Genomic DNA, 110,231 nt, shown 5'->3' with positions numbered 1-110,231 from the left:
ACGGCTGCCGGTTCCCCTTGCTTGGACAAGGCTGCGCCCAGGTCTAGGCCAGGCGCGGCCCTTGAATGCTAAAGCCTGCCTCTAGCCCTAGGCGGTTTGGCTCAGCCGTTAGAGCGTCGCCCTGCGGACCGAAGGGTCACGGGTTCGATTCCCAGTCAAGGGCACGTCCCTGGGTTGCAGGTTGTTCCATCCCTGGCCCTGGTCAGGAGAAGCAGCCAGTGGATCTCTCTCTCTCTCTCTCTCTCTCTCTCATTCTCCCCCCTTCCTCCGCCCTCCTCCCTCCCTTCCATTCTATCCAAAAATCAATGGGGAAAATATCCTAAGGTGTGAAGGTTAACAACAACCAAAACCTGGTTCTACTACTCACCTAGACCTTGGGCAAGTCACTTCACATCTCAGCCTAGGTTCCCTTTTTTGTGAAATGGAAATACCCTTCTTTATATGATGCTTACTCTACCACAGTTCTAAGAACTTTATACTAACTCATTTACTTCCACCACAACAGGTAGTATTACTATCCCAATCCTGTAGAGAAAGAAAATGAGGCCCAATGTCACAAAGCTATAGGAGAGCTAGAATTCAAACCCCAACTGCCTGGCTCCAGATCTCACTCTTTTTTTTTTTTTTATCCTCATCCAAGGATATTTTTTCTATTTATCATCAGATAGAGTGGGAGGGAGGGAGAGAACGAGAAACATGGTCGTGAGAGGGACACATGGACTGGTTGCCTCCCGCATGACCCTGACCAGGTCCAGGGACAAACCGCAAGGGAGGTACATACCCTCTACAAGAATAGAACCTGACGTTCTAATGGCTGAGCCAAAGCGGCCAGGGCCAGATTTCACTCTTAATCCCTGCACTATAGTGATAATAATAATACTTGTAGAGTTGTTGTGAAGATTAAATGAAATAATACATATACACAGCACTTCCCTTACCACAGTGAAGTAACAAATCGATGTTTCTCTCTCCCTCCCTCTCTCCCTCTCCCTTCCCCGTTCTCCCTCTCAGATCATAAATAACAACAACCAAAATAATTATTTGGCCTGGCTGGTGTGGCTCAGTGGTTGAGTATCAACCCATGCACCAAGAGGTCACCGGTTCGATTCGGTCAGGGCACATGCCCAGGTTGTGGGCCCAATCCCCAGTGGGGGGCATGCAGGAGGCGGCCGATCGATGTTCTCTCTCATCAATTTTTCTATCTCTCTCTCTCTCCCTTCCTCTCTCTATAAAATCAACAAAGAAAAAAAAGATATATCTGGAGGACCTGTTAAAACACAAATGACTGGGTCCCATTCTTAGAGTTTTTGATTCAGCAGGCTGGGGCAGAGCAGAATAGTGCATTTCTAACAAGTTTCCAGGTGATGGTGATACTTATTTGAAATGAGTGGGTAGCCATGGAACAATTTTAGGCAGGGAAGCAATATAATCCAATTTAAGAGAATGTTCACTTTTTGTAGATTAAAAAGAGACGCTAGAAGACCAGTTACATGTTTTTTAACTCTCCACATTCTATCTGCTTCCTAAATGGTGGGATGATATCCCCCAAAATGTTAACAGTTATCCATGAATCAAGAGATACTAAGGAAAAATATATTGCTTAAACTTACAAAGGTAACCATTAGATGAACTAAAAATAATGATAAAAATATATAGGGCTAATGGATGAAGGGAAGTACAGGGTGTGAAGTAAATCAATATTTATCATAATAGGAAGTCAGTAGACAATGTTTAAAATGAAGAAATAGTGGTATAAGCCTATTGTGGGTTTATGAGTATAAATACCAGACGAAAAAAAATAAAAATAAAACAAAACCTAAAAGCAATGCCTCTGGGGAGTGGGACTAGAGGTGGGAAAGGATGGGGCAGGGGTAACTATCTTTTATCCTTCTGTAACAAAGGGCTGGAATTATTTGGATTAAAAACCAAAGTCAAGCAAGCCCTGGCTGGTTTGGCTCAGTGGTTAGAGTTTTGGCCCGCAGACCAGAGAGGCCCAGGTTTGGTTCCCGCTAAGGGCACGTAACTTGGTTGCAGTTTGTCCCTGGCCCTGTTTGGGGTCGTGTTGTGGCTGGCAACCACTCGATGTGTCTCTCTCACATGATGTTTCTCTCTCTCTCTTCCTCCCTCTCTCCCTCTTGCTCTGTTTCAATAAATGCAAGAATGTCCTCAGGTGAGTATAAAAAAAAAAAAAAAACAAACAAAGTCAAGCCAAAGCATAATTTTTTAAAATATTTTTTCTTTATTGATTTTAGAGAGAGAGGGAGAGAGAGATAGAAACATCAGTGAGAGAGAACATCAATTTGCTGCCTCCTGCATGCCCCCCACTGGGGATCAGGCCCACAACCTGGGCATGTGCCCTGACCAGGAATTGAACCGCTGACCTCTTGGTGCATAGGTCGAAGCTCAACCATTGAGCCAGATCGGCCAGGCCCAAAGCATAAATTTTTCACGGCTCCTCATCACCTGTAGATAAAATCCAAGTACCTTAGAATTGTCTTCTATAACCTTCTTATTCAAAGTGTGATCCCTGGAGAATCTCAGGCCCCAACCCAAATTTACAGAATCCTAATCTGCATTTTGACAAGATTTGAAAATAATTTATATGCATGGTCAAGCATAAGAAATATCAGTTTACAAGATCAAGCATGGCCCTGGCCGGTTTGGCTCAGTGGTTAGAGCGTCGGCCTGCGGTCCAGAGAGACAGGGTTCGGTTCCTGATAAGGGCACGTACCTCGGTTGCAGTTTGTCCCCGGCCTTGGTTGGGTTGTGTGGGTGGCAGCCACTCGATGTGTCCTTTTCACGTCGATGTTTCTCTCTCTCTCTCTCCCTCCCACTCTATCTGAACAAAAAATGGAAAAATGTCCTCAGTGTCCTCGGGTGAGGATAAAAAAAAAAAGCTCAAGCATGATTTGGCCCATGTGGACTTTTTCAATTTCAATATTGTTTGCTCCTCATTGGCCAAACTTTACTTTCCACTCTCCTAGTCTAAATGCAGTGGCTAGGTGTGTTTGTGTGTCTGTCAGTGGCTAGCTAAATTCTAATCACTGTTTTATTATTATTATTACTATTATTATTATTTTTGAGAGAGAGAGGAAGAGAGAGATAGAAAAATCAATGAGAGAGAACATCAATTGGCTGCTTTCTGCATGCCCCCCGCTGGAGATTTGTCCCACAACCTGGGCATGTGCCCTGACCGGAATTGTACCTGTGACTTCTTGGTGCATGGGTAGATGCTCAACCACTGAACCACACCAGCCTGGCCTAACCACTGTTTTAGACCCAGCTCACCCTCTGCAGCTCTGTTACCACTGTTCCTTAAACTCCTACATCCACGTCTAAGCATGCTTAGCCTTCATTCAGCAAACATTTATTGGGCGCCTGCTGTGTGCCTGGCTGGATTCCTGACAGGGTAGGGAGAAGGCACTGAACTCTCCGAATGCTCCCTGAGGTACCAATCGAGAATCAGCCTATTGCATTCCAGCCCTAAGCATTCCAGGACCAGAGGCTGTGCGCGGCTTTTCTGAGGGTTACGGCGCGCTCCTTCCACCCCCGCGCGGTGCGGGCGGGGAACCACCGGTTCCGCTCCGCAGCAGCGGAGACAGGACCCCCGGGAGCGGGACCCTGGAGTCTGATCGCCCAGCTCTGTTTAGGCTTAGGCCCGCATGGAGGGGGCTACAGAGTCCCAGACGCCTGATCTGCGAGACGTGGAGAGCAAAGTGGGCAGGAAGACCCCTGAAGGGCTGCTCCGAGGGCTTCGAGGCGAGCAGGAGCCGGGAACCTCTGGCGCCCTGCTGCTCCCCGGGGCGCCTAGCACGGGCCACGGCCTGGGGGACAAGATCATGGCGCTGAAGATGGAGCTGGTGAGTGTGGGCTCCACGGGCTGGGGTGGCGGGTACGCGACCGAGTACCCGGGCGTAGGGCGTGAAGGAACGACTCAGAGTTGGGACTGGAGGCGAGGGAGTTAAAACTCCCCACTTAACTCCTCAAGATCTTTCCCAGGTCAATCCTTACACCTTGGGGTTCATTAATTGCCTTCTCAGGGGTAAGTGGAGTGTAGATGAGTCCTGAGGACATGGGGTGGGAGCCACAGGCTTTTGGAATTTTTTCCTGCTAAATAATTGGGAGGGGAGAGGTGAGGACTGGGAAGCACTGAGAACCTAGTGCAGCAGAAACACCCACAGGACCATCTATTCCCCAGCCGCCATTGTAGGGCAACCAGTTTTTTCTCCTCCTGCAAGCTGGGCCTGGGTTTGTTCTTCTGAGGCCCCGGTATTCATGACAGGATTCAGCACAGAAGAGATTTGGGCGAAAACTGCCTGGACCAGGGCCACTAAAAACATCCGTCTTTTTCCTAAAATTCTTCCAACCCCCTTAAAATATTTGAAATTTCCTAGACCCTTAGCAGACATGAGTAGCAGCATTATCAGTGTTGTTTTCATCACCTCTGACTCAGTCTCCTCCTCACCAACCCCAAGCTGCACTGGATATTTGGATCTCATCTGTACCTCCTAGGGGCAAAGAGGAGGAAACAGGTACCCCACCCCTTTCCCTGTTGTTGCTGATATAAATTCAGAGCCAAAAGGGCAGTTGGGGCCCACCAGGCTCCCAAGGGCCCTGATTCCGGTGAAGGGGGTGATTTACACCTGCCATCACTTTACAGCCAGTTCTGAGGAACTGAGGAATTGCATTGCCAGCTGCTCTCTGGCTCAGAACCAGGAGGCCACAGTCAGAGTGTGAGTTAATAAGTCTTCCTGGAGCCCCACTCTGTGTCCAACTCTGTGCAAGGCTGAGCTGTGAGGGAGAGAGGAAGGAGGTCTAGGGGGCTTCCAGACAGCTTGAGAAGCTGGGAGGAGAGCCCTGTGGGCAGAGTAATCAAGGAAGGCTCCCTGAGGGAAGGATTTGAATACCATGTATGCACTTGGCCTCAAAGGTTTGAGGTGAGCCAAATTCTCCAAAGTAGTGCCCACTTAAGGGAGAGGCCTGGCTTTGCCTCATGGTACAAACTTTAGCTCAAGGCCTAGAGAGAGCCTATTTATTTATTTATTTATTATCCTCACCGGAGGACATTTTTGCATTTATCTTCAAATAGAGCGGGAGGGAGAGAGGGGAGGAAGAGAGAGAGAAACATTGACCTGAGAGAGACACATCAACTGGTTGCCACCCACACGATCCCAGCCGGGGCTGGGGATAAACTGCAACCGAGGTACATGCCCTTAGAGGGAACTGAACCCGAGACTTTCTGGTCTACAGGCCGACGCTCTAACTGCTGAGCAAAACTGGCCAAGGCGAGAGAGCTTATTTAGAGTGCCCTGCTTTGGTAATTTTCACCAAGTGCTTGTGCCAGGCATAATAAGCATTTTTTTGTTGTTGTTAATCCTCACCCAAGGATATTTTTCCATTGATTTCTAGATAGAGTAGAAGGGAAGGAGGAAGGGGGAGAAGGAGAGCAAGAGAGACATCTATGTGAGAGAGACACATCTATTGGTTGCCTCCTGCACGTGCCCCAACTGGGGCTGGATATCAAACCTGCAACCCAGGTACGTGCCCTTGACAGGAATTGAATCCGTGACCCTTCAGTGCACGGGTCAACGTTCTAACCACTGAGCAACTGGCCAGGGCATGCTGAGCACACTACAATATAGCCTCTTAATTCTCATGGCAACCCTGTTAAGTAAGTGATTTTTTATTTTTCTTTACTGATTTTAGAAAGAGAGAGGAAAGGAGAGGGAGAGATAGACACATCGATGACAGAGAACATCGGATTGGCCGCCTCCTGCATGCCCCCCACTGGGGAACAGGCCCACAACCTGGCATGTGCCCTGACCGGGAATCAAACCAGCGACCTCTTGGTGCATGGGTCCACGCGCTCAACCACACTGAGCCACACTGGCTGGGAGTAAGCGATATTTTATAGATGAAGAAACTGAGGCACAAAGAAGTTAAGTAATGCCTCAGGTCATATGAAAAGCATAAAAGCAGAGCCAGGCTTTGAACCCAGATGACCTGTCTGCACTTTACATCTATCATTGAGACTGACTTTGTGCCAGACACTTTATTTATTTTTTATTTTATTTTATTTATTTTTTGTTAATCCTCACCTGAGGATTTTTTTTTTTTTTCCCATTGATTTTTAGAGTGGAAGGGAGGTGGAGAGAGAGAGAGGAAAAGAAACAGATGTACACATTGATTGGTTGCCTCCCATATGTACCCAACCAGGTCAGGGATTGAACCTGTGACCCTTTGGTGTTTGAGCCAATGCTCTAACCACTGAGAAACATCGGCCAGGGCTTGGTGCCAAACACTTTAAACACATTTTATGTCATTCAAGTGAGAAAAGCAGTAATCATTTTCCCTATCTCACGGACCAAATATGCTTGTAGGTACTGAGGGACTTGCCTGAGCTCATACCAGGAGGAACCACACCTAGTTTCTCTGGCTCTAACTCTTTTCTGTCTTGGTAGAGATGACCTGTTTATAAACTTTAAGGGGGTACATTAACTTCTGATTAGATTTCTCTTGACCCAGCCTGGCCTGGGTCCCTAGGCTGCCCATGAAGGGCAGGAGAGAGGGAGCCTTCTGGGAGCCCAGAACAGGGGGAGGCTCCCTATGTGCCCCAGGGATCCCTACCCCATTTCCTTTTTCCTCCTCAGGCCAGGGTGTCATTAATCTCTTTAAGTATATGTACTCTGCCCACTGGAAGGGCAGGGGGTTACCCTGGAGCCACTTGTGACAGAACTGGTTCAGTTGACTTTCTCTCAGGTCTGCTTCAGGGAGGGGGAGAGCCAAGGTCATCCCTGCCTGTAGGCCTCTTCCCTCCTGCCTCTTCAGACTTCTGGGATAGGTGGGAAGAGGAAACAATGGCAATCTCCTCTACTGAATACTCTCATCTAAATAACTATTGTTATGATGACCACCCCTCCAGAACAGTATGAAAAAAAAAGCTTTAGACAAGGAGCAGGGAGACATAGGTTCAAGTCCTAGCTCTGCTCCTGAATCATCTTATGATCTTGAGCAGGGCCTCTCTCTTGGCCTCAGCTTTTCTACCTCTTCCCAGAGGGTGAGGGGTAAGGGATTGTGGGATCAGATGATTTCTAAGAGCCTTCCTAGTAATAATAGCCTGAGAATTTCAATCCATGTCCAGGGATTTAGGACTGGGATCTCTGGGTTTTTACACCAAGGCCTGATATGAATCAAGTGATGAGGGAGCCATACTGTGGCCTCAGGGCTGGGCAGAGATGATGTGTACGTCTGTGTTAAGGGGGGGAGTGGGGAACCTGCATCCCACTGGGAAGAGAATTGGGTTGGAGAGGCCTCTGAGGCTACATCTCTCCTTTTCTGTTTCCAAAGAAATGGTGTGAAATGAGTATTTCTTTTTCTGGCAAGAAAGCCTTTCTTTCTTCTAGTCTGTGGAGTGACTCTGTCACAGCCAGGGAATCCCACTGTCACAGGACTATAGAATCTGGTCCTCAGATTCATTTTCCACCAGCATGGTAGAACACAACCCCCTGAACCCTGGGCCCAGCAGAGGGGGCTGAGGATAGTAAATGCAAGGAAATCACAGAACTGGATCTGACTTACCCAGTCCTGGGTTGAGCCCATAAATGAGCTGGGCAGGACCTGCTCTCAGGGAGCTCACAGTGAGTTAGGGAAGGAGAGAGATAAATTAATAACTCTAGTACAGGATAGTAAGTGCTATTGGAACCCAGGGAGGGCTTTCTGGAAGAGTCGTTATTGTAGAGTGACATGGTCAGATGTGTGCTCTGGAAAGGCTACTTTGAATTGGAGGATACACATGCTGTTTTCTCTGGTTGGAATGCCTTTCTCCCCTGCTTTGTCTTGCTAAGTTCTACTTAATTTTCAAGTCTCAGCTTATTCTAGGAAGCATTTCCTTATTCCCCTGGTTGGGTTATGGCCCTCTAGGTACCCACAGCCCATAGCATTTGTGTACTGAATTTTAAGTGTTTGCATCATTGTCTTATCTTACCCACTAGACTGTGAACTCTTTGGGGACAAGAAATGGTGTCTTTTTTACCTTTCTCTAACATAATGTCATGCCTATAAGAAATACTCAATATTGTTCCACTCAATAAAATAAATATTGACTGAATGGATTAATTCTGTCTTGAGGAAGGACAGGGAAGTCTTCCTTGAGGAGGTGGCATTTGAATTGGGCCTTGAAGAATGAATAAGCCCTGGCCGGTTTGGCTCAGCGGTTAGAGAGTTGACCTGCGGTCCTGAGAGACCCGGGTTCGGTTCCCGCTAAAGGCACGTACCTCGGGTGCAGTTTGTCCCCGGCCCTGGTCGGTTGTGTAGGTGGCACCCACTCGATGTGTTCCTTTCACATCGATGTTTCTCTCTCTCTCTCTGTTCCTCTCTCTCCCTCCCACTCTACCTGAACAAAAAATGGAAAAAAAAATGTCCTTGGGTGAGGATAAAAAAAAAAAAGAATGAATAAAGTCAGGAATTCCAGTGAAAGATGGCAGATTGAACAGATGCATTTACCTCTATTCCTTCCTGAAACTCCACTAAAAAGCCAATAGAAGAATTATTGAAAAAGCCATGAAACCATTATGTCAACAAGAACAGGAGAGAAGATGATAGGAACAAAGTTTTGGAAGCTGAAAAGCAACCCACTTTGCACTACTGACACCTTCAAAGGTCTCAGGAGTTAGAAGCGCCAGGTATTTCTGGAACTAGGTGTGCAAGTGGAGCTGAAAACAAAAGGGTTGGTGAATGTCTGTTTAAGAATTATACCCTAAGATCCCCTTCCTAACTGGGCGCCCAGGTGCCAGTCACTTCTTTATTTGAGAAGAAGACTGGAGATGTAAGTTTTGGAAATAATAGAACAAAAAGAAGGAAGAAAGGGGAAGGGAGGGAGGAAGGAAGAAAGGGAGAAAAGGAAGGAGTGGGGGAAAACATAGCAGTAGAAGCTTTTTTTTGTTTTTTTTTTTGTTATTATTATTATGAGAGAGAGGGAGAGAAGCGGAGAGAGAATCATCAATGTGAGAGGGGCACATTGACTGGTTGCCTCCCACACGACCCCGACCAGGGCCAGGGTTGAACTGCCCTTGGCTGGAATCGAACCCAGAACCCATTGGTCCGAGGGCTGATGCTCTGCTGCTGAGCCAAACCAGCCAGGGCAGTAGAAGCATTTTAAAAAAATGTTTTTTATTAATTTTTAGAGAGAAGAAAGGAGAGGGAGAGAGGAAACATCAATATGAGAGTGAGGCATCGATTGGCTGTTAACTGCATGCCTCCTACTGGGGATCAGGGATTGAGCCTGCAACCTGGGCTTGTGCCCTGACCTGGGACTGAACTGGCAACCTTTCAGTGCATGGGACTATGCCCAAACAACTGAGCCACACAGGCCAGGGCAAGAGAAGCATTTTTTGTTATTGTTAATCCTACCCAGGGATATCTTTCCATTGATTTTAGATGAGTGGAAGGGAAGGAGGGAAAGAGAGAGAGAGAGACAGACAGACAGACAGACAGACATCCATTGATTGCCTCCCACATAACCCAAACCGGGGCTGGAGATAGAACCTGTAACCCAGGTACATGCCCTTGACCGGGAATCGAACCCTTTGGTCCATGGGCCCATGCTCTAACCACCAAGCCAAACTGGCCAGGGCCAGGAGAAGCTTTTTTTTTTAATCCTCACCTGAGGACATTTTTCCATTTTTTTGTTCAGATAGAGTGGAAAGGAGAGAGAGAGAGAGAGAGGAGAGAGAAGCATCGACGTGAAAGGGACACATCGAGTGGCTGCCCCCCACATGACCCAACCAAAGCCGGGGTACGTGCCCTTAGCGGGAACTGAACCCAGGTCTCTCTGGACCACAGGCCGACGCTCTAACCACTGAGCCAAACCGGCCAGGGCAGAAGCTTTTTTAAAAAAAAATAATTTTCTTTATTGGTTTTAGAGAGAGCTAGAAACATCAATGTGAGAGAGAGAACATTGATTAGCTGCCTCCTGTACACCCCAACTGGGGATTGGCTCACAACCTGAACATGTGTCCTGACTGGGAATCAAACCAGTGACCTCTTGGTGCATGGGTCGACGCTCAACCACTGAGCCACACCGGCTGGGCAGGAAGCTTTTTTTTTGTTGTTTTGTGCCTCTAGCGGGAACCGAACCTGGGACTCTCTGGTCCACAGGCCGACGCTCCAGCTGCTGAGTCAAACCGGCCAGGGCAGGAAGCATTTTTAATATGAGAAGTTTTGTTTAATACATTTGGTTTGGCCCGGCTAGTGTGGCTCAATGATTGATCATTGACCCCTGCACCAAGAGGTTGCCAGTTCAGTTCCCAGTCAGGGCACATGCCCAGGTTGTGGGACAAATCCCCAGTGGGGAGCATGCAGGAAGTGGCCAATTGATGTTCTCTCTCATCAATGTTTCTATCTCTTTCCCTCTCCCTTCCTTTTTCTCTCTCTAAAATCAATAAAGAGCCCTGGCTGGTTTGGCTCATCGGTTAGAGCATTGGCCTGCGGTTCAGAGAGACCCGGATTCAGTTCCCGCTAAGGACATGTACCTCGGTTGCAAGTTTGTAGTTTGTCCCTGGCCCTGGTTGGGTCGTGTGGGTGGCAGCCACTCGATGTTTTCCTCTCACGTCGATGTTTCTCTCTCTCTCTCTCCTGCTCTCCTGCTCTATCTGAACAAAAATGGAAGAATGTCCTCGGGTGATGATAAAAAAATAAATAAATAAAATCAATAAAGAAAAAAACTTTATTTTATTTTATTTTTTTTTATCCTCACCCGAGGATATTTTTCCATTTTTTGTACAGATAGAGTGGGAGGGAGAGAGAGGAAGGAGAGAGAGAGAGAAACATCGACGTGAAGGGACACATCGAGTGGCTGCCACCCGCACGACCAACCAGGGCCGGGGACAAACTGCAACCGAAGTACGTGCCCTTAGCGGGAACCGAACCCGGGTCTCTCTGGACCGCAGGCCGACGCTCTAACCGCTGAGCCAAACTGGCCAGGGCTAAAGAAAAAAACTTTAAAAAAATACATTTAGTTTGTTCATAGACTAGGATTGTTGGTTTCACAAAATATGTTTGTCCCCATTATGAAATAATTGAAGATAATCTCTTATTATGTCATTAATAGTCTGTACAGTCTGGTATTTCAGTTATGTATGTCCATATCTCCTTATTGAAACAGCAAGTTTCTGTTAAACAAGGACAGTTTCTCCCATTATCTTTGTAATTATAAGAAAATCCAGGTACCCAATAATAATTTAATTGAACTTGAGTTGTGATATTCTTCCAAAAATCCAAATAATTTCAAGTACAAAATTTTGTTCTCTGCTTATGCCATAGTAAATAAGTTAACCATAGTAAATATAAAACCAAATGGTTGCCCTGGCCGGTTTGGCTCAGTGGTTAGAGCATTGGCTTGTGGTCCAGAGAGACCCGGGTTCGGTTCCCGCTAAGGGCACGTACCTCGGTTTCAGTTTGTCCCTCCCTGGATGGGTCGTGTGGGAGACAGCCACTTGATGTGTCCCTTTCACATCAATGTTTCTTCCTCTCTCTTTTCTTCTCTCTCCCTCTTACTCTGTCTGAACAAAAAATGGGAAAATGTCCTCGGGTGAGGATTAAAAACAACAATAAAAAAGACCCAAATAGTTACCATTTAATACTTATCAGGCAATATCCTATGCATGTTAATATGTTCCTTGCATTTCATAAAATAAACCTTTAAATTAGATAGTATCCTAATTTTATAATGAAGAAATGAAGGTGAAGGAGAAAAAAATTCTTATTTTATGTAGCTCCTTAATGCCCAAAATGGAATTTGAATCCAGGTCTGTTTAATTCCAGTGCTTAAATTTTTCTCAGTTTACAAATACTTTGTCTTACTTTGGTTAATCATTGTAGATGTGAGTAAATCAAGTATTTCCTGAATAATAAACATTTATCAAGTGATATATATTGTATTTTAAAAATAATAGAACTGGCCCTGGCCGGTTTGGCTCAGCGGTTAGAGCATCGGCCTGCGGTCCGGAGAGACCCGGGTTTGGTTCCCGCTAAGGGCATGTACCTCAGTTGCAGTTTGTCCCCGGCCCTGGTTGGTCATGCGGGTGGCAGCCACTCAATGTGTCCCTTTCACGTCGATGTTTCTCTCTCTCTCTCCCTCCCACTCTATCTGTGCAAAAAATGGAAAAATGTCCTCGGGTGAGGATAAAAAAAAATAATAATAATAATAATAATAATAGAACTGAAGTCTCCCAATTGGGAGACACCAAGCAAAGTTGAGGACAAGAGGGATTACATGAAAATATACCCAATGTTATGAAAAATTCCTCCCAGCCTTTGGCTTTCAGAATATTGGCAGCTTTCCTCACATTGTACATTATACTCTCTAGATGAATATAATATAGTGACTATGGTGAACCCAAGAGAAAAAAATACTGATTGTAGGCCTTACCCAATCAAAGAGCCCAGCAAGATAACTCTTCGTGAGATTCATAGTTGGCAAGCCTCATACATACACTCAGTTTCCAATCAGTTTTTTAAAGACCACTCTGAAGTGTGAGCAGTAGCTAACGATCCTAAGACATCTGATGAGACCCTTGAACCATGTAGACCTAAACAAAGAGAAAAAAGCAACTTGAATAAAATGGAAATAATACAGGGAGATGAGAACTTATAAAAATCATTAGTTATGCCCTGGCCGGTTTGGCTCAGTGGTTAGAGTGTCGGCCTGAGGGCCCAAGAGTCCTGGGTTCAGTTCCCTTTAAGGACACATACCTTGGTTGCAGTTTGTCCCTGACCCAAGTTGGGGTTGTGTGGGTGGCAACCACTCGATGTGTCTCTCTCAAGTCGATGTTTCTCTCTCTCTCCCTCCCTCTCTCCCTCCCATTCTATCTGAAGATAAATGCAAAAATGCCCTCAGGTGAGGATTAAAAAAATCATTAGTTATATCCTTGAAGAGAGAAAAGATAATATTGCACTGTGAACAAAAACAGGAAGCTATAAAAAAGGAAAACATTCAGAAAACTAGAAATAATTTTGGGAAATAAATACATGATAGGACAAAAAATGAAAAACTCAGTAAAAGTGTTAATAATGTAAAAATATTTTAGAAACTAGAACAAATATAGTAAGAGATGGAAGAAGGGGAAAAAAAATATCAGCCCAAATGACCTCTAGCCAAATAATGTTTTCCAGAAAGAAGAGAAAAATATCGAAGGAGAAATAATTATTAAATATGTAATAAAAGAAGATCTCCCAGAAGTAAAGGACATGAGTTTATAAATTAAAAGGGCCCAACAAGTGGCCAATTCAATGAATGAAAATAGACCCCCACCATGGCAAATTACTGTGATAATTTAGAACACTGGGAACAAAGATCCTAACAACCTACATAAAGAGTAGGATCGCCCTGGCCGATTTGGCTCAGCGGTAGAGTGTTGCCCCATGGACCAATGAGTCGCAGGTTCAATTCCAGCCAAGGGCACGTACCTTGGTTGTGTCCTGGCCCTGGTCTGGGTCGTGCCAGAGGCAACAGGTCAGTGTGTCTCTCACATCAATGTTTCTTTCTCTCTCTCTCCCCCTCTCCCTCCCTCCCATTCTATCTGAGGATAAGTGGAAAAATATCCTCAGGTGAGGATTTTAAAAAAAGAGTGGGAAGATGGTCACATACAAAGGATCAGGAATCAGCCCTGGATGGTATTGCTCAGTGGTTAGAGTGTCGGTCTGTGCACTGGAGGGTTGTGGTTTTGATTCCTGGTCAAGGGCATGTACCTGGGTTGTAGGTTCCATCCCAGCCCCTGTTGGGGTCATTTGGGAGGCAACTAATCAATGTGTCTCTTTCACATCAATGTTTCTTTCTCCCTCCCTTCCACTCTAAAAATCAGTAGAAAGATATCCTTGAGTAAGGATTAAAGAGAAAGAAAAAGTAACTGGAGTAAACCTCATGGCTTAGCTGCGAATAGTATTTCTGAATTTTAATAAGGTAAACGCTGAATAATTAATTTTATTGTATATATTGGGGAATTGGAAAAGGGTGCCTGTGTAGCAGAAGAATGGGGAATACGTTGAAAGAGTTAAATCCTTAACCTTCTATCGTGTGGAAAGTCAATAGAAAACAACTAAGAGTTAAAAATCAGTAAATAGCATGTTGTTTGGAAATTAGAAGGTAAATATCAAAATAAGCAACTAAAAAAATTAATAGTTGTCTTTGGGAAGTGGTATTTAGCACAACGATGAGGACCTGTTACTTTTTAAAAAATTAATTAATTAATTTTTGTTACAGATGTTTCTCCTTTTCCCCCCACTGATAGCCTCCTCCCCCTCCCAAGGCACTGTTACTTTTCATTATAAATCATGCAGAATTATTTGCCTCTTTAATCTATGTCTGTCTGTTACTTTGATTAAAAGTAATATTAAATAAAAGGAACTTTAAGTCATGTGTGGCAGAACCTGGGATTCCCAAGGAGGTATGCTAGAAGTGAAGCTAGAGAGATGGGCAAGCCCTGGCCAGTTTGGCTCAGCGGTTAGAGCGTTAGCCCGTGGACCGGAGAGTCCTGGGTTCAGTTCCTGTAAGGGCACGTACCTCGGTTGCAGTTTGTCCTCGGCCCTGGTTGGGGTCATGTGGGTGGCAACCACTCCATGTGTCTCTCTCTCTCTCTTCCTCCCTCTCCCTCTCCCACTCTATCTGAAGATAAATGCAAACAAATAAATAAATAAAGGAGAGATGGGCAAGAGCCGTATTATGACAGCCTTTGAATGCCAGCTGCTTAAGTGTTTAGATTTTATTCTCTAAGTGCAGTGCAAAGCCTGTAAAGGCTCTTGAGCAAGGGAGGGGGGACAGGGTTAGACCTGTGCTTGGGGAAGATAATTCAGTATATGAGTTGGAAGGGACCCTAGAGATTACCCAGTAAGTCAGACTTACTCCCAGCACAAACAGGGAGACTAGTATGTGTAGTGGAGGGAAGCCCTGAATCCCCGGTCAGAGAGATTCTGACCCTACAAAGCTCTAGCCAACTCTTCCCGCCCTTAACAACTGCTACCAACACCCTGAATGGACTAGGGGACCAGGTTAACTCCCTCTTTATTCCTCGCTCCTGTCTTCTTTTGGTCAGTCTACCTTCCAGTTAACACCTGGCCTCCTATCAGACTATTCTTTGGCTGTTTCTAAGTCTTACTGATGAATATGGACCTATTCAACAGTTTGTGTTTTTTTTTTTTAATTTCCCCCCTTTATTGATTTTAGAGAGAGAGAGAAGGGAGAGGGAGAGAAATATAGAAACATTGATGAGAGAGAACATCGATTAGCCACCTCCTGCATGCCCCCCACCAGGGATTTGGCCCACAACCCAGGCATGTGCCCTGACCAGGAACTTAACCACACTGGCCGGGCCCAGTTCAACAGTTAATAGTAATACCCAACCTATGAAGTTCAAAGCTCAGGAGGATCAGAATTCAATATTTAACATTTACTGAGACCTTACTCTGTGCCAGGCACTGTGCTGAGTACTTAATAGACAGCATCTCAAAATTCTCACAGCCACACTGTGAAGTGAGTGATTTAGCCGTATTTTATAAACAAGGAAACTGAGGCTGAAAGAAAATAAGAAAGTTGGCCATAGTGGTATAATCAGTGGTAGAGAGGAGATTTTTTTTTTTTTTTACAGCTCACTTTTTTTTTTTAATTGATTTTTTAGAGAGAGAGGAAGGGAGAGGGAGATAGAAACACTGATGTGAGAGAGAAACATCAATGGCTGCCTCCTGCATGCTCCCCACTGGGGATTGAGCCTGTAACCTAGGCATGTGTCCTGACTCGGAATCAGACTGGGACCTCTCAGTCCATGGAACGACGCTGAGTCCACTGAGCCACACTAGCTGTGCTAGAAGAGGAGATTTAAAAATAATAATCTGTCTGATTCTAAGCCCACACTCCAAACCCTTCTATTTCCATGCTCCTTTTTTTTTTTTTTTAAAGAAATTTTCTTGATTTTGAGAGAGAGAGGAAGGGAGAGGGAGAGAGAGAGAAATAAACATCAATGTGAGAGCGATGCCACAACCTGGGCATGTGTCCTGACCAGGAATTGGATCTGCAACCTTTTGATGCATCGGATGATGTCCAACTAACTGAGCCACACCAGCCAGGGCTCTATGCTTCTTGAAAGTGAAACACAGTTGGTTAGACCACAAGTATGGACTACTGAAAACATTTGGGAAATGCATGGCCCAGAACCTGGGACTGATGCCTTCTCGTGTTCCCCCAGGCTTACCTGCGAGCCATTGATGTGAAGATCCTGCAGCAGCTGGTGACTTTGAACGAGGGCATTGAGGCGGTGCGCTGGCTGTTGGAAGAGCGGGGGACGTTGACCAGCCACTGCAGCAGCCTCACCAGCAGTCAATATAGCCTAACAGGCGGGAGCCCAGGCCACTCAAGACGAGGCAGCTGGGACAGCCTGCCAGACATCAGCTCCACTGACCGGCTGGACAGTGTCTCCATTGGCAGCTTCCTGGACACTGTGGCCCCCAATGAAATGGATGAACAGGGCTCCCTTAGGGCTCCCCATCCTGAGATGGATTGGGCAAAGGTTATACCCAGTGGGGAGAGGGCCAGGACTGAGGTGGACCTGACAGCCACCAAGCTAGGGAGCTTGAGGGCTGTGTGGAAGCCCCCAGATGAGGGACTCCAAGGTGGACCTCCTGAGCCACCAGAGGATGAAAGTGCCAACCAGGGCTTTGAGGTCCACTGGTACTGGGGACAGTGCCAGGATGATGTGACCTTCCTGTAACAGCATTTCCACCCTTTTGTATTGCTGTGGCTCTTTCTTCACTAGGCCCTGGTCTCCCTTGAAATTTATTCTCCCTCAATCTGGGACTAGGAAGAAACTGCATTGAAGTCAGTTACCATGGAAACCTGGTCTCACCATTCTTCTGGTCCCTGGGGAGGCTATGCCTCTATCCCTCAATTATTGGGTCCCTAAAGCTCTCTCCATAGATACATTAACTCTAGAGGCTTGACCTGTGGCTCCCGGTGTGATGGTCACTCTTCCCCTTTCACCCATAACTACATAAGGATCTGAGGGATTTAGGACCCTTAGGAGATCACTGATGAAGGGATGGAGGTATAATTACCTCACCCGATGTCTTGGCTCCCCTCTTGGCCAAGATGGAGGATTGTGGAGGAACATGGTCACTAAGGACCAACCCTCCATAGATTGGTCTTCCTAGAAACCTTTGGGGGTGGTAAAACCACCATTTTGTGAGTGAAGTCATTTCCTGCCAGGGTGGATTAGCCTTTCTACTGTAACAGTCCTTTGGTGGTGATAGGTCAGGATAGTGGTATATAAACCTCTGCTGCTAAGTGAGACCATGTCATTTATTCTCCATACCATTACTTCTTGTAAGGGGGACCATACCACCCCTCTTGGCAAGAAAGTTTCTCATAGTCAAATGTTTGTGCTCAGAAGGGCTTATACTTTTTTAAACAGGGTGTTCTCATTTTATCCTAGGGGGTCTCCCTTCCTCTGTGATTACATCCCTGGGTGGTGCCAGCACTCCTATATCTGTGCTTTTGGGGGAGGGAAACTGGCAAGGGCCTCCACCTACTGCTCTCAAAATTATGTTTGGCCTGCCCTGCCACAGTCCCCTGTTTTACCCTGTCCCTGGGCTGCCTCCATTCTTGTATTCTGGCTCCAAATCTGTGTGCCAAAAGGTTCATTCAGCCTTTGTGTCTCCACACCTCGGTTTCCACTTCACTTCAGGCCTCAGGCCTTTTATATGCAGATGAGTCCCCATTGCTTATGGGAGCCAAAGGGAGGACAAGCTTGAGGTCTCAGAGCTCTGGAGGTGTACCAGAACCTCCAAAGTGAGGAGGTGTCATCTTTTCTAATCCCGTGATTCCCCTCCCCCACCCTGCCCCAGACCCTCCACCATTTGGTCACAAGGACCTGCCCAGAGACTGGGACACAAGGAATCCCCTTGTTTGAGTTACAATGGGTGGTGGGGGGTGTGGCAGGGAAAGACAGAGGCTCTTTAGTCCTAGGGCCCAAATCCTGGGAGGAGGGAGAGATCCAGGGAAAGGCCACTTTCCTTCCTCCCTTACAGCAAGCCCACTTTCCTTATTTCCTCGGAGCAATCCCTAGACTCCTAGGACCTGAGGAGGGAGCAGGGGACTGGCTCTGGGCCTGGGTCCCAGGGCCCTAATGGATTACACCAAAGAAGGAATTCAGGGAAGCAGCCAACCTGAGGCTCAGGGAGGGGACCAGGAAATAAGTGCTGTGGTTGACGTCAAAGAATGAATTCTTGGAGATTAACTCTTTGAACTCCAGATAACTGCCTTTATGTTGGTCCCTATCTTTCCTGGGCCCTGCAATTAGATTATTGGAAGGCAAAAGGGAGAGAAAAGGACATCAGATGATCCTTACCTATTTGCTGTGCCCTCCTGAGTTGTAGGAGTCATCCCCAAATACCAGAATAACTGCTGCAATTTCTCTACTTTCTATCCTATGCTGGGGAAGGGAAGGAAGCCAAGTTGATCATCTCCACTTCCCCTAAACTCCTCAAATCTTATTCTGTACCCCAATCATTATGGAGCAATACATTCAGTCCATGGCTGCCCCCTAAAGACCCTCTCTCCTCCCATCTCAATGAGATCGAAATCATTAAAATATATTCTTAGCCTCTCTTCTGCTGCCCACCAGTCCTCTCCTTACCACCCCTCGTGGTCTTGGGGCTCTTGACCTCCCCACCCCCAGGCTAGAAATTTAAATACCCATTTCCAATTCTTACTCTTTTGCCATTTTGTAGTGTGCCCTTAGGTAACTACCTTGTATTTCCTTTTGAAGCTTGTTTTTGTCTACAAACTTCTGAGGTGAAGAAGTTGCCTGCCATCTTGTGGCCATTGTGCATCATTGCCATAGTAGCTGGGTGGAACCTCCAAATTCAAATACAGCCTTACAGAAGAACAGCCCCCTAAGTGCACAGACAGGCTGGAGAAACAAGCCTAGAGAGGTCAGAGACTTCCCCAGTGTCATCCATGTTAAATCCATGGCAAAGCCTAGGTTAGAGAACCCAGATCACCTGCTTGCCCACAGTTCCATCATTTGACCAGACTGTTCCCCAACCTCAACACCACCCAAGCCCAAAAGGACTGAACACAATTTTCCCATGAGTTGGGATACCTGGGCACTCCAGATAGGTCGGGGCATCCTGTCTTAATACTTTAGACCCATTTCACTACCAGAGAAGTTCAGGAACCCAGTAAATACACATCCTTGGTCTCTCCTACCTGCCCCTGAACTGGCTGCTTGAGGCCTAGCTCCCCTGTTAATTTAGACCTTCCTAGGTTACTAGGAGGACCAGTTTGCTAGCTCAAAGAAACAGAAGGGAGGAAAAGGAGAGAGAAGAGATAGTGAAATGAAAGTGGAGTGTTGAAAGCATGATCAGAGGGAGCATACTGTCCAAGTGGGCCCGGGCTTTTGTCAGGGCTCATGGTAAAGGCAGAGATTAGACTTGACAGCTACAGAAACAGTGCCTGGGAGGATAAGGGGTGGTGCTGGCTGGGATGGGTACATCAGGGAGACACAAGACCATGTGAGCGGGTAAGTATAAAGGTCTTCATTTAGGATGGGGGCAGTGAAGTTGAGCACTGGACTGACTGGAAGCTTAGTGGCAACTTAGATGAGAAATGACTGGGGCTTGTAGTGGACACAAGCTCACTGTGTGCATGGTGCCAGGAACATATTGGGCATTCAGTGACACCTGGTGACTGAATGGAGGAATGAATGAATGTGTGTAAACTCACAAGGAGATGTGACATATATTTTAAGTGGGTGATTAGGTAATAATAGGTAATTTAAAACATTTAACTCTTTTTTTCCTTATTTTTTAAAATTGTTAGTATTACAGATGTCCCCAATTCCACCTCGCTCTTTACCTCTCTTCGTCCAGCCCTGTAAAAATGCATTAACATTGTATTGTTGCTTAGACATTTGCTTAAGATCATATAAGTAATAAATGAATGGTAATAAGAATGTAGTTCAGTTTTACTGCAGGGGATTCTAGGAGATCTCTGATTCTCTACTTCCCATTCTCATAGACCTTACTTTCCTAGGAGAGCAGATTAGTGCTGCCCAGTAGCAGGGCCAACATACTAGTTTCCTATTGCTGTAATGAATTATCATAAACTTAATTGCTTAAAACACAACAAATGTATCATCTTAGAGTTCTGGAGGTCACAGGTCCAAAATCAGTTTCATTGGGCTAAATTAAAAGTCAAAGTGTTGACAATCTTGCATTTCTTCTGGAGTTTCTAGGGGAGAATCCATTTCTTTGCCTTTTCTAGGTTCTAGAGGCTGCTTACATTCCTTGGTTCATGGCCCTTCCGCCATCATCTTCACTCCTCTAACCTCAGCTTCCATCCTTATATCTTCTTTCTCTGATTCTCCTGTTTCTTCTTGTGAGGCTTACCTTGTGATTACATGTCCTTGTAATTACACTGGGCCCACTGAGAAAATCCTGGATCATCTCTCCATCTCAAGATTCTTTTTTTTTTTTTTTTATCCTCACCCGAGGATATTTTTCCATTTTTTGTACAGATAGAGTGGGAGGGAGAGAGAGGAAGGGAGAGAGAGAGAGAAACATCGACGTGAAGGGACACATCGAGTGGCTGCCACCCGCACGACCAACCAGGGCCGGGGACAAACTGCAACCGAGGTACATGCCCTTAGCGGGAACCGAACCGGGTCTCTCCAGACCGCAGGCCGACGCTCTAACCGCTGAGCCAAACTGGCCAGGGCTCAAGATTCTTAATTTAACCATATCTTCAAAGTCCCTTTTGCCATATAAAGCAAGATACTAACAGGTTCTGGGAATTAAGACATGACTATCTTTGGAGGAGGGGCCATTATTCAACCACAGTCAGAGATGGAGGGTAGTCAGGATGTACCCAGGCCCAGAATGAGCCTCTATGCTTTGTCCAGCCTTCCTCAGCCTGGTGCCTAGTAGAAGGTGGCCAGGTCCAGGCCCAATGTCTGGAGAATGGCAAGTGCCTCCAGCATCACCACTACCAGGAAGAGATGAGAGTAAAGGTCAGACGAGAGAAATCCTCAGTTTAAGGAACTTTTCAGGCCTGAGACTCTCCTGGTGGACAACTCTCTGTCTTCAACATTGCCTCCTCTCCAGAACCATTCTGTACTCCTCAAGGTAGAAAATACCAGCAAACTAGCCTGAGCTCTCTCTGGAAAGGGTAGATTTTTCCCTTTTATTTTATTACGAATTGATTTGGGAGAGAGAGAGAAACATCGATGTGAGAGAAAAATATGAATTGGCTTCTTCCTGCACGTTCCCGACTAGGAATTGAGCCAGCAACCTGGGCATGTGTTCTGACTGGGAATGAAACTGGGACCTCTCAGTTCATGGGACGATGCTCAATCCACTGAGCCACACTGGCTGGGCCATTGGGTTGATTCTTTTATGTATCCTGACCAGGGATTGAACCCAAAACCTTGGTGTATCAGAATAATACTCTAACCAACTGAGCTACCAGGCCAGGGCAATTTTCTTCATTTTAAATTATTATTCTTTATTCCTTAATAGTTAAACTCCCATCATCAGGTCTCTTTCTTGTTTTATTTTCTTTTGATCCCTGATCTTCATTCTCATTCATCTCCCTTTCCCAGGCATACACTCTGATGTGTTCAGTATATCTTTGTACATGTATATATCTTTTGTATATACATATAATTATGTGCTTATGTGTTTTAATATATATGTACTTTTATAATGAGCTAACTTCTATAATAAATTGCCCCATATTTCAGTGATTTAACACAATAAAGATTTATTTTTCACTTACACAGGAGCACAGGTGTTCTGGCTGGACAGCTCTCTTCCACTGTGCATTTCAGGTCCCAGGCTCCTTCCATTTTTAGATGGTGGCAGCCTGATCTTACATCATAAGGTTCCCTGTCAACTTTTCACCAAATCGTTTTACTATCCGTTAATGACCATTTTATGAATTGGTTATTTCCCCAGAGATTACAAAATAATGATATTCTAATGCTATTATTTCTTCTTCTTTTATCAGTTCTAATTCTGTACAGAAAAATTTATTCACATCCTCTAGGACTATTTAATTACCCTGAAATAAAATTTATACCAGAGTACCAAGGTAAATACTTAAATCTCTTTCCATATTTATCTCTTTCAAAGTAGTAAGTTGGTGTCCTAGCAATTTGGCATTTATTTTACTTTGTTTTGCTCTCTTTTGAAAAAATTAGATTTTAGAGAGAGGAAGGGAGAGAGAGAGAGAGAGAGAGAGAAACATCGATTTGTTGTTCTACTTATTTATGCATTCATTGGTTGCTTCTTGTATGTGCTCTGACCAGAAATCAAACCCACAACCTTGGCATATCAGGACAATGCTCTAACCAACTGAGCTACTCTGCTAGGGCTGTTTTGCTCTCTTTAATTTTTTTTTTAATCCTCACCCGAGGACATTTTTGCATTTATCTTCAGGTAGAGTGGGAAGGAAGAGAGGGAGGAAGAGAAAGAGACACACATCGATGTGAGAGAATCACATCTACTGGTTGCCACCCACACGACCCCAACTGGGGCCAGGGACAAACTGCAACCAAGGTACATACCTTTAGTGGGAACCGAACCTAGATCTCTCTGGGCCATGGGCTGATGCTCTAACAGCTGAGTCAAACCGGCCAGGGATGTTTTGCTCTCTTTAAATTATTGTTGTGAACTTGTAATTTTTATATAGTTAATGTTGTAATCATTTGTAGTTATTTTTGTTTTATATTATATAAAATTTCAAGCATATATAAAAATAGAGAAAATGTAATGAATTTCTATGTACCTATCACTCAGCTTCAATAATTATCAACTCATGGCTAACCTTGGTTTATTTATTTCCTCAACTACTCTCCCCGAGATTATTTGGAAGCAAAACTATAAATGATTCCAATTCATCTGTAAATGTTTTAGTATGTATCTCTAAAAGATAAGGACTTTCATTACCACTATTACACCTAAAAGTTAATAATTTCTCACTATAATAAAATATAGTTGATGTTCAATTTTCCCCAATTTTCTGATAAACTTTAAAAAAGTTTTAGTATTAAAAAAGTTTTAATCCTCACCTGAAGTTATGTTTTTATTGATTTTAGAGAGAGAGGAAGGGAGAGGGAGGGAGAGAGAAACATCTAACTATTGCCTCTCGTTTGTACCAAACCCAAAACCTGGGTATGTGCTCTGACTGGGAATCTAACGTGTGACATTTTGGTGTATGGGACATCACTCCAACCAACTGAGCCTCACTGGCCATGGTATCGACTCAAAAATTTATCATGCCCGGCTGGTGTGACTCAGTGGTTGAGCATCGACCCATGCATCAAGAGGTCACCAGTTTGATTCCCGGTCAGGGCACATACACTGGTTGTAGGCCTGATCCCCAGTGGGGGCATGCAAGAGGCGGCCAGTCAGTGTTCTCTCTCATCGACGTTTCCATCTTTCCCTCTCCCTTCCTCTCTCTCTCTCAAATCAATAAGAGAAAAAAATAAATTAAAAAAAATTTATCACATGCCCCGTTGCAGTCAGTCTCTCTATTGCCCTGGTCCCAAGCAACCATAGATCTGCTTTGTATCACTAAAAGTTAGGTTTTTTTTTGTTTTTTAGAATTTTATAAAATACAATGTTTTTTACGTCTGGTTTCTGTTATTGTTCAGCATCATGTTTTTGAGATCCATACGTGTTATTGTATGTATCAGGAGTTTGTTGTTATTGCCAAGTAGTATTTCATTGTATGAATAATACCACAATTTGTTAATCCATTCACCTATTGATGGACATTTCGGTTGTTTCTAATTAGCCTCTTATATATTAAGATTCTATAAATATGTATGTGAACAAACCTTTTTGTGAACATTTGTTTCTTGAATAAATACCTCTCTTGGGTAAATACCTAGGCGTGAAATGGGTGGGTTAAATGGCAAGTATAATTTTATAAGAAACTGCCAACTTTTTTCTCAAAATGTGTGTATCATTTTGTACTCCATCCAGCAATGTATGTGAGTTCCAGTTGCTCTATATCCTCCCCAACACTTAATATTATCAGTCTTTTTAATTTTAGCTGTATTAGTAGCTATGTAGTGATACTTTATTTGCATACATTTTCCTTTATGTCTTTAAAACTATTAATAATAGCTGCATTACAATTCCTGTCTGCAAATTTCAACATCATCGTCATCTTGGGGGAAGTTATTGACTAATGAGTCACATTTCCTCTTTCTTCACAAGTCTGCAATTTTTTTGTTAGACACTGGACATTATGAATATGTTTCAGGATTCTAGATCCTGTTACATTCCTTTGAAGAATAATTCTTGTTCTTGCAATCTTGGCTAGACTTCAAATTCTTCCAACAGCAGTGGGCAAAAGCTGAAATCCTCACCCATTTCTTTCACCTTCTAGCTGCTGCTCATTTTTTTTATTGGGTTGCCTGGTGTTAACCCAGAGCATATGTAGGTTAGCAGTCAAGGATTTGGGGGGATTATTTTATACAATATTGGGGTTCACCCCCTCTGTGATTCTCTTACCAGGATTCCTCTTCTCTTCAGTTGCTTTGCCAGCCCCAAACTCTAATCTCTGACACCTCAAGGCAATCAAGTTGTCTTTTTCCACAAGAGCTGCCCACTGCAGATTGAGGGATGCTTTCAGCAAAAAGCCACAGATTCACTAATCTCACCAGTTGCAGTTGTTTTTTAAGGGTACTTACCTCTAGTTTCTGCCTACTTTTGGTCACTCTCCAGTGCCTTCAAATAATTCTTTTTAAAATACTTTTCCTGCCCTGGCCAGTTTGGCTCAGCGGTTAGAGGGTTGGCCTGCGGTCTACAGAGACCCGGGTTCGGTTCCCGCTAAGGGCATGTACTTCGGCTGCAGTTTGTCCCCGGCCCTGGTCAGGTCGTGCGGGTGGCAGCCACTCGATGTGTCCTTTTCATGCCGATGTTTCTCTCTCTCTCTCTCTTCCTCTCTCTCCTTCCCACTCTATCTGAACAAAATATCGAAAAATGTCCTTGGGTGAGGATTAAAAAAAAAAAAATACTTTTCCTCAGATTTTGTCAATGTTATTCATGAGAGTTAGTCTGACTGAGTTTATCTGAACCAGAAATACTTAATTTTGATGTGATGAAACAAAATCTACATTTTCCAAGTGCCTGAAAATTTCTTTTACCTGTTCAGGGAGCCTCTGTCCCTTTCTGAACCTTAGACCCCACATTGAATACGATTTGGCTCCCCTTAGCTACTATGGCATCCCCCTTTTTCATTAGTAGTAGAACTCACTATTTTTCGATGGGCACATGGCCATCTGGAAAATACTGTATTTCCCAGCTTTTCTTGCAGTTATATGTGGTTGAGGGAATGTAATATGGGTTTTTCAGGTGGAGTTCTTGAGTCAGAAGCTGAGATGGAATGCGGGGTGCAAGATATTCATTAGTGATCAACATCTGATCATCTAAGAAGAAGGGTGCAGAAGCAGGATTGGGCAGAGGAAGAAGTCAAACTGTAAAGCCCCACTAACCTAGTGGAGAGCTCTGGATCATGAGTGTACTTTGTTGGGCTGAAATGGCTGGGCCTTTATAATCTTGCTCTCAGTCACTGATGCAGCTGTTCTGGGAAAGGTATGGCCTGCTTCAAGCAAGCCTGTCAGCTTCATTTTTTCAACAGGTTCAGATGATGGTTAGCATTTTTAGCTATAAAGCATTTTTATCATTTATTTATTTATTGTTAAAAATACCATGAGTTTCTGGATGTTAATTTTGTATCCTGCTACTTTGCCAAATTCATTTATTAAATCTAATAGTGTTTTTGGTAGAGTCTTTAGAATTTTCTATGTACAATATCATGTCATCTGCAAATAATGACATATTCCCTTCCTGCTTTCTAATTTGAATGCCTTTTATTTTTTCTTTTTGTCTGATCATTGTGGCCAAGACTTCCAGTACTATGTTGGATATGAGCTGCGAAAGCTGAAATCCCTGCCCTGTCATTTTTTTTTTTTTATCCTTACCCGAGGACTTTTTTTTTTTTGCACAGATAGAGTGGGAGGGAGAGAGAGGAAGAGAGAGAGAGAGAGAGAAACATCGACGTGAAAGGGACACGTTGAGTGGCTGCCACCCGCACGACCAACCAGGGCCGGGGACAAACTGCAACCGAGGTACATGCCCTTACGGGAACAGAACCCGGGTCTCTCCGGACCGCAGGCTGATACTCTAACCGCTGAGCCAAACCGGCCAGGGCACCCGAGGACATTTTTGCATTTATCTTCAAAAAGAGCGGGAGGGAGAGAGGAAGGAAGAGAGAGAGAGAAACATCTATGTGAGAGAGATACATCGACTGCTTGCCACCCACACAACCCTAACTGGGGCCAGGGACAAACTGCAACCAAGGTACATGCCCTTAGCGGGAACCGAACCCGGACTCTCTGGTCCACAGGCTGACACTCCAACCGCTGAGCCAAACCAGCCAGGGCTGATCGTATGATTTTTATCTTTCATTTTGTTTATGTGGTGTATCACATTTATTGATTTGCAAATATTGTACCAGCTTGCATCCCTGGGATAAATTCCACTTGGTCATGGTGAATAATCTTTGTAATGTATTGCTGGATTTGATTTCCTAATATTTTGTTGAGGATTTTGGCATCTATGTTCATCATAGATTTTTGTTTTTAAGAGAGAGTGGAAGGGAAGGAGGGAGGGGGAGAGAGAGAGAGAGAGAGAGAGAGAGAGAGAGGGAAACATCAATGTGAGAGGGGCATATTGATTGGTTGTCTTCTGCACGTGCCTTCAGTGGGGCTGGAGATAGAACCTGCAACCCAGGTACTTGCCCTTGACTAGGAATCAAACCCAAAAACCCTTTGGTGTGCAGGCTGATGCTCCAACTTACCCACACCGGCCAGGGCTATAAAGCATTTTAAATTTAAGGGATGTACATTGCTTTTTTAGACATAATGCTATTGAACACGTAACATATTACAGTATAGTTCACTGATAAACCAAAAAATTCATGTGACTTGCTTTATTGTGACTTTCACTTTATTGCAGTGGTCTGGAATCAAACCTGCTATGTCTCTGAGGTATGCCGTATAAAGTATGATAAAAACTCAACAGTAAAAAGCAAATAATCCAGTTAGAAAATGGGCAAAAGAGGCCCTGGCCAGGTAGTTCAGTTAGTTAGTGTCATCCCAATACACCAGGTAACAGGTTTGATCCCTGGTCAGGGCTCATACAGGAATCAACCAGTGAATGCCTAAATAAGTGGAACAACAAATCAATGTTTCTCTCTCTCTCTAAAATCAAATTTTTTGAAAAAAGAAAAAATATGGGCAAAAGATATAAAGCAACATTTTACTGAAGAGGATATATAGCTGTCAAATAACTCCACATAAAGATCTTCAATGTCATTAGCAATCAGGGAAATGCAAATTAAAATCACAATGAGATATCACTTCACACCTATCAGAATAGCTAAAGTAAAAAATAATGAGTGAGTGGGGTGGGCAAAATAGGTAAAGAGGGGCCAAAAGTCACAAAATTCCAGTTATAAAATAAGCCCTAGCCAGTTTGGCTTAGTGGTTAGAGCGCTGGTCTGCAGACAAAGAGTTGCGGGTTCCATTCCCGTTAGAGGCGCGTACCTCAGTTGCATTTCGGTCATGTGGGAGGTGGCCTGTCGATGTATCTCTCTCATGTTGATGTTTATCTCTCTCCCTCTCCCTCCCTCACACTCCGTCTGAAGATAAATGGAAAAAAATATCCTCAGGTGAGGATTATAAATAAATAAATAAATAAGTCATGGGGAAGTAAGGTACAGCACGGTGGACTAGAGTTAATACTGTATTGCATATTTGAGAATTGCTAACAGTAAATTTTAAAAGTTCACATCACATGAAAAAGTGTTTTATAGCCCTGGCTGGTTTGGCTCAGCGGTTAGAGCGTCGGTCTGCGGACGGAAGAGTCCGGGGTTTGGTTCCCGCTAAGGGTATGTACCTTGGTTGCAGTTTGTCCCTGGCCCTGGTTGGGGTCATGTGGATGGCAACCACTCGATGTGTCTCTCTCACATCGATGTTTCTCTCTCTCTCTTCCTCCCTCTCTCCCTCCCACTCTATCTGAAGATAAATGCAAAAATGTCCTCGGGTAAGGATAAAAAAATAAAAAAGAAAAAATCTTTTATAACTATGTATGATGACAAATATTAACTAAACTTACTGTGATGACCATTTTGAAATGTACACAAATACAGAGTCATTATGTTGTATACCTGAAACTGATACTCTTTTAATTAGATAGTTATTAATAACAGAAAAGGAACAAAGGGAAGCCAGGCATGTCATTTGGCAGCTTCACAGGAAGCTGCAACTTTGCACTCCCCAGGGAACCACAAGCCTATTCCCTGCAAAACACTAGGAGAAAGGATCCAACAAAGGGAAGACAAATATATGTCCAGTAAAGTTGGGGGGACTAGGGAAGGTGTTTGCTGTAAGTCAAACCTGGGGACAGAGATCATAGGCTAGAATGGATGGAGCAAATGTAAGCCCACAAAAATTTGGGGATACATAATCCCCTAAACAAAGTTCTCTATCTTTGTTGTACTTGACTCTTGGCTTGGGGGACTCTTTTGCTCCTGCTTCCTTGCATTCTCCCATATAGCCCACGGCCATGCGGACCCCACATACAATGGACTACCGTGGGAAACACAAGCTAAGCCAGCCTGATGTGGGACTGGACCTAGCTCCAACATGGAAAGGAAACTATGGACACTGGCTCTGATTATATCTTTACTGAAGCCCCAGCTACACATCTTCTATGATTGGACTGAGGGAAATGAAACCTTGAAAACCCAGCGGTGTAATTTCATGGAAATAAAGCTTTCTACTATGTCTCATCCTCCTGTAGGGGCCTCTGGAAATTCTTATTCCAGCAGTACCCTAAGAATCCCACTCCCATGAGCAACTGGGGGAGATGAGCCCCTCTCATGTCCTGTAACAAAACTATATATATCAATTTAAAAAATAGTTGCAACACCAAATTTGTAAGGATGCAGAAAAACTGGATCATTATATACATTCCTGATAGGAGTGCAAAAATGGGACATCCACTCTGGAAAACAACTTGTTAGTTTTATAAAAAAAAAAGAAACATTCAACTACTCTACAACCTAGTAATTGCACTCCTGAGCATTTGTCCCAAAGAATGAAGACATGCTCACGTAAATATCTGTACACTAATACTTACAGCAATTCATGATAACCAGCACTATAAACCACCCAGATTTCCTTCAACAATGTGAAAAGTTAAATAAAGTAAGGTACATCCATACCACAGAATTTTATTCAGCAATTTAAATAAACATATTGAGCCCTGGCCAGTTTGGCTCAGCGGTTAGAGCGTCGGCCTGCGGTCTGGAGAGACCAGGGTTCGGTTCCCGCTAAGGGCGCGTACCTCGGTTGCAGTTTGTCCCCGGCCCTGGTCTGTTGTGTGGGTGGCAGCCACTCGATGTGTCCCTTCACATCAATGTTTCTCTCTCTCTCTCTCTCTCTGTTCCTCTCTCTCCCTCACACTCTACCTGAACAACAAAATGGAAAAATATCCTCGGGTGAGGAAAAAAAAGAAAAAAGAAAAAAGAAACATATTGATACACATACATACAGCAATCTAAATGAATCTTTGGACAATTACTCTGTGTGAAAAAAAACCACTTTAAAAAAGTTACATATGTCCGGCCAGTGTGGCTCAGTGGTTGAGCGTCGACCCATGCACCAGGAGGTTGCCAGTTCGATTCCCAGTTGGGATGCATGCCCAGGTTGTGGGCCTGATCCCCAGTGGGGGACATGCAGGAGGTGGCCAGTTGATGTTCTCTCTATCGATGTTTCTATCTTTCTTTCCCTCTCACTTCCTCTCTCTCTAAAATATCAATAAAGGAAAAAAAATTTTTAAATAAAAAAGTTACATACTATATGGTTCCACTTATATAACATTCTTGAAATGACAAAACTATAGAAATTGAGAACAGATTAAATCCCTGGTACAGGAATTAAAGAAGGGGTAGAAGTGGGAGAGAAATGGATGTTGCTATCAAAGGGCAACATGAGGGATCCTCAGGTGGTGACAGAAATGTTCTGTATCTTGACTGTATTATTGTATCTAAGTGTGATGTACCATGAGGCTAATTAATGGTAAGCTTCAGGACCCACCTGCACAGACCCTGGGAGTGCTGGAAATTACTTGAGATTTGTAATCAGTGTTCTAGCTGGGGAAAAGCCAGAATGCAATGGAAAACATTTCTGATAAATTGCCTTCAGAAGAAAGGAACCTAAATATCCAAGATTCCATACTGGATATGTTTTTTCTTTCTTTCTTTCTCATTCTAAGTATTAATATGTGTACCTAATTTTAGGGTCTGAACAAGTACTTACAAAAGCTTCAAGCCCCACAAAACTTGGTTCTGTTCCCCCTTACTATATATAGTATGGTAGGTAAGACTGCAATGACTGCAGCCAAATTGCCTAAATTCAAATCCTCGATAGTCTCACTAGGTGTGACATTGGACAAGTTACTAGGCTCACTGAGTCTGTTTCTTCACCTATAAAGTGGGGACAGTAATAAACCTCCTCATAGTTGTGAATATTAAATGAATATCTAAGAAGTTTAGAAGAGCCTGGTACATATGATTATTATTGAGCACATAAGTTGTGCTTGGCTTGTGCTTGTGCTATTTAAATACATTAATTTACTGCCTTGGCCAGTTTGGCTGTGGTTAGAGAGTCAGCCTGCAGACCAAAGGGTCATGGGTTGGATTCCAGTCAAGGGCACATATCCGGGTTGCAGGTTCAATCCCTGGCCCCAGTCAGGGTTGTGCGGGAGGCAACCAATTGATGTGTCTCTCTCACATCGGTGTTCTCTCTCTCTCCCTCCCTCCCTCCCACTCTATCTAAAATAAATAAATAAATAAATAAAAATAAATACATTACTTTACTTAATTCTCAAAATAACCCTGTGGGGAAGGCACTTAATATTATGCACATTTTATTTATTTTATTTTTATTTTTTAATCCTTATCAGAGGATATGTTTTTATTGCTTTTGGAGAAAAAGGAAGGGGGGGAAGGGAGGGAGAGAAAGAGAGAAATAGTGATGTGAGAGAGAAACATCAACCGGGGATCAAGCCTGCAACCTTTTGGGGTATGGGACAAAGCTCTAACCAACTTAACCACCCAGCCAGGGCTATAATGCAAATTTTAGATATGAAGAAAACTGAAGGTTTGAGAGATTGAATTGTGGATGAAAAGGGGCCACATACTAAACCTGAAAAGCTTAGGGGAGACCTGCACGACAGACTTACAAACTCAGAGACCTAAAGTAGCCACACAGAATAGTCTGAAATGAACACTTTTTAACTAAAAGCAGTTCATGGTGAGTAGTCATTTCCTGGGGCTGTATTTTTCCCTAACAAAGGTCAATCTTCACCTTAAATGAGCCCATCAGTTGTTTTTTTGCATCTAGGTTAACACACCTCATAAACATACCTTTGGAATAACAAACACAATCACAGCTCTAGAGTGGAGACCGCAAACCCCTCTTTGTTATTGACTTAATTGTTGACTATTAATTATTCTGTACCCACCTATATAAAAGAAGTATGTGTCTATCATTTTACTTTTTATCCAGTCCCAGAGGTTTCCCCGCTTTGCTTTCTCCTGCCTCCTTTATCTATCACCAGTAGATTTCATGTAACCCACTGAGGCCTTCTCTTTTGATTGTTAATGTTAAAATAAGGTGCAAAACTGCCCCTTTCTGGAGCATTTTCTCAATCCATTGAGGTTTTGCTTCCTGGCAATTGTTGTCATTTTGGCTCAAATACACTCATTAAAAGTTTTACATGTTGACCCTTGGCCAGGTATCTCAGTTGGTTAGAGCATCATCACCATACACCAGCCTAAGGTTGTGGGTTCATTCCCTGGTCAGAGCACATACAAGAATCGACCAATGAATGCGTAAATAAGTGGAACAACAAATCGATGTTTGTTTTTCTCTCTCTCCCTTCCTCTCTAAAAACAATATTTTAAAAAATCAATAAAAATTTTTAATAAAAAACAAAAAGTATTACAGGTTTGGACGTTTCTTACATTGACAGAGTCGTTAAGTCTCAACAAATCTTCAAAGACCGGTTTGCCTAGCAAAAGAAGGTAGCTTCTTCCAAAACACCCCAGACCAAAAAGAACAATTCCCCTGTGGGCTCTCACTGCCGCAGACCGAGTGACAACCCGAACCTCCACTCCAGGTCCAGCTCAGGGGAGAAGCAGACCTGTACTGCCTTTTGTAATCTTCAGCTTTCTGCAGACATGTGGCAACTCTTTCGCGGTCCATCCTGGCGCAAACAGCCAGTAGAGCTGCTTGCCAGGCCAGCTCACCAGCCTTGGACAAAAAATGCCGAGTACCAGAGCTAGAGGCCCGCCCACAGGCTCAAAAATCTTGCCCTGCCTGCTCGCCCCGCCCATCTCGCTCAACGGCTCCCGCCCATGTTGGCCCCGCCCTTCCTCCTAAATCCCTCCTCTCAGCAGGTGCATCTCGAGTCTTCAGCTTCAGAGCGCAGAGCATCTTCGAGGTCGTATCACTAGGCCCGCCCTTTCCGTGGGTCGCGAGCGCCGAACGCATCGAACGCAGCCAATGGGTGGTGCGGCGGCAGCACCGCGGGAGGTTCGATTGACCGGGCCTGGCGGGACCAGAGATCCCTGGCGGCTGTTAACGCGCGCTTTGGGGAGACGAAGGTTAAGCCGGTGTGCCGTGAGCAAGTTAATTTCTGCGGTTTTTTTCCAGCCCCGTCTGGGGTTCCCCTCCCAAGCCCGGGTCTTTTACTTGTCCTGCCTGGATCCCTGCTCGACCTCCCTCAGTCCGGGCCTCTCATCTGCACTCCAGACCCGGGCAATCCCCCTTCTCCGGGCTCCGGCGCCTCGCCCTCCCCAGGCCTCGGATTTTCACCCCAGCCTCTCTCTCCTGTGATTACCCTTTACCCCCCTAACTACCTCTTTCCTTCACGCCCACCTGAGACCATTATACCGACTCCACTCTGCCCAGCCTGGCACTCCACCCATCGCACCCTATCTCAGATCTCTACTCATCTCTGCTGGATACTTCCACTTGGCCAGCTTTCCTGCCTCAGCTAACTAGCTACTCTCACATTTGGGCTGACTTCCGTTCATCCATGATCCCTCTTTAATTAGCCATGTTCTCGTTAATATAGCAGCCCGCTTCTTTACCTGGCCCAGGTTCAGCATTTTCAGCTGCTGGGTACTTTTGACTTTTGGCTGATGGATACTTGATATTTTATGCACCTGGGTCTAGGATGGTAAGTGTGGCCTAGGGGAGACTGGGTAGTCTGTGCCTGGATTTGATGGCCTCAGGCTGCTGGATTCCTTTAAGTGCTCAGATTCCTTTCTTTTTCAGAGGAGGAGCTTAGCTCCTAGCCAGCTGGCCAAGAGAAAACCGGAAGGCAGATCTTCTGATGATGAAGACTGGCAGCTTGGGGCAGTGGTGAGTACTCTGCCCTCAAGGGGATAGGAAAGGTGGGGATGCAGGAGTGTTTGGGCAGAAAGGAATCCTGAACTTCTGGGGTTACATGGAATGAACCCTGTCACTTCCAGAAGCCTCTTTCAGTGAAATTTTAATGAGTGCTTACTATGTGTGAAGCATTGATGAAGATAAATATTTGTCCTTAAGTGCTCACTAAAAGCTAATATAGACTCAGTTTTCCTGGTAGGAAGGGGTATTCCAAAGCAAAAGAGCACATTGGGTTGGGCCATTTGGCTACCTTGAAAAAAAAGTGCTCCCCAACAGCAACTAGCAGCCTGTTCTTTTGCTTTTTGTCCCTTAACCCAATGTCACAGAATAGTAGAATGTACAGGGTCTACCTTAGAGTCCTGAGCGAAAAGCCTAGATTGGTGGGGTGTTTTCCCTCCAGTCGCTGCTAATACTCAAGTATAGTATGTTCAATTTTGAGCTGGGCCCTGGGCCCTACTCCCACCTTCGAGGCTTTCTGGGGCTGGCTGTAGGTAGGATCTGTGTAAATCACAGTCAATAAGACAATGCAGCATTTATTTCAGAGAGTAGTTCAAGAAGCAAGGATTTGAGCACTGGAACTTTGGAGGAAGAGATTAGCTAAAGAAGGTCTAGAAGGCAATTTTGGGCAGGGGTAGTTTGTGAGTAAAAGCATGTAGAGAGAGGGAAGGGGCCTGATGTTTCTGTTTCAGGTGTGCCTTATAGGATCATTGACGCTTCCGATATTGGCAAGCTGGTACAAGTGGGTTATTGCCTGATGGCTCAGTGGGGCTTGCTTTGTAGTTGCACTGCTGGTGTACAGGGAGCTACTCTACCTATGAGGGAGGCACATTGGTTGCCCTTTGCCACTTGAATGTGTCTCAGACTTGAACTTAGGCAGCACTTGGTACAGCTGGGTGATAAATGGTGCTATCTGCTGCTGGTTGCTCCTGAAAATGTTTTTGGTGCTGGGGTCCCCACTGCCATGGTATGAACTGACTCAGTGGCCTGGGAGTTGAGGGCAGCTGCACTCTTGTCCCTCCTTTGGGAAACTCAGGAAGGGAAGCAAACAATAGCTCAATTATTCCTTGGGGTGTTTGGAGTGAAGATTTGGGGGTTGCATGACTCCATACTGGTGGACTTGCCCTTCACAGGCCCACTGCATTCACCACTTCCAGTGCCCCATCTCAGATTAGGCAAGTTCTTTAAACTCATTAAACTTTAATTTTCACCTGTTAAATAAGGATAATAAACACTTAACATAGGACTACTGTGAAAATGGTAATAAGTGTGAAGAGTTTTTTTGTTTTGTTTTTTCTTTATTGATTTTAGAGAGAAAGGGAGAGGGAGAGAGAGATAGAAACGTCAATGAGAGAGAACATCCATTGGCCACCTCCTGCATGCGCCCTGCTGGGGATTTGGCCCACAACTTGGGCATGTGCCATGACCGGGAATCAAACTGGCCACCTCTTGGTGCATGGGTCAATGCTCAACCAGTGAGCCACACTGGCTGGGCTTAATAAACATTTTATTTTATTTATTTTTTATCCTCACCTGAGGACATTTTTTTCATTTTTTGTTCAGAAAAAGTGGGAGGGAGGGAGGGAGAGAGAGAGAGAGACATCAACGTGAAAGGGACACATCGAGTGGCTGCCACCTGCACGACCCAACCAGGGCCAGGGACAAACTGCAACTGAGGTATGTGCCCTTAGTGGGAACTGAACTCGGGTCTCTCTGGACCGCAGGCCGACGCTTTAACCGCTGAGCCAAACTGGCCAGGGCTTAATAAACATTTTAAATGTTAGTTGCCATTGTGGTCTTCTAGACTTCACTTCTCCCATTACTCTCCTAGACTCCTAAGAAACGGAAATCCAGCAGTGAGACCAAGAGCCGGGAGAGTTTCCTGTCTCCTTTTCGGAAAGCTTTGACCCAACTAACAGATCGCCCAACCTGTCTGGACAGTAGTCAACATGTAAGTCAGAACTGCAACCTACCAATGTATTTGCTTCTCTGTTGTTTTGGCTAGGAAGGTTCTCACCCCTGAAGACACTACAGAGTAGCTAGCAGATAGACTTTGGTGGGAACTTTGGACCTGCTCTTGGGGCCTGGAAGAGGTCTGGCCTCTTTCCTTAGAGATGTGTGCTGTTTTGGAGTCCCCTTCTTTTAAAAGTATTTGGGCACCAGATCTCACGTGGCTCAAATTCCTGAGGACATGAGGGTATAGGAGAGGGAAGGCTGTGGCAGGGTATCGGAACCAGGATCTGCTCAGTCTCTGACTCTGCATATGGCTTTAAGAAGTACCAGAGTCCTACAGCTTTCATGGTTTTCCTCTAGTAAAATCAAACATAATCATCGCCATGGCAGGTTTGTGCATTATTTCATGTAACTCATTTTTTTAAGATGTGGAAGCTGAGTCTTGGAGGGGTTTATTTGTCCAAAGTTACCGAGTAACATAGTCAAATCTGCCTACCTCCATCCAAAGCTTTTTAGACCAAGCTTTCTGAGGGGACAGTGATGTTGAGCTCTAGGAATTTAAATGACTAAAACAAGGTGTCTTTCATTGTTTATAACAACCCCCTTCAATCATACCTGAGTTTATGTTAATGATAAGGTTTTAGTAAAGCACCTAACCTTGGGGCTGGTTGCCAGGAGAACCAACCCACCAATGAATGGCCAATAATAATCATGTCTATGTAATGAAACTTCCATAAAAACCCAAAGGGGAGACTTCCGGTCAAGATGGCAGTGTAGGTAAATGCAGTATCGCGTCCTCCCACAACCACATCAAAGTTACAACTAAACTGCAGAACAACCATCATTCAAAATGGCCTGAAATCGAGCTGAATGGAAGTCCTACAACTATGGAATTAAAGATGCATCCACATAGAGACTGGTAGGAGGGGCGGAGGCAGATGGGCTGGTCCCACATCCACGTGTAGTGGATATAAATCAGGTGGATTCCTTGGCTGGGAAGGTCCTCCCTGAGTACTGAGGAGTCACCGTCCCACACCACGTGCCCTGCTCAGGGTTCCAGTGCCAGGAAGAGAAGTCCCCATAGCTTCTGGCTGGAAAAACCAGCGGGAACTGAGGCTCAGGGAGGCTGAGGCGGCTGGAGCCCCAGGCAGTTCCTCTTAAAGGGCCCACACATGGACTTTATCAGACTCACTCCCTCTAAACTTGGAGGGGAGGCAGCTTGAGGGGCGCCAGAGACATATAGGGAAGAACTGAGCTGTTTGGCATTGGGGCGAGGGCTGGAGAAGGAGCTTTCTCAGGGACAAATGTGCTGTCAGAGGCCTTTGTTCCTTTGGTGAGCCCTTCCCTGGGGCGGCAGACAGTTGCCATATCTGGGACTCCAGCAACCTGGCTAACACTGGTAGCCCCACCCTGGTAATTCCCTGAGGCCTAACCCCACCCAACTTTTAGGCTCACCCAAGCTGTTGCCAGTTGCTTAATCATAAGATTGGCCTGTCTTGGATCTCTGCTTCAGGTTTTCCTAAATTCTTTTTTTTTTCTTTTTTATTGATTTCAGAGAGAGAGAGGAAGGGAAAGGGAGAGAGAGTTAGAAACATCAATGAGAGAGAACATCGACTGGCTGCCTCCTGCATATCCCCCACTGGGGATTGGGCCCACAACCTGGGCATGTGCCCTGACTGGGAATTGAACCTGCGACCTCTTGGTGCATGGGTCGACACTCAACCACTGAGCCACACCGGCCAGGCTCCTAAATTCTTTCAAACAAGCAGCATCTGGTCTCAGCTAGCCCCATACCTCTTGTTAAGTAATATACAGAAACAAACACAGGGAGGCTGCCAAAATGAGGAGACACAGAAACAGGTCCCAAATGAAAGAACAGAATAAAACTCCAGGAAAAGAACTAAGCGAAATGGAAATAAGCAATCTAATAGATGCTGAGTTCAAAATACTGCTTATAAGGATGCTCAATGAACTTAGTGAGAACCTCAGTGAACTTAGTGAGGGCCTCAAGAGCATTAAAAAGGACCGGTCAGAAATGAAGGATGCACAGTCAGAAGTGAAAGAGGCACTAACTGAAATAAAGAATAATTTACACAGATTCAATAGTAGAGTAGGTAAAGCCAAGAAGCAAACCATCGATTTGGAATATAAGGAAGCCAAAAACACCCAATCAGAACAGCAAAAAGAAAAAAGAATCCAAAAAAATGAGGATAGTGTAAGGACCCTCTGGGACAACTTCAAGTGTGACAACATTCGCATCTTGGGGGTGCCAGAAGGAGAAGAGAGAGAACAAGAAATTGAAAACCTATTTGAAACAATAATGGCAGAAAACTTCCCTAACTTGGTGAAGGAAACATACAAGTCCAGGAAGCACAGAGAGTCCCAAACAAGATGAACCCCAAGAGGCCCACACTAAGACACATCATCATCAAAATGCAAAAGGTTCAAGACAAAGAGAGAATCTTAAAAGCGAGAGAAAAGCAGTTAGTTACCTACAAGGGAGTTCCAATAAGATTGTCCACTAATTTCTCAAAAGAAACTTTGCAGGCCAGTAGGGAGTGGCAAGAAATATTCAGAATGGTGAAAAGCAAGAACCTACAACCAAGATTACTGTCTTGCAAAGCTGTCATTTAGAATCGATGGCCATATAAAGAGTTTCCCAGACAAGAAAAAGTTGAAGGAGTTCATTGCCACCAAACCGTTATTAGATGAAATGTTGAAGGGTCTTTTTGAAGAAAAAGATAAAATATGTGAATAAACAAAATGGCAATGAATACATGTCTGTCGACAATTGAATCTACAAACAAAATGAACAGGCAGAACAGAAACATTTTCATAGATACAGAGAACATTTTGTTGGTTGCCAGGTGGGAGGGGCGTTGGGGGAATGGGTGAAGGGATTAAGAAGTACAAATTGGTTGCTAGACTGACAAACCTCAAAGGGAAGGGGGTTTGGGGGGTGGTGGGAAGAAATAAAACAAAGAACTTAATTGCATAGCCAATGGACACAGACAACAGTGTAGGAAAAGGCAGGTTGGAGGCAGGAGTTGGGAGGAGGGGGACAATGGAGGGAAAATGAGGAACATCTGTAATGCATTCAACAATAAAGATAAACCCCAAAAGGGCAGGGTTTGGAGAGCTTCTGGGTTGGTGAACTAGGACCTCACCCATTTGCTGGGAAGTGGCATACCCCAAGCCCCTTAGGTACAGAAGCTCCTGTGGGGACCCTTCCAGACCTCACTGTAGTTCTTCATCTGGCTGTTCATTCATATCCTTTCATATCCTTTGAGATAAACCAGTAATCTAGTAAGGAAACTTTTTCTGAGCCTCCCTACCAAAATTGAACCCAAGGAAGGGTTTGTGGGAACCTCCAATGTATAGCCTGTCAGAACCACAGGTAACAACCTGGATTTGGGATTGGCATCTGAAGTGGTATGGGGGAGACAGTTTTGTGTGAAGCCTTAATCTGTAGGATCTGATGCATTCTCGGTGTAGATAATGTCAGAATTGAGTTATGTGTAGGACACCCAGCCGTCGTTGGGTGGCTCAGTTGGCTGGAGCATCGTCTCGTAAACCAAAAGGTTTCAGGTTCAATTCCCCATCAGGGCCCATAGCTAGGTTTCGGGTTTGATCCCCGGTGTGGGTGTGTACAGGAGGAACCAATCGATGTTTCTATTTCACATCAATGTTTCTCCCTTTCTCTCTAATAATCAATAAAAACATATCCTCTGGTGAGGATTAAAAAAAAAATTGTAGGATACCCAGGTGGTCCCAAAGAATTGCTTGATGTGTGGAAAACACACATGTGGTATCAGAAGTGAAGTAGTGTAGTATTGAGAGTAGAGGACACACATAGGAGTGTATTTTTCCTTTACAGGGAGATTTTGAAGGAAAAATGGGAATCTGTTGATGGAAACATGTAATAGAGGTTATATGTGCACTCAGCAAACATTTAGAAAAATTTTTACATAATAATTGAATGATGTAAAAGAATATGTTAACATGTAACATAAAATACAAAATAAACACCTGTGAACCCACCATCCAGGACTAGAACATCGTCAAAGTCATAATCCCTTTTCCCATCCCTAACTATCTCTTGAATTATGTTCATCATCCCTTGCTTTTTGTGATAATTTTACCATATATAAGTAAGTCACTAAGTTTGTTTATTGAGCTACAAAAATGATATGTATGTTACTGAACTAAAGGGGTACATTCGTCTGCACACATCAAAGCCCAATAAGACATGAATGAGAGTTCGCAGCAAAGACAATAAGGGTTTACAGTTTAGCAAGTGGCCCACACTTGAAGTCACGGATGATCTAATGCTCAAAAACCTGGCTGCCCTATCTGGCCGGTGTGGCTCAGTGGTTGAGCGTCAACCCATGCACCAAGAAGTCACTGGTTCGATTCCCAGTCAGGGCACATGCCCAGGTTGTGGGCCAAATCCCCAGTGGGGGGGCATGCAGGAGGCGGCCAATCGATGTTCTCTCTCATTGAAGTGTCCATCTCTCTCTACCTCCTTCTCTCTCTAAAAAAGAATCAATAATGAAAAATAAAATGGCCCTGGCCAGTTTGGCTCAGTGGTAGGGTGTCGGCCTGCGGTCCAGAGAGACCTGGGTTTGGTTCCCGCTGAGGGCATATACCTCGGTTGCAGTTTGTCCCCGGCCCTGGTTGGGTCGTGCAGGTGGCAACCACTTGATGTGTCCCTCTCACGTTGATGTTTCTCTCTCTCCCTCCCCATTCTGTCTGAACAAAAAATGGAAAAATGTCCTCGGGTGAGGATTAAAAAAAAAAAAAAGAATGATCAGCCTAGCCAGGTAGGTGTGGCTCAGTTGGTTGGGTATGATGGTCCCATACACCAAGAGGTTGCAGGTTTGATTCCTGGTCAGGGCACATGCCCAGGTTGCAGGCTCTATCCTCCATGGTGGTGGTGGTTGTGGTGGTGGGACATGCAGGAGGCAACCATATATGTTTCTCTGTCATCAGTGTTTCTATCTCCTCCCTTCTTCTCTAAAATAAATACAAACTTTTTTTTAACTCCTCACCCGAGGATACTTTTTTTTTATCCTTACCCGAGGACATTTTTCCATTTTTTTGTTCAGATAGAGTGGGAGGCAGAGAGAGAGAGAAACATCGACGTGAAAGGGACACATCGAGTGGCTGCCACCCGCATGACCAACCAGGGCCGGGAACAAACTGCAACCGAGGTACATGCCCTTAGCGGGAACCGAACCCGGGTCTCTCTGGACCGCAGGCCGATGCTCTAACTGCTGGGCCAAACTGGCCAGGGCCCAAGGATAGTTTTTATTTATCATCAGATAGAGTGGGAAGGAGAGAGAGAGAGAAACATCAATGTGAAAGAGCCACATTGACTGGTTGCCTCCTGCACAACCTGACCAGGGCCTGGGATGAACTGCAGCCGAGGTATGTGCCCTTGACTGGAATCAAACCCATGACTCATTGATCTGTGGACCCACTGAGCCAAACTGGCCAGGGCTATGTTTTTTTTTTTTTTTTTTTCCTTTATTGATTTTAGAGAGAGAAAGTGAGAGGGAGAGAGAGAGAGATAGAAACATTGATGAGAGGGAACATTGATTGGCCACCTCTTGCATGCCCCCCACTGGGGATTGGACCCACAACCTGGGCATGTGTCCTGACTGGGAATTGAATTGGTGACCTCTTGGTACATGGTTTGATGCTCAACCACTGAACTACACTGGCTGGACATAAAAACATATTTAAAAAAAAAAACAGCCTAAAATAATTAATATCCCTAAAGCCACATTTGGGGGTGGCAAAAACTTGACTTCCCTTCTAGCCTCAATGACAAAAGTTTCTCAGACCTACAAAAGTCATAGTGTAGCTCTGAAGATGAGGACTTTAGCCTTAGACACCAGTAGGACGTCCAAGTTTGGAGGTGATTTTAAATGTGGGTGTGGAGCCTAGGAGGGGGCTACTGACTGGAAATATACTTACGGTCATTAGCATGTTGATGATATTTAATACCTCCAAAGTATATTGGAGTATTAGGGTGAATGTGTAGTCTGAAGAACCTAGGGCCTAGCCCTGAGGAACACTGATTTTTAAGGGGGGTTAGGCAGAGGAAAAAGAAAGCCCATTAGGGGACTGGGCATGAGGTCCGAGAGGGGGGAAATAGTGGGTGAATGGTATCATGGAAGTTAAAAGAGAATATATATCTATAATTTTTTATGAAATTTATTCTCTCTTTTTTAATCCTTACTCAAGGACATTTTTGCATTTATCTTCAGATAGAGCAGGAAGGAGAGGGAGGAGGAGAGAGAGAGAAACATTGATGTGAGAGAGACACATTGACTGGTTGCCACCCACATGACCCCATCAGGGCCGGGGACAAACTACAACCGAGGTACATGCCCTTAGTAGGAACCGAACCCAGGACTCTGGTCTGCAGACTGACGCTCTAACCGCTGAGCCAAACCGGCCAGGGCAACTCATTTTTTTTTTTATCCTCACCCGAGAACATTTTTCCATTTTTTGTTCAGATAGTGTGGGGAGGGAGAGAGAGAGAGAGAAACATCGATGTGAAAGGGACACAGCGAGTGGTCGCCACCTGCACGACCCAAGCAAGACCAGGGACAAACTGCAACCAAGGTGCATGCCCTTAGCGGGAACCGAACCTGGGTCTCTCTGGACTACAGGCCGATGTTCTACCGCTGAGCCAAACCGGCCAGGGCTCTTATTTATTTATATATTTATTTATTTATTTTTCATTGATTTTTTTTTAGAGAGGAAAGGAGAGAGAGAGAGAAACATTGATGTGAGTGAGAAGCATCGATCAGCTGCCTCCTGCATGCTCCCTACTTGGGATCGAGCCCATAACCTGGGGAATCGAACCTGACCTCTCAGTCCATGGGATGATGCTCTGTCCACTGAGCCACACCGACTGGGCATGATTAACAGTCTTGCTTTTACATTTTGGAGCATAGCCCTGGCCGGTTTTGCTCAGCAGTTAGAGTGTCAGCCCGAGGACCAGAGAATCGCAGGTTTGATTTCGATTCACGTGCCTCTTTTGCGGTTCGTCCCTGGCCCTGGTTGGGTGGGGTGGGGGCAACCAATTGGTGTGTCTCTCCGGCATTGATGTTTCTTTCTCTCTCTATCCCTCTCTACCCCTTCCTCCTTCTCCCTCCTCTCTATCTGATGATAAATAGAAACAATATCCTCTGGTGAGGATAAAAATAAATTAAATAAATAAATAAAATTTTGGAGCATAAATTCTTGGCTTCTCAGGGCTCAAAACTATCTAGCTTCTCCTACACTGATAATTTTGAAAAATACTATTTCAGTTTTAGTATTGAAGGCAGAATTGACACCATATTAGAAAATTATTGTTCATCTTTTATTCTCCTTTAACGTAAGGGTAGCTTTTTGGTTTTTTTATCCTCACCTGAGGACATTTTTTTCCATTTTTTTGTTCAGATAGAGTGGGAGGAAGAGAGAGGAAGAGGGAGAGAGAAACATCGACGTGAAAGGGACACATCGAGTGGTTGCCTCCCGCACAACCCAACCAGGGCCGGGGACAAACTGCAACCAAGGTACGTGCCCTTAGCGGGAACCGAACCCGGGTCTCTCTGGACCGCAGGCCGACACTCTAACCGCTGAACCAAACCGGCCAGGGCAAGGGTAGCTTTTTGATTTTGAGAATATGTTTATTAAAGCTGGGGACAGTGAAACAAGAAAGGGCTTAGGATACAAGAAAGAACAGGAGAGCCTAGGCAGGGCTGCTTTGGCTCACTAAGAAATAAGTCTCAGTGACAGCCTGGCCAGTGTGGCTCAGTGGTTGTGCATTAACCCAAGTACCAAGAGGTTGCTGGTTCAGTTCCCCGTCAGGGCACATGCCCAGGTGTGGGCCATCCCCCGTGTGGAGCATGCAGGAGGCAGCCAATTGATGTTCTCTCTCATCGATGTTTCTGTCTCTCTCTTTCTCTCTCTCCCTCTCTCCATCTCCCTTCCCCTCGCTCTAAAATCAATAAAGAAAAAATAAAAAAGTCTCAGTGACAGAAGTGAGCCAAGGTTAGGCTGCTATTGGTTCACTGAAAAGTCAAAGAAAAGGGAGCCTTGGAGACAAGGGGTTAGCCCAGGATGAACTGCTGCTGCCCATTGCTTTCCTGGTTGTAAGTCTCAAGGGGACCCTTAGAATTTAGACGATGCACACCTGAGAGGGAAGAAAAGCCTCAGGCTTGGGCATGCAATCAGGAGTGAGAAGGAACAGGAAGGGTAGCTTTTTGTTAGCACATTTCATATGTGAATTTCTCTTTATCATTGCTATTTATAATTACAGTAATCATGGTAATTAAAAATAGTCAATAAAGGCCCTGGCTGGTTTGGCTTAGTGGTTAGAGTTTCAGCCCACGGACCAAAGAGCCTCGGTTCGATTCTGGTCAAGGACACATACAGTGGTTGCAGTTAGGTTCTCCCTGGTTGGGGTCATGTGGGAGGTAACCAGCTGATTCACATCGATGTTTCTCTCTTTCTCTCCGTTCCTCTTCCAACCTCCCTCCCTCCTTTCCCTTCCTCCCACTCCTTCCCACTGTCTGAATATAAATGGAAAAATATCCTCAGGTGAGGATTAAAAAAAAGGGCAATAAAAGACTATTTGGATCTTTCTCCAATCCTGGCCTGGTAATGTTATTTAGTGTGATAATGAAGTTCAGGTCTCCCACATTTCTTTTCTATCTTCCAATAGATTGCCAAATAAATTCATTACATTTTTTTCTATTTGAAGTACATTGAGTTTGTAGAAATTATCTGTATAGAAATGGTTTAGAATAAAGTAAAAATTTCAGGGCAAGACAGGCTTGCTTTTTTTTTTTTCTATTAAACTACCTTTTTTCTAGAAGGGAGTATTTTTCATTATCTTTTTCTACTAATGCATTTTCATTAAAACTACCTTTAGGGTTTCTGCTCTTGTTTTCTCTTTGCTTTCTTGGGTTCTAGTTTTTGTTTTGTTGAGATTCACAGGCTATTGTAATTTCCCAGAGAGCTCAGGTGTATATAGACCAGAACTTCGAAGGGAGTTGTGAAACCAAACAACGAATGGGTCCAAATGGGTCTGGGCCGCCTGTCACTATTGGAGCCAATTAAGCAGAGACAAGCTTGGATTGTATATATGAGCATTTATTCTAATGCAGTATGGGAGAGCAGTGGTCATCCCGTAAAATCTGCTCTGCCCACCCTCACTTTATTATTATTTTTAATCCTCACCTGAGGACATTTTTGCATTTATCTTCAGATAGAGTGGGAAGGGGCGGGGAGAGAAACTTTAATGTGAGAGAGACACATCAACTGGACACATCCTGTGAGTTGCCACCCACAGGACCCCAACTGGGGCTGGAGACGAATTGCAACCGAGGTTGTGCGCTTATCAGAAACTGAACCTGGGACTCTATGGTCTGTGCACTGACGCTCTAACCTCTAACCTTTAACTGCTGAGGCAAACTGGCCAGGGCCCACCTCACTTTTTAAAGGTAGAGAAACAATGACTACGTGAGAAAGGGCAGTTAGGCAAAAAGGAAAAAAAAAAAAAGGGCAAAATGGTTACAGGCAAGGGGGAAGGAATGTGGGCAGGGGGGATTGTACAAGGTTTGGAGCAAGGGAGAGGAATGTGGGCTGGGGACTGCAGGGGCTGGTCGCCAGTGAGTCACAGTCACAGGTCCGGTGTTCAGCGTTCTAATAATCAGGCTGCTAGTCTTTCCATTTTGTCGGGTTAGGAGAATGGACAGTATTCCTAAAGTAAACTCCTGAGGCACATACCTCCCAGGCAAGTAGAATGGGTTTTTCTCTAATCAGAACAAAGCTACCACTATTAACACTGCAAAGGATGGTTAACATTTCTTATTACTATGGCTAGTATGCCACTATGATTAGTTCTCTATTCTTTTATTCTCTCCTGCCTCTTTCAGTTGTCAGAATCAGCTCAGGAGCTGGTGCTGTGGACTTCCCTGCCTTCTCTTCTGCTCCAGCCCCATAGCCCATTGCTGGTTCCAGGCCAAAGTGGTGGCACGGGCGTCCTGCAGGCGCTGAGGTGGAAGCACCAAGGCCATCCTTCTCTAGGACCTACATCTGTCTGCTTCCCTGTCACCCTTTTCCCACTTGCTTTCTTAGTGATTGGCTTGCCCACTCTCTAATATCCCCTTTCTCATGTGTGCCCTCTCTTGAGCTTTCCTATGGCAACAAACTGCTGACTGGGCTGATCTACATGGCTGTACTCAAACAGGTTAGGTTAGGAGGCTACATTGCCTGCCTCCTGGTTACAAGTAAGGGCCATGGATTCAGGAGAGTCCTGCATCTGTCATGGCTGTGTGACTTGGGGAAGTGACAATTACTAACTTTGCTGATCTGTAGACTGGGGGGTATCAGTAATGTATGGACCTCATAGAGCTGTTGGTGAGGATTAAGTGGTAACATAAATACAAGGGGCTTAGCATTGCATCTGGCATACATTGTTAGTCATCATCGTTGTCGTTTTTGCTGTTGCTGTTAATATTATTACTTTACTAATACCACTCCTGTTACTCCTGCTACCACTACTGTTTGAAGGGCTGTTTAGTTCTCAAGGAGGCTGATGTGGGAATTAGATGCAGTAGGCAGAATTGGTATGACAAAAAAGAAATGTGAGGTATGCTTGGGAAAATGTTACCCTATAGGATAGTGGTTGAATCCAGACATTGGAGTTCCTTATTAGCACTGGGGTTGGGTAAGTTTGTGGTGCTTTCTTCTTTTCAAAAAATAATATTTTTAGCCCTGGCCGGTTTGGCTCAGCCGTTGGAGCGTCGGCCTGCGGTACAGAGAGACCCGGGTTCGGTTCCCGCTAAGGGCACGTACCTCGGTTGCAGTTTGTCCCCGGTCCTGGTTGGTCGTGTGGGTGGCAGCCACTCGATGTGTCCCTTTCACATCGGTGTTTCTCTCTCTCTCTCTCTTCCTCTCTCTCCCTCCCGCTCTATCTGAACAAAAAATGGAAAAATGTCCTCAGGTGAGGATAAAAAAAAAAAATAATAATAATAATATTTTTAAACTGACTTTTAGAGAGAGAGAAAAAAACCATCAATTGGTTGCCTCCCATAATACCCTGACTGGGGATTGAACCCGCAACCTAGGTATGTGCCCTGACCAGGAATCGAACCCACAGCCTTTTGGTATACAGAACCATGCTCCAACCAACTGAGCCACCTGGCCAGGGCTGTGGTGCTTTCTTCTTAAGGTGTTGCACCCTAGGGAATAGTTAGGTGTCCGCAGTGGCATGGTCCTTCGTGAGCTAATGGATTTGAGCCTTGTGGCTGACTGAGGCTAGGCACTGCCAGTGGCCCTCTGCTGTTCCTGGGCATTTGTGGAACCTTGTATAAAGACTCAAAGATGAAAGCTATTGTACAAAGATGTGTTGAACACATCTCTTTATGTTCTAGATGTATCTGAATGAGATGTAACCAAAATACAATGCTCTCACTGTATTATGGTTCTTTTTTTTTTTTAATCCTCACCTGAGAACATTTTTCCATTTTTTTGTTGCTGTTGTTCAGATAGAGTGGGAGGGAGAGAGATAGAGAGAGACATCGACGTGAAAGGGACACATCGAATGGTTGCCACCCACACGACCCAACCAGGGCCGGGAACAAACTGCAACCGAGGTATGTGCCCTTAGTGGGAACCGAACCCAAGTCTCTCTGGACCACAGGCCGACGCTCTAACTGCTGAGCCATACTGGCCAGGGTTGTATTATGGTTCTTAAATAGGCATTTTAGGCTGCTGTATCTCTAGAAATAGTATCCCATAACATCTCCAAACAGTCCTAAATCCCTGTTTCCTCTCTTTTTTTTTAGGAAGCATTTATTCGAAGCATTTTGTCAAAGCCTTTTAAAATCCCCATTCCAAATTATCAAGGTAAAAATGGAGACTTTTCTCTTTTTGACTTATGTGTAAATGTGCCTAAATAGATTCAAACCTCAGCTTTTATGCATACAAGCTTATCGTGGAATTGAAGATGCCAATACCGTGGTGACTATGTACGGGTGACTCCCCTGAGGCCTGCATGAAATCTGTGTTTGATAGCTTCAGCAAGGGCTGCCAAGAGTGACTTCTTCTTCTTGAGTACAGCCATGTAGATCATGCCCCTCATCTTCTTGGTGGGGATATACCAATGCTCAGGAAGTTCCTGGTAGGCCAGAGTGATTGATGGGCCCAGGTTTCATTTAGTCCAAGTGAGTTCAGTGGCATCTCCTTTATGAGTTTGACTATGTTAGAGGCTAGGTTCTGCAAAATATTCCTGTCCTGTACAGAGCAAAGCATTGTGCTAAAACGGGGGCTGGGAGGGAGGAGGCCAACTCTCAAAAGCTATAAGTCTTGAAAGGCCCTTTTAGGGTTTTAGACCTTTTCAGAATTGACTTGAGATGAACAAGACCTGGCCCTTTGGAAGATTGTAGTTGAATCGGACAGTAAACTAGTAAAAACTCTGATCTGAGGCAGACTGGGATAATGGGTAGAGGTGCCTAAACTGAGTTTGGAGAGGTTCTGAGAGAGGGTTATGAGGAAGCTTAGCAAAGGTTATGTGAAGGATAGGCATTTGAGCTGGGCCTGTTGGAGCTCCTCAACACAGAGGCTTAGGTAACAGATTTTTGGTTTCTAGGTCCTCTGGGCTCTCGGGCATTGGGCCTCAAAAGGGCTGGAGTCCGTCGGGCCCTCCATGACCCCCTGGAAGAAGGTGCCTTGGTTCTGTATGAGCCTCCCGCACTGAGCGCCCATGACCAGCTGAAGCTTGACAAGTATGTGTGTTGGTATTTTTTGAGCAGTCTGGTCCCCTGTAAGTGTATACATGCCTGGGAAGGCAGAGGGCATTTAGGTGTGATTTGTCCTTGGGACTGGCATATATTTTCAGAGTGCTGTCATGCCTGCTGCCCCGTCCAGAGAGTGGGTAGGTGGGGAAGGAGAGTGCCTGAGGAAGAGCATGTGGACATGTCCAGTTGGTGGGAATTCCTCATCCCTTCCTGCCAAGCTCTCTCAGGAGCAGGAAGAGTTAAAGTGATAACATAGGGAACCCATCCTCCTCTCCTAAAATTCCCTGGAGCAGGAATTTGCTATGGTTTGATTACCAGGCCAAGAAGGTCCTCTGGCTTTTGGATCAGGAGGACACAACTTCCTGAGGGCATGCCCTTGCCCATGTCTGAGCTTCGTGTTTTCTTTGCTGTATTCTCAGGGAAAAACTCCCTGTCCATGTGGTCGTTGATCCTATTCTCAGTAAGGTCTTGCGACCTCATCAGAGAGAGGTAAGTGATGGTGATGGAGGGTTGGGGGATGAGGTGTGGACTAGGGTCTGAGCCTGGGAAGCTGCTATCTCTGGGGCAGCAGCAGTGTGGATACAAAAGTGGGCTGAGTGCTGTTCTTCCCCAGGGAGTGAAGTTCCTATGGGAGTGTGTCACCAGTCGGCGCATCCCGGGCAGCCACGGCTGCATTATGGCTGATGAGATGGGCCTAGGCAAGACACTACAATGTATCACGTTGATGTGGACACTTTTGCGCCAGAGTCCAGAGTGTAAGCCAGAAATTGACAAGGCAGTGGTGGTGTCGCCCTCCAGCCTGGTGAAGAACTGGTACAATGAAGTTGGGAAATGGCTTGGAGGGAGGATTCAACCTCTGGCCATCGACGGAGGCTCTAAGGACGAGATAGATCAAAAGCTGGGTATGGAGCCTTAACAAAGATGAGTGCACTCTTTTATACAACCTGCTCCTCTCTTACGTGTATGCTCACTGATGACCAGGGTTGAGGGCAGTGAGGGGTGGCAGAGAAGAGAGTTCCATGCAAAATATTGAAATAGTTATTTCCAGCCTAAATTAAACAATTATCAAACTTTTTTCCTTTAGGCTAGTCTAAGATTTGTTCCCTTGACACCTTTTCTGTTGCAGAAGGATTCATGAACCAGCGTGGAGCCAGAGTGCCTTCCCCCATCCTCATCATTTCCTATGAGACATTCCGCCTGCATGCTGGGGTCCTCCAGAAAGGGAGTGTTGGACTGGTCATATGTGATGAGGTACTTGACTCTCAGCAGTCTGGGTAGTAGGAGAAAGTCTATCTGAATCTTCTCACTGAGAACTGCCATCCAAAGACTGTGTCAGTCACTAGAGAATGCAGAGTATAGAGCATACTGCTTTGGAGGAGGCAAATGAGAAGAGAGCCCATGATATCTGTCTGCCAAAAGTGGGAGTAAGCACTGTTTGGAACCCCGAGGAGGGTGAGGTGCTGTGGGCTGATGGCCAGAGGTTGGATCCTCTACACAAGACGTTTTTTTTTTTTATCCTCACCCGAGGACATTTTTGCATTTATCTTCAGATAGAGCAGGAGAAACATTGATGTGAGAGAGACACATCGAATGGTTGCCACCCACATGACCCCAACCAGGACTGTGGACACACCGCAACCGAGGTACGTGCCCCTAGCGGTAACCAAACCCAGGACCCTCTGGTCCGTGGACCAACACTCTAACTGCTGAGCCAAACCAGCCAGGGCACAAGACATTGTTACTGTTAGGGATGCCACATTGTGCCCAGGCCTAAGTGAGAATTCATTTCCTTTCAGGGACACAGGCTCAAGAACTCTGAGAATCAAACTTATCAGGCCCTGGACAGCTTGAACACCAGCCGGCGCGTGCTCATCTCCGGGACTCCCATCCAGAATGATCTCCTTGAGTATTTCAGCTTGGTACATTTTGTTAATTCGGGCATCCTGGGTAAGAATCTAGCCTTATCTACTGCATTGGAGACCTTGAGCCTTACCTGTAATTCTAGCTGAGGAGAGAAAGAAGAAAATGCTAGTTGTACTTTTAGAAAGACTTCTTTTATCAGGGAGAGCCATTGGGAAACCTTAGCTCTTTGAAGCAACTCAGCAAGGCCCACTATGGCCTTTTTTTAAAGTCTGGGAGGTAGAGAGAGGGAGAGAGAAATATTGATGTGAGAGGGATACATCGACTGGTTGCCTCCTGCACTACCCCTATCAGGGCCAGGGATGAACTGAAACCGATATATGTGCCCTTGACTGGAATTGAATCTGCGACTCACTGGTCTGTGGGCCAGTGCTCTACTACCCAATCAAACCAGCCAGGGCTATTTTTAAAATTTTTTATTTTTCGCCCGGCCAGTATGGCTCAGTGGTTGAGCATTGACATTTGCACCAAGAGGTCGCTGCCTCAATTCCTGTTCAGGGCACGTGCCCAGGTTGTGGGCCAAATCTCCAGTCAGAGGCATGCAGGAGGCAGCCAACTGATGTTCTCTCTCACCAATATTTCTCTCTCTCTTTCTCTCTCTCCATTACTCTTCCTTTTTCCCTAAAATCAATAAAGAAAAAAAAATTTTTTTAATAAAAAGTAATGTATTTTTCAATTACAGTTGACAGTTAATATTATTTTATATTAGTTTTAGGTGTGCAACATAGTGGTTAAACAATTCTATAATTTACCAAGTGATTTTTTCCCCCCAATAATACAAGTACCTGCCTGGCAACATACATAGTTATTACAGTATTATTGACTATATTCCCTATCTGAACTTTACATCCCTGTGACTGTTTTGTATTTTTCAATTTGTACTTCTTAATCCCTTCACCTTTCTCACCCAGTTCTTCACCCCGACTTTCCTTCTGCAACCTTCAGTTCTCTGTATCTGAGTCTGTTTCTGTTTTATTTGTTCATTTATTTTGTTCTTTAGATTTCACATATAAGTGAAATCATACAGATTTCTTTTTCTATGTCTGACCTGTTTCACTTAGCATAACACCTTCTAGGTCCATCTATGTTGTCAAAAATGGTAAGATTTCATTTCTTTTTAAAAAAATATATATATATATATTTTTATCCTCACCTGAGGACATTTTTGCATTTATCTTCAGATAGAGCAGGAGGGAGAGAGGGGGGAAGAGAGAGAGAGAAGCCTTGATGTGAGAGAGACACATTGAGTAGTTGCCATCCACATGACCCCAACTGGGGCGGGGACAAACTGCAACTGAGGTGCGTGCCCCCAGTGCGAACCGAACCCAGGACTCTGGTCCGCAGGCCGACACTGGAACCACTGAGCCAAACCAGCCAGGGCTAAATATGTTATTATTGTTTTTTTAGAGAGAGATAGAAACATCACTGTGAGAAACATCAATTGGCTGCCTCCTGCACATCCCCCACTGGGGATTGAGCCCAAAACTTGGGCATGTGCCCTGACTGTGAATCGAACCGGGACCCCTCAATCCATGGGATGACGCTAAATCCATTGAGTCACACCTGCCAGGCAAGATTTCATTTTTTAAAATAAGTTTTTATTTTTTTATTCTCACCCGAGGACATTTTTCCATATTTGTTTAGACAGAGTAGGAGGGGGAGAGAGAGAGAGAGAGAGATATCGACATGAAAGGAACATATCAAATGGCTGCCTCCTGCACAATCCCAGCCAGGGGCCGGGGACAAACTGCAACCGAGGTACATGCCCCCAGTAGGAACCGAACCCGGATCTCTCTGGACCGCACCCGATGCTCTAACCGCTGAGCCAAACCGGCCAGGCCATTTTTTTTTTTTTTTTTTTTTATCCTCACTTGAGGATATTTTTTCATTTTTTGATCAGATAGAGTGGAGGGAGGGAGAGGAAGAGAAAGAGAGAGAAACATCGACGTGAAAGGGACACATCTAGTGGCTGCCACCCGCACAACCCAACCAGGGCCGGGGACAAACTGCAACCGAGGTATGCGCCCTTAGCGGGAACTGAACCCGGGTCTCTCCGAACCGCAGGCTGACGCTCTAACCGCTGAGCCAAACTGGCCAGGGCATTGCCAGGCCATTTTTTAAAATAATTTTTTATCTTATGTTAGCCCTGACGGGTTTGGCATAATGATTAGAGCATTGGCTCGCAGACTGAAGTGTTGTGGTTTTGATTCCCAGTCAAGGGCATGCACCTGGGTTGCAGATTTGATCCCCGGCCCGGGTCGGGATTGTGTGGGAGGCAACCAAATGATGTGTCTCTTTCACACTGATGTTTTTATCTCTCTCTTTCTCCCTTCCTCCCTCCCTCCCTTCCACTCTATCTAAAAAAAATCAATGGAAAGATATCCGTGGATGAGGATTAACAAAACTTTTTTTTTTATTTTAGAGAGAGGAAGGGAAAGGGAGGGAGGGAAAGAGAGAGAAATATCAATGTGAGAGAGAAGCATTGATTGGCTGCCTCCGGTATTCACTCCTACTAGAGATCGAACTCTCAACCATGGTATGTGCCCTGACCTGGAATCAAACTGGTGACCTTTCGGTGTATCTACTTGTCTATTGATGGGTTTCATCTCTTGTCTATTGTAAATAATGCTGCAGTGAACATAGGGGTGCATATATCTTTTTAAATTAAATTTTTGGGTTTCTTACCCAGAAGTGGAATTGCTGTGTTATAAGGCAGTTCCATTTTTAATTTTTTGAGGAACCTCCATACTGCTCATAGTGGTTGCCACAGTATGCATTATGAACAACAGGGCACAAAGGTTTCCTTTACATCCTTGCCAACACTTGTTTGTTAATTTATTGATGATGGCCATTCTGATAGGTGTGAGGTGATATCTCATTGTGTTTTTTTTTTTAATCCTCACCCAAGGGTGTGTGTGTGTGTGTGTGTGTATTTTTTAATTGATTTTACCCTTTGTTGATTTTTTTTTAGAGCGAGAGGGAGGGAGAGATAGAAATATTGATGAGAGAGAACATTGATTGACCGCCTCCTGCATACCTCTCTACTGGGGATCGGGTCCACAACCTGGGCATGTGCCCTGACTGGGAATTGAACTGGTGACCTCTTGGTACATGGGTCTGTGTTCAACCAGTGAGCCACACTGGCCAGGCATATTTTATTGATTTTAGATAGAATAAAGGAGAGAGAGCCCTGGCCAGTTTGGCTCAGCGGTTAAAGCATCGGCCTGCGGTCCGGAGAGACCCGGGTTCGGTTCCCGCTAAGGGCACGTACTTCGGTTGCAGTTTGTCCCTGGCCCTGGTTGGTCGTGCGGGTGGCAGCCACTCGATGTGTCCCTTCACGTCGATGTTTCTCTCTCTCTCTCTTCCTCTCTCTCCCTCCCATTCTATCCGTACAAAAAATGGAAAAATATCCTCGGGTGAGGATAAAAAAAAAAAAGGAGAGAGAAACATTGATATGAGAAACATCGATTGGTTGCCTCCTGTATGTACCATGACAGGGGGATTGAACCCACAACCTTTTTCTATACGAACTATGCTCCAACCAGCTGAACCACCTGGCCAGGTTTTAATTTGCATTTCTCTGAGGCTTAGTGACATTGAGCATCTTTTCATGTCTATTGATCACATATGTCCTCTTTGAAGAAGTGTCTGTTCAGGTCCTCTACCTGTTTTTTAATTGGATTGTTTTGTTGGTTCTTTATAAATTTTTTATATTAATTTCTTATCAGTTGTATCACTGGCAGATATTTCTCCCATTCAATGGGTCATCTTTTCTTTTTGTTGGTTTTCTTTTTAATTTGATGTAGTCCCATTTGCTTTTTCTTTTGTTTCCCTTGTCTGAGGAAATACATCAGAAAAAATACTGCTAAGAAAACTCCTATGTTTTCTAGTTTTATGGTTTCGAATCTTACATTTAAGTCATTAATCAATTTTTAGTTTATTCTTTTTTATTGTTAATTCTCACCAGAGGATATTTTATCCATTAATTTTTAGAAAGAGTGGGAGGGAAGGAGAGAGGGAAGAAGGGAGAGAAAGGGGGGAAAAGAGAGAGAGAGACACATTGATGTGAGAGAGACACACTGATTGATATGTTTTTTATGAGTTTTGTCTTATTTTTTTTTAACATTTAAAATTCTTTTTATATATTAATTTGTTTTTGTTACAGATGTTTCTGATTTTTCCCCTATTGACACCCTCCTCCCCTTCCCCCTGCCCCATCCCCAGCTTTGTTGTTTATGTTCATTGGTCATATATGCATGCATGTAAGTTCTGTGGTTTATCTCTTCCCCCACAACCCCCCCTCCTCTGAGGCTTGTCAGTCTGTACCCCACCTTTATGTCTCTGGGTTAATTTTGTTTGGCAGTTTGTTTAATTCATTATATTCCACAAATAAGGGAGATCATGTGATACTTGTCTTTCTCTGCTTGGCTTGTTTCGCTTAGCATAAAATAATACTCTCCAGGTCCTTCCATGCCATCTCAAAGGATAAGAGATCTTTCTTTCTTACAGCTAGCTGCATAGTATTCCATTGTGTACATGTACCACAGCTTTTTAATCCATTCATCTACTGATGGACACTTGGGTTGTTTTCAGATCTTAGCTATTGTAAATAGTGCTGCTATGAACATAGGGGTACATATATTCTTTCTGATTGGTGTTGAGTTTTGTTTTATTTTTAAATTATTTATCTTTATTGTTGAAAGTGTTATAGTTGATTCCCCTTTTTTCCTCCATTGACCCCCCCCTCCCACCCCCTTCATGCCTTTCCCACATTATTGTCTGTGTCCATTGGTTATGCATATAAGTTCTTTGGTTTATCTCTTCCCACCCCTCCATCCCCTTTTCCTCTGAGGTTTGTCAGTCTGTTCCCTACTTCCATGTCTCTGGATCTATTTTGATTGTTTGCTTATTTTGTTCATTATATTTCATAAATAAGTGAGATCATGTGGTTCTTGTCTTCCTCTCACTGGCTTATTTCACTTAGCATAATACTCTCCAGGTCTCTCCATGTTGTCTCAAAGGATAAGAGATCTTTCTTACAGCTGCATAGTATTCCATTTTGTAAATGTATCACAACTTTTTTATCCACTCATCTACTGATGGGCTCTTAGGCTGTTTCCAGATCCTAGTTATTGTAAATAGCGCTGCTATGAACATAGGGGTGCATATATTCTTTCTGATTGGTGTTTTAGGCTTCTTAGGATATATTCCTAGAAGTGGGATCACTGGGTCAAATGACAGTTCCATTTTTAAATTTTTGAGGAAACACCATATTGTTTTCCATAATGGCTGCATCAGTCTGCATTACCACTAGCAGTGTACTAGAGTACCCTTTTCTCCACATCCTCACCAGCACTTATTGTTTGATGATTTGTTGATGAGTGTCATTCTGGCAGGTGTGAGGTGATATCTCAATCATTTTAATTTGCATTTCTCTGATTATTAGTAATGTTGAACATCTTTTCATAAGTGTTTTGGCCATTTGTATGTCTTGTTTGGAGAAGTGTCTGTTCAGGTCCTTTGCCCATTTTTTATTGGATTGTTTGTCTTCATTTTGTTGAGCTGTATGAGTACTTTATATATTTTGGATATTAACCCTCTATCCGATGTATTATTGGCAAATATGTGTTCCCAAAGAGTGGATTCTCTCTTTATTTTGATGCTGGTTTCTTTTGCCATGCAGTAGCTTTTTAGTTTAATATAGTCCCTTTGATTAGTTTTTTCCTTTGTTTCTCTTGCCCTAGGCATTATATCAGTGAAAATTCTGCTACGTGTGATGTCTGAGATTTTGCTACCTACATTTTCTTCTAGGGTTTTTATGGTTTTTATGGTTTCACTTAAGTTTGTTTTATACATTTTGAGTTTATTGTTGTGTATGGTGTAAGTTGATAATCTAGTTTTATTTTTTTGCATGTACCTGTCCAGTTCTCCCAACACCATTTATTGAAGAGACTGTCTTTTCTTCATTGTATATTCTTGCTTTTTTTTTTAATATTAATTGAGTATATCATTTTGGGTAGATTTCTGGGTTCTCTGTTCTGTTCCATTGATCTATATGCATGTTCTTGTGCCAGTACTAGACTGTTGTTTTTTTTTGTTTTTTTTTTGTCATCCTCACCCGAGGATATTTTTCCACTTTTTGTACAGATAGAGTGGGAGGGAGAGAGAGAGAGAAACATCGACGTGAAGGGACACATCGAGTGGCTGCCACCCGCACGACCAACCAGGGCCGGGGACAAACTGCAACCGAAGTACGTGCCCTTAGCGGGAACCGAACCCGGGTCTCTCCAGACCGCAGGCCGACGCTCTAACCGCTGAGCCAAACTGGCCAGGGCAGGCTGTTGTTTTTTTAATCCTCACCCAAGGACATTTTTTTTTTTCCGTTTTTTGTTCAGATAGAGTGGGAGAGAGAGAGAGGAAGAGAGAGAGAGAAACATCGACGTGTGGTTGCCACCCACACGACCCAACCAGGGCCAGGGACAAACTGAAACTGAGGTACATGCCCTTAGTGGGAACCAAACCCAGGTCTCTCTGTTCCGCAGGCTGACGCTCTAACTGCTGAGCCAAACCAGCCAGGGCCAGTACTAGGCTGTTTTGATTAAGATGGCTTTGTAGTATATCTAGATGTCTGGTATTGTGATCCCTCCAACTTTGTTCTTCTTTTTTAAGATTTCTGTGGCTATTTGAGGGTCTTTTTTGGTTCCACACAAACTTTTGGAATATTTGTTCTAGATCTGTGAAATGTGCCATTGGTGCTTTATTATTATTTTTCTCTATTAAGTTTAGAGAGAAAGGAGGCGAGTGGGAGAGATAGAAACATCGATGAGAGAACATGAACTGGCTGCCTCCTTCATGGCCCCCACTGGGGATTGGGCCCACAACCTGGGCATGTGCCCTGACTGAGAATCAAACCAGCGACCTCTTGGTGCATGGGTAGATGCTCAACCATTGAGCCACACTGGCTGGGCACCATTGGTACTTTAATAGGGATTGCATTGAATCTATAGATTGCTTTGGAATCAACATTTTAATGATGTTGATTCCAATCCATGAACATGGTATATGCTTCCACTTTTTTATATTTTCTTCTATTTTTTTATTTTATTTAGTTATTTGTTTCTTTATTGATCTTTTTCAGAGAGAGAGGAAGGGAGAGGGAGAGAGAGATAGAAACATCAATGTGAGAGAGAAACATCAATGTGAGAGAGAAACATTGATTGGCTGCCTCCCATACACCTTCTACTGGGGACTGAGCCCGCAACTTGGGCATGTGCCCTGACCAGGAGTCGAACTGGGACCTGTCAATCTGTGGGACGACACTCAATCCACTGAGCCACACCAGCCAGGCCAATTTGGATGCCTTTTATTTATTCTTGTCTGATTGCTATGACTAGGATTTTCCAACTTTGGCCATTTTTCCACTGCAGAGGTGGCAGGCTCTCTCTATACAGGGCATGCGGTCACTGAGCTATTTTTGGAAATAATACCTCCAGACAATTTTCTCATTACAACCTAGCTGCCTGACAAGAGCTTTGACCTCAGAGCAGACTGTCTTTGCAGTTTCTTTTTATTTTTTATTGCCATTTTAGTGTACAATTAAGTGTTATTAGGTATATTCACATTTTTGTGCAACCATCACCACCATCCATCTCCAGAACATTTTTTATCTTGCAAAACTGAAACTTTACCCATTAAACAATAACTCCCGGTTTTCTACTCTCCCTGGCCCCTGGTTAACTACCGTTTGGGCAGTTCTTGCCCATAGAAATCTGTGGAAGTTTGTTAGTACCACCCCAGCTTGACAGTGCACAGGAAAATCACTTTAGGCGATAATCAGCTGAGCAGCAAGATTTTCATAAAGAACACATTTGAGTAACCAACAACAGGTCAGTTACTACCACCATCTCAGCATCCCTACCCTACCATCTTAGCAGCCTCCCATCTCAGGGGGACTCTCCCATCCCCTTCTAATTGCTGCTTTCTTCTTTTTCCCTAGAAGTAAACTCTTTCCATGATTTTTGCCTATACTTGAACTTTATATAAATGGAATCATACAGTATATATTCCTTTGTGTCTGGTTTCTTTTCATTATATTTATGAGAAATCATCCATGCTAATGCCTGTAGCTGTAGTTTTTTATTTTTGTATACCCTTCCCTTTAATGAATATACCACGATTTATTTCTTCTACTATTGATATAGACAATTGAGTTATTTCCATTTTTTAATTCTTTTTAATAATGATGCTGTGAACATTCTTGTGCATGTCTTTATCTGAGCATAGTATGCATTTTTCTGTCCTCAGTGTGGAATTGCTGGGTCATATGCTATGCATGTGTTCAGCTCTATAGTCACTTTGCAAGGTGATTATACCAGCAGAGTATGAGAATTCCAGTGTCTCTACATCAGGGGTCAATAATTTTTTGCTTTTTTTGAACTACTTTTTTCTTTATTGATTTTAGATAGGAGGGGAGGGGGGGGGGACATTGATATGGAGAGAAAATTGGCCATTTCCTGCATGCCCCCCATTGGGGATTTGGCCCACAACCTGGGCATGTGCCCTGACTGGGAATCGAACCAGCGACCTCTTGGTGCATGGGTTGATGCCAGTGAGCCACACTGTCCAGGCAGCAATTATTTTCTTAAAGGGCTAGATAGTGTTTTAGGCTCACAGGCCAAACTGTCTGTGTCACAACTACTCAGCTGCTATTGTAGCATGAAAGCAGCCATAAAAATGTATATTAATGAGCATGGATATATTCTAATAAAATTTTATTTACAGGTGGCTAGCCCATGGCTATAGTTTGTTGACCTTGGCTCTATATCATCACCAATATTTATCTTTAAATTTTTCAAAAAGTTTTAATTATTTTGTTGATGTTTTGTGATATCTTGTTGCATTTGCCTAATGTTGAATAAAGTTTAATACATTTTAATGTTGTCATTGGCTATTTGGAGATGCTCTTTTGTGAGGTACCTGGTTTTTCTTTTATTTCTGGCCAAATAAAACCATATACTCATTAAGCAGTCACACTCTATTCTCTCTTGATCCCCAATCCCTGACAACCACCAGTCTGCTTTCTGTCTCTCTGGATTTGCCTATTCTGTAAAATATCCCTTGGAACACTGTTAGTATTTCATATCAGTGGAACCTATAATATGTGACCTTTGGTCTTTGGCTTTCTTTTTTTTTTTAATCCTCACCCGAGGACATTTTTCCATTTTTTTGTTCAGATAGAGTGGGCGGGAGAGAGGAAGAGAGTGAGAGAGAGAGAGAAACATCAACGTGAAAGGAACATATCGAGTGGCTGCCACCAGCACGACCAACCAGGGTCGGGGACAAACTGCAACCAAGGTACGCACCCTTAGCGGGAACTGAACCCAGGTCTCTCTGGACCGCAGGTCGACGCTCCAACTGCTGAGCTAAACCAGCCAGGGCTCTTTGGCTTCTTTTACTTAGCAAAATGTTTTCAAGGTTTGTCCACAGTGTGGCTTGAAACTCATTATACTGATGTGTGCTACTTTATTTCTTACAAACAACATATAAGTGGGCTATAAAAAATAAAAATCCAGTCCGACAATTGGACTGTCTTTAATTTTTTTCCCCTTTATTGATTTTAGAGAGAGAGTAAGGGAGAGGGAGAGACAGAAACATTAATGAGAGAGAACATGGATTGGCTGCCTCCTGCATGCCCCCCACTGGGGATCGGGCCCACAACCTGGGCATATGTCCTGAGCGGGTATTGAACCGGCAGCCTCTTGGTGCATGGGTCAGTGCTCAACCACTGAGCCACACCGGCTGGACAGTTGTCTTTTTATTAGATTATTGTGTCCATTTATGGTTAATGTGATTAGTTATATATTTGGATTTTAATTACTGTCTCATTATTTGGCCTGTCAAGTCTTATATGCTTTGGTTCATTCAAACAAATTGCCTGTGATTTGTTCAGCTTGGTTGATCTTGGCAGGAAGGTTGGTCTGTAACAAAGTAGATTCCCATTACTGGCAGTGGGAAAATCATTCTTTTTGTACATTTTTAAAATTTCCCCATCTCTCTTTTGTTTAGGAACTGCCCATGAGTTCAAGAAACATTTTGAGTTGCCAATTTTGAAGGGTAGAGATGCAGCTGCCAGTGAGGCAGATAGGCAGCTAGGAGAGGAGCGACTACGGGAGCTCACCAGCATTGTGAATAGGTAATGGTAGGGTGGGGCAAAAGGCAGCACCTTTCTTTAGTTTCCCCCAACTGAGGTCATCAGAATTGCTTCCTAAGCCATCCAAGGCCAATATCTTGGGGCCTTGGCCTGTGAGGGCTGAGATTCTAGGAAGGGAGTGGGATCTGTGACATGACGATAGCCACTGAATAAAATGAAGGGGTCTTACAGGCCAAGTCTGATTTCTTCCTGGCCTGGGTCCTGTGGTCTGATTTTGGGTTGCTTAGCAACCTGCTAACGAAGTTCTTTTCTGACACTGTTGGACTTCCTGAGCAAAATATCCATTGGAACATTGTTAGTATTTCAGAAGATTCCTATCATTTGGTCTCAAACCTAAAGAACTAGGCCTGCCTTCCCAGGCTTCACAACCTTCTTTGACACGTAGGAGTAGATTTGATGGATGGGTGTGGCTGCCAGTCTGAGGGCTTTTTTTGGGGGGGCTACATAGCCTAGGAGGGCACGTACATTCTGGACTCCTCTGTCATAGGTGTTGTATACTTCCATGATTTACATCCTGAAAAGCCCTGCTCTTCCCAGTTGCCACCTCTTCATCCCAATTTTAGATGGCAGGAAGGAATCATTGTGTAAGGAGCTGCTGCTTAGGTGCCTGATCCCTGTTCTTCCTGGGCTTCATTTCATTGAGCCTTGAGCCAATTGACAATAGGCATTTGGGCAAAAGCAGAAAATTCCTTAAGGACTCAGTGGTTTGTGGCTTACTTTCCCTGTTAGAGGACTGGGCTTAATGGAAGACCTTAGCCTGTTCTTGAAGACCAGCTAACTTCTTTTTTTTTAATCCTCACCCAAGGATATTTTTCTTTTTTTTTTATCCTCACCGGAGGACATTTTTCCATTTTTTGTTCAGATAGAGTGGGAGGGAAAGAGAGGGAGAGAGAGAGAGAAACATCGACGTGAAAGGGACACATCGAGTGGCTGCCACCCACACAACCCAATCATGGCCAGGTACATGCCCTTAGCAGGAACCGAGCCTGGGTCTCTCTGGACCGCAGGCCGACGCTCTAACCACGGAGCAAAACTGGCCAGGGTGATATTTTTCTATTTATCATCAGATAGAGGGAGAGAGAGAGAGATACATCGATTGGTTGCCTCCTGCACTACCCGACCAGGGCTGGGTACAAACCACAACCGTAAGTGCCCTTGACCAGAATCAAACCTGATTCTTATTGGTCTGCAGGCCGACACTCTAACTGCTGAGCCAAACCGGCCAGGACAATTTTTTTTAAAAATCCTCATCTGAGGGTACTTTTTTCCATTTATCTTCAGATAGAGTAGGGGGGCGAGAGAGAGAGTGCGCGAGCAACATCAATATGATAGAGACACACTGATTGGTTGCCTCCCACATGACCCCAATTGGGGATGGGAACCGAACTGAAACCAGGTACATGCCCTTGACCAGAATGAAACCCATGACTCTTAGGTCCACGGGCTGAAGCTCTAACCACTTAGCATACTGGCCAGGCCTAGGGTGGTAATTTTTATTCTAATGGTTTGCAAGTTTTAACAGCCCCTTTTTTATCCTGTTTTTTCCAGGTGTCTGATACGAAGGACATCTGATATCCTGTCTAAATATTTGCCTGTGAAGATTGAGCAGGTGGTTTGTTGTAGGTACTGAACTTAGGGGTGTGGAGTAAAAGCCCAGCTCTAAAATTGTCCTCAGAGGGCCCAAGTGTGGTTCACCATTTCTCACTGACCCAGCTGTCTTTTTTTCAGGCTGACACCCCTTCAGACTGAATTATACCAGAGGTTTCTGAGACAGGCCAAGCCAGCAGAGGAGCTGCGTGAGGGCAAGATGAGTGTGTCTTCCCTTTCTTCCATCACCTCACTAAAGAAGCTTTGTAATCGTGAGTTGGCTTTGTACTCTGAGGTCCTCTGTGAGAGTGAGCAAAGATGGGTAGGCTCCCGCAGGTGATTCAGCCATCTTCATTAATGTTTGTCCAGAGTCCACATGTGATACCAACCCTCCCCAAGGCATGAGCCCTGCATTGTTTACTTTGTGAACCAGACTCATAGCTTTGAAAAATTTAGCTTAGCTTCTGCCCAGCCCATGCTTGATGCTTGAGGTATATAGGACTGTGTGTGTTCATGCATATATGTGCATATAAAATGTCAGACAGGAGGAAAAATAGTAAACCTTACTGTCTCTGGTATGGCTTCCTCCTTGTTGAGAGAACACACTAGTGAGCCAGATGGTCCATTCATGGTCCTAGGTGGCAATGACTGCACACTGGAATTTGGGACCAAGGAAATCTAGTGCTGAAGAAGATCATTTGGGTAGGCTTCTAGAGGGGGTTCTAATGAGCACTGAAGTGGAAACTTCTGAAGACAATGTAGCTGGCATTTTGGATGTCCCTTCACCCTAGATCCAGCTCTAATCTATGACAAGTGTGTGGAAGAAGAGGATGGCTTCAAAGGTGCCTTGGACATATTCCCCCCTGGTTATAGCTCCAAGGCTCTAGAGCCCCAGCTGTCAGGTGAGCCCTTTCCTACCAGTTTTTTGAGTTTCTCTGGGTGGAGGGCTGGGAGATTGTCTTTTTTTAATTCATTTATTTTTGTTACAGATATTCCCCCCACCCAGACACCCTCCTCCCTGTCCTGCGCCCCCCCCCCCCCCCCCGCGCCAAGCATTGTTGTCTATGTCCATTGGTTATGCATACATGCATATAAGTTCTTTCGTTTATCTCGTCCCTCCCTCCTGCACCCCTTCTCTGAGGTTTGTCAGTCTGAACCATACTCCTTTCTATGTCTTTGGGTATGTTTTGTTCATCGTTCATCAGCTTTTTTTCATTATATTCCACAAATAAGTGAGGTCATGTGGTATTTGTCTTTCTGTGATTGGCTTATTTCGCTTAGCATCATACTCTCCAGGTCCTTCCATGTAGTTTCAAAGGATATGAAATCTTTCTTTCTTACAGTTGCATAGTGTTCTATTGTATATATGTACCACAGTTTTTTTATCCACTAATCTATTGATGGACACTTGGGCTGTTTCCAGATCTTAGCTATTGTAAATAGTGCTGCTATGAACATATGGGTACATGTTTTCTTTCTGATTGGTGTTTCAGGCTTTTTAGGATATATTTCTAGAAGTGGGAATCACTGAGTCAAATGGCAGTTCCATTTTTAATTTTTTTTTTTTTAATCCTCACCTAAGGATATTTTTTTCTATTTATCTGCAGATAGAGTGGGAGGGAGATAGAGGGAGAAAGGGAGAGAGAAAGAAACATCGATATGACAGGGACACATCGACTGGTTGCCTCCCACACGACCCCGACCAGGGCTGGGGACAAACTGCAACCAAGGCACGTGCCCTTGGCCAGAATCAAACCCATGACTCATTGGTCCGCAGACCAACACTACCGCTGAGCCAAACTGGTGAGGGCCCATTTTTAATTTTTTGAGGAAACACTATACCGTTTCCCATAGTGGCTGCACCAATCTGCATTTCCACCAGCAGTGAACTAGAGTCCCCTTTTCTCCACACCCTTGCCAACACTTGTTGTTTGATGATTTGTTAATGGTGGCCATTCTGGCAGGTGTGAGGTGATACCTTATAGTCATTTTAATTTGCATCTCTCTGGTGATTAGTAACATTGAGCATTTTTTCATATATCTCTTGGCCATTGTATGTCCTGTTTGGAGAGGTGTCTATTTAGGTCCTTTGCCTGTTTTTTTTTTTTTTATCCTCACCCGAGGACATTTTTTTTTTATATTTTGTTTAGATAGATTGGGAGGGGGAGAGAGAGAGAGAGAGAGAGAAACATCGATGTGAAAGGGACACATCGAGTGGCTGCTACCCACACGACCCAACCAGGGCCAGGGACAAACTGCAACTGAGGTATGTGCCCCCATTGGGAACCGAACCCGGGCCTCTCTAGACCGCAGGCCAACGCTCTAACCGCTGTGCCAAACCGGCCAGGGCATTTTCCCATTTTTTTAATTGGGTTCTTTTTCTTTCTTTTGTTGAGTTGTATGAGTACTCTATATGTTTTGGAAATTAACCCCTTATCTGATGTATCCTTGGCAGTTATGCTCTCCCATATAGTGGGTTCCCTTTTGATTCTAATGCTTGTTTCTTTTGCTGTGCAGAAGCTTTTTAGTTTGATATAGTCCCATGTATTAATTTGGAGACTGTCTTTTTCTAAACCTATCATGTCTTAAGGCAGGATATCAAGAGTAAGAATTCTGGGCCATTGGTATGACCCATTGGGGGCTAATAGTTGATCTCCACAGGTAAGATGCTGGTCCTTGATTACATTCTGGCGGTGACCCGAAGCCGCAGCAGTGACAAAGTAGTGCTGGTGTCCAATTACACCCAGACACTGGACCTCTTTGAGAAACTCTGCCGGGCCCGAAGGTAGGGAAGAGCCTAACTAGGCTGCCAAAAGGATGCCTCCCGTACTGTCCCTGTAGGAAGAATAGGTGTTCTGATTGGTGGATATGGGCCAAGGTATGGGTATAGAAGGGACTTCCTAGATGTCTGTTTTCTTATTGCTGCAGTGGTTCTAGTTTCATCACCAAGCAGAATAGCCCCTGGTCTTTCAGGTGTTCCCACAGGATAGAATCCTGGCTCCTAGCTCCTGCCTCTCCCTTTGGGAGTATGGGGCCTCAGGCTGTGCATGAAACCTCAAGCATGGTTAGTTCAGTCCCTTCAGTAGGTCTGCCTCCAAAAACTCTGTTTCCTTCTTGAGGTTTTATCTTTGTATTTCCCTTTAGGTATTTGTATGTCCGCTTGGATGGCACGATGTCCATTAAGAAGCGAGCCAAGGTTGTAGAGCGCTTCAATAGTCCATCGGTAAATGCACAACCCTTGTTCCCACACCACTAATGTAATAACATTAAAATTAAGGGTTGATAGAGAAGCTATGAGGGGCTGTCCTTAGAGTCTTCCTGGATTTTTTTCTGTTGGGTGTGGTAGGGTTAGGCTGGTTGGTGATGGCTGGGCTGGGCACTGACTTTGTGGGCTGGGAAGTTGGATGGTAGGTAGACAAACTCATGGTCCTCACAGTTGGTCTGAGCATAAGAGTACAGATACGTGAGAGAGAACAGTGGGCTGGGCTGAGTAGGATTTCAGTTCAGGCTACAAGAGGTTATTTTTCTCCTGCTTCCTTTCTTTCCAGAGCCCTGACTTTGTCTTCATGCTGAGCAGCAAAGCTGGGGGCTGTGGCCTCAATCTTATTGGGGCTAACCGACTGGTCATGTTTGACCCTGACTGGAACCCGGCTAATGATGAACAAGCCATGGCTCGGATCTGGCGTGATGGTCAAAAGAAGACCTGCTATATCTATCGCCTACTGTCTGTAAGGATGATGACAGTGGTCAGAGTAGGGATGGGTCATAGAATATGACCTTCAAGACCATCTTGGGTTGTTTTTCAGTGCCTCTTTTTGGCCCCACTGCCTCTAGCAGTGGCCTTAGCTATGGGCTTAACCTGGAGGCTTTTTTTCTTCTGTTCTCTCCACCCCATTCCTTCAAACCCTTTTTACAGTGCCCTTTGGATGCCTGTTCAGTAGTTAGCAAACTTCCCTGTGGCCCCATCCTTTTCACAGGACACCTACTTTCCCTTTTGTCTGATTTCTACTCTCCCATTTGGCCTTGTCGTCTTCTTATATTCCATGTCCCATGATGCTAAGAAGTGGTGTTGGCATTCTCCCAGTTCTTAGTGATCACTCAGACCAACCATCTTAGGAGTTTCTCTCTTTTTTTTTTTAATCCTCACCCGAGGATATTTTTTCATTTATCTTCAGACAGAGTGGGAGGAGGGGAGAGAGAAAGAGAGAAAGATCGATGTGAAAGAGACACATCGACTGGCCGCCTCCCTCACAACCCTGACAAGGGCCGCGGACCAAAACCGCAACTGAGGTACATGCCCTTGACCAGAATCGAACCTACGACTTTTTGGGTCATGGGCTGATGCTCTGACTTATGAGCCAAACTGGCCAGGGCTGCAATTCCTCTTTTTTTAAAATATTTTTTTCTTTATTGATTTTAGAGAGAGAGGAAGGGAGAGGGAGAGAGAGAAATATCGATGACAGGGAACACTGATTGGCTGCCTCATGCATGCCCTCCACTGGGGATTTGGCCCACAACCTGGACATGTGCCCTGACTGGGAATCAAACCGGCGACTTCTTGGTGCATGAGTCCACGCTTAACCACTAAGCCACACCAGCGGGCTATAGTTCCTCTTTTTAAGCTCATGTTGTTGGGCTTGATATCTTCTTTTCTTTGCTACAGTCATCTATCTCCTGCTATTTTCATACTTCATTGATGACTTTGGACACCAGCTCAGTCTTCATTTCTTCCCCAAATCCAGCTATCATCCTGATGGACTTCAAGGACCATGCAGTTATCCAGCACTCTGGCTTTCATGTTTTCTCAACCTTCTCTATTTTGATTCTCCCTATTTTAATTACTCCCAAGGCTATACTGTGGAACTTTAACAGTATGAAAACTTTATATAGCATCCAAAACTTTAATAGCTATCATTAGTGATAGCTGTCACTTCTGTCCTTTCAGCTTTGTTACACCTCCTGCATCTACTGCAAACTAACATCCCTCATATCCTGTCCCCAGTCCCCAAATCTAGTTTGACTTCCTTTTCTTTTTTTTTTCTATCCTCACCCGAGGACACTTTTCCACTTTTTGTTTAGAGTAGGAGGTGAGAGAGAGGAAGAGAGAGGAAACATCCATGTGAAAGGGACACATTGAGTGACTGCCACCCACACAACCCAACCAGTGCCGAGGACAAACTGCAACTGTGGTACATGCCCTTAGTGGGAACCGAACCCAGGTCTCCCTGGACCACAGGCTGATGCTCTAACCGCTGAGCAAGACCGGCCAGGGCTGACTTCCTTTTCTATTCAGCCTGATGTGTTACTTTGCATCCTTTCGGGAACTCCTTCTGTAATACCTACTTTACTTGGATCATTACAGCTGTTCTCATCTTTTTTTTTTTTTTATTATTTTAAAAAAATTTTGTTTTTTCTTTATTGATTTTAGAGAAAGAGGAAGGGAGAGGGAGAGATAGAAACATCGATGAGAGAGAACATTGATTGGCCACCTCCTGCATGCCCCACACTGAGGATTTGGCCCACAACCTGGGCATGTGCCCTGACCAGGAATTGAACCGGTGACCTCTTGGTGCAACGCTCAACCACTGATCCACACTGGCCAGGCTGTTCTCATCTTCTATACCAGATAAATTTGCACTTAAACAGATTGATACTGCCACTAATTTACATTCACCATTTTGGCTGGGCCATATCTTATCTCCTTCAACAGCCACTTCAAGCTTTCACCACTGCCCTTAAGTTTCCTTCTTAAACCTGTCTCTCATTCTTCTGCAGAGACCTTGTCCTTCTACTTCAGAGAGAAAAATGTAGGCTACCAGGCTAGAATGCTGCCTCCTCCCCTCCTCTCTCCATAAGTCTCTACACCTATTCTTCCCTACCCATCTCAGAGGAAGATCGTGCCCTTCCTCTCTGCTTGATGCTCATCATTCCAGCTCTGCTCTAGAACCCTTCTCATCCTTTGTTTTCTTTTTTTTTGTTAATTCTCACCTGAGGATTTTTTTCCCATTAATTTTTAGATAGAATGGAAGGGGGTAGGGGGAGAAAGAGAAACATCTATGTGAGAGAGCCATGTTGGTTAGTTGCCTCCTGCACAAGCTCGACCCAGAGCTGGGAATTGAACCTGCAACCCTTTGGACCATGGGCCAACAAACACTAACTGCTGAGCCAAACTGGCTAGAGCACATTCTTTCCTTTCTTAGTTAATTAATTTCTCCTTTATTCCCTGAAGTTTATAAACACACTCAAGTAGCTTTCACCTTAAAAACATTTCTCAACCTTGTCTTATTGTAGCTACTACCTTGGGTTACTTCCCATTCATGCACTGTCATATTTTTACAAATTCCACAGGTTAACTTCACTCATCAGATCATTTATGCCATGGCACCTGCTTTTGAATGTACTGTTATTGGCTTCCTAATTGCCAAAACAAGAGACACTTGATTTTTTTCTTCTTCTTTGTATATCTGATACTGCTGACTACTAATCTTAAAAATATTTTCTCTTTGGGTTGCCAGTTCGATTCCCGGTCAGGACATGTGCCCAGGTTGTGGGCCTGATCTCCATTGGGGGGCATGCAGGAGGTGGCCAGTCGATGTTCTCTTTCATCGATGTTTCTATCTCTCTCTCCCTTTTTTTTTTTTATCTTCACCTGAGGACATTTTTCCATTTTTTATTCAGATAGAGTGGGAGAGGGAGAGAGAGAGAGAGAGAGAGGGAGAGAGAGAGAAACATTGATGCGAAAGAGACACATTGAGCGGCTGCCACCCGCACAACCAACCAGGGCTGGGGACAAACTGCAACCGAGGTACATGCCCTTAGTGGGAACCGAACCCGGGTCTCTCTGGACCACAGGCTGACGCTCTAAACGCTGAGCCAAACTGGCCATGGCTCTCTCCCTCTTACTTCCTCTCTCTCTAAAATCAATAAAGGGAAAAAAAATTAAAAATCATTTTCTCTTTGGAAACTCCTGTGGTTTTCCTACCTCTGTGATTATATATACTCATTATATTGACAAGTCTCTAACAAAAATTTTAGCCCAGATCTTACCCGAGTTCTAGACCCATGTATCTATCACCTATTGTACATTTCCACTTGAATATCTTATGAGCTCATTATACATCATGACAAAACATATGCCCCCCTTCTGAATTTTGTCATTTAATGGCTCCATTATCCAGCCAACCCAAATCCTACTGGATCAGTCTCTGTCTCTTAACCAGATTCCAGTTACCATTGATTTTACCTTATTGAAATTTCCTTAATCTAACCTTTCACTCCATCCCATACTAAAGTCACAATAATCTCTCACTTGGATATTGCAGCAACTCCCTAATTCTTTACCTTTGGTCTTAACCTATTCTTCACATACTGCTTCCAGAATGAGCTTTCCAAAAATTGTGATTTTGCTTTTTACCACTTCCAGGACAAGGTCAAGCTCTTCGGCCTGGCATCCAAGCTTCTCCAAATATGGCCTCGCTGACTTTCTCAGCTCTTACTCTACTTCCACCATCATCTAGATAGGCTGAACTCTTCACATTCCTCCAGTAGGCCAGGCTTATTCCTTTGTTCTTATACAGGGAATGCCTTCCCTTCTCTCTTTCCTTCTAAATTATCTCTTTATTTTTAAAGATTCAGCCAAGGATCATCTTTGCTTTACCCTTTTTAACACTATTCCACTCTACCATCCCCCTTGTGGATTATGGGGTTTTCTATATAGAAATCTATTAATGTACCAAGTAACTTATAAGTCTATCCCACTAGTCTGTGAGAGATTGACTGGGCAGTGGGCTTAGCTGAACAGAGATATTGTTGCAGGACTATTACTTTTCATTTATATCCCCTTCTCTTGGTTGGCTCTAGTTTCAATCCCTGGTTTTTCCTGCCCCCTATGTATGCGGATGACTTAGCTCTGCTTCCCTGCCTCCCTTCAACTCCCCCCCAGGCAGGAACCATTGAGGAGAAGATCTTTCAGCGTCAGAGTCACAAGAAGGCACTGAGTAGCTGTGTGGTGGATGAGGAGCAGGATGTGGAGCGGCACTTCTCTCTGGGCGAGTTGAAGGAGCTGTTTACCCTGGATGAGGCTAGCCTCAGTGACACACATGATAGGTAAGTGGAGTCCCCTTGCTAAACATTATCTCTGAATTCTTTGCACAGCGTGGAGATGGAATGAATAGTTACCTCAGTTTTGTCCTCTGACCCCAGGTTGCGTTGCTGCCGCTGTGTCAACAACTGCCAGATCAGGCCACCCCCTGATGGTTCTGACTGCACCTCAGATCTGGCTCAATGGAACCATAGCACTGATAAGCGGGGGCTCAGGGATGAGGTACTCCAGGCTGCCTGGGATGCTGCCTCTACTGCCGTCACATTCGTCTTCCACCAGCGTTCCCATGAGGAGCAGCGAGGCCTCCATTGATAACCACAGCTAGTCTGGGTGTAGCGGTTAAGAGGGAGAACACAGGGAAAGGTTCTCCCTACCTCATAGGGCCCTACTGAATTTTGTTCTCTGGGAGAAAAATCATCAAGAAGGGCTGCATGATGTTTGCCCAAAATTTATTTTATAAGAAAAACATTTTTTGGTTAAAAAAAAGAAAGGAATAAAGGTATGAAAGGGACTGAGGCCTGGGAGCAGCATGGTGAGCCCAGCAGAGAAGAGGCCTGGTAGTGGGCACTCCTATATTTTTCTAAAGCTTGGGTACCTGCTTGAGGTGGGAAAGCAGGAACCCTGGAGCAGGGGGAGGGGGCCTGTCCTCAGTGACTGATGACCACTATGACCTCCTGGCCCAGGGTTCTCAGGTTACTGAGTAAGAAGAGACCCAGAGCCTCTAAACCCAGTTCTGGGAATGCCTTTACTGGGCCCCATCAAAGCCTCCAGAACCTCAGTGCCAGGGAAGAAGGAAAATAGAGAAAAAAAGGGTGGCAGAAAGAGAAAGATAGAATTGGTTGGGAGTTCTGGGCAGCCCATGCCTCAGCCTCTGCAAGCTGATGGTACTGAGCATGGACCTGTGAGGCATGGGGCCCCATCACATAGTGCTGACATAATCTGCGAAAGCCTGGGATGAGTCCCACGAGTCGCTAACCACATGGCAGGTGGCCCGGAGCCGCCGGATAGCTTCTCTGGCTGTGACTGCATCCTGGTCCAGCCAGTTCTGGAAGAGGCGCAGGTGACCAAAGGCTCCACGGCCCCAGCGCTCCAGCCGCTTGGCGAACTCCAGAAGCCCATCTGGCTTGATGCAGTTGGAACTGGTAGGGGTGAGATGGATTAGACACCCAGGAAGCAACTAATCTCTGGTCTGTGCTCTGGAAGCTCTATCCCTTGTTCCTAACCACCTCCCTCCAGTCCCCAGTGTGTACCTGATGTCCAGCTGACATAGAGAGGAGGACGAATCCTCTGAGAAAACATCTGCCAGGGCCAGCAGGCCAGCATTCCCTGGGGAGAAGGGGGGAAATGCTGGTAACCACCCAAGAATAGGGAATAAGGGTATCCCAGCCTATTTCTGGCTGGGGAGAAGCCCAACCTTCTGAAGTCCCGGCACATAACTATATTCTAACACCTTCTCCCCACCAGTGTTCCTAGTGGAGAGGTCAATGCCTTTGCCCACTGAGTTTCTAGGTCAAAAGACTGGCTCCTTCCTCCTCCCCTCCCCCTCTCCTCCATTCCCAGGGCCTTGCCCCCACCCAGGCGGTTCCCTGGCAGCCGGAGGCCCTTCAATGTGGAGTTGCCCTTCATAGCAGCAACCATCTCAGGCAGAAATTGGGCTGGGCGCTTCTCAAACAGACGGCAGAAGGAGAAGGTAATCTCTGTTAAGAGAAATTAGAATAAATTCGGATGTGTGTTAGGACTGGTACTGCCCCTCCTGTCCCAGTTGGCCTTAGTAAGGGGTGTGAAGATTTTATAGAGGCCAAAAAAGAAATGAATTTGCCCAAGACCCCAAGGAAGGCTAGAATTTAATCAGGATTAAAACAGAGATTAATCCTTGATGTTCATTGTAGGAAGGTTCTCTGCATGGACAATTCTCCATTCACTTTCTTTTCCTCATCCATTGACTGCCCTCTTTGCAGGGCTAGGGATTAGAGAGAAGTCTAAGAGGGGAGCTTGATAGCACATTTATCCCTCTCCACTACCATCATTTCTGTCAGCCACTGAAAGGTAAGAAAAATTTGGGGGTGAGCCCTGGCCAGTTTGGCTTAGCAGTTGGAGCGTCGGCCTGTGGATCAGAGAGTCCCGGGTTCGGTTCCCACTGGGGGCACATACCAAAAAAAATTGGGGGGTGAGATACTCTAAATCAATTTCCCATGTGAAATATAGGAGGAATTGAGTTTTGGATCTTTTAGAAGGTCATTCAGGCTCTATAACCATTTTAGAATTGACATAAGACCACACATACACACAAAAAATTGGCTCACTCAGTGGGACAGTGGTAGAGCCAGGGTCTAGATGAAAAACTTACCTTGAAGAGTCAAATTCTGTAGCAAAAAGAGCACCTCGCTCTGACAGTCAGCCAGATTCATGTCATGGAAACTTAGCCTCTTCAGGGCTAGGTTATATTCTGGATGGGGGCAGAGGCCATGGGCCTTATTAGCTTTTCTAAAGAAGAATGCAAGGCCCCCTCCTACCCTCTTCCCTTTACCAGTCTAGCTGGGTCTTACCTTTGAGTGTCTGCAACACAAGCCCAAAGTCCTGGGGAGAGGCAAAGGTGGCGCTATCCAGGGACAGCTGCTGCAGAGAACCTGAGGCCTTCAGTACAGAGCAGAGCAGTGGGGCTGGCTGGGCTCCCCGTGGAAATCCCATCTCCAGCTGTTCCAGGCAATTTTCTGGTAAAGTAAGGAAAGATTACAGCTGGCCATCTTTACTTCACCCCTATAGCAGGCCCTATTCTGTTATTAAGGGATTCACTAAAAAAGTCATGTCTACTTGTCCTTGAGTGCCTATACTAGATACTAGGCACTCTAAGTTCTGGGGATAGAACATTAAATATGAAATTAAGTCCTTTATGGAGCTTTTAGTCCAGGAAGATTAGACTACTTGGACAAGCAAATATAATAAAGTATGTAGAGTGGTGGGATAGAAGACATAGGAATTCAGGGAACATACAATAAGGGGACCTAATCTAGTCTAACAGTTCTGTTTTTGGTTCAGACCCATTTTCTGGAGGCTGATCTGCCATGGTCACTCCTTACTGGGCTTGTGGTCTGGGCCCTGTCCAGTCCATGGTTACCTTTAAGAATAGCAGGATAGAGGGAACAGATTCCAGATAAGCCAGGAATGAATGGTGGCAAGACTGAATTAGATCTTCCTGCCTTCCCCACACAAATGTACCTTCACATTTGTGTGGAGACTCACGTGCGCGTGCACACACACATATACATACACACACACACTCTGCTTCACCTGGTATCTCTTCATCCCCAATTATGTGGCTAGGGGGCCCTGCATTCCCTGGCACAGCAGGGTTGTCCCTTTGGCTGGGGTGGTCGACACGAATAGAGAGGACCCGTAGCAGGGGCAGGGCTCGCACAATGGCACGTGTCAGCTCCAGGATGGGCAGTGGTGAGAATAGATCACTGAGATGCAGGGCACGGAGGCGGCATCCGGCCTGGCCTGACAGGGCCCGCAGGCTGTCCAGTAGGCGGAAGATGTTAGAGCCCAGGCCTATGGCAGGAAAGAGTCATGTGGGAGTGTCAGCAAGGGTAACATTCAGAGACAACTCCAAATAATTATTGATAACTATCAACTCTAGAGCGTTGGATCAGATACTTTAAAATTATTTGTCTCAACTACTCATCCATTGTCTTGCTTTTTTCCTCAGGTAACCAGCAAACTGATGTCTACTGTACTGGGTTATGCATTCAAGCACCAGTCAGGGCAGAGTTACAAAACAAGTTAAAATGTGGTGGGGCAGCATGTAGCTGCCAGCTGTATGATAGACCCAGACAGCAGCAGAGGTCTCTACTTTTCCTGTAGGTCATGGGGAACCTCTGAAAACTAAGGACAATGATCCAATAGGGACTACTTTAAAAGATTCATTGGGTGGGAATGGGGCAAAGAAGGATAACCACATCCCACAGAGGGGAGTAAGATCCAGAAGGTTAGAAAAGTTGCTTAATGCCACAAAGCAATTAACTCCTTGGAATCTGCTCCCTTATCTCTGCTTGGACTGAGCAGGTCCCAATTGATTCATTCAACTAAACCTTACCCAGCACTTAGTATGTTTTTTGTTTGTTTTTGCTAAACAGTAGTGAGCAACAGATCTTGTTCCTGCCTATATAGCCTGATAACAAAAAACATTATGGAAACTGGGTAAGGAGAGTACTGTGAAAGCACAAAGGATGGGTATTTCAGACCTAGTTCAGCTTACATCAATAAAGGCTTTAGCTGAGTCCTAAAACAGACAGGCTAAATTAAGGGAGAAGAATGATTGTGGCAGAGAGAACCTGGCACATACAAGGCCTGAAGGAGAAAAAATGGCAGATTGTAAGAACTGAAAAATCAAAATGGCTAGTGTTTAAAGTATGGGAGTAAAATGTTAAAGATATGACTATACAGGTAAGCAGAGGTGAGAACATGAATGACCCTGTAAGTAAAATAAGATGTGTGGTGATCAGAAACCAAATAAACAAATGACAGATTGACATTTTTGAGAAAAAATACTTGGGCTTCAGTGTAGACAATGGATATGGACTCAGGAGGAACTGTTGAAGTGATGAATCTAGGTGAGAAGCAATAGTAGCCTGAATTAAGGATGTGGAGAGAAGAGTAAATGGATTTGAGAGATAGATTGTAAAGATAGGACTTGGTAACAAGATAAATTTGAGGTAAGAAATAATGCAGGTTTCTTTTTGGGCAACTGACTCACCTGTGGTGTCATTTTTTTTTTTTAATCCTCGCCTGAGAACACTTTTGCATTTATCTTGAGATAGAGCAGGAGGGAGAATGGAGGGAGAGAGAGAGAGAAACATCGATGTGAGAGAGACACATCAAGTGGTTGCCACCCACATGACCCCAACCAGGGCCAGAGACAAACCGCACCTGAGGTGTGTGCCCCAAGTGGGAACTGAACCCGGGCCTCTCTGGTCTGCGGGCTGAGAGACCTGGGTTCGGTTCCCGCTAAGGGCACGTACTTCGGTTGCAGTTTGTCCCTGGCCCTGGTTGGGTTGTATGGGTGGCAACCACTCGATGTGTTCCTTTCACGTGGATGTTTCTCTCCTTCTCTCCCTCCCACTCTATCTGAACAAAATATCGAAAAAAATGTTCTCAGGTGAGGATTAAAAAAAAAAAGCATCATGTAGAAGGAAGAATATACATTCAGGTTAGGGAGCTTTCGGTTTATGAAGTGATATCTAGTAATTAGTTGGGTAAATAGTCTGGAGTTTAGGAGAACTATCTGGGCTAATGTCAGAATGGGGCAGGGTCTTCAGCATAGTTGGCCTTTAAAACCAAGGGAATGGATGGAATTATCTAGGAAGTGTGTAAAGTGGGAGAGCTCTGAGGAACTCTGAACATTAATAAGAGAGAAGTAACGTCCAGAGAGAAGAAGAAGGTTTTGAGGAAGTGGCATTGAGAGTATTTCATGAGGAAGACTGCTTAATAGCAAATGCTGCCAAGAACTAATGTGAGGAATGAAGGTATATATTGAACTTAGCAACAAGGAAGACTTTGGTGACTTAGATCTTCAATGAGGTAGTGGGTATGTAAGCAAGACTGGAATGAGCTGTGCGAGAAAACAGGTACTCTAAAGTTGTCTGTGACGGGCAGGAAGAAATAGGACAGTAATTAATATGGGATAGAAAGATGCTGGTGGTAGATTATGGTGGATACCCAATTGGACGTTTGTATGTTGGTGGGAGATAGACAGTGGAGAGAAGGGAAGCAACATTAAGCCGTGGCTTAAAAGCATGGACTCAAGCTAGGTTGTGTGGGTTTGAATTCTGGCTTGGCAATATACTACCTAGGTATCCTGGGCAAGTCACTCGACCTCATAGGGTTTTAAGGATTAAATTAGTTAACATAATGAGAATACTTAAAATATGCCTGACACATCCTAAGCGGTACACAAGAGCTCTTAATACTAAGGCATTTTAAGAAATAAGCTTTCCTAAGAAGGTGAGATGGTGTGGGTCCAGAGCACAGATAGAAGAGTTAGCCTTAGATAGGATGGTACTCTCTTCCATTTTGGTGAAGGAAGAAAGGATGAAAGCAGATGTAAGAAAGTTTATAGGCTGGTTAATAAATTGAAGGAATTTATGTGTGATGGCTTCTATTTTCTCTGTGAAGTAGGAGGTGAGGCCATCAGCTGAAAAAGGAAGAGGTAAGGGTTTGGAAGTGGTAGAGTAGGAATGGGAGCTGATGTTACAAACACAGGATTTGTCTAAGATTGATAGCTAGGAATGTATAGTAGCACCAATCTGCATATTGTATGATTTTTCTCTAGCAGTGCTCCACAACCTAGGCAGATTGCTGAATTTAGCCAGAGTTGAAGTTTGGCTAGCTGGGCACAACTAGGTAGGAAAGAACAGCTCTGCATGTTGCTGGTCTGATAAAATGTTCCACACTTCCTTGTCTGTGCAGCTGCTTTTATATGCCTGGTGGGATCCAGCCTCAGCCCTGGCTGGGCTTGCATATACCATACTTGTACTGGCTTTGGATTGCCTACCATATCTAAAATGTACTCATTTTTCAGGTTCGCATTGCCCCTCAGGAACCCTTGCAGACCTCATGTTCCTCTTCCCTAGCACCAACAGCCTGCCACACTGTGTGTGCCATCTGCCTCTGTGTGAGGCAGGCACATGTCCAGCTTCCTGATCATATCCCCTGTACCCCTTCACCGGATTGGGTATACATGTGGTGCTGCTGGGAGACTCTATCCCCGTCCCTCTAGGGCACTCACCATTATAGGATAGTGTGAGGCTCTCCAGAGACACCCAGGAGCTCAGCAGGTGGCACAGTGTCAGAGCTGCCTCTGTGGAGAGTGGAACTGTGAATAGCTCCAAGGTGGAAATGCTGCGAAATCGTTGGGAGGCCTCCAGTGCTGGAAGCCCCAGGCAGCTGGGATCTGACCCATCCAAAGCTCCACAAGCCACTTCCCCAATCTCCATTTCTTCCCCATCCTCCTTTTCACCAGCCACAATGAAAACAAAGTCATACAGGTCTTCAGACTCTGCACCTGACCCCTGACGAGTGCGAGCACCCTTTTTCCCTGTGGCTCGCTTAAAACGCTTTAGGGGCTTAGGCTGTGGGGCTGAGCTAGCTGGAGCCCTTTTGGATGCAGATGTGGAAGAAGAGGGAGAGGCAGAGGAGGTGGCGGCTGGAGCAGAGGGTGGCCGCTTGGTGCCAGGAGCCTCATGGGAGGTGGCTGGAGGGTGCAGCTCCCTCTTAGGGTCTATCCCGCCTGCTCTCAGGCTCTCCTGTGTGCTCCGGCGTGTTACCCGAGTGGCAGGTGTAGCTCTGGCCGTCTGCTTGGCTTCGCTCTTCCGACGGGAAGCCATCAGGGCTGCAGCACATCGCTCAGCAGCATCCCTGCGAGGCCTGCGTGAGCCGAGCAGGAGGGACCCTTCATCTCTGGATGGGGCCCGGCCTCGGGAGGCTTCTCCACAGAGGCGACAGGGAGGACCGCCAGGGCCTGGCTGCCAGAAACCAGCACTCATGGTGAGGATAAGGATGAAAAGGGCTGACTCAGGCACAGGCCAGGAATATAGCGACACCTGGCTGACAGCCCCATGGTGAATAAGCTGATGCAACAGCTGCCGAAGTGACTGCTGAGCAGCTACATCAGAGAAGAGCAGGTGGCGGAACTTGAGGGTGTGCAGGGAACTGGCCAGGGTCTCCAGAACCCTGCGGTTGGGCTCAGCCACTAGCTCGGTTGCACCCTGCAGCATGTTGCAGATAGTGAGCTGCCGGACATGGCGGGAGCTATGTAGAAGAGGTGAGAAGCGCTGGTCACAAAGACGCCTGTCAGAAGACACATCAATGGTTCCACGTAGAACATGGGAAAAAAAGGCCTCCATAAACTTGGCTCGCCAACACGTCACACTCTGAAAGCAGAGAACATGCCAGATAGCTGTGATACTAAGAGTGTTACCCATCATACCAGTTTCCTTCCAATAGCTGTTGTGCCAGGCAACATTCTAAATTTATACAAAATCATTTAATCCTCACATCTTAGGGGGCATGTATTACTATAAGCCTCATTTTACAGGTAAGAAAAGCAAGGCACAAAGGTTATTGCCTGTAATTACAGGTAAGTGGCAGAATCAAGATTTGAGCCCAGACCCTGGCTGGTTTGGCTTAGCAGTTAAGTGTGTTGGCCCCGCACACAGAAGGGTCGTAGATTCAATTCCTGGTCAAGAGCATGTACCTGGGTTACAGGTTTGACCCTGGGCCTGGTCAGAGCTGTGAGGGAGGCAGCCAACTGATGTTTCCCTCCCTCCCTCCCTCCCTTCTTCCTTTCCACTCTAAAAATAAATGGGAGAATATCCTTAGATGAGGGTTAATCACACACACAGTAAGATTTTAGCCCAGGAAGTTGGTTCCAGAGACTAGTTTGCTGAAGTGCTTTTCAAGTGAAAGTCACTCAATGCTATAAATTCTTCCATGTTTGTTTCTAGAACATAATCACAATTTGCTAGTCTTAAATTACCTACCTTTGTTCAGAAAACTTGTCACTTCACACCTGACTTCATTAGCTTTTTGACTGTTCACTCTTTCCCTTTTTCTCCTTTCCAAATTTGCACAAAGCCACTGGATTCATCTTTGTAAAATACCCTGATTACATTGTTTTATTTTGTACATTATTCTGCCTTAAGTCCCCCTCCAATGTCTTCCCACTACCTAGGGTTAATTTGAAGCTCCTCATCTTGGCAGGGAAAGCCCTCCAAAATAAAACCTCTGCCTACCTCAGGAAGCTTTATTTCCCACACATCTTAATCCATGGTTTTCTCTGGCCATACCGATCACTGATCCAAACCTGCCTTCTATGTCCTTTCCTACATCTGCCAAAAATGCTTTCCATTGCCCAACTAAATAGACTTCCTGAAGGGACCTACTAACATTTCACTCTCTGAGGCCATTAGTGTTTGTTTATCTGTACCCCCTTTACCCTTCCCCTACTTTTCTTGTTGGGACTACTCAGGTCTTAAATTTTGGTAGACGTGCTTCATTCATGTTGTTGAATCTCTGCCTGTGCACGGCTGATCCTAAACAACCAGATTAGAAATTCATGGAGAGCAGGGACCAAATCTTATATTTTTTTCTCCAAGGCAATAGTTATTTGCTTTGATGGATATGAGACTTCATCAGACTTATGATACATTTAGAAGAACTTGAGTACAAGTGCTTTTGAACCTTTGGTGCACATCAGAATTTACTGTGGTTTTTACCCCCAAAATTCATACACCAGGTAACCAGACTTGGAGATTCTATTATGTTACATCTGAGGTAAGGTCTGTGCATCTTTTTTTTTTAAAAAACCTCCCAAAGTGATTCTGATATCAGAAGTTAGGAATTACTGCTACCTACCCCAAAAAGACACACTGAGACAAAGATTTCCTTAAGTTGCCATTCTCTCCTAAGGTGTGTAAAAAGTCTGCTGACTTAGATACAAGTGCCAGCTCTGCTACTATACTCTGGACCTTTCTGAACCTCTCTTCATCTGTAAAACCTGCTTCACAGGTTTGTTGTGAAGAACAAATGAGGCAGTGAAAGTTAAAGTATCTTGTAAACTAAAATAGAAAATGTTACTTCTGTTGCTGATAATTAGCCAAGATGGGGCAATGTGAAATGGATTTGATGGAGGCAGAGCCCATTAAGCAGGGTACTTAGCCTGAAGCAAAGGTAGTGGGGGCCTGAGGGTTTCCCAAGACTAAAAGTATGACACTTTGGCACTGGCTGGTTTGGCTCAGTGGTTGGAGCATCGGCCTGCGGACCAGCGAGTCCTGGGTTCGGTTCCCACCAGGGGCACGTACCAAAAAAAAAAAGTATGACACTTTGGTATTTACCCTGCCTCCATGCATTCCCTCATACCAGAGTGATCCTCAATCTATATCTGAGGTTCTTGGCAGGAACTGGGCCCCTATTATTCTCAGGTGAAAGTGTCATTCCCGTTGCCCCCACTATTCCCCAAGACTGCCTGCTGTAGTTACAATTAGGAATGACTTCTTCATGCTTGGGGTAACTGGATGGCAACAAGAGAAGTACTTCTCTCACCAGCAACAGTGTGGGGGCATTAGGGGAGCAGGAAAAAATACCTGGTAACCAAATCTCTACTCAGCTTTGAAAAGAAGCAGAGGGGTTATCTCTGAATCTAAATCCTACCCCACTCTAGCATTTTTCCTACACATTTGCTGGCCCATGCTCACCTTGAAAAACTCTGGTACTCTGGTAGGTAACCTTAGTAAGGCTTTAATTTCACAAATGAGATAGATGGTTAATTTTGGCCTAAAATATGGATAAAGATGTGAACCAAGATATGGCTGTTTCTGATCATGAGGCATGTGGAATAGTAGTTTAGGTAACTAAATACCAAGCTTTTCAGACATTTCATTGATTGATAAAGACAATAGAGTATCTGAAATTGGAACACCCCACCCATGATAACTGCAGTGAGAGCAGCATAGTGGTTAGGAGCATGCATTCCTGAGCCAGAGTGCCTCAACTTGAATCCTGGGTCTGCCATTCACAAACTAACTTTAGGCAAGTCACTTCACCTCTTTCTGCTTCAGTTTAATCTGTAAAGTGAGGAAGATAACTATACCTACATCACAGAGTAGTGAGGATTAAATGAGTAATCAAGTTAGTTATGACAACTATATTGGCTTTTTTCTCATGAATTAATGCATGAGCAGATAACAATTTGCTGCATTTTATTCCATCACTACCTTTTAGAATTTATGCTAAAACTTAAAAGCTGAAAAATACCTGAGAGATCTAGTCCAAGCCACTCATTTTGTGACTTGTATACTATAACTCAGACAATGCAAAATAATTTAAATCACTTCCTTTTTAGTGAAAGTAAGGGAAATGAGGCACCACCAAAGAGGTGAAATGACAGTGGCCTCTGGCACAATCCTTGGCCTATCCACAATGGGCTGGCAGCTAAGGCATTGGTGGGGGAGGAAGAAGTGTGTGTGTACAAGCTAGGGAGGGTAAAATATTTTCTTATACTAAATTGTTACAGCCAGCAAATGTTTATAAACTATTGTCCCCAGTTGCTTTTCTGATCATAGAAATATTGTTTGTGGAATTATAAAAAAGCAAAAAATCATGTAAACACTTTGCAGTGTATATATGTATATGTGAATAGCTTTAGATACTTGTTTTTACAACATTGAGACAATTCAGAAGTTTCAGTGGCTGTTTTTTTAAACATAGCACCATGTCATTAAACAATTTTACCACCGTGTATTTAAGTATTTTTAGAACGACTTTATTAATATTTTGAAAATATGGATGTACTATATTTAATAATTCTTGTGTTATTGAGTAAGTTGTTCCTAGCTTTTTTATATTAAACTTTGCTGTAATGAACATCTGGAAATAACTTGATCATGAGTAACTTGATTTTACATACTATAAATTCTAAGAAGCAGAATTTATAGTCAAAGAATTGGACTATTTTAAAGACTCTTGACAATTATCACCAGAATGCCCACCAAGAAAGTTGTAACATTTCTGTTCCCACCAACAGCATATTAAAATGCAAATTTTACCCACCCCTGAAATTACCTTTTAAAACAAAACCAAATCAAAACAAGACTTTACAAGGAGTACAATTTTACTTTCCCATTTTTTATTATTGAGATTGAACATTTTCACTTTATTGGAGATTTTTATATATTTTGTGACTTGTCCAAATCTTGACTCATTTTATTCCCCTGGGCCTATATCTTATTCTCTGTATCCCTTTGTTTTGCAAATGTTTTTGCAACCATTCTTTCCCAGTTTATGTACCTTTTAAATTGTATTCATAGTGTTGCCATTTTATGTGGTCAAATATGTCCATATTTTCTTATTTGGTCCTGCCCATTTAATAATTAGTACTCTCCATTTTGAGATTAGATAACCAATAACCTTTATTTATTTTTTTAGTTGTTTTGTGTTTTTACTTTTTACAATTTAATCTTTAATCTGTATAGAAATTATTTTAGTATATTATAAAGTAAGACTATTTTTTCCAAATGGTTAACCAATTACTAGAGAACCATTTATTAAATAATCCTTCATTTCCACACTGCTTTGTCTCCAGAGTATCTATAGTATTCTATAGATCTTTTAATACACACACACTAAAACTACATAGTTAGAAATATTGCTTTATAAGCAGTCAAGGGGCTATGTCTAACTTGTTCACCATTGTAACCCTAGCACCTAGTGTAGTGCCTGGAACTGAGCGGGCATTCAATAAAAGTTTTTGAATCATGAATGAAGTGAAAGTTACTGTCATGAAAAAGTGGGAAGCAGAAAAAGGTACCCTCTGAAATGAATGAACATACTCCAAGTCAGGACCTTTGTCTAGGTGACTGTTAGGTCACCAAACCTGTGGTTTCCTAAATTTCTGAAATGCTCTGAGACAAGAAAACAAGATAACAAATAGACATTCTTTTTCAGGAAGCTTAAGCTAATGTTGGGGAAAAAAAGCTTTCCCCAAGAGAAAGCAATTACAACCTCCATCACTGGCTAGTCAACCATATTGTTTGGGAAACATTGGGACAAAGTGAATCTTATGTTTCTTGAAAGGTTGTAGGAAGCTGTTACTTTTTTCTAATATTCTTGCATTCAATTCTCTTCCTAATAAGGTCTAACACCTGTACATAGTGACTGAGGATTTTGTTGGGCCTTAGTGTCATCACACTGAACTCCAGGGATTGTGTCCAGATCTGGAAGTGAAAAAGCTGATACAGAGCTGAATGTTACTGAACCCAGTGCATACCAGAAATGGAATCTCCAATTCCTAATAAGATCTTGTTTTCTTGTCATTTGGCCTCATTCACCATATAAATCCCAGTTCAAATACTCCTTCCTAGAAAAGACTTTCTTGCTCCCTTTTCCCTCGGCCTCTTTGGTACTCTCCATCACACCTCTTACCCTACCATACATGATATATTTGTTCACAGATTTCCCCATTAAATTGAAAATTCCTCAAGATTAAGAATTGTGTCTGTACTTTCAATATCAGCATAAGACCTGGTATGTGGTAAGTTTTAGTGAATGTTTATTGAACTCAAACTGTCCTGTCACCTAATCATGGAGCAGCAAAAGAAGTTCTGTTTAAATTAGAGTTCCAGTGAGTTATATCTGAACCAGCGAATAACAGACTCTCAGGGTTAAAAGGATCCCTAAAACTCATCTTGTTCAACCTCTCTTACCATGCTGAATTTCCTCTGAATTACCCTTGTCTCAAGTAGTTATCCAGGATCTACTTGAACACTTAGAGATAGGAAGCTTATTTCCTCTGGAATTAGCTTGTTTCATCACCAACTTTAGAGTTTAAAAGTTCTGCGTTCACTTTAGCAAAAATTTATCCTCCTTTAGCTTTCACACAGAACAAGTCTATTAATTCAGTTTTCATGAGACAACCATTGAAATATTTCAGAATAGTTCATGTTCCTCAAGTCTTCTCTTTTTTCAGGAAAAACATCTCCAATCTTCCAAATGTGACTCACTTGATGTGGCTTTGACTTCTTTCTCCATACTCCAGGAGTAGCCTGACCACTGCAGAGCCAGGCAGGTCTATCATCCCCCTTGTCCTTCAGCCTATATTATAGTTACATTAGTTCACACAGCTCAGGGTACAGTCTTTGTATGAGTGGCTTTAGCACATTGTTGACCAAACCCTTTACTTTTTTTTTATACAAGCTGCTGCTAAGCCAGACCCCTCCACCCGCTACCCTGAGGTCATACAATTGGAATATTTTAGACTCAAGTAAAGAATTGGATTATCCTGTTAAATTTCATCTTGTTAATTTTGACCATTGCCCCAGCCCTGTCATGATTCCTATGAATCCGGGTTCTGCCATCACTGTGATTACTACCTTTTCCTGTTTTGTGTCACCTGCAAATACGGTGAGCAAGCAAGTCAGTGACAAATGCCAAATGGTCAAGTATCTTATGATAAGACATCAGAGCCCTCCTCCCAAATTCACGCCATCCTTGCTCCTGTACTTTAGCCATATCCAACTTATGCTTTTGTGCTATTCCTGCTTTCACTGTGTAAAGTCAGGCCAGAGTTCTACCTGGTGCCTTAACTTACTTCCAGACTGGAAGGCCTTGTCTTCATCAGCTCATCCCATAGTCGGCGCCAGATAGCCTGAGTGGAGAGGCCTGTAGAGGGAAATATCACATTTACTTGGTTGCTCCTTGGCCACCATGAGTGAAGTACATCAGCCTTTTAACGTTGTCCTCTGAGTTCACAAAAGCAATGTGGCAAAGCAGTAAAGAACACTGGTTCTAAAGACAGACTGCCTGGGTTTAAATATCAGCAAACCACACTCTAGCTGTGTAACCTTGGGCAAGATACTTAATTTTTCTGTACCTCAGTTTCCTTATCTGTAAATGTAGTTAATAATAGCTATTTCATAGAATTGTTGAAAGGATTAAATACATTTCTTCAGGTAAGGTGCTTATGAGAGTGCTTGGCACATCAGGGTTAATTATATAAATGTTAGTTCTTAACAGATGTGTCCAATGGGGGACTTGAAGGGCAACTTGATAAAACAGAAAAATGAAGATTCAGAAGATCTGGGTTCTAGTCTGGCTTTGCTATTAATTATGGTGTGACTGTGGTCTCACTTTTATTAGTATACTAGGAATCATATACTTGTTTTGTGTTTTACAGGACACTGAGGAGTCAGATAAGAAAGTAGGTGTGAGAGTATGTTTTGAAAAATATGAAGTTCTATGTAGGTATCAGGTGTGATATTTACCTAAAGAACATTATGGTGCCTTGCTTACAATCACTGACTGAGAAAAAGAGAGAAAGGCACTCACCTTTCTTGAGGGCAGTTTCCTCAATCCTCTCCAAGTAATATATATTGAGCAGAGGTAAGATGCTTTGAAGTATTGGGCCTGGGAGGGCTACAAAAACCAAAACACAAAATTTACTTTTTTTTTCTTCCAGGGTTCTAAGCATTATTTAACCTATTGGGAAAGAATAAAATAAAAGAGCAGACTTCTGACAAATGGAACCTATAGAAGCTAACCTAAGTCTAATTCAAACTCTAGTCCACTTGTTTTCAGCCACTTAGTTGGCAGCTGGAATTTCAGGGCCATACACATCTACAGGATGAGGTAATCCCACAGAGCACGTTGATATGCTCATTTAGGAGCTGGTCAGTTCACTTCTACACAAGCATAATGAACCATTCTGCATTTAAAACGTTCTATTGAATATGTGTGATTTTAAAAGTCCTTCATAATCTGGGTCCTACTAACTTCTCCAATTCCCTGCTTTGCCTCCTACTCTTCAGCCACACTAAACTACCTTTTTCATCTATCTAACGTGTTACACTGCTTTCTGCCTCTGTGCATGAGATTAATTTTGTTATGCTGTTCTCTCCATCAGGAATATCTTTGTAACTTTCTGAATAACAACTATTCATCTTTCAAATATCACATGTCCTTTATGAAGCCTTTCCTGAATTCCCTTCCCTCTCTTCCAGGTTACTTCCATCCGCTGGGTACCCACTATACCCAGAACTAGTACTTTCCTATGAAGAATAGAAGTAATTAGACTCTGTACTCAAAATTCAATATATCTTAAAAACAAAACCTGCTTGCTAACTTCCCTAGATCTGAAAGGCATTACAGTATTGTGGCTAAATGGCTTCATCTCTAGAATTGCACAAAACTGGGTAAAATCCTGATTGTACCACTTAATTAATTGTGAATCCTTGGGCAAATTAATGTCTCTAAGCCTAAATTTCCTCAATTTTAAAATGGAGTTAATAATAACTACCTCAAAGCATTGTTGTGAAAATTAAAGAAGATAATGCTTGTAATCTTTTTAGGACCATGCTTGGCCATAATAAGGTCACTAAATGTTGGCAATTACTATTTTTATCCTATCAAGAGCATCTCTGTCCAGCCAAGAATAAGTTTAAGATCTTGGAAGAAAATCTTTAAAAACTTCTACTCTAGGATCTCCTTTTATATTTATTTGCGAAATGACTGAATCTTGCTATTCAAGAGTCTAATATACTTCTTTGTACATAGTAGGTACTCAATGTACTTGCTGAATGAAAGCACTAATTCCCTATGCTATTACACTGATGTAGGCTCTCTACTGCATTTAAGATAAAGTCCAATTCCATATATTGGCAGTCAAGGTATAACACATCTATTTTACTTATGTTTCCTCATTGTATCCTTTCCTGTTACCTCTACTCACTTTCTCCTCCTCTCCCTACACAAAGCAAAATCAGTCCACTACTTCCAGGAAGCCTTTCCTGGCTGTTAGCCCACATTGAGATCTTCCTCCGAAATAGCACTGCTTAGCAAGCCTCTTACTTGGCTCTTCTAAGAGACCTAACTTAATTCAGCTTTTCCTGTGACTGTGTACCTGGATTAGGCCCATGGGAGCTCTTCCTCCTCTGTCCCTCCAATCTACTCCCCTCTGTTTAGCCATCCTCTCTCATAGCCACAGACATTCTCATACCCTGTTATCCACAAATTTCTCTCTTCCTTTCTCCATTCTTAAGCCAAGCTCTTCCTAGCTTCTCTCCAGCCTATACCTTTTAATGCTTCCTCTTCCTAACTTGGGACCTCCAGACCCAGTCCTCTTTCCTCTTTGACAGATTTAGCATCCTAGAAGCTCCAGGCTGACATAACCGATCCTGTCTGCCTTCTTCCACGTTCCCCAGGGCTTTTCTGAGCCCCCTGCCCAGCTCCATAGACTTTTCTCCAATTCCTCATGGGTCAGCCTGACCCCTTTCTTCTCAGCTGTTGGCACAGAGGCTCCACAGTCCCCTCCCCCCACCGGGCCTGAGGTAGTCTGAGTCTTCTCCAGCACATAAAGACACTGGCCCCTTCAGGATCAGTGCCCCATCCTCATCACACCAGAGGCCTCCTTAACCACTCTGTACAATCTTGGGGCTTATTCTTCCCTCCCCCCCCAAACCCCTGGGCCTTTTCTCCACATCCCTCCTCATGGTATAACCCAGACCCATTCCAGGACTTCAAGCCTTCACTCCTGACCTTACCAGGGCCTTCCTTCTGGCTAAGACCCCACCACTACGCCTGAGGCCTTCTCTAGAACACTACCCCCTCACCCCCCAAGGCCTAGGGCCTCCTCTCTCACCACCCCTCCCCCTTCCCTGGGCCCTGGGCCTGTGATGTCCTCACCCAACCTCGGCCCTGGCTTCTGGACCCCACCCCCTCACACCACCAGTTTGTCAGGCCCAAGGCCTCCCTTGTCCCCTGTGTAGGCAGGCCTATCCTCCAGAGGCCCTCACTTTCCTCTCTTTCACTCTACTAGTCCTCATGATGCCGACCGGGTTTGACTTATCAGTGGCCAGGCTGCGACTGGGGGTACCCACCCCACAGTCAGGCCTCCTCATGCCCATCGGGCTGCAGGCCTCCTCTCCTCCGTTACCCGGCCCACCAGCTAGGCTGTTCGTTTCTTCCTCCCTGGCTCCTCATCCCAGCGCCCCAGGCCGCCCGCCACCCAAGCCGGGCCCATGGGTCCCCGCCGCCCTCAGGCTTGGGGCCTCCTCTCACTCCCACTCAGATCAGGGCCTCCTAGCAGCGATGCGCCCCCTCCCAGGCCGGGATCCTCAAGCCGTGGCCCCGCCAGGGGCCTCCTTGGCCCTTCCCGCCTGTCCGTCATTCGAGCCTTCCTGGATCGCTGACCCGCTCCGGCCTCCCTTCGCCCGCTCTCGGGCCCTTCCTTGCCGCTCAGGCCAATCCGAGTGGCCTCGGGCGCTCCCTGCCATGCCCGCCAGCCCGTCGCTCATCAGCTTGGCACCCGAGGCCCCGGTCTTCAGTTTGCTCCCTTCAGCCCCGGGCCGTCAGACAGGCCTCAGCACCCCAAGCCTTTCGGCGTCTCCCCCAGCCCCGTCCCTCACTCCCCAATCCAATGGGCTACCCTCTCCATCGGCTTGGCCTCCAGGGTCTCGGCACCCATGGGTGTCAGGCAGACACTGGAGGGCCCGCGCCGTCAACCAGGTTGGGTGGCCCCGGGCCTGGCCTCCTTGCCTTAGGCCGGGCCTCCCAGCCTCGGCCCCCGCCCCCAAACAGCAGAGCCATCCCTGCCCGTCCGCTCGACATCCAAGCCTCCCCAGCCCGGTCCAGCCCGAGTGTCAGTTCGGTCGATGCCCACGACCCGGTCCGTCAGTCCAGCCTCTGAAGTCCGAGCCTTGCCGGCTTCGCCCTGGCCCGGGCCTCCTGGCCTCGCCCCCCGCGCCCCCCAGCCAGGCCTCTGTGCGGGTCCACCTGCCGGCTTCGTCCCCGACTTTACTCTGTCCAGCCTGGTCAGTCACAGAATTCATGCTCCGAGCAGACGGTCTGGCTTCCAGTGCCCCGGGCTGGGCCTTGCCCCGGGCCTCCCGGCCTCGCCCCCCGCGCCCCCTGGCCGCAGGGCCGCCTCCGCTGGTTGCCAGAGGTAGCCCCTCACCCCGCGACTTACCCCACACCCCGCTCTCCAGAACCCCCATATGGGCGCTCACCGCCCGCCCGCACAGCTCGAACAGGGCGGGGGGAGCGCTGGGGCCCGAGGCCGAGCTCTTCGCTGGCGCCGCCTCCCGGGACGTGGCCTCCATGGTCGTTGCCGCCGCTACCTCACAGAACCAGCAACTCCGGGCGCGCCAGGCCTCGGGCGCCGCCATCTTGGGGAGGTGCGCGAGCCCGAGAGTGGCAGCCGCGGACCGCCATCTTGAAAAGGTCAGCAGTTAGGACGGTTTCATCAGCGATGTGGGTAAGAATGGGAACTGCGCTAAAGGAACAGCGAATAAGTCTGCATACTTACAAAGTCTGTTAGAAAGTAAATACTTTAAATAAATCTCTAGGTCAACATATTTGGGTCTGGCGTGACTAAGGGGTTATTTCTAAATAAATTCTGCTCAGGTGCAAATAACAGCTACCCCTATCCCCTGGCTAAGGACGGTAGTACATGCCAATCAGAGCGTGTGTTCGCGACTACGACGAGTCTGCCGCACTTCCGGCCAGATCGCCGGATATCCGCCGAGTGACCCTTACAAGTCCTTCTTGATTCTGAAGTGAAATAGGTGCCGCTGTTGCTGTTTGTGTTGAATCCAGATCCGTAGCTGGACATGGGGCTGGAGGACGAGCGAAAGATGCTGACCGGGTCCGGAGATCCCAAGGAGGTAAGGCAAAGTGATCGACTGGAGGATCAGGACCTAGCCCGCCAAAAACGCCCGCAGCCCGCTCGGTCCTGAATTCCGCACCCCCCCACCACCAGAGTTTTCAGCGTCGGGAAAACTGTTTCCCTTGACCCTTCCTTCCCCAGAATTCGTGAGTGGCCTGGGGCAAGTAGATGACTAGTCTTTCTCTGGGCCTCGACCTCCCCATGCTATGAATATGATGAAGGTTTAACGAGAGCGAAAATGCTGTGTCGACGACTTTTGTCCTCACCCGAGGACATTTTTCCATTTTTTACTCAGATAGGGCGGGAAGGAGAGAGAGGAAGAGAGAGAAACATCCATGTGAAAGGGACACATCGAGTGGCCGCCACCCACACGACCCAACCAGGGCCGGGGACAAACTGCAGCCAAGGTACATGCCCTTAGCGGGAACCAAACCCGGGTCTCTGTGGACCGCAGGCTGACGCTCTAACCGCTGAGCCAAACCGGCCAGGGCAGTGTTGACTACTTTTGTAAAAATAGTGTATTTTCAGTCAATTAGGTGTCCCTGATTTGACAGGTTTGGGGAGCAAGCGACCAACCCTAGCCCTGACCCCAGCTTAGGTCAGGAATTCCTGCCACAGCTATGGAGGTTCTGGAGATTCGGCCTTAGACTACTTTGTGTGAAAGAAGTGGGGTTTTTTTTCTTTGTGGGGGTTGGGGGGTGGTAGCTTTCCTTGGGGACGGTGTTGGGATGTGCAGTATAATACTGTGGTGAAAGAGGGAGCTCTTTTCCAGGGTAAGAATGCCGATATAATAATTTTTTATTTATTGACTGCTTTCTATTTCAAGTGCTTTATATGTGCTAATTCGTTTAAACCACACAATCGTCCCATGAGGTATTAGGTGTTAGTATTACCATTTTACAGGTGAAACAAGCTAGAGAGGTTAAATATCTTGTTTAAGGACACACAACTAATAAATCATGGAGCCAGGACCTGCACCAAGCAGCACGGTTCCAGAGCTAAAACTTAGCCACGAGGCTGTACAGCTTTCCAGAAGCCGGCTAGCTGTTGCTTCCAATCACATTTCCTATCTGTTCTCTGTCACTTTGGGGCAGCAATTTTGCACTTATGGGTTCAGAGTAGTTGGAAACTAGTTTATCCCTTAATTTTTCCTAGCTTCATTATTTTCAGAAAGACCAGAAAAACATGGAGCTAGCCTTAGGAAGTTCAGGGAGTATACCAGAAACTTCAGTAGGGCTCACTCACCACAGAGGTAGATGAGAAAAAGAAAGTAAATAAGTAGTCAATTTTAAAATTAAGAAAATGGAGGTCTTTTATGAAGAACCCATACTTCCTTTTTTTTTTTTTTTTCTTTATGAATTTTACAGAGAGAGAGAGGAAGGGAGAGGGAGAGAGATAGAAACATCGATGAGAGAGAACATTGATTGGCCACCTCCTGCATGCCCCCCACTAGGAATTTGACTCACAACCTGGGCATGTGCCCTGACCTGGAATTGAACCAGCGACCTCTTGGTGCATGGGTGGATGCTCAACCACTGAGCCACACCAGCCGGGCGAACCCGTACTTCTTGGAGATTAAATCTTTTTAGTGTGATGTTGGTTTTTCTTATTGGCTGGAAATTTTGCATGAAGTAATCCATAATCAGACTTGTATTTGGATTTTTTCCCACAAAACGATTAATATAGTAGCGTTGCTAATAGGGAAGTGATATAAAGGTCTTCTAGGATAACTAATTTCTGGTTTCTAACTCAGGCAGAATGTGATTTGTTTCTTTGGACAACTTTTTTAGTATGTTTTTTTTTTAAGAACAAGGTTAAGAAACCTTATTTAATGAAAAACTAGAATTTTACATCTTAACACCTTTATGTTTAGAATAGACCTTTGCCAATTGTGGGAATAAATAGCCTGGGTTACAATTGAACTTGTCCTACTCTTCCCTGCTTTCAAGTGCTTTGGTCCCTTCCCTGAAGGGCATGGTAGAAAATGAACCAGATTGTGTTGGAATTTTGAAAACAATGAGGGATCCTGAGCTAGTTCTTTTATTTCCCTCTATACCTTTTCTTTCCCTTCTCCTAAATGTGGACATGTGCATAACTGATTAAAATACTCCTCAGATAGACTCAGCTATGACCCAGATTTAGGCCTGTGCTGATGCTCCCACAGGGATTTTTTTTTTACACTGTTCCCCTTGGAAGAAAGGAAACTAAGTTTGAGATTGTGCACCAGAATTAGAAATAGAAAGGGCCTGGTGTTTCCAAGCTTGTGAATGGAGACTTGTAGACATCTTATATTGAAGGTTTACTTTGAGTCCTGGGAGTTAGGCAAGCCAAAAAGGAGTGGCTGTACCCATCTTTAGTTAGGCTGTGACTAAAGAAGAGTTTAGGTTTGGCCATTTTCAAATTACCAATTCAAGTTCAGAAATTAGAAAAAAATGTTAGTTTTCCTCCTAACTTGGATGTAAGGACTAAATTTAGCTATTTCTGGTAATAGTAGGACTCACCAGAATTTAGAACAAAATACTTTTTAAAGTCATATAAGTTCCATATGAACATCTGTCAGCTTGAATCTATATCAGAAAATGTCTAATTAGTGATATCTCTCAACTGGTAGTCCCTTAGGGTTGTTGTGATTAATAAAATCATTATAGATATGAAATTGCTTTATAAACTATAGTGTTGTGCATGCTTTAGGTTGTGGCTAATGAAAGAGTGAGATAATATGTCCTCGTTGAAATGTACCCAGGATTTGTTTTAACCAGGTATGGTAAGGTTACAGACATTGAGACAACTGTTTTTTTGTTTTGTTTTGACCCTTACCCAAGGACATTTTTCCATTTTTTGTTCAGTGGGAGGGAGAGAGAGGAAGAGAGAGAGAGAGAAACATCGATGCGAAAGGGACACATCGAGTGGCTGCCACCCACACGACCAACCAGGGCCAGGGACAAACTGCAACCAAGGCACGCGCCCTTAGTGGGAACCGAACCCTAGTCTCTCTGGACCGCAGGTTGACGCTCTAACCGCTGAGCCAAACCGGCCAGGGCGAGGCAACTGTTTTCGAAATAAGAGTTTATTACTTATAGTTCCCAAAATAACTATAACTAATAGTTCTTACTTATAGTAATAAGGCCATACCACCTAGGGCCACATAGAGAAGTGCCTGGACCATTCAGGAGCAGAAGGAACCAGGGAAACCAGAGCCTTGGGTTCTAGGGGAAGGAATGGGTGAAGCAGGATAAGCAAGCTTTAGCAAGTTTAGGATTGGATCATTTGAATCACTTCAGTGAACTCTGGGCTACAGGGGTGGTCACCAGTTGTTTGATTCTTGGCCCCGGGGTGATTAGGGCAGGGGCAATAATTGGTTTAGGTAAGAGAGTTGGATAAAGTGGTTGTTGGTAAGGGATTTGGATTGTTGTTTTGCATATGAGAGGTGTACCCCCAGGCAAGTTGTTTATCTCTAGAAATTAGTCAGCCCTGGGAGGGGCAGTCTCTCTAGGATTGGCAGGGCCCCTAAAATGTCAAAGCATCATAAAATACAGAAATTTAAAACATTAATGTAATGTCTGTCATCAATAATTACAAGATCAGCCCTGGTTTGGCTCAGCAGTTAGAGCGTCGGCCTGCGGTCCAGAGAGACCCGCATTCAGTTCCCGCTAAGGGCATGTACCTCGGTTGCAGTTTGTCCCTGGCCCTGGTTGGGTCGTGTAGGACACTCGATGTATCCCTTTCATGTTGATGTTTCTCTCTCCCCATCCCACAAAAAATGGAAAAATGTCCTCGGGTAAGGATAAAAAATAATAATAATGATAATAATAATTACAAGATCACTATGATTGAGAATACATATGTCATAAAATTGCTGCTGATATCCATTTTGTTTTCCTTTTGTAGGAGGAAGAGGAAGAGGAGTTAGTGGTAAGAGCTGTCTCAGGTTTGGGACCATCACAGTAAAAGGAAGTTTGAACTTCATGAAACTCTGGAGCCATTTTGAGGAGTCTTTATATTTGACACCTTGGAGAGAATGGGAGTGAAAAAGGCCTTTTTTAAAAATGTTTTTAGTGATTGTTTTTTTAAGAGAGAGGGAGGGATAGATAGAGACATCGATGTGAGAGCGATACATCGACTGGCTGCCTCCTGCAGGTTCCCTATTGGGGATCGAGCCAGCAACCTAGGCATGTGCCCTGACTTGGACCTCTCAGTCCATGGGATGATGCTCAATCCACTGAACCACACCAGCTGGGCGAAAAGGCCTTTAATACTTCCTTCCTGTGCAGTGGAGTGTTTGGGGGTGTGGGCCTGGGAAGTTGGGTCTTTTCTGGGTTTGGTGCTTCTCCAGTGTGTCAGGGAGCAGAGTAGCATCTTGAGGGTCTGACACTCAGACATCTGCTATTGGTGGCTTAATAAAGAATCCTGGAAGGCACTGTTCTTGCATGGTCCTTCTCTATGTTAACATTACCTTTCTAGCTGGGCAGCTGGGGTGCATAGGCCTTGCTTCAGGTGAGGGGAACGGAAATTCACAGATATTACATGTCCCAAAATGCCGTGTTAACAAGTAAGGCCTCCTATAGATATACCTCAAGTTTGGCCAGGTTTCCTTTACCACCTTGTTTTTCAGATAGGACTGAGGCTTTCAGTGCATACTGGCAACCTTGGAAGGCAGAAATGTGAAACTTTTCCCTACTACTTAGCATCAGAATTGAATGGGAGACCCCATTCTGCCATTTCTGGCGGCAGTGTGGCTCTGCCAGCTGGCCTTCTGCACGGTAATTCAGAGGCAGCATCTTGGTTTGGTAGTTGTATTAATTAAGGCATATAGTTTGTGGATCACCTCCTGAAACCTCCATTTTATTTTATTTTTGTTTGTTTCTCCATCAGGATCCCCTAACAACAGTGAGAGAGCAGTGCGAGCAGTTGGAGAAATGTGTAAAGGCTCGGGAGCGGCTACAGCTCTGTGATGAGCGTGTGTCCTCCAGGTCAAACACAGAGGAGGATTGCACAGAGGAGCTCTTTGACTTCTTGCATGCAAGGGACCACTGTGTAAGTCAGCCTAAACTCAGGAAGGGTGAAAGCTTACATTGGCCAGGGAAGACTTGGTTCTGACCACTTTTCCATTCTAGCATTTATTGTGGCTCAATATATGTCAGGTGCAGTACTGAGCACTTTATAAGAATTCCTAAATCTAATACCTTCACTGGAGGCAGGTATCATCCCCACTTTACACATTAGAAACAAGCTCAGAGAAGAAATATGATAACCCAACTTGTACTGCTAAACAGTGGAGAAGCTTGGATTTTGTACTTTTAGGTAACAGGCTGTTCTTTAAAATAACTTATGTGTTAGGCTCTCTTACATATAATAGTAAGACATTTTATTTTATTTTATTTTTTGTTTAAATTTATCTTTATTGTTGAAAGTATTATAAATGTCTGTCCTTTTTTCCACCATTGACACCCTCCTCCCCATTCCCGCCCCCTTAGTAAGGTATTTTAAATTATAGGGTAGACAGAATTTGATATGGTTGCTTACGTTTAACTCTTATTTAAAAAAAAAATTTTTTTTCTTTAGTGATTTTAGAGAGAGAGGAAAGGAGAGGGAGAGAGAGAGATAGAAACATCGATGAGAGAGAACATCGATTGGCCACCTCCTGCATGTCCTCCACTGGGGATCAGGCCCACAACCTGGGCATGTGTCCTGACCAGGAATTGAACTGGCGACCTCCTGGTGCATGGGTCGATGCTCAACCTCTGAGCCATATCAGCCGGACTGGTTGCTTATGTTTAAATTGATTTGATGGCTAATGAGCATATGAAAAAATGTTCAACACCATTAGCTATCAGGGAAATGCAGATCAAAACCACAGTGAGTTACCACTTCACATCCACTAGATTGGCTCCAATAAAAAAAAATAGGTAACAAGTGTTGGCCACTGTGGGGAAATCGGAAACCTCATACACTGCTGACGGGAATGTAAATTGGTACAGCATTTGGAAAACAGTCTGGCGTTCTTCAAAAGGTTAAACATAGAGTTACTATATGACCCAGTAATTCTACCCTTAGGTATATGCCTAAGAGAAATGATAACATATGTCTACATAAAAACTTGTACAGCCCTGGCCAGTTTGGCTCAGTGGTAGAGCGTCAGCCCGTGGACCAATGAGTTGTGGGTTCAGTTCTGGTCAAGGGCATGTGCCTTAGTTGGGGTTGGTCCCCGGTCATGGTTGGGGTTGTGCGGGAGGCAACCAGTTGATGTGTCCTTCTTATATTGATGTTTCTCCCTCCTACTCTATGTGAAGATAAATAGAAAAATATCCTCGGATGAGGATTAAAAAAAACTTGTACAAAGATATTCATAGAAGCCTTCTTTTTTTTTAAGATTTTAAAATTTTTGTTAGAGAAGAAGGGAGAGAGAGAGAAACATCGATTGGCTGCCTCTGCACTCCCCCAACCAGGGGCAAGCCCGAAACCTGGGCATGTGCCCTGACTGGACATCGAACCAGCAACCTTTCCATGCACAGGACGATGCCCAACCAACTGAGCAACACCAGCCAAGGCGAAGCATTATTTTATTTTATTTTTTAATCCTCACCCGAGGATATTTTTTTTCCATTTTTTGTTCAGATAAAGTGGGAGGGAGAGAGAGGAAGAAAGAGAGAGAGAAACATTGACGTGAAAGGGACACATCGAGTGGCTGCCACCCGCATGACCAACCAGGGCCAGGGACAAACTGCAACCGAGGCACGTGCCCTTAGCAGGAACCTAACCACGGTCTCTCTGGACCGCAGGCCAATGCTCTAACCGCTGAGCCAAACCGGCCAGGGCTGAAGCATTATTAATAGCCAAAAAGTGGAAACAACATAAATGTCCATGAACTAATATATCCATATAATGAAATATTTGGCAATAAAAAGAAATCAAGGCCCAAGCCAGGTAGCTCAGTTGGTCAGAGCATCATCCTTATATGCCAAGGTTGCAGGTTCAATCCCTGATCAGGGCACATACAAGAATCAGCCAATGAGCCCAGCCAGAGTGGCTCAGTGGATTGAGCATTGTCCCATGGACTGAGAGGTCCTGATTTGATTCCTGGTCAGGGCACATGCCCAGGTTGCAGATTTGATCCCCAGTAGGGGGTGTGCAGGAGGCAGCCGTTTGTTGTTTCTCACGTTGGTGTTTCTATTTCTCTCTCTAAAAAGTTTCTATTTCTCTTTTAAAAAGAATCAGCCAATGAATGTGTAAATAAGTGGAACAACAAATCAGTTTCTCTGTCTCTAAAAAATAAAAAGAAATCAAGCACTTTACCGAAAACTTTAAACATAGAATTACCATATTGATCTGGTAGTTCCATTCTGATTATATACTCAAAAGAATTGAGACTATTCAAGGACTTGAAAAAGATATTTATACATGCATTTTCATAACATTGACAATAGCCAAAAAGGGGTGCAGCCTGAGTGTCCGTTAATAGATGTATGGATAAACAAAATGTTTTATGTGTATATATAATGCATACACACACAGATATTCAGCCTTAATGAGGAAGGAAACTGACACCTGCTACAACATGGATGAAACTTGAAGGCATACTAAGTGAAATAAACTGATCACAAAAGGATAAATGTTATTTCATTTATATGAAATACCTTAAAGTAGTCAAATTCATAGAGACAGAAAGTAGAACGGTGGTTGCCAAGAGCTGAGGGGAGGGGGAAATGGGAAATTCTTTTTTTATATATATATATATATTTTTTTGTTTGTTTATTGATTTTTAGAGAGAGGAAAGGAGAGGGAGAGAAAGATAGAAACATCGATTGACTGCTTCCCGCACATCCCCCACTGAGAATTTGGCCCACAACCTGGGCATTTGCCCAGATCGGGAATCGAACCGGCAACCTCTTGGTGCATGGATCGACACTCACCCAGTGAGCCATACTAGCCAGGCGGAAATTCTTACTTAATGGGTATAGAGTTTTAGTTTACAAAGGTGAAAAAATGGAGATTAATAATTGCAGGACAGTTATGGGTATACTCAGTGCCATAGAAATGTATGGTTTAAAATTGTAAATTTTGTGTTTTTAAAATATTTTTATGAGCAAAGCACTAGGTTAAAATCTGGGAGTGAGACAGCCTGGTCTGTCTCTTCATTATGAGCCCGAGAACATTAGTAAATTGCTAAGTCTCTTGGGTGTACCTGTGTTAGGATGGCCTTCACTGAACCCCATGTTTAAGGCTGCTATGGCCCTGGCCAGTTTGGCTCAGCGGTTAGAGCATTGGCCTGCGGTCCAGAGAGACCCAGGTTCGGTTCCCACTAAGGGCACGTACCTCGGTTGCAATTTGTCCCCAGCCCTGGTTAGGTTGTGCGGGTGGCACTCTGTGTCCCTTTCACGTCAATGTTTCTCTCTCTCTTCCTCTCTCTCCCTCCCACTCTATCTGAACAAAAAATGGAAAAATGTCCTCAGGTGAGGATAAAAAAAAAATAAAGCTGCCATGTCCCCCTGCCCATTTTATTTCCCTCAGTATTTATCACTTTCAGAATTAACCTTGTGTGTATATTATATTTCTCTGTTATTCTCTAAGTTCCGTAAGAGACAGATATTGTTAAGTTTATTACTGTAACTCACTCAGCACCTAGAACAGTACCTGGCATTTACATGTATAAATATTTGTGGAATTAATAAGCACTGTGATATAGGAGGCCTGTGTTTTTGTGGAGAAGACAGAAGAGGGACAGATTTGTGTGGGGATAGGGCTTGTTTGGAGATTTTTAAGTTCTAAAGGAAAAGATGAAAAAACTGGAGAAGAGAGTTCTAGGTAGAAGGGAGATTCAGGTAACTGAGGGGCATTCACTATAGCTCAGAGGAGGTGGGAGTGTGTGAGAAGGGGAGTGGTGAGAGAAGGGGCAGTACTGTTCCAGGTCAGGAAGAACCTTGTAATCCATGACATTAAAGCTGCTAATTAATGACTTTTTTCCCCTCCATCTAGGTGGCCCACAAACTCTTTAACAGCTTGAAATAAATGTGCAGACTTATTCATCCTTGGACATCATCTGGGCAAGAGGATATTTACTCATGGTTTTGAACATGCCATTTGTTTCTTATTTGTGTAACTAAGCTCATGTGAACATCTCATGGATTTTGGTTTGGCAGGTAGCTTCTCTGTAATTAGCAGTGATTCTGTCTTAATAAAATCCAGTGATCTGCAGACCTTTATTTTAATTAGAATTTTTTTTATTTGAAAATTTTATTTTATTTTATTTCTTTAGAGAGAGTAGGAGGAAGGGAGGGAAGGAGAGAGAGAGAAACATCGATGTGAAAGGGACACATCGAGTGGCTGCCACCCACACGACCTAACCAGTGCCGGGGACAAACTGCAACCGAGGTACGTGCCCTTAGGGGGAACTGAACCTGGGAATCTCGGGACCACAGGCCGATGCTCTAACCGCTGAGCCAAACCGGCTAGGGCTATTTGAAAATTTTAAACATAAGGATAGCATAATAATCAACCCTTTTATACCCATCTCACCTAGCATGTTTCTCTTTAATGATAAAGACTTTTATTTTTTATTTACCTTGATGCCATTATCACATTTAAAATGAACAATAATTGATTAATATCATTATTAAATACCCACTTCATATGAAAGCTTGTCTCAAAAGTGTCTTTTGACAGTTTTTGGTCTTGGTGTCCAACAAAGTTGCTTTTCTTTAAAATATATCTTTTTTTATATAAGGAGTGAGGAGGGTATAGGTATGTGGAGGAACGGGTACTAGAGTCCAAACAGGAAGAGATAAGGGCACCTGGTAGGTAGTACTGACAATGAGAGATTGGTTACATGCCATGCAGGTGGGATTGATCCAATAAATAAATATATATATTGAGCCTGGCTGGTTTGGCTTAGCAGTTAGAGTGTTGGTCTGCGGACCAAGGAGTCACAGGTTTGATTCCTGTAAAGGGCACGGACCTAGGTTGCGAGTTGGTCCCTGACCCTGGTCTGGGTCATGCGGGAGGCAACTAATTGAAGTGTCTCTCTCACATCAGTGTTTCTCCCTCTCTACCTCCCACTCTATCTGAAGATAAATGGAAAAATACCCTCAGGTGAGTATTAAAAAGTAAAATAAAAAAGTATATTGAAGATAATGGGAGCTAGCAGAGAATGAAGTTACAAATATGGAAAAGGAAAAAATAAAATGAACCCTGCAGTATTAAAGTATAGGTATAAAGTAAATAGATTTCAATGTAAGTAAATAGATGCCAGTATGTGTATATGTAGGGAGTGTGTATATTCCCTAGCTCAGCCCACAAAGAGGGCCTCATTTTCCAATAAAAGGAACCAGGGCTCCTTGGAGGAATGGGTAATTCTAGGGCTAGGCAGGGAAAATGCAAGAGAAGCCTGGAACATTTTGTTGTTCCAGAAAGAAGGAAGTACTTAAAGAACAATAGGAACGTGTCAAAAGTGCAAAAAACCACTAGTTAAATCTAGGACAATTTGAGAATCAAAATATGTGATGACAGCCCTGGCCGGGTGGCTCAGTTAGTTGAGCATTGTTCCGTACACCAAAAGGTTTTGGGTTCTATCCCTGATCGGGTTGTGTACGAGAGGCAACTAACTGATGTTTGTTTTACTCTCTTTCCCTCGCTCCCCTCTCTCTAAAATCTATAAACATATTCTTAGGAGAAGATTTAAAAAATATATATATATATGTATATATATATATATATATATATATATATATATAATGACAGCATTAGATTATAGTCCATTGAATAAAATATGAATTCGTACTAATATAAATAAGTGAATCAGCTGGAAGTTTGGTGAGGAAAGGGATACATACTAATTACAAAAGGAAAAAGTACACTGGAGAAGCTTGGCAGGCAGTAACGGGTTAAAGCTGTCATCACCAATAACGGGACAAATAACTGCCACCTATTGGCAGCAATAAAAAAATGCATCACTAATTCCTGCAAAAAAAAAAACAAAAAACCGGTAAGCTGAAACTAACCAGATAAATTGAGAGGCATTCTCTCTTTCACACCTCTGCCCCCTCCTCTTCCTCCTCACCCTTCACCTCTCTCCTCCCAACCCTTCGAGTCCCCTTCCTTTCAGCATCTCTCCTCTTCCTCTCTACTCCCTTTAAAACAAAAATAAAAAATAAAAACAATAAATAATTGAGGGGCATTCTATAAAATTAGACATTGTATAGCATAACCCTCACTATGTCAAGGTTGTAAAAGTCAAGGAAAGACTGACGAACTGTCCCAAATAGACAAGAGATGAGCCCTGGCCAGTTTGGCTCAGCGGTTAGAGTGTCGGCCTGCGGTCCGGAGAGACCCGGGTTCGGTTCCCGCTAAGGGCACGTACTTCGGTTGCAGTTTGTCCCCAGCCCTGGTTGGTCGTGCGGGTGGCAGCCACTCGATGTGTCCCTTCACGTCGATGTTTCTCTGTCTCCCTCTCTCTCCCTCCCACTCTATCTGTACAAAAAATGGAAAAATATCCTCGGGTGAGGATAAAAAAAAAAAAACAAATAGACAAGAGATGAGACAACTGAATGCAACACGTGATTCTAAACTGGACCCTTTTGTTATTTAGGGTGTTATTGGGACAACTGGTAAACTTAAATATTTGATGGCAGTGATATATCAATGTTAAAGTTTGAAATTATTAAAAACCAAAAATCCCAGTAAGTCTCAAATGTGTAGAACAGAGACAGGCTAGGTAAGCACTATCCAACAGAATATTCTGCAGAAATGGCAAAATTTTATTGTGCATTGTCCAATATGCTAGCCACTAGTCATATGTGGCTTTTGAGCACCTGAAATGTGGCTAATGTGACTGGTACTGAGTTTTAAGTGTTATTTCATTATAATGAATTCAAATTTGAATTAATTTATATTCAAATAGCCATATGTGGCTAGTGGTTACCATATTAGCATAGGTCTAGCAGTTGCAAACTCAACCACCTGAGGGGTAACTGAGGGAAGCAGGCCCAGTAGGCACTGGAAAACTGCTTCTGCTGTAAGCTATTACTATAAGAATGCGTATCCAGTGTTGCTTGATCACTTGTCAAGGATCCAGAAATCCAAGTTTTATGTGAAATCTATATTTTAAATGTGAACAAATAGCTCTTTGAAATCTTTAGGCCAAATAAAACACATCTGTGGACTGGCTTTGGCTCACTAGTTTGCAACCACTGGTTGCACATGAGAAAAATCTATATGCAAACATGCGTAGAGACAGAAAGTGAGCTGTGCCAAAATGAGTGCCTTATGCTTCAGAAGTAATCAGCAGACTGATTCAGTAGAGATGGCAAGACTGAGGAAAGCTTCACAGATGAACATATGGCAGTGGAGCTGAGAATCTGAAGGATTTATGTTTGCAAAAACGGCAAAGAGCCACTTGAACTTAGATGTTCTTTCAACCTATTGTCCTAGCTAGAGGGATGGCCAGCATTTCCCAGCCATTTCTGACTTAGAACCCTTTTCGTGGTATTGTATAATCTCACAAATACCTTTACAAATGGTGGCATTATATTTGTTGTATGTAATCTGATGATTTTCAAACATCTTATTTAATTTTCAAACCGAGCAAAGCTGACATTTTACAGTAAACTTCACTAAATTAATTACTCAGATTTTAGTGAATAGTTAGTAAAATGTTACTAGTTTTATCATAGACAGGAGGGAATTACCCAGAGAAAGAGCTCCAGAATTCTGCTTAGAGGATGCTTGAGTTTGTTGCTGAGTACTAAGCTGCAAATGAATAGGGTGAAACTCAATGTAGCCAGGCAAAGAACTCTTGGGTAACTGTAAATGGAGTAATTCTCAAAGTTAACAGATGGCTGGGAGATGTTTGAGTTTTGACCAGTTAATGTGGGGAGTTCCTGTTGAATTTTTTTTTTTATCCTCACCCGAGGACATTTTTCCATTTTTTTGTTCAGACAGAGTGGGAAGAAGAGAGAGGAAGAGAGAGAGAAACATTGATGTGAAAGGGACACATCGAGTGGCTGCCACCTGCACGACCCACCAGGGCCAGGGACAAGCTGCAACCGAGGTACGTGCCCTTAGCGGGAACCGAACCCAGGTCTCTCTGGACTGCAGGCTGATGCTCCAACCGCTGAGCCAAACTGGCCAGGGCTTGTTGAATTTTTTGAACACCTGGAACAGTGAACTTGAATTCCAGAAGGGGACACCTCAGTGTAGGGCTAAAACTAGCCCTAGAGAGAGGCTACTTACAAGTCTTAAAAAGGAGCCATGAAAGGATCAAGCTGATTCACACAAAAACCTGACTGCCTGCCAGAACAAAGTTCAAGACATTTTAAAAGAAGACAAATTCCAGCATTCAACAATGTAAATTTCACAGTACTAAGCATTCAATAAAAAAATTGCTAGACATGCAAAGAAGCAGGTAAATGTGACCGGGAGAAAAACAATCAATAAAAACAGACCCAGAATGACAGAGATGGTAAAATAGTAGACAAGGACTTTGAAATTGCTATTATAAATATGCTGAAGGATTTAATGGAAATCAATAACAATGAGAATGGCGAAAATACAAAAATGAATCAAATAGAATTTCTGGATCCTAAGAATATCTGAAAAAAACAAAAACAAAAAACAGTATCTGCCCTGGCTGGGTGGCTCAGCTGGTTGGAGTGTTATCCGGTAAACCAAAAGGTACCTAGGTTGTAAGTTTGATCCCCAGTCGGGGCATGTACCAGAGGCAACCAATTGATGTCTCTCTCTCTCCCTTCCTCTCTCTCAAAATCAATAAACATCCTCAAGTGAAGATTTAAAAAAATAAAAATATGCCTTGGCCAGTTTGTCTCAGAGGTTAGAGTATCGGCCAGCAGACCTAAGAGTCCAAGGTTCAATTACCGGCCAAGGGCACATTCCTTGGTTGCAGGTTACATCCCTAGCCCAATCGAGGTTTTGCAGAAGGCAACCAATCAATGTGTCTCTCACATTGATTTTTTTTTTCTCTCTTTCCCTTCCTCCCTCCCACTCTATCTAAAAATCAGTAAAAAAATAAATAAATAAATAAATATATATATATATATCTCCTCGGGTGAGGATTAAAAAAAAATGTCTGCAATAAATTCATTGGACAAGATTAACAAAGAATTAGATACTGAAGAAGAAGAAAAAATCAGTGTACTGGAATGTTCTGGAAGACGTATGAATAGAAACTATATAAACTGAAAACAAGAGAAAAAAAAAGCACTAAAAATAAGTGAACAAGGAAAAAGCAGAAGGTGGGACAATATCAAATGGCAGAGAAGGAAAGCAGAGGGGGTAGAAAAAATATTTGAAGCAGTAATGGTTGAAAATTTCCAAATTTGATGAGAAGTCTAAACTTGCAGTTCCCAAAAGCTCAACAGACCCCAAACTGAATAAACAAAGGAAATCACACCAAGTCACTTATCCTCAAACTGCTGAAAACCAATGATAAAAAAAATCTTAGCCCTGGCTAGTTTGGCTCAGCAGTTGGAGCATTGGCCTGCAGACCAGAAAGTCCAGGGTTCCGTTCCCACTAGGGGCACGTACCAAAAAAAAAAAAAAAGAATATCTTAAAGAGAAAAGATGTATTACATACAGAGGCACAAGGAATTACTTCACACTTTTCATAAGAAATAACTAAAGAGTTGAAAGAAGAGCCCTGGCCGGTTTGGTTCAGCGGTTAGAGCGTGGGCCCACGGTCCAGAGAGACCCAGGTTCGGTTCCCATTAAGGGCATGTACCTCGGTTGCAGTTTGTGCCCGACCCCAGTTGGGGTTGTGCAGGAGGCAGCCACTCGATGTGTCCCTTTCACGTCGATGTTTCTCTCTCTCTCTCCCTCCCTCCCTCTCTCTCCCTCCCTCCCTCTCTCTCCCTCCCACTCTATCTGAACAAAAATGGAAAAATGGAAAAATGGCCTCGGGTGAGGATAAATAAATAAATAAAGAGGAAAATTTTGACCCAAGAATTCTGTTTCTAGTGAAAATAACCTTAAAGCAAAATAAAGATGTTTTAAACAAATGAAAGGTTTGAGAATTCATTGTCAGCAGACATGAAAAAGAAGTATAAAAGGAAGTTCGTCAGGGAAGAAAGAAAAGATATTTTGATCTACACAAAGGAATAAACAGTCCCAGAAAAAGTAAATACATGGGTAAATATAATAGATATTTTATCTTATTTATAAAGATAGCTAACCCCTGGCCGGCGTGGGTTGGATTGAGCATTGCCCCATGAACTGAGAGGTCCTGGTTTGATTCCAATCAGGGCACACAGCTAGGTTGCAGAGTCAATCTCTGGTCAGGGCACATACAAGAGGCACCCAATCAATGTTTCTCACACCAATGTTTCTCTCTCTCTTTCACTCTCTCTCTAAAAGTCAATAAAAACATATCCTGGGGTGAAGATTAAAAAGAAATTGAAATAGCCCTATATCAGAGTTTCTCAGCTTCAGCAGTATTGACATTTTGATCTGGATAATTCTTTCTGTGGGGGAACTGCCCTGTGTACTGTAGGGTTTTCAGCAGTATCTACCCACTGCAAGAAATACCACTCAGTTGTAACAACCCAAAATATCCTCAGATGTTACCAAATGTCCCCTAGTTGAGGGGCAAAATCACCTCTGGTTGAAAATTAGATTATCAAGGAAAGAAATTGAATTAATAATGAAAAAAACCTTCCTTTCCTCTCCTCACCTTGCATTCCCAAGAAAAAAAGAGACACACCCAACTCCAGGCTCAGATGACTTCACTGTTGAATTCTATCAATAATTTAAGGAAGAAATACCAATTGAATAAAAATTCTTTGAGAGAATAGAAGTGAAGGGACATTTCCCAAACTAGTTTTATGAGGCCAGCATTACCTTGATATCAAAATCAAAGACATCACAGAAAGCAAATTGCAGGCCAATATTCCTCATGAGCACAGATGCAAGAATACAACAATATATAAAAATAATAATACATCATGAACTAGTGTTTTTTTTTTTTACAGGAATGCAAAGTTGGTTTATCATTTGAAATTCAGTACAATTTATCATATTAACAGAATGAAGAAGAAAAACCATATGATCATCTCAATAGATGCAGTAAAAGCATTTGAAGAAAATCAACAACCATTTATAATTAAAAAAGAAAACAACCCTCAGCAAAGTAGGAATAGAAGGAAACTTCCTCAAAAAAAAAAACACACATAACACTACAGTTAACATATATAATGGTGAAGTACCAAATGCTTTTCCCCTAAGAATGGGGACTAGGCAAGGATGTCTATACTACCACTACTTTAAATCATAACCAATAGGATAAGATAATAAAAAGCAAGGGGGGGTGGGAAAGGCATCCAGTTTGGAGGAAAAGTAAAAATGAATTTATAAATGACATGACCTTGTGCATAGCATTTTTTTTTTTTTTTTATCTTCACCCGAGGACATTTTTCCATTTTTTGTACAGATAGAGTAGGAGGGAGAGAGAGGAGGGGAGAGAGAGAGAGAGAGGGAAACATCGATGTGAAAGGGACACATCGAGCGGCTGCCACCCGCACGATCAACCAGGGCCAGGGACAAACTGTAACCAAGGTACATGCCCTTAGCGGGAACCGAACCCGGATTTCTCTGGACCGCAGGCGGACGCTCTAACCGCTGAGCCAAACTGGCCAGGGCAGCATTTATTTTTAATGAACAAAATAAACCTGTTATTTCTAGGAAAATAATTGACAGTATTTGTTGCCAAAGATAAAATTTGAGCTTTCAAGCAAAAATTAGGATTTTAAAAAACTGCACTGGCCATTATAAGCTTAAAAGCTTCCTAACATTTAGAGACATTTCTCTTGAGATCAGTAGTAATATTAACAAATGTGAGTTTTTAAACATATGCAATGAATGTGAAAACACTTGGAAGATCTGTATAACTCAATGCACCAATAATTTCCAAATAACTACTGTATGGTGTGACAAAATCATGCTTTGGCAAAAGATTGGTTCAAAGTACCAGACAGACCAATGAATTATAATGTAACAGAGTATGAAAAGTTCTTTGATATGGTTTCAGATTCCACACTGCCACTAATCTTTTTAAAAAATATTTTTTTTCTTTATTAATTTAGAGGAATGAAGAGGGAGTGAAAGAAACATCGACTAGCCTCCTCCTGCATGTCTCCCACTGGGGATTTGGCCCACAACCTGGTCATGTGCCCTGACTGCTTGGTGCATGGGTCAACGCTCAACCAGTGAGCTACACTGGCCGGGCACTGCCACTAACCTTTAAGGAAACTACCATTTGTCAAATTTTAGTGTAGTATCAATATCCACAGTTACAAATAAAAGCCACTATCATCACAAACTGAAGAAGCAGATATGAGAATCCAGCTTTCTATTAAGCCTGACATTAACTTTCAAGAGATCTGTAAAAACAATTCCACTCTTATGATTAAATTTATTTTAGAAAAATAAAATTATTTTTCATAAACATACTTATGTCAACATGTAATGGGTTTATTAATGTTAATGAAATTTAAAAAATTTGTTTTATTTTCTAACTTGGTCCATATTGATAGCTCAATAATTCTCAATAATTTTTAAAAGTGTAAAGGAGTACTGAGACAAAAAATTTTGAGAATCATTGATCTAGTCCAACATTTGTTCCCCCATTTTATAGATGGGTAAGCTGAGGTTTGGAGTGGGAAGGAGGCACCCTTCAGAAGGAGATTTCTGCTGTGGTCTTAATACTCCATATTTTCTGTAAGCCTTTGAGAACAGGTTAATCCCTTTTCACACAGCCCTGCAACCCCCCTCTCCCCTTTGACAGCTGTCAGTCTTTCTCTATCAATGAGTCTGTTTTTATTTTGTTTGTTAATTTATTTTGTTCATTAGATTCCACATATGAGTGAAATAATACGGTACTTGTCTTTCTCTGATTGGCTTATTTCACTTAGCATAATGCTCTCTACCTCTATCTATGCTGTCATAAAGGGTAAGATTTTCTTCTTTTTTGTTTATTTATTTTTAAAAATTCTTTTTTCCTTTATTGATTTTAGAGAGAGAGGAAGTGAGAGGGAGAGAGAGAGAGAGAGAGAGACATCGATGAGAGAACATCGACTGGCCGCCTCCCGCATGCCCCCCACTGGGGAACGGGCCCACAACCTGGGCATGTGTCCTGGCTGGGAATCGAACTGGCAACCTCTTGGTGCATGGGTCGATGCTCAACCACTGAGCCAGAGCAGCCGGACTCTTTTTTATTTTTTTTATTTATTTATTTTATTTTTTTCTTTCTTTTTACTTTTTTTTTTTTTTTTTACAGATAGAGTGGGAGGGAGGGAGAGGGGGACAGAGAGAGAGAGAGAGAGAGAGAGAGAAACATCGACGTGAAAGGGACACATCGAGTGGCTGCCACCCGCACGACCAACCAGGGCTGGGGACAAACTGCAACCGAAGCACGCGCCCTTAGCGGGAACCGAACCCGGGTCTCTCCGGACCGCAGGGCAACGCTCTAACCGCTGAGCCAAACTGGCCAGGGCTCTTTTTTATTTTTTATTGTTGAGTAGTATTCCACTGTGTAAATGTATCACAGCTTTTTAATCTACTCATCTACAAATAGACACTTGGGGTGCTTCCAAATATTGGCTATTATAGGGGTGCATGTTTTTCACCTTTTGTTTTTGTTTTTATCCTCACCTGAGGACTTTTTTTTTGCACTTATCTTCAGACAGAGCAGGAGAGAGAGGAAGAAAGAGAGAGAAACACCGATGTGAGAGAGACACACATAGAGCGGCTGCCACCCATACAACCCCAACCAGGGCGGGGACAAACTGCAACTGAGGTACATGCTCTTAGTGGGAACCAAATCCCGAACTCTCTGGTCTGCGGGCCGATGCTCCAACCGCTGAGCCAAACCAGCCAGGGCACCTTTTGAAAATTATAACTTTGCAGGCTATATGAAAATAAATACATACTAGGTGGTAATAAGGTAAGAATAAAAACAGGGTAAGAGGACAGCTATTGACTAGTGGTGTTGTATGTACTATTTAATATAGGGCCAATCAATCAGCAAGTCCTGTAATTTCTCTCTTTTAATTATAAGAGGGATCTATGGTCTACACTGCCACAACACTAATCCAGACAATCATCTCTAATCTGATCTTCCTATCTAACCCCATCATCGACTGTCAGATGATCACTTTCAAAAACATTTATCATGCCCCTCCTCTCCACTGGCTCCCTATGGTGCAGTCGGTTTCTCTATGGTGGAGTCAAGTTTTGTGTAGGCCAAAGCTTACACAATTCCAGAGATCCTCTTTAAGAAAAATAATACATGCCCTGGCCAGTTTTCTCAGTGGTTAGAGCCTTGGCCAGTGGACCAGAGAGTCCTGGGTTCGGTTCCTCAAGGCCCACGAACCTTGGCTGCAGTTTGTCCCTGGCCTGGTTGGGGTCGTGTGGGTGGCAACCAGTGGATATGTCTCTCTCATGCTGATGTTTCTCTTTCTCTCTCCCTCTTGCTCTATCTGAAGATAAATGCAAAAAAAAAAAAAAAGTCCTCTGGTGAGGATAAAAAAAGAAAAATAATACAACATATGAGGTACAGTGCAAATAAATGACAGGTCTAGAAACTTAACACTTTTATTAGCTTCACTATAATTCCATCTCTGCAGAGAACCCAGAAATTGACCCAAGACAATATGCTCAATTAATATTTGACAAAGGTGGCAAGAGCATACAGTGGAGTCAAGACAGTCTTTTCAATAAATGGTGTTGGGAAAATTGGACAGCTACTTGCAAAATAATGAACTAGAACACCAACATACATCATACACGAGAATAAACTCAAAATTAATAAGACTTAAATGTAACTCGTGAATCTATAAAAATTCTAGAAGAAAATGTAGGCGGCAAAATCTCAGACATCATACGCAGCAGAATTTTCACTGATATAACACCTAAGGCAAGAGAAACAAAGGAAAAAATGAACACATGGGACTACATCAAACTAAAAAGCTTCTGCACAGCAAAAGAAACAATCATCAAAATGGAAAGGGATCCCACTATATGGGAGACCGTAATCACCAATGATGCATCAGATAAGGGTTTAATTTCCAAAATATAGAGAGTGCTCATACAACTCAACAAAAGGAAGACAAAGAACCCAATTAAAAAATGGGCAGAGGACCTAAATAGACACCTCTCCAAAAAGGACATACAAATGGCCAAGAGACATATGAAGAAATGCTCAACCTCACTAATCATTAGAGAGATGCAAATTAAAACAACAATGAGGTATCACCTCACACCTGTCAGAATGGCCGCCATCAACAAATCATCAAACAAGTGTTGGTGAGGGTGTGGAGAAAAGGGGACTCTAGTACACTGCTGGTGGGAATGCAGACTGGTACAGCCACTGTGGAAAACACTGTGGTGTTACCTCAAAAAGTTAAAAATTAAACTGCCATTTGACTCAGTGATCCCACTTCTAGGAATATACCCTAAGAAACCTGAAACACCAATCAGAAAGAACATACGTACCCCTTTGTTCATAGCAGCACTATTTACAATAGCTAAGATCTGGAAACAACCCAAGTGTCCATCAGTAGATGAGTGGGTTAAAAAGCCGTGATACATGTACACAATGGAATACTATGTAGCTGTAAGAAAGAAAGATCTCGCCCTAGTCGGTTTGGCTCAGCGGTTGGAGCGTTGGCCTGTGGTCCAGAGAGACCTGGGTTCGGTTCCCGCTAAGGGCATGTACCTCGGTTGCAGTTTGTCCCAGGCCCTGGTTGGGTCGTGCGGGTGGCGACCACTCGATGTGTCTCTTTCACATCGATGTTTCTCTCTCTTCCTCTCTTTCCCTCCCGCTCTATCTGAACAAAGAATGGAAAAATGTCCTCCAGTG

At 44.0% G+C, this 110,231-nt stretch overlaps 4 protein-coding genes across 7 annotated transcripts; 3 read left to right on the top strand and 1 right to left on the bottom strand.

The window, feature by feature from the left end:
* The first annotated feature begins 3,575 nt into the window (after positions 1-3,575).
* On the top strand, positions 3,576-16,865 carry LURAP1 (leucine rich adaptor protein 1). Its single transcript, XM_036256279.1, has 2 exons — positions 3,576-3,860; positions 16,233-16,865. Exons 1-2 carry the CDS (start codon positions 3,663-3,665, stop codon positions 16,752-16,754), a joined length of 720 nt encoding a protein of 239 aa, XP_036112172.1. The 5' UTR covers positions 3,576-3,662; the 3' UTR covers positions 16,755-16,865.
* A 16,389-nt stretch (positions 16,866-33,254) lies between these two features.
* RAD54L (RAD54 like) lies at positions 33,255-70,666 on the top strand. 3 transcript variants are annotated; one of them, XM_036255418.1, is made up of 18 exons: positions 33,255-33,372; positions 33,471-33,557; positions 35,413-35,532; positions 47,393-47,453; positions 48,196-48,331; positions 48,763-48,832; positions 48,957-49,245; positions 49,470-49,594; positions 50,140-50,290; positions 60,329-60,455; positions 62,022-62,096; positions 62,202-62,332; positions 62,852-62,962; positions 64,722-64,845; positions 65,205-65,283; positions 65,609-65,788; positions 70,003-70,166; positions 70,263-70,666. In XM_036255418.1, exons 1-18 carry the CDS (start codon positions 33,370-33,372, stop codon positions 70,471-70,473), a joined length of 2,244 nt encoding a protein of 747 aa, XP_036111311.1. In that variant the 5' UTR covers positions 33,255-33,369; the 3' UTR covers positions 70,474-70,666. The 3 variants fall into 3 exon arrangements, with proteins under 3 accessions (XP_036111311.1, XP_036111312.1, XP_036111313.1); XM_036255419.1 differs by lacking the exon at positions 65,609-65,788 and having other exon boundaries at positions 70,263-70,581; XM_036255420.1 differs by lacking the exons at positions 33,255-33,372; positions 33,471-33,557; positions 48,196-48,331 and having other exon boundaries at positions 35,483-35,532; positions 70,263-70,581.
* Positions 70,594-89,164, bottom strand: LRRC41 (leucine rich repeat containing 41). Of its 2 annotated transcripts, XM_036255416.1 has the most exons (10): positions 88,673-89,164; positions 85,039-85,125; positions 84,302-84,372; positions 76,946-78,089; positions 73,450-73,710; positions 72,708-72,872; positions 72,509-72,607; positions 71,736-71,858; positions 71,412-71,487; positions 70,594-71,300 (listed from the first exon to the last, which is right to left on the bottom strand). In XM_036255416.1, the coding sequence occupies exons 1-10, from the start codon at positions 88,869-88,871 to the stop codon at positions 71,081-71,083; spliced, it is 2,445 nt and encodes an 814-aa protein (XP_036111309.1). In that variant the 5' UTR covers positions 88,872-89,164; the 3' UTR covers positions 70,594-71,080. The 2 variants fall into 2 exon arrangements, with proteins under 2 accessions (XP_036111309.1, XP_036111310.1); XM_036255417.1 differs by lacking the exon at positions 73,450-73,710 and having other exon boundaries at positions 71,052-71,300; positions 88,673-88,895.
* A 43-nt stretch (positions 89,165-89,207) lies between these two features.
* Positions 89,208-98,571, top strand: LOC118626099 (cytochrome b-c1 complex subunit 6, mitochondrial). Its single transcript, XM_036255421.1, has 4 exons — positions 89,208-89,369; positions 93,260-93,283; positions 94,244-94,405; positions 98,345-98,571. Exons 1-4 carry the CDS (start codon positions 89,316-89,318, stop codon positions 98,375-98,377), a joined length of 273 nt encoding a protein of 90 aa, XP_036111314.1. The 5' UTR covers positions 89,208-89,315; the 3' UTR covers positions 98,378-98,571.
* Positions 98,572-110,231: the final 11,660 nt, after the last annotated feature.

Source organism: Molossus molossus, unplaced genomic scaffold (assembly GCF_014108415.1).
Source record: "Molossus molossus isolate mMolMol1 unplaced genomic scaffold, mMolMol1.p scaffold_m16_p_12, whole genome shotgun sequence".
In the NCBI taxonomy this organism is placed as follows: Eukaryota; Metazoa; Chordata; class Mammalia; order Chiroptera; family Molossidae; genus Molossus; species Molossus molossus.
This window is presented reverse-complemented; position numbering and strand designations above follow the sequence as displayed.

What these genes read in the sequence shown, in the direction of transcription:
- LURAP1 (XM_036256279.1), top strand. Translation starts at nt 3,663, where the DNA reads ATGGAGGGGGCTACAGAGTCCCAGACGCCTGATCTGCGAGACGTGGAG. An exon ending in TGGCGCTGAAGATGGAGCTG is followed by an intron (nt 3,861 to 16,232) that starts GTGAGTGTGGGC and finishes GTGTTCCCCCAG; the next exon opens with GCTTACCTGCGAGCCATTGA.
- RAD54L (XM_036255418.1), top strand. An exon ending in GTCTGGACAGTAGTCAACAT is followed by an intron (nt 35,533 to 47,392) that starts GTAAGTCAGAAC and finishes CTTTTTTTTTAG; the next exon opens with GAAGCATTTATTCGAAGCAT. An exon ending in TCTAGAGCCCCAGCTGTCAG is followed by an intron (nt 62,963 to 64,721) that starts GTGAGCCCTTTC and finishes TGATCTCCACAG; the next exon opens with GTAAGATGCTGGTCCTTGAT.
- LRRC41 (XM_036255416.1), bottom strand. Translation starts at nt 88,871, where the DNA reads ATGGCGGCGCCCGAGGCCTGGCGCGCCCGGAGTTGCTGGTTCTGTGAG. An exon ending in CCTCACACTATCCTATAATG is followed by an intron (nt 73,711 to 76,945) that starts GTGAGTGCCCTA and finishes TTCCTGCCATAG; the next exon opens with GCCTGGGCTCTAACATCTTC. An exon ending in TGTGTTGCAGACACTCAAAG is followed by an intron (nt 72,608 to 72,707) that starts GTAAGACCCAGC and finishes GCCCCCATCCAG; the next exon opens with AATATAACCTAGCCCTGAAG.
- LOC118626099 (XM_036255421.1), top strand. Translation starts at nt 89,316, where the DNA reads ATGGGGCTGGAGGACGAGCGAAAGATGCTGACCGGGTCCGGAGATCCC. An exon ending in GGTCCGGAGATCCCAAGGAG is followed by an intron (nt 89,370 to 93,259) that starts GTAAGGCAAAGT and finishes TTCCTTTTGTAG; the next exon opens with GAGGAAGAGGAAGAGGAGTT. An exon ending in AAGAGGAAGAGGAGTTAGTG is followed by an intron (nt 93,284 to 94,243) that starts GTAAGAGCTGTC and finishes TTTCTCCATCAG; the next exon opens with GATCCCCTAACAACAGTGAG.